The sequence below is a fragment of the Ischnura elegans genome, chromosome 11, assembly GCF_921293095.1.
Source record: "Ischnura elegans chromosome 11, ioIscEleg1.1, whole genome shotgun sequence".
In the NCBI taxonomy this organism is placed as follows: Eukaryota; Metazoa; Arthropoda; class Insecta; order Odonata; family Coenagrionidae; genus Ischnura; species Ischnura elegans.
This window is the reverse complement of record NC_060256.1, coordinates 50,615,572-50,759,750: the sequence shown is the minus strand read 5'-3', so window position 1 is coordinate 50,759,750 and position 144,179 is coordinate 50,615,572. Positions and strand designations below refer to the sequence as shown.

Here is a 144,179-nt window from a genome sequence, read left to right as displayed (position 1 = left end):
TATACGTATGACTTTTTATTAAAAGTAGAGATAATGTTCCACCTATTGTAGCATATCTATTCATGTTAAAAATTCAAAGGGATGACTTCAAATGAGGAAGGATAAAAAAGGCATGTCTCGTAACTTCACTGAATGATCAGTCGCAACTACACTTTAAACTGATCGCAGCTTCAAGTTTACTTTTTCAAAAACTTTTTACTTTTATCAATATGGCAGTCCTTTTGCATTGCATGGAATTTTACTTTTTATATTCGTATTTTAGTAAAAACACAGTCGCCTTTGATTCTCCGCATCAAAGGATTCACCGGAAAGATAATACTCCGTAACCCTATTTTATATTAACGCATGCAGATATGTCAATGTTTCTACCAAATTTTAATTATCAAAGGATTTGTATGGGCTTAAACTAAAAAAATAACCTAATTCCACCCAGTTAAAGTGTCGAAGGAATTTGAGAGCAAATATTTTCGTTTTTATTCTATTCAAGCTATTTTCCTACCTTTTATCTTACAATAATTATATTATTCCTCCAATGGCCTTTGTACTCAGGGCATATTTGCTACGGTCGCGCACACAGGGCTAATGCCATAAATTCGCATTTTTATTTTTCCGTTCATAAAATTCAATTTGGTATTCACGTACCACTGTCAATCACGTAAATAGGTCTTAAGGACGCTGTGATAATGTTTAAAATGATTTTTTCCATATCATTTCCATTAGCTGTAATCTCGATCGCTCCTAGCCGTTCTCCTCCTTGAATAGGACCATGAGGGACTGATACGATCTACCAGCAAAACTATTTAAGCCCTTCCCAAAAAATTTATATGTTTTTAAAAAGCGGTTCAAGAGGCGTGGACCAAGGGTTTCGATTTCTTTTTGCATCGTATAGTCATGTTGTCAGCAGGCCAATGACCTACTTGTAACAATTTAATGATAATAATAATAATAACAAATAATAATAATTAGCAAATTATGCTTTTGTATGATGCTGTCATCTGTCAGGATGAACTGAACTAGTTACGATAGTGACATTACACTTTGCCAAGCGGTAAAAAAAATTTAAACGGCGATATATTGTACACAATACGCAAGGTCTGAGAAAGTTATGGGGAAAATTGTGATAGTACTTATCTGGGCCAAAGATTAGAAATGTTTATAGAGCTGAAATTTGAAAAAAAAATGTCAATAACTTTACAAGCGAGCTTCTCAAAGCTCTATTTATGCGGCGTAACCAGTTCATCTTCTTAAAGTATCCTACATTCACGTCAGCGGCGACGCGTGAATTCTATTTTTTCCGTCTATCTAGACGGAGATGGACTTGAATCCGAGTGCACTCCCGATAGGTGTCAGGAGAAGAGCAGCGTCGATAGGAGCATTAGTCGTTCACCCTTGGGGTTTCACGTCGCGACTCGTGGACTGAAAGGTCGAAATTTTCATCACGCTGGAGATTTCCACAGGATTCCCTGAGGGAGTTTGAAGGAACGATCCTGATAAATGACGCGTCGATGCAAATGTTAGGGAAGATCGGCGAGGAAAGTCGTGGCAGAGATATCACTCTGACGCCGCAATCACCGATTGAACAATCGGGAAATCACCGTTCGGAGACTTTAAATATTGGTTCCTCCACTGCCGACACAGCTATCGTAAAAAAATAAACCCTTAACCTGAAAAATGGTGATAATGGGTGTGACTTGAAAGCGGGAATGGTTAGTTATGTGTTCTGAGAATATACCTTGAGGGTACGGTGTTTTAAAATGGGTATAATCCATCACTTACTCATTCAGAACGTAGGTATTTTAAATCGAAGATTGTTTTCTACTGAGTTGGCGAAATTAGAGCTCCTTTCAGGCTAGAAATCATAGAGTTTAGTAAAGAGAGATAAATATTTTACCCTTGACAATACGCGCGGGGCAGACAGATGGACAGGGCAGGTCAAGTGTTTCATTTTTAGTGTGACGTCAATTAACGAATTTAATTAAAATTATAATGCCACAGAAAGCATTTATATGAAGATATCACATGGCCACTCTATCCAAATTTTACAAGTTATTAAGTTTTATCTTTATCGGTGTGGCTCCTAGGTGAATATAGAAAGTTTTACCCATGCTATAGGAGAGAACGTAAATCTGAAAAATCATGATAGTAAGAATGGCTCGAAATGGTTAATTATGTGTGCCAAGAAAATACCCGGTCGGTAGGGTGTTTTTAAATGGGTATTATTCATCATTGGCTCAATCAGACTGTGGGTATTTCAACTCGAAGACTATTTTCTGTAGAGGTGGCGAAAGAAGAGCTCCCCTGAAGCTAAGAGATAAGGAATTCAGTAAAGAGAGGTACACATTTTACTCGTGGTAATATGCGTATATTTACCCATTGATGGCAAACAAGGCAAACCCAGACAAACAGAGCGGAACCTGAAACGTCAGCTGCCTTAGATTTTTTTACCCGCTCGGATATAAGTATGGAGTTTGCACTCTTGTTTCATTATGGAGATAAACAGCTCCCGCTAAGTATCGCCTGTGGCAATTCCCTATCTTTGACAGCACTATACTTGAACAGCACTACGATCTAAAAAAATGAGGTAAGTTCGGAAATCTTGTACAGTGAATTGAAAATCCTCTTTAAAAATCTTCCAACCTTTCTTGTTTGCAGAAAATTGAGCAGCATTTATTTTGGCCAGATAATCGGGATTTTATTTTATAGTTGAAATATACCGGGACTTGCCACGGTGATAACTTTACAGAGTCACCCGCAATGCACAAATTGAGCGAAAATTCCACTCACAGAAAAACATTTCGCCTTAATCGAGATTCAACCACAGATTCTCCAGTAAAAAATGTGAGAAAAATGAAAAATTGCTGAATTGATAAATAATTTGAATCTGGCTAAAGCACTCGACGGGAAATCGGGAGATCGAAGTTCGAACCCGATCAAGGCGAATTATTTTTTTCCCTATGAAATTTATGCACAAATTCATTCCTCATTACAAGAGATTGCTTCCTTAGTTTACAAAGCAATTAATTTTTAGCGATTATTTTGTTTCGGTTCTGATTATTCCATTTGTCTAAACTCAAGAGCCGTCACAATCAAGAACTGAAGTACCAATGACACCCATTCTATACCAAAAGGCGGGAGATAGGATCGAATTGGCTAGGGCTATTCCCATTGGAGACGTCCGTCAGGCTCTTCCAACCCTGTGATAAATTTCCCGAGCACGGTCTAATAAATTTCACCACCACACACTCAAACAAGTACGCTGCCGCGGTTCCACTGCTATTTTTTCCTGCTTCTAGAGCGGAAATCACTCGCGAATGTGAAACAGAAGAGAAAGGATATCCCTCTATAGTCACAACATATCCTCTCGGTGATTTGCAAATATCCGTTAAAAATAGGAAGAAGCTAAGCGCTCGATTGTACTTATCACCTGCATCGTGTAAACCAATAGCAAGCAATATTAAAACGGAAGGTCGAGTGGCAATTATCAAGGGAATTGCAAACGTGGTGAATAATATGATGATTCATTATTTTCAATCATATTCATATAGCAATGTTCTTTCCTACTGAGCACGTGCACTTGTTTGCCGTGATGTGAGTAATATTAATAGGAATTCCCGTTGAATGAAGCTGAGATAATAGGAGTTAGAGCCATTTGGTATCCCCAGTACTCTGGTCCATCAGGACGTTTTCCCCGAGGGAAATCAATATTATTTTTCCATTTAATATCAATCCAACACGGAGGTTTTTTGACCTGGCTTCAATAATTTTGTGATTTATTTCTAATTTTTTTCCATAATGCAGCTTTCTGTGTACTATCCTTGCACGTTTCCTTTACTTTAACGGTAATCCAAGCGCATAGCTAATTGAAAGTAGTATAAAGAACGTTTTAGACTACTCTCTCGACATTTATCATGTGCGTATTTGTTAGGCGAGTCATAAAATCCCCGTAAATTGAAATTATGTCATATATCTTGGAACTGTGCCAGCAGGGAAATTCTGCGATTAGTGCGTCAGAAATATATCGCCGAGAGGAAAAATTTGTGAATGCTAAAAACGTGCGCTTATTCCCCGCACATGGCATGAGAGTTATATTACCAGCAATTTGCAGCTCTTTTTATTTACGTCCATATTATTTTACGAAATATTAATCCTTCATTACGTCTGCTTGAAAGAGTCTTAAATATCATGGGCATCATAGGGAGCTCGCGTTGATTACTTGGAGTGCCTACCAATACATTCAAACTTATATTCTACCAATGAGATCAGCTGTTCATAGGAATGATTTTTGGGGATTACTTTGTGGTGACTTACATTATATCGTATTGAAAAATATTAGCCCTATATAACTGATGAAGCGTCGTAGACATGCGATAACTTGAACAAATACGCATCGCAAATTTGCAAAACCCTCGTGTGTTGACGAGATACAGGTGTTTCATACACCAATCGTATGGCATCAACTGGAAGATTAAATCCAAACAATACATTTCATTTTTTCCTCTCAAACCTTGGAAAACGATTACTTGATTGCAGTCTTTCACACTGTCTTCTATATTATTTCTACTGTGTAGATACCTTTTTCTCAACTTATACGCAACCAAACTCGACAAATGAGGTACCAAAATGCACAGAATATATCAGAGAACATGCGACGTCATATCTTACTTCCTAAATATTGCTTTTGTTTCCTAAAATTTGTTTTTAAATAATTTAAAAAAACAACAAAAAAAATCAAAAACCGGTAAACATTCCTGACGTTAACGGCGCACAAACTGATACATTTGTTCATTTGCAACAATATCTCGCATTCTTTAAATAACTGTTATCAAAATCCGGCTGATTCCACATTCAAGTCTCCTGTTGATACGTAAGTATGAGTCATCATGTGCGTTTAACAGAGGATAGTGTAATTACTTCCGATGTTGTGTTTAAAGAGGTCCTCCGACCTCAATTTGTACATGAACATTCCAATTAAATTTGTACATATAACCCTGCCTTTTTTTCTACATTTTAAAATTAGAAACGCGCCTATCCCTCTGTGGACCTGCATTGAAAAGAGCGGGGGAAGCCCGCTGGTAGCGGGCGCAGCACGCTCGTTATTTTAAAATTAGTGAAAAGATTGCCTTCATAAACCACAGGAAGAAAGACCAACGATGGCTCCAATTGAGTTACAGAAGAATGATTAGTCATTAAATAGAGAAGAATTAAGCAACATTGAAAAGGTTACCTAATCGTAGAGAGATTTAAGAATAATCTACGGCTGTAGGTTATCTCATCCAAACACTTTCTTGGAGAAACGTTTAGAGAGCTGCTTCCGAAAGTAACTTCACCCAATATTCCATCTTCCAAAGTAGCGTGTCAAACCTGTATCAAAATTAATGTAGGGACTTAAAACTCCACTTACACCTGAGCAGTATTTGCATTCATTTAGAAAACTCAAGTCCGTTACAAGGAAATCCGGTGAAACCACAAAAATGTAGTAAACTAATTAGCGCATGGGTGACGAAATTCTATTTCTTGAAATACTATTAAAACCTTTAAAGACATTCCAATTGGACACGCAAGGACGAATTTACTACTCTTTCGCGGTTACACAGGAGTCTTGGGATGGAAAAAAGTGGACTGAATCTCCAAATTCAAAAACTACTCGGCCATAACTCGCCTTTTTAGTCAATAGATTAATTCTGATACAAATTCCCAACAGTATTTGAAGTCCATAATTCAATACGAGGCGTCATCGAGTTTCAAAAGTTACGTAAGGTGAACAATACCACAATCAATGTAATCTATTGCATAATTCGTTGTCTCGGGAGTGATTTCATCGAATCGATTTAAGACCAAGATTTCAACGCGGCATGTGATCATCCCGCCCCATCCCGCCCCATCGAAACCTAGATCGTACATTTTTAAATTTATGTGTAATTACAAAGTTTTTTCTACTTTTCATTATGTAATCTAGAGTAACGGAAGAGAGTACTGAGATATTTAAGGTTTGTATCTAAGAAAAAAATGTGTCAGGCTTGTCGATATTCCCCGGAGTGTCCAGATTTCGAGATTTGAGTTATCAGGGTTCTAATGTTGATCATTTGACTCTTCTAAAATGCTTAAAAAGCTTAAAACTCACTACTTATAAAATTTCCCGGGGCAAGATCCTGGGTTTGGGCCACCCCAATATTTTTTGTAAGTCGGCATCCCTGTATCCATGCGTTTATTTATTTTAATTGCAGTTAGCCCATGTTGGGGAGGCGATTTAATATTTTTTAACTAATCGAAGTACTTTGAAATCAGTGGTTTCGTGAGGTTTTAAGCGATTAGCGTCACAAGTTGAATGATTTAGTGCCACATCACGAGGTACCAGTCCTCAAAATATGACCGTGAATCGTTGAATATTTTTTTGCAAGATTCCCTTATATGAAGGACGACAAAAAAATAAATAAATCATAACTCACCGGCTAAGCCAAGCGCCATCAATCAAGAGCATTTCCAGCAACCGAGAGGGGGTAAAAGCTTTAATTAATTATGGTCACGATATTTTTTCCCCCTCGCTTTCGAGCACTCTGCACGCCCTCCTGCGTGATCCGCGGGATTCAAATAATAATATGACAGCTAACGCAATTGGTCCACCGAGCAGAAAGGGTTGTCGTCACTACATCCACGTGGGTCATACATCTCCCATCGAGTTCCCGCGTGAAATAAAAATGGCGCGAACGTCGGGGCGACCGTTCGGCCAATCAAATCACGCGCTGACGCCGTAGGTCCTGCTGCCGCCGTGTCGGAACGCGATAAAAACTCATCATCCTCTCCATGCAAGGTTTTTTATTATTATTTTTCCGTCGAGATGAAAAAGTCCGTGGACGTCTTCGTCCACCGTTGTATCATTACTTTTTACTCCTCGCATAATTTTATCTCACTTTTTTTCGTTATTCGGCTTTTTTGTAACTCGAGCCTTTTCCGTGTCTCATTAGTACAGCGCGTTAAAAAAATTCTTTTGGCTTTTCGTAAAAGAGAGACTTTTGGTATCTCGTCTGAAAATCTTTAAAATATTTACACGTAAAAGTTTTTTATAATGATAATAATAATAATAATAATACTTGATAGATATTGCCGTACCTTATTCGCATAATATCACTACAGCCTACACCAACAAAATGGAAAAGTATGAAGAACTTAATAATGAAATTAAGAGATTGTGGAAATCAGATAAAACACACATAATACCAATCATTATCTCTACCACAGGAGTAGTGCCTCATTCAATCCGTCAAGGTCTTCAAACTATTGGACTGCCGAAAAACTTGTTTATTACAATACAAAAAGCAGCAATTTTAAATACTTGTCGGATTGAGATATGAAGTGAAACACTTTGCACTTTCCACATAAAAAATTTATTACACTAGAGTCGACATGTTTCGCCTCATCCATCCAATTCAACTTGTCGGATTGTCAGAAAATTCTTCAACACAGAGTAAAAAGACGAGAGTGCTTGGTGATACCCGTACCTCGCCTAAAACCAGCAAAAATGCTGTGAAAATATATTTAAAAATAATAATAATATCATACAGAATATAAACATATATAATATACGATGATGATGAGAGATATTCTGTAGCAGTGTGAACTTAGGGCTAGGGATGAGAATGTTGAAATGCTAGGTGCGGAGTGCTATGTTATATGGATGTGACACATGGACCTTGGGGAGAAGAGATAGGGAAAGGATAAATGCTTTTGACATGTGGTTGTGGAGAAGGCTGGAGAGAGTGAAGTGGGTGTGTCAAAGTAAGGAATGAGGAGGTTCTGGAAAGAGTTGGGGAGGTAAGAACATTACTGAGAACTGTAACGAAGAGAAAAGTGAATTGGATTGGGCATGTTTTGAGAGGGAAGGGGATTTTGAATGCATCAGTCGAGGGAACAGTGGAAACAAGAATTTACGCCGAGTGATCCATTAAGTGTTTCTTTATCCATGCTATAAACTCTTCTTAATTATAATGACCACTATATTTCTAGGTCTCGCGTTTTTTCTCCCTATCTCAACGATTGTACTATGTGGGGATTCCAAAAAAACCATTTTACCCCCGTTTTTTAAACATGTGCCAAATTTTCTTTAAAAATAATTCCTTGAAGGCTTTTAACAAAATTTAATGCTAAAATGCCCTAATTAAGATTTATTTGAGGTTTAATTATCGCCAGAGCTTCATACTAAATACACCACCAGTTGTTTTTTGGTTTTGACCATTAAGTATGGACTATACTTTCGTATGGACTATACCGTACGGATTCAGTGCCTTTATTGAGAATATTTTCACTGTGACTTAACTGAGTAATGAATACCTGAAATGAATAAACTGAAATTTGCTGTAGACAGCCTGTGGCTGGGAACAGCGAAAAGACAAATTTGGAAATTTCGGCGTGGCGTGGCGAAATGCAGGGAAAAAAATTAATATAGATGTATTTATTTCCAAATAGCCATACTGAGTACATAATTATCTAGAGAAAGCAAAAGCAAGTACTCACAAAGTTGATACTCGATACCGATTCCGTGCCCAAGAATCGATAGAATCGAGATCTACTTTAGGAATCGACTCATCCCTTGTAAATATAAAAAAAAACAGGTGATCATAAAATATTGGTATTAACTCGCAAAAGTGCCCATCGCACTTCGGGTATTTTACATCGCTGCTGATGTACGATCTCATTTCAGGGATCTTTATCTTTTGCGCGACAGCATTGGAAAAAGTTGCGCCATAAACGCTTCGTAAGTTCGGAGCTAATTCGAGGCATTTTGATCACCAAATCCTTTGAACGCGAAAGAGGAATTTCGAAAGAAGTGTGCATCCTGCATTCATCAAGAGGTGCTAAGGAGAGATAAACAGATGTAATTAGCATAAGAGCATTATCGTCAAAAGCACTTTTTACGTCCATTATTCTGAGCAATCTTCCTAGTTTTGATCTAAGCGTAACGTGATTAAGAAGGACGCTCTAGGAGTTACCAAAGTATTCCCCTAAAGGTGTTATTAAGCTTCATCTCTATCACAAGGGGAATCATATTGCGCGGTAATTTTATTGAAGGGCTCCCGTAGTTGAACGAAGGTACAAGCAAAATCATGAATGATGCCGTTCAGGAAACTTGAGGGATGTACTTGAAACAAGGAGATTGGAATATACTGGAGTAGTGATGGAAAATATCGGGAAAAATCGATGTTTCGAGCAATCGATTTTTTACCGAAATTAAAAGATCGGATTTTAAATAAAAAGCGAAATTCGAACCGAAAGATCGATTAATCGAAAAAGTCGACCGTTCTTTTTTCAATATAGTGTGAACAAAAATATTTTTATTATACATTCGTAAAACTCTCAAAAAATGATCTCATTTGAGATGTGGAATAAATTCTAAAGAATCTACTCAGAAAACATGCGTTAATTATTAGTACTGCTTAGTAAAGATCCTCAGTTTAATTTTGAGTATTTAATTTCTATTCGGGTTCGGTGCCTTTTAAATAAGATTTCAACGAAATTTAGGCAGTTAATTGAATGTAAATGCATATTTATAGCCACATAACAATGCTGAGGACCAAGCTTTCGGAATAAAGAAGCTGCATTCTCGAATCCTAAGTTGCAGAGTCTATGCCGATTCTGGTTCCACATCTACCATATGCAGCTTTAGTTAACTTTAAAAAACCACGTCATCGCAGGAGGCAAGATCTCTACTCCTTAACACTAGAACCGCGGACGGGACTTTTTTGTCCCATCGCCCTTTGAAAATGTTTGCCATTCATGTACTAGTTGTTTGATCCCTTTGAAATTTACTGACTTTTACTCATTTTTTACGCTCTTTCGAATGGTTATATTGAAAATACTGTACGATGCTTGGTTCGCGAGAAAAACGACGATTTACCTAGAACCGCGGGATGGGACTTTTTTGTCCCATATGGGGAAAACATACAATTTCAGTTTTTTTGTACACTTATTTTGTATTTAGCATAATAACAGTTTATTACGAAGGGGATCGATGCACAGATACCGTTATTCTGCCAGTTAGAAGAGCAGAAGGGAATAATCTGTGCACTGCGCCGGCCGCCTACTCACGCAGCGCCGGCCGCGTCACCTCTGCCCGGCGCGTCTGCAGGTCTGAGCTCGCAACCAACACGCTTCTTAATAAAACTTATATGCTTAATAAAACGTTTTCAACATTACTTAAAACGTGTTTTGTTCACAAAAACCACAAAAAACCGTCAATTATACTTAAACATGACAGGATCAACGTATTTTGTCAATGGGACAAAAAAGTCCCATGCCGCGGTTTTGGTGGGGTTGGAAAGTTCAGCGGTTCTAGTGTTAAAACGGTAACGAATAATCTAAGGAGGGGGAGTTTTTATCTAAATAAATCTACGCCATCATATAATTTCATCTTGACACAGTATATTTTAATTCATGGTGTAAGGGTGACTTTTTTCATGCCTTTTATGAAAATATATTGCTCAAGAATTGAAAAAATTGCACGGAAACTCTCTGAATGAGAAGAAATGGTTAAGATTGAAATATATTTATTGGGAAATTATTTCGTAGTTACAAACCACGTAATATTTCAACACCACCACGACAGCTGCGGGATAAAGCATTTTCTTGATGATCACGGATTTAAGACTTGTACCCAAGATTGTATTTTATCACACAAAGAATAGCTTAATCATTATTATAGTTCCCAGAAAACTTGAAAAACGATAGAATCGACTGAAATGCAATATTTGAAAGCCCTATGTGCCTATTTCTGCATTTTTTTGCCCTGATGTCCTCAACACTGTATTGAGACGTACTTTTCGTACAGGTTAAACCCAATTTAATTGTAAACTCTTTCTAACAAGTCTTTCAAAGAGCTTAACAGATTTCTCGGGATTTCCTCCGCGTCAAATGGTGTTTCACGCGACAATTTCACGGTAGCTTGAAACATGAATCTACGAGGAAAAAATCCCGGGAAACGCGTTACAAATTCAAAATAATAGGTGTTGATTCTTGAATTCCGAAGTGTGGAATTTGTAGAGTGAATTTTCACCCTACATATTCCTCACCAGGGGCGCAGCCAGGAATTAAGATTGGGGGGGGGGGTTTAGGTGCAACTAATACCGGGGTGTGTGGGGGTGTGGAATACCCTCCAGGATAAGCGGTAGGTGCGAGAGTAATAAATTGTGGAATTTTAAGATAAATTGATCAAAATAGTGAGTTTTACAGTTTTCTGAGGGATATTTTATTAATCCTTAAACTATTCTATTAGTAATATTAATCCAATTGAGTAAAATGGATTGAACTTAGGCATTTCTCTGAGCTCTGGGGGTGTTTTAACCCCCAAACCCCCCCTCGCTGCGCTACTGTTCCTCACTCCGTCACTATTCCAAGCTATGGTTTCAAAATCACTAGGGCATAATATAATGCAATCTTGGCACAATATTGGCTTAAGTCATGGTCGGGAACTAAGTATTTATGCACAATAGGACTTTTCTTTTTTTATTTCCTGTTTCTATAAAGTTAAACAACAAACGTTTAACCGTGTTGATTCGTGCGATTATTCCATTGATAATATTCCTAGTACCTACACATAAATGATAATTATTTTCTTTAATTTTTTAAGCCACCGCTGTCTGCCTAGACGAAATCCATCAGTGCGTTCGTATTTTTTTTTTTTTTTTCCGCCCAAATCGTTTTTCAGTATCGTAAAAACAACCTCATTTGTAACTATGTATTCATTTATAATAGAGCAGAATTGCAGTGAAGCATGAATAGAATTAATTATTAATTTATTGAGTTGAATTTTATAAAGATTCGTTATGAATCCTTTCGTTATGAATCCTTTCGTTATTATCCATTCTATTTAAAAGAAAAAAAAATCAGATATGTAATATTTATCATGCTCACTTCGTGTAACAAATCTGTTATCACAGTGAGTAATCATGATTAGAATAGATTTATCGCAAATAGCTCTATTTCACACGGTTAAATATTGGAGAAGGGCCTATTGCAGGCTTGAAATAAATGGAAGGAAAGTATATGAATAGTAATTCATAAACATTATCCAAGGTTCAACCTTCTATAAACAATATTTCAGAGTATATAATTATTATTATTTTAGTTCTCTTTCCTATTTTCTCACTCGTGAAAAATAATTTTGGAAGTAATATTTCGGTTTTATATTTCCATGATTACATGGAGAGCTAAATATACGTTTAAGGACTCATTAACAAAGCTTGATTCCGTCAAAATATTTACTTTCAACTCGCAGCGTTGAAAACTTAAATAAATTTGCAAAACACAAGATGTAAAGAAGGAGAATGTTTTTCCTCACCAATTTCGCGGATTCAATTTAAGGGCACCATTTTTATAATTTCTCTGAATCCTTGTTTATTCTTGTTTATTTATGATATTTGCTTCCAGGCGTTTGCTAAACTTATATATTCACTTGCTCTCATTTTTATTCATTTACGTTTAATGATTTCCTTTCATTATCCGTCATCCTCCACTACGAACATGACTCAAATTAATGTTTGAATTTAAATATTGCTGGAACCTAAAAACGCCGGGAAAATATTTACTCACAAATATTAAATGATGCTCGCGGAATGAGTAATTTTAAATTCCTTGCTGCTTTAACTAGAAAACTCTACAGATCTTCCTGTAGAGATTAAATTAGATCTCTACAGGAAGATCTGTGGACTAGATCTCTACAGGAAGACGTCAACTGTAAATATATTTCGGCATCAGTATCCCATACTGTAGTGCAACCTTCCTCCAGTAAGTTTAAGGGATATTAAGCTCCCATTAGAGCATTGATACCTGGTTTCTCCACATTTTTTCCATCACCCTCCGATAGACCTTTTGGACTAAATAGCTCAAGGTAATGATTATGTAAGCGTATTTTCTGTTCTTTCTTTTTACAATCCTCAAATATAATGAATAACTAAAAAACATAACCGTAGCAATCTCATTTTGGTATCGAAGGCTAAAGGATAAGATTCTTTGCTCTCGGTATGAAAAACACAATCCTTATAAACGGCTAGTAGATTCAAATAAATCTACATGAAAAATAATCGAAGAGGACTAAAGCCCTATTATTTTCTAGGCTCTCTGACTGAAATGCTACCAAATCGCGTCTCTTACCAAATATTTAAAGAAGTTTGAAGTTTTTCATGAACATAGGTGAGTTATTTTTATGGTAATAAATTGGATATTTCTTTACTTTTTAGTATTTGTAGACGATGTATGTCGATTTTCTGTAATTCTTCACATTAACATCATCACAATAACAATGCAATATGCGAATGAAATTTTTCTCGATAATCTAAAAATGGGAAAGATTGCTCAATCGTATTGCTGACACTCGATCGAAGCTTTCGTTTAATTAAACTCAACTATTTATGGATTCAGACTATTATAATAGCACATTTTCGTCCAACCTTATTTACTTAATGCCCTTAAAAATTCACATTATTTTGTTAATGTCGAAAATACTCAATAAAAACCGTTTTCATGGTGGAAACTTAAAGGTGGATCCAAAAAATCTTTGCGTTGCCATAGAGCTCAGTAACTAAAGAGTTGCGACCACATGTTTATGGACAAAAAATGCTAATAAATGTCTCCCGTGCCACTTCCTGATGTATTACAGATTCCTCTTGAAACACCCTGTGTGAACATAACAAGGAGTGAATAATTCAGTACCCAAGTAGCAATCAATATCCCCACAAAGTCCAGACAACATTGTCGGCGTTAGCATATGACATTTGTGCAATATCCATGTTAATCCATTTAACCGTTTACAGTTCATGTTCAACGTACATTTACAATACATACATTTATACAATTAGTTCAGATGGTTGTTACGAATAGGATTTCTATGTAACATAGTCAAAATATCCATCGCCTAATAACAACGTGTTTTGGATACAACAACCTTGGCGCAGAAACGTGGACACTTAGGAGGACAAGAGAAGACTCACGGCATTCGAGATGTCGGTGTGGTGAAGAATAGAGAAGGTGATGTGGACGGAGAGGAGGAGGAACGACGAAGTGCTGGACATGGTGGGTGAGGATAGGTAGCTTTTAGGTGAGATACGGAGGAGACAAGGTATGGATGTAGCGAGTGCTTATCGGGAAGGGGATGTTGAAAACATTGTTAGAGGGAAGAATGTTACGTAAAGGAGGGAGAGGAAGGAAAAGATAGGATTTTTGGATAGAATGAAAGGGAGTAGGCCTTATTGTGAATTGAAGAGGGAAGTGTATAATGGAAGGGGAGGCTCATGGAATTCTTCTTAAGCACTCCATGGAAACCCACCTTAATCTGTAGAATACTTTAATAATAATTTATATATCCGATGGATGTCGTCTGCCGCATGAGTATAATATAGTGAACATTTTTAAATATCTGGACTAACGCATGGTAGCAATTCAATCCATGCGCTTTCTCTAAATTGGGAATTCCACTGAAAATGGATGATTATGCGATAAAAAACTATACTCCACACAGAAAATAATGGCAAAATCAATTATTCTCTAACTTGCGTATTATTTGTAAAATTCCACTTTGAAAATTGTAATTTTGCGCTTCAAACGACCCATCGCCATGTTTGCTGATCGTGACGTCAGAGTCCAGTAAACAATACGTATACGTGGTGCCAGTAGACTTTTTTTCCCAGTTTTAGAAAAACCTATGTATCTCTTAGTACCTTTTTTCAGAACAATTTATTCTCCCAGCTCTAGATTACTAGTGAACGAAATAGTTGACTTAATTTACGTTACATTTCAATTTTGTGGCTTCTCAACTCCGTGCCGAGAAATCTTCATTGCCGGAGAAGAAATACGCGATCATGAATTAATCTATCTTCAGAATGTTCCCAGGATAAGCCTTTACTAAGTTCAAGTCAGCCATTGTGCATTACGAATGCCGTAAAATCTTTATATCTTTTAAACCTCTATAAAAACTATTCACAACTGTTTTTCACACACTTTTCAAGTTATGAATAAGTATTGTTGCAACTGTTTGTTATCGTCGTTGCTGTTTGTTATTGCAAGGAGCGAATCTGCTAACTCGCACTCACGACGCACGAACGACACAAGGCGTTCTTGTAGCGCGAAAGAATTTAGTAATTATCGCGAACTTTGAAGCTGTATAACAACAAGAATATTAAGAATTATGAAGTCATATTTTGCATACGTTAATAAAATTAACTAAATTACCTATTCATGAAAACAAATTACTATTTTAATTTTATAAGAGTACCCCATTATCTAATCGTATTAGATCAAATAAGAATTGAGACGCTCTTCCATTTGGCCAAAACTACACGGCTTCCGCCAGAATAAGAGTAATGCAGTAGTGCCATATGATTTTTACGAAATGGCAACGGTAGTCGGAACAATAAAAACGTATTTGTGAGGTCATGCAAATTTGAAGCTCAAGTCACGTGAGGTAGAGGGGGAATGGCGTAGCGAAACGCGGAATAAACCATGAATTCGAGCATAAAATTGAGAGCAAAGTTTGTGTACGTCTGAAAAGGAGGAACGGAGAAGTCAGCACAGTCTTCAATCCTCTTAGGGAAAATAGGGCACTTTTACGGCGTATGGAGCCTTCGCGTGACATTCTGCCATAAACGGGCTTTTTGCATTATTCTCTCGGAATAAAACGAAATAAATACGTCTTCTGATTTGACGACTGGCATTAAAACCATGATCTTTACTCTATCCATTTGATAAATTTTCCTTCCAAAATTCTGAATACATAAGCATATATAAACATTCATGATCCAAACCAACCTATTATTTTTAATTTTAATAAAAAACTCATAATACTATGCAATTATTTATCTTAATATTAGTTGTTTTTTATCCTTTTCCTGAGCTCTATATGTATTTTATTACCTTTTTACTGCATTGTTCAAAGTTGTATATACTAATTGTATATGTTAGCATTTGCACTAATTGTATTTATTCATTGTAATTGTCTGTATTGTATCAATGAAAGCGGCAAAAACGTGCGTCAAAATTTCTAGTATCTTCTTTTTCGTTAACTTACAACGGAATGTTTATTTCTTACTATAAGGTATTATTGGAAATAACAGCGCTGTAACCATTTATTATGCAAAAATTTCGGATCAATTTTCATTTCAAATCCTGTTGATTATATAAATAAACCACAACGACGAAAAAACTTGTATTTCGATTTTAATACCTAAACTCCACCATTCAAATGCAATATTTTTTTGCATAAATGAAAATTTAAAATTGCAATGTGCTAAGTTTTTTCTGTTTGGATTTGAGTTATGATTTTTTCGAGCTTTCAAATAACCCACCTTTTTTTGAGCGCAATAATTAAATCAACATCAAAAAACATTTTATATACTTTATGCCTGGGGATTTTCTATGAGATAACTTTCAACGCTTATACTACCCTTCTACTATTTAATCTCATTCATCCTTTGATTTTGTAATTTTTTATCCCTTTTGACGCTATAAATCCTCCCTTCTATATTGGAATAATAGGAATGTCATATTTTATAATAGTCGCCATAGAAAACTTACTATTTAATATCCCCCAGAGAAAAAATTGATGGTAAGCACAAAAACTTTTGCTCTGGTAAAATGATATTTATTCAGACTTCGAGCTGATTCTGATGAGGTTTTTAGTGCAAAAATAGGAAGATAATGTAGTTAAGTTGAGGAAATCAGGCTTAACTTTGTCGAGCGCTAAATTATTATGCATGATTAAACCATAGGTATCATTTATAAAAAGGCTTACTATTGTAGGTACAAGTTTTGTCGTTTGCAGAAAATAGCAGTCTGTAGATTGGTACTACTAAACATTTTGTGGAAATGTACATGCATAAATTATACATGTATGTATAAGTTTGTATGTAAAATCATCAATCTTCTATATTAATTCTACTATATAGATACATTTTTCTCAACTTATACGCAACCAAACTCTACAAATGAGGTACCACAATGCACAGAATTTATCAGAGAACATGCGACGGCATATTTTACTTCCTAAATATTGCTATTGTTTCCTAAAATTGGTTTTTAAATAATAAAAAAAACCTGTAAATATTCCTGACGTTAACGGCGCACAAAAAAAAACCTGGTGGTTAAAACCTGGCATAGGGAAATCTTCCGAATAGCCTCTTGCTGACCTGGTTAAGGAGCTACTTGATAGAGTAAAGCAACTTCAAGAGGGTTACTCGGACATAAAATCGTCTCTCTCCGACATCCAAAAGTGCATCACTGATCATGCGGACGCCCTCAAAGGTATTTCGGCTTCTCTCACTAGCCTTAACCAACGCCTTGACAACATATCTGAAGACAATATCCAAATTTCAAATCGTGTTTCGAGTCTTCAAGTTCAGCTCAATAGGGCTGAGCAAGAGTGGCTACGAAATGTTGTTGAATTTCGTGGTGTTCCCTTCGTCGATGGTGAAACCCTTGACTCTATCGTCTGTAACGTAGGGCAAGCGCTTGGTGTGGACATCAGTGTGTCTGACCTTGATTATTGCTATCGCCTTAAATTGCATGGCAAAGGGTCTGATTCACCTAACCCAGTGATAGTCCGTTTTCTTCGGCATTCACTCGCCTCTAAGTTTGTCGCCGCCCGTAGTGGGAAGAGAAATTTCACTACCAAAGATATAGGCTTCAGCCTCTCTCCAGCGGCCCCAGTGTACGTAAATGAATCCTTTACGCCTTTCAATCGTAAACTGTACTCAGTGGTTCGCGAATTGAAGAAAAATGGCAAAATCAAGTATGTTTGGGTGCGCAATGGAAGGATTTACGCTCGCAAAGAAGACGGTTCCGAGCGCCTCACCATTTCTTCGACGGAGGATACTGATAAACTTTCTTCATTGGTGGATTAGCAACCAACTTGTCAACCCAATGGCTGCTATATGGTTCAAAGAGTTCTTCAATCTAACTGCATTAAGATATGTTGTGTTAATTGCCAATCTTTGTACGCCCATATTGACGAATTCAGACTTTACTTTTCCCAATGTTCTTTTGATATCATATGCCTCACTGAAACTTGGCTTAAACCCGACATCCCTGATGTCCTAGTGTCTTTGCCCAACTTCAATCTTCTGAGGCATGATCGTCTCGGTAAAGTGGGAGGTGGACTATTTATTCGCCAGGATCTTCAGGTCTCAGTCGTTGCCTCTTCTCCCTCAACTTACTGTTCCCGACCGGAGTATCTTTTTGTCGACATCATCAGCCCAAATACTTTAAAGCTATTATTATGTGTTGTTTATCGTCCTCCCAAAATTGGGTTCATGAGTGTTTTCGAAAACGACCTTCTTCGTTTTCTTCCCACCTACAACAACGTTGTAATAACTGGAGATTTTAACTCTGATCTCCTCCAAGTCAAATCTGATCGTCAGTATATTAGGAATTTTACCTTGTGTAACAATCTTCATTTAGTTCCGTTTACTGCAACTCATCATACAGCAACCAGTCATACTTTACTCGATCTGTTTATTGTTGATGACCCTGATAAGTTGATCTCATACTCTCAAATGCCTGTCCCCTTTTCGTCAGCTCATGATCTCATTCACATTTCCTATCGATTTAAACTCTATACTACACCCCCAAAGCCTTTTAAATTCCGTAAACTTAAAAACTTTGACGAATGTATTTTCCAGAATGAACTTGCGGCTTTGGATTGGAGCGATATCTTTAAGTCCGACTGTATTGACCTTAAGGTCGATTGCTTTAATTCTCATTTACTGAAATGTATCAATGCTCTGGCACCTCTAGTGACGTGCTATCCTAAGCGCGTTCACGCACCGTGGTTTAATGAAGAAATCCGTAATCTAATAAGCGAACGTAATCATCTTCGTAGAATATATATTCGCACCAGAAAGCCTGCAGACTTCCAATCATTTAAGGATTATCGCAATATGGTCAAAGCCCGCATAACGGAAGTTAAACACCATTACTGCAAAATTATAAGGTTGTGGAACAGTACTGTGTTTTTTATTTAACCATGACCATTACTATACATCAAAACTCTCGAAACTCGGTGACCAAAAGTCCATATGGCGTGAATTGAGGAACCTCGGGTTAGTACGTCAGCGTTCCAATGCCCTGCCAGGTCATATTGACATTGATCAAATAAATCAATTTTTTACCTCTCTGTCGAGTAGTACCAGCGACACTGCAACAGATGCACCGACCATTGACGACCTTCATGTTCCGTTTGATGCCAATAATTTCTTTTTTCAACACATCACTCCGGATGTTCCCTGAAGTACCTTAAAAAGACGAAATCTAATTCCCCAGGTCACGATAATATTTCTATTATGTTTGTTCTTAAAGCCACTCATTTCCTACTTCCATTTATCCTTGAAATCTTTAATTATTCCTTATCCTACGCTCGATTTCCAGCTGCCTGGAAAAAAGGACTTATCACGCCCGTCAGAAAGGTTAACAAGCCCGAAAACCCATCTGATTTCAGGCCCATTTCTATTCTCTGTGCCCTCTCTAAAACACTGGAGAGGATTGTGCACTCTCAAGTCATGGAATTTCTAACATCATCTGGTAAACTAGACCCTTTCCAATCTGGCTTCCGCAAGGGTTTTAGCACACAGACTGCCCTGCTTAAAGTCACTACCGATATTCGTCTCGCCACCGACAAGAAATTGGTAACCATTATGGTTCTATTCGATTTTAGTAAGGCCTTTGATCGAGTTAATCACGTAGTTCTCTTACGCAAATTAAAGTGCCTCGATTTTTCCAGCTCTGCCCTAAACTGGTTTAACTCCTACTTGACGGGCAGAAGTCAAGCTGTCAAGGGCTCAGGTGACGAGTTATCCCCATGGCTCCCGATTTCATGCGGCGTACCTCAAGGATCCGTCCTTGGACCTCTCCTCTTTACTTTGTACACCCTGGACCTGGCTAAGTCCATTAGTCACGCCAACTATATGCTCTATGCAGATGATCTGCAAATCTATATTCACTGCTCTCGTGACGAACTTCCGTTTTTTATCGAAACAATTAACAGTGATATTAGCTCCATCATCTCTTGGGCCAATATCAACTGCCTACAATTAAACCCCTTAAAAACTCAAGCAATCATTTTCGGAAATTCAAGACTTTTAAATAGCATCCATCATGATAGTCTTCCACCTATTCGTGTTCACACGAGCATTGTTAAATTTTAAAAAACTGTTCGATACCTTGGCATCACTCTTTCCACTACTTTAAATTGGGATCAGCATGTATTGGAAATGTGCAATAAGGGAAATAAAATTCTCTATGTATTGAAACTTCAAAAGAAAAATTTACCTCTCCACACGAGAATAGCACTTGTAACCTCTTTGATTTTTCCAATTATGGATTATTGTATACTAGTGTATTGTGATTTAACAAATGTTCTTGAAATACGTGTCCAGCGACTAATTAATGGCTGCATTAGATTCGCAGAGACGATCATGTTTCTGAGCACTTTGTTGCCTCGAAATGGCTGCCTATTGGCTCCCGAAGGAAGTACTTCCTGGGGTCTCTTATGTTCTCCCTATTTCGTACTCAAACGCCTGAATACCTGTATAACTTATTCACTTACAGGACTAGTGTTTCCCTCCGAAGAACCCGGTCAGACCTTAACCTTCTCCATATACCCCAAGCCCGTACCAACCTATACCTAAATTCCTTCCAGATCACTGCTTCTAAGTTTTGGAATTCATTACCCCCCTTAATAAAACGCTCCTCCACCCCGGAATCTTTCAAGAGTAAACTGTATGAATATTTAAAACCGTAAATGTATTGTTTTGAGTTGTACAAATCTTTGAGTTGATTAATTTTGTTTTTGTGTGATATTTCATAATTATTGTATTTTTGAGCAGAATGTTTAATTGTATTTAGGTTTTTTGCTCTTATGGGTTTCCCAGAGCATCAAATAAAGCATTCATTCATTCACAAACTGATAAATTTGTTCATTTCCAACAATATATCTCGCATTCTTTAAATAACTTTTATCAAAATGCGGCTGATTCCACATTCAAGTCTCCTATGTTGATACGTAAGTATGAATCATCATGTGCGTTTAACAGAGGATAGTGTAATTACTTCCAATGTTGTGTTTAAAGAGGTCCTCTGACCTCAATTTGCACATGAACATTCCAATTAAATTTGTACATAAGACCGTGCCTTTTTTTCTAGGTACATTTTAAAATTAGAAACGCGCCTATCCCTCTGTGGAACTGCATTGAAAAGAGCGGGGGAAGCCCGCTGGGAGCGGGCGCAGCACGCTCGTTATACATGTAATTTACGCAAGATCGATGTTCAACTGATAGCTTGGTTTAATTGAAATATGTCATGTAAGCTTCTACAAGTTGTACTAGATTTGGGGAGAGAGGTGGCCTAGTAGGTAGAAAGCTTAGGTGCTTATCGACGGGATTTGGATTCCAATCTCGGGTAAAACCATCTGAAACCGGGGATCGGGTTGGTGTGGTGGCTAGAGTGTTGGCTTCCCACCCGGCGGGCTCGGGTTCAAATCCCGGCAGTGGCAGAGAATTTTCAGAGACTGCCCGATCCCTGCTTGAATGTTGTGTGGAGGACATTTCAAGCGCAACACTCCGTCCGTCGGATGGGACGTTAAGCCGTGGTCCCCTTGGCGCCTTTCGTTAAGAGCAGGCTGACGCCGACGCCGGATTTCTCTCCACCCTTCCTTCCACACCCTTCCCTCATGGCGCAAATGACCTCAGCTGTCGGTCGCCTCCTCCAAATACCATACCATACCATACCATCTGAAACCACCAAATGAAGACTACTCATTGCAACTTACTTGTAGAAACCTTGCGGCAGCCGAAATAGCTCAGTTGGGAGAGCGTTAGACTGAAGATCTAAAGGTCCCTGGTTCAATCCCGGGTTTCGGCATTACTTTTTTTCGACCTCGGTGGCGGCGGGGTCGAGTCCTCACTTGGGAAAGGTCGCGGGTGATTTCTACCTAAAGCAGAGGTCATCAACCTTTTTTAATGCAAGAGCCAAAAATCGATTTCATATCATATGGAGGGCCACAGTGCTCCACGTCACTTAAGCACCACATCTATAAAATTAAAAAAAATATTATTTCAGTTTCACTCTCAATTGGTTAAAAAGTTCAATCAACCCATTTACGGCCGAAGTTGCGAAAAATCAATGCGATTTTTAAAGTAAATAACGCGAGCTTCCAGAGTGTATCTCTTCTCACTAGGTGTCACTAGCGTCCTTGGAGTGTGGTTCGCTGGCGCGGCGCGATACAATATTTTCTTCAACCTCTAGGGGGCGCAAAAAATTAGCCGCTGGGCCGCATACGGCTCTGGGGGAGGGGGTTGAAGACCCTACTCCTACAATATGGAAGATTTCTCTGGAAATACCTTTTACTGTACTGCAGTGCTGTCGGAGCAATTGAAATGGAAATATGGGAAAAATGAAGTAAAATCTGATGCTTTCCAGCGAATACATTCGAAAAAGGCTATTCGGGCTTCCAGCCGTGTGGTCTCCCTCCATTCTGCCGACGTTTCGGAACACGAGTCGGGTTCCATCCTCAGGGCTAATGGTGAGTGGATGAAGTTTGCCAGCTTATATAGTCCTCAATTGGTTGGTTGGTTGGTATTGTTGGTTGGTTGTAAGGTCTAACGTGATTGGCCAGGAGGCAGCCAATATTATTTTTAAAATCTTAAATCTTAATTTTATTTATTCAAATTTTATTTAATCTTATTCATTTTTATTTTATATATTTTTTTTTATTTTTTACTTTGGAAAATAAGATTGGCTGCCTCCCGGCCAATCACGTTAGACCTTACAACCAATGAGGATGGAACCCGACTCGTGTTCCGAAACGTCGGCAGAATGGAGGGAGATCACCCGGCAGGAAGGCCGAATAGCCTTTTTCAAACGGGAAAAATGTTCTGAAAAAGCTACTACTTTAAATATTTGAGTGAAATTGGACGGTTAAAATCTTCATACTCAGCACATTTGCGGGGCGATTTGGGAAAACTTGGCACCCTTTGTCGGCGTGCGGAATTACTTTAAAAATTACGGAGAAATATTTCTCAAGACACGGTCGCTCTAAAAAAAAATCCCTCCTCCTCATGCTCCGCCCACGTCCCTTTTTATCTCTCCCAAACAAACCCAGGATGAAACAAAAGAAGAGCGGAAATATTCTCTTTGGAAGCTAAGAACCCTTCTGGATCTTCTCAAAAGGAACAAATATAATTACAATCCTCCGCGAAAAAGGGTGCGCAAACATTCCTCTAAAGCGTGGCGAAATTCAAAGAGAATCCGCGCTCGACGTATTTCGGCCCTTTGAAAGGGAAAGCTCCCTCCTCTTATCATGGCCATCTTGCCCTTTTGCTTAAATCTACGAGAGGGCGGGCCGGAATTCCAGGCACCTCCTGGAAGTGCTATCTGCCGGCCAACAGTCGATGCCTGTCGATCCTCTTATAGAATGGCTGCGTCGTACTTTATAGGAATCAGTAAGAATTAACCCATTTCCACCCACCAGTGGCGCAGCGAGGAGTGGGGGGGGTTGGGTGATATAACCCAAGAGCACAGAGAAATTTTTGGTTTAATCCATTTTACTTAATGGATTAGTATTACTTATAGAATAGTGTTAGGATTAATCAAATATCTCTCATAAAGCGGTAAAACTAGTCATTTTGAACCATTAATCTTATAATTTTCTGGCGGGCCCCCGCAACTCCCACTTACCCCCGTGGGTATGCAATACCCCCACACCCGTAAGTATTAATTGCGCCTAAAACTCCCCCCAGCCTTGATTCCTAGCTGCGCCCCTGGCACCCACCATTGCCATGTGGCTTCATCCTACATTTCATAGTATGAGTCTCTTGATGACAAGCTTCGAACAATTTCGTTTTAATAACATTACAAATACGCATCTTAACTCTCTAAGAGCCACCGAGAATTGGTGTCACTAGCGAAAAGTGACAATGAAAATTTAAGAATTTTGTTAGACCTAAAATACGAAATTATTTTTTTACAAATCAATAATGTGTTTTTTATTTTCACTAGAAAAAAATTATTTGTTGTTAATAATATTCTAATGCATAAATAAAAGCGAACAAACTATGTATAAATCCACCAATTCATTTATGTGGTACTACTAGTTTCGACGCAGCGGCGTCATCATCAGGTATAAAGGCTACAAAGAAACAAACATACTTATATATCATGTCGTATCGGGAGGAAGAAGGTCGGTGGAAGGGGTGGCTGGGAAATCTGAGGTATGCCACCCCTTCCACCTACCTTCTTCCTCCCGATACCACATGATATATAAGGATTTTTTCTTTGTAGCCTTTGTACCTGGTGATGACGCCGCTGGGTCGAAACTAGTAGTACTTACCACATAAATAAATTGGTGGATTTATGCATAGTTTGTTCGCTTTTATTTATTAGAATGAACCTCCACAAAGTTGAGCCTGTTACGATAGAGATTATTCTAATGCATCTTAAAAAGGACAAAACAAAGTGTATTACATTTTATGATAATAAATCCGGTCTACCATCGAGCCGATATATCGGCTCATAGCACTTTTCGCCGATGGAGTGAAAGCCGATATATCGGCCCTTTCTGACAATACTTTGAAGCGCTATAAAATTTGTTTGTATGTCTTCAACTTTTCTATTTATCGACTTGGAACGTCTCTCTGAGCCCATATTATTCACATCCTCAAGACGATAAGGCAATGAGAATCATGAATTTCATTGAACTCAATATCAATATAACTCTCAGTAATAACCATTCAAAGGATATGCGCTATTTTCTACACGAGTTCGAATATGCCATAAAACTTAAAATGAACTTTGTTCTTGTTATAAGTTGTTTTTTTTCTATCGTGAGACGTAAATTTGTTGGAGAAAGGGAGGCAAGCTTTCTTTTCTTTGTTTATGACTAGAGGAAGACGTAACAGAGAGAATCAAAGGCTGGAGATATTTTATTTTCCTTTACTTTTTTGATGACTCAGCAGTAAAGGGAAAATTGAATTTTTAATTAATGTTCTCGGCGTCAAAACAGTCAATTTTAAGGTATCCCTTGCTTTATTTCGAACTTGAACATTGCGTATCACTAAAATAAAGGATCATTAAAGAATGTGTATTTTTGCGTGATGAGTGTAGTTTATTATTTGCGTTTCTTCTTGATAGAAAAAATGGAGAGTTTGATGAGCTAGTAAAAAGTAGTGGGAAGCGTTGAGTGAAAGATATGTTCTATTTGAATTTTTTTTTATAGTTCACCAACTTGAAGTGAGTACTACGAGCAGAATTTTAATTTGGCACTCATCGAAAAATAATTAGCAACTACTTAAGATTTTCGTGAGTTTATGAGCAGGCGGACTATATTTCACCTATTTTAGTTGGGTAATTTTTGTTTCCTTATGGCGAACGTTGCCTGCGTTTGAAGAGGTCCGAAGTTGACTACAGAAGATATTGTAGGCCTTTGAAATCATCTCAACATTTCTACATAAGCACGATATTTCCACTTGACAAAGGTGAAAAAATCCTTAGCTAACATGCATGACCGTTGGAACCAAACTTAAAGGAAGGCTTTGTCTTTTAGCTTTAAACTTATTTTTCTGAACCGCACGCAAACCAGAGAGAATATCATTAATTTTATTCGCCGGTAAAATGTAAAATTATGCACAAATATTTTAAAATTACAAAGTTCACTAATTCAATAATGATCCAATATTTCACCATGTTACATCATTAGCAATAATTATTTTCCCATGAATTACAAATAAAATTACGCCCAAGTAGCCGCCCGTTTTTCACGAGTTGATTACGTCACTGGAGTTTCGGTTCTTTCAGCTGATCGAGTGAAGGCTTTAACTGGGGATAGGAATCTGTGTAAATCAGTGTAAACACCAAGGAATCACACGAGGGCCATACTCAAGATCTAGGCGTAGGAGAGTCGCGGTGACAAGCTATATGTGAGTTTGTGACGTCATAAACTTACCTGCGTGAGGGTCGAAAACAGTTTTTTTTTCGTTACGACTAACTCGATAATTAGGCGATGGATCGATAAACGGCAAAATATGGGTCTCTTCATTTTTCAATTACACCACACTCGACCACAAACGACGATACCACAGTTTACTATACCACCACTTCTACTACTATACCACTACAATCAACTATAAAATAAAATTGGTGAACGATTATATTATTTTCTGTTTTTTTATGAGCGAGGTGATGTATTTTTGTGATTCACAAAAATGAATAGCTTACGACAGATTGAAAAGGAAAGGAAAAAACGGAAGTACATAATCGAGTAACATTTTTCCCAAAGTAAATGATTTGCAGATAAGTACATACTTAATTCCGCAAATTACTTTCAAAAAGGCATTGTGTATGCAATACTTGCTCCAATCCGAAGAAGTTTACCATGTTTGTAGAAGTTGTAAAGTAAAGAGGCAAAATGGAAGGAAAAACGATACCTCCACTGCAAAAACGCTCAACAATCGCCCACCGAATCAAATCCGCTCATCTAGTAGCCCAACAATACGGATCCACTCAGCTGGCAGTGTCCAAAACGCTCATTTCCTATTTTCCAAGCTTGGAGGTGAGCGTTTATGCGCCGGACACTGCCAGCTAAGCGAATTCGTATTGTAGGACTACTAGATGTGCGGATTTGATTCGGTGGGCGATTGTTGAGCGTTTTTATAGTGGAGGTATCGATTAAAGGAATTCGGGGCTACGATTTCGAAATTCCTAACCGTTTGCGGAAAAAAATTGTTTGCACCACAAATAATAAAAACATTGTCGTAAAAAACGCAAACTCGGGTGTCTTGATTTCACTTACAGACACTAGGAGCCACGACAAAGCAGACTCAAGCGTATTCGCACGTATACGCCTCTCCCCTTTTCCCAACCCAACCGCTGCGGCTTTCCTGACGTGTTCACAGGCTCCACCCCAATACGCACGGGGTGGAATGTGAGAGGGATCAAAGTAGAGCACGTCATTTGATAGGAGCGATATGATGGGGATGAAAAGAGAGAATGAAGATTGAGGCGCGTGTTTTCCCCCGATTCTCATTCCGTACTTCTTCTCGTAGGGTGAAGACGATCCACTTTGGGAAAGGCACTCGCACGAGGCTACCTTCCACAGGGATTGGAAAATTGGGAATAGGGTAGTTTCCCTCATCAAAGAAAACGAAAGGCATCGACTGCGATCCGTCACCCACCATCAGTGTATTCATAATATACGAATTATTTGGTTTTAGAAATCCCAGGAGTTTAGACGAACGCTTCCAGAACACCTCCAGAAGTCAGAATACCTCTTCTTTTGTTTTGAAAGGGATTGGACGTGATGCTTCACACTGTTTTACACTCTAACCACAGTGCATTAAAAAAAATTCCCAAGACATGTCAATACTGAAACTAACCGGCAAGTTTTCTGGCTGTCTTTCCGCAGTGCACACTTGGCGGGAGAATCAACAGGGTAGTTTCCTTCATCAAAGAAAACGAAAGGCATTGATTGAGATTCGTTACCCACCATTAGTGTATTCATAACATACAAATTATTTGGTTTTAGAAATCCTAGTTTATACGAATGTCAATTGTCAATTCTAACCTAATTTGAAAAAGGCCAGATTGGCGGCCAATCGATGCCACTCCATGTGACGTCACAGGGGCCCAGATGCTATACGAGTAGTCACGTGTTTGACATCGTCTGAGATTACCAATGCATGCATGAGGCACAGAGCTCAGGGAAACGTCTCTTAATAATTACCTATTAAAAATGCCCATGGTCGGAAAGTTTCCTTCGTTTGATAGGGTATTGATAATCCTTATCTAAGCCAAGCGCTACCTGCTAGCAGCCTGCATCGTAGCGGCGTTCTTAGCCTCGCACCTAGGTGGCCTCACACAGCGGCAGTCGGAACCAGAATGACGTCACACGGGCTTTTTCCAGCTTACATTCATAATTAGCCGGCGCGTTTTCGCGCGCTTAAAAATTTTCACTTTTCATTTAATCGCGAAAAATAGATATCGTCATTAAAAAATCTAAAAGCGTGAAATACTTACTCCTGGAGTTATAATCTTTCGATTTAGGCAATAAAAAAATAAGAAACCACCCTATTGCGGGAGATTAGGAAGATGTTTGAGGCTTTTCCTCTGTTTATATGAAAAAAATCGAATGTAAATTTTTCCAAGGATATGAATTTTAGTAGCCAAGGTTCTGCCTTTGTCGCGTCGGGGGGTTTGCCGAAAAATATTAACGCGTACTTGACGCCATCTCTTATTCCTCTTGAGAACTATCCACAAACTGCCGTTACCAAGGCACTTAAATTGAGTTTAGCTGTTCTTTTAGCCGCATTCATGTCATCTCAAAAGATTACTCCCCAAATCCATATTATTTTTCATTCAGAGATGATAGATAGGTGTTTAAAATTTTAAACTCGCCGACAACGTCTCTGAGCTTTACAATTTTTTCGCGCTAATTTTTCGGCGTCAATGGATAAAATTGAGCGAACTCCACGGTAATTTTCACGTAAATGTCACCAAGTTCCGGGTTTTTTTGTAAAAGCCGCCGTTACCATAATGTCCGCATGGGCACTGGATTCACACGCTAATTGCAGCGTATGGATAATTTTTTCTGTAAACTGACTGGTTGAAATTTAGTCATAATTTTGTTTAATTTTAGCTGAAATTTGGAGAAATTTTGTTAAAACTTAACTGATTTTTTTTATTAAGTAGAAATTTTTTTGAAAATTCGTTGACATTTAGTCGAAATTATGGAGATACGCGAATAATATCTGAAGGTTTCCTGCGCGTTATGTTTGGGACTTCAGGGTGTTTCTGGGACCGTCAGTCAATTAAGTTCATTTAGAAGTATATTTTTAAATTTTCCATAAAGTGAAGCATATTTCGCATCCCGGACTAACTTCCTTAAGTGTCACTGAACTTGTGTGTCCCGCAGGTGTCCCTAAAGCGTCAGAGCCCTCTCTTCCAGAATTTTCTGACTAGCTTTTATCCTCATCCTTACGGTGACAAAACATCGCGAGCCTTGCTTAAACTAACTTCGTCGCGAGGAAAGAGAAGAAAAGTTCGGATGAACAAGCACAAGACTTATTCCGCATCAGTTGGCGCACATCTTGAACGGCTTGGGCTTTGGGACTTAAAGACTCGCGGAAGGAAAAGTTAACGTGAGAGAGTGAAAATAGGAAACTGGCGCCCACTTTTTCATTCTTGTTTGCAAACAAGGCTTTTGAAAAAATAATACTACCTCCACATCGAAAGAGGAACGAAATATAGGCTAAATTAACTAAGCGGATTCAGGGAGAACGATTTTGCAGGTGACGTTAGGTACATGGAAAGAAAGTGACTTCAGGGAAGTATTATAGAACCTTTTTTTCGTATTGAAATAAACGATACTAGTAATGCGGTCACGAGCAGATTCGACTATCTGCTGATGATGCTGTTTAACTCAGAGAAATTTATGATCCGATGGTGGCGAATCAGAGAAAGACCTCTCTGCCATTAACGAATGGTTTGTAAATGGAAAGTAAAATTAAATTATGACAAGTGCGTGGTCATGAATTTCTGGAAAAACCCCAACCTCTTCTAACAGAAGCTACACTATAAGCGAGGTTCAATTATCAATCGCGAAGTCTTTCAAATACCTAGCAGTCACTCATAACTAAGGACCACTCTTGAGGAAAGAACAACCGTGAAATCTTTGGAGAAGCACACTGGGATTTTTGAAGAGAATTCTCGGGTAATACGATAAGAAGGAAGAAGCCTTTAGTCAGGTCTCATCTGGAATATGTAGCTAACATGTGGGACTAATAGGTAATTCTAAAACAACTAAATGCCAGAACTTATGAGGCAAAGTTCTAAGAAAATTACATACTCATGTTTTACGGAGTATCATCACAGTCATAATAACCAGTGATGATGATGAAAACATTATCAAAATAGAATACTTCACAAGATACACTCACATTTTGAATGTCGCACATCAATAAGCCTTCCCTACGGCAGCCGCAAAATTTTTTTGGAAGAAAGGCGGAAACCGGGGTAATGACATGTAGCATGACGTCAACACTAAACCCGCAGTGCTCAGAAAATAATCTACCTAACCAAAGATTTCTCTCCAGATAGCACTTCTCAGCAGCAGAAAGCATTGATAAACTTTAAAATGGTGTTAATCCCATGATTTGCAGGAGCACTTTTTATGGCATCCTGAAAATTAATATAGCCCAATCATACAACATAAGTACTTTACACAATTACAGTCCGGCCACCAAGGGTTGTCCGATGACAGGTGGGTCTTTTTTGGGGTAGGGGCAGGGTTGCCAGGTAAGAGAGGGAAACGGCCAAGTCACATGTAAACAAAAGGCTTTCCTGAAGGACCCAAGGGAAGAACCTATTGTTTTGATGATTCGAAGAAAGGGCTTGTTTTAGCGACTCAGGCCTGTTTCAGTGCGTCACATGCATGTGACAAGGTTGTATGACTAGGCGAGGGTGTGAGGTGCGTTTTGGGGGACAGCAATTGACTGCAAACCGTGCTGGCATAGGGTTCTCTGCCCCTCCTTTTGAACTGTCATCTAACAACTCTCGGCAGCTGAACTGTACATGTACGCTCCGAGTAACTGCAAGGTTAAAAATACAATGAGATATGCCAGCGCATGAAATTGTGGCTCAGTAGCACTCAAAACCATGAGCATCATGAAAACCTAACTCCTACCACTTCTTCAGATGAAGCCAAAGCTACATCTCCGTTAAACAAATACACTATGAACAAAAGCCACTTTAGGTGAAGATGGGTGACACAATTTGAGATCTTTAAGGTTACTAAAATATGTATACACCAAGGATGAACCTTGAAAACTGTTCACTGTGAAAAATATTTTGCTTGAAATGGCCGAGCCAAATATTTTTTCATGGCAAAGTTCATTCTTGGTGTATATAAATTTTCACCTATGTGCGTGACTGCGAACAAAGTCACTTGTTTCATGGAGAAATAAAATCTCTTAAAAACGCAAATAGTAATGACATTTGCTCCTGCTCAAGAGCTTAAAAAATCTATAACTAAGCTTCTTAGTACTCTTGTCTTTAATCTGCTGTCTTTATGCATCATCTTTAATTCTCAAAAGTGACTATGTACAGTATAAAATAAAGGCCACAAAGATGACCCTAACTCATATCGCCTTATTTCAGTCATACCGATCATTGGTGAAATCTTTGAGGTAATAGTTGAATCTCAGCTACACGAACATTTAGAAAATACTGTTTCTTTTTGTCCATCTCAACATGGGTTCCGTAAAGGTGAAATTATCAAACAAAAAGCTCTTCAATACATCACCAATATCATCCACAACCCTTATGAAGACAAATTATCTGTTGCTTTAACCCTTTTTGATCTTACCAAGGCTTTTGATTTTGTCCCACTCAATATTACTGGAGAAATTGAAATGCTATGGTATCTCAGGAGTTGAGTAGTCTCTCTTCCAATCATATCTTTCTCAGCATCAACCATGTATTGAAATGGAGGGAGTGCAGTCCTTTCCCCTCCGTACTCCTTCCCTTTGTGATTGTTAATCAAGTTAATTGTAAGAGAGGACAATGCAAGTTAATTGTGAGAGAGGACAATGCTGTCCTAAATTCACTTGAAAAATAAAGACGAAATTATTATTAGGTGTTCCTCAGGGGTCTGTCCTGGGCCCTATCATATTTTTAGCAATGATTAATGACCTACAATGCAGTATTCCCTCAAATTTGATTCTCTACACTGATGATACAACCTTAATGGATGTTTGAAAAAGAAAGGCAACTACCTATGCAGCAGAAAAGTTTCTCATGTCTTCCAGACATGGAAAACATCAACTGGTGGAAAACCTGAGAAACTTTTCTGCAGCTGATACGCCGGGAAAACCTAAGATCATACGTCACTGCCTCTGCACATATGGGAACATAAAATCTGTATTTCTGTTGCAAAAAGGCCATCAGAATACATACTTGCTAAATCCTCATCTGTGGAACACAATCACCCACTGTTTATAACATTGAAAATTTTAACTGTTTATCATAAGTATGTGTACAAAGATTTGATAAATATGAAAGAAAACCTTGATCTCTTTCCTACAAGATGTGCAACTCACAACTACAGCACAAGAGATAATAACTTCTTATCCCTTAACCAATTTATATTAACCAAAACCAAATTTTCCCTGCCTAATTTAGGTATCAGGCTATTTAATCATCTACCCATCTCATTGTCAGCCAGAATGACTAGCTCAGCTAAACTCAAGAGAATGACTCACTCATGGCTAGCCTTTCATGCATAGTATTCTTTTGGTTAATTTTTAACGCATAACATTTGCGATATATTTTATGTGCAGCCTTTACATTGTGATTGCTTATAATTTTTCTTCTTCATTTATGGGCAATTGGATTTTTTTTCTAGCAAGGTATGTGTATCTTATGAATACTTTTGACCAAGAAAACATTATTATTATGTATTATCATAACATTTCCATAAATTACACAAAAAACAATATCTCTAAGAAATAAAACAATTTTATTGTTATTACCTTGTCTTTTTCAACATGTAAATACAATTGATGAAAACAATTATCATGCCAGGAGTGGCTGAGCAAGAAGATGAGCGTTAAACGCAATCTGTAGTCTTGAAGTTAAAACCAAATATTATCGAATAGGAAACTTTATTTGCATAGGAAACATTATATATGAGTCCTTAGGTGATTAAATTTTGCGGAATTAGTGCCATGAGTAGACAAATATTTAAAATGGCACAAAGCCATCATACACCACTCATCCACAGTATGGACAAAATTCGTACTCCACTAAAAAAGGCCTCAATTAAAATCATACTGTTTTTTTTAAATTCAGAAGTGCAATATTTGCACATTCAGGAGATGAAATGTGCAATCGGTTAAGTATCAATAAACTCATAAATACACCTTAAAATTATTTTATGCATAAAATCAGTCACACATGGTTTGGTGTTCATCATTGTTTTTTTTTTCAGTGAATGTAAAATGAAGACTCAAAAAAACAAATACCGAAGGTATTAAAATACTGTATTAGGCATTATTTCTGGCTATCATCTCTTCGATAGAAATTCGACCGTAATTTCTCTTTGTTCAGCATTATATCAAAAGCATCAGCACACATGTGATATTTCATTCAATATATAAACACAATTGGACAATATTAAAATCAGTCCATGTGAATCACCACAGACAAAGCTTAATGGAATGTAACACTTGTTTTGTGACCCACCTCACAAACCACGCAGAATCTTAGACCACAAATTTTACAGATTCCATTTCACTAATGTCTTACACATTGTGAAATTTAAAGGAAATCCGCAGGGTAGTGTCTACCACAACCATTATTACTGAGAAAATACTTTCTTAATATAAAAAAGATTGAAGATTTTTTCCTCGATGAACCACACAGCAAATTATTTTAAATTCTACAGGGCCTGATTGATACGAGTACTTAAAAAAAACAATGGATGCTAATGAAGAAAAATACTAATATGTGTTTGAAAGGAGTGCATATTAATAACAACAGCCCTAAACCAAGCATTTAAATATCTCCAACTCTACCTTCTTTAAACATAACAATCATAAAGGTAAGGAAAAATATAAACTCTTAACAACTCTTATAATTTCTCAACTGATACGGACACACACCATTCACGCATATCATCACTCGCTGAAAATTCATTGCTCGTTCAGCAACAATTATTAACAGCCTCTCTAAGTAAGAATAACTTATGAATTCAGCACCTTGTTTATTTAAGTTTTCGTGGGGTTGGGCTGTCGGGAGGAGTAACAGGCACCGACTCTGATCGAACGGAGAAGGACTTCCTCTGGTGCATCGCTCCACCCGATTTGAACGTTGGCCTCTTGATAGGTCTTGGGGAGACCCCAGCCGTGGCCGAACTTGATGAAGTGTCTGCATTGCCACCAGAAGAAGCAGCATTCCCACCACCTCCACCAAACCATACCTTAATGCCGTCAGAGCCTGAGAAGTAAAGGGATGTATTTTAGTATTCTTCACTGTTTTTCCGGTATTGTTTGCAGGAAAAATTTGTTTGTGCTAGAGAAGGGTCAAATAGTATTTTTCTTGAACTCGAATATCGAATACAAATACCTAATCCCTTTCCCACTATCTCACTCGAATATCGATTACTACATTACTAAATATGCATTTTTCCACAGATTTTAAATACAAATGCAAATTAAAATAAAAAATGCTGAACATTTTGCTAGTCATTCTACTTCCATACAGCTCCTAAATCCTGATGCAACAGCCATCCAGGATTACATCAAACTTGTGGGCAGGGAGCACTGCAATTCTTTTGTTTTTTTTAGTACATATATGCATATTGAAGGTTATATTATAAATAAAGCTTTATTGTGTTTATTGTAAACTTTACATTAAATAAATAATTGACAGTTACTTTAAAATTAGATTATGCAAAACGTAAATTTAATCACACAACAGGCAGTCAGGAAAGGAACAGCCAATTTTGCATGCATTTGAAAGTATGCATACATTCTTCTTAGTGCTGCTCTCGTGAAGTCATCAGCAGCATTTTACATATTTTTATGATTACCATATATGTCTGAATATAGTCCCCCCTTTTTTTCCAAAAATGCCAGTGGTAAAAGTTAAGCAGGGTAAAGGTAAAAGTGGTAAAAGTAAAGAAATTATTCAAACACATTTTTTTAACTTTTCCCAAAACTGAAGCCTTAAAATTAGGGGGGAGGGACTATATTCAGAGGGGGACTATATTCGGAGAAATACAGTACTTTCAGTGATAAGTTTTCGTAAAAATATTTTCAAAGAATTGAACCAACCAAATGTGCAAACCTTCACGTAAGACCCAACCATTGTCAACGGGTGTAAAGGGAATCACGGACAATCTGTGCAGTGTATTCGAAATTCGAATAATTGATAACTTTGTGTCATCAAATATCGAATAGCGTAAAAACAAGGTATTCAGGGTATTCGGTGATTCGACTATTCGAGCGTCCCATCCCTCGTTTTTTTCTCAAAATTTTCAGTGCATACAAATTATTTTTAACGTCGCTACAATCGCTTTACGTGAGACGAGTTTGGAGCCAGAAAAATTTCGCTGAATAGCTCAAGGCTTTACGACAGTTCAACCTCAATGGCACTTAATTTGAAATTTCGGGCACACTTGAATTTTTGACTGTTCGTGAGTGGAGGGCTCAGTGTAGTGCACTTGATTACTACAACATTTTCGAGTGCACTTCATTATTACAACATTATCACGTGCAATACTTGTTAATAATGTTGTTGTAACGACGAAAGATGTCGTGCTTGAATATTTTCAGTGGAAATATTGCAATGCTTCATTTAACTAATACAGTAAAACCTCTATGTAGTGAACCTCTTTATCTCATAAAACCTCCACTTATCATACCAAGGAGACACCCCCGAGATGGCCAAACTACCTCCGCAAATCGTACCGAGACAACTAGAGACCATTAATGCAGCTGCAATTACATGCATGGAATGACATTTTTAGCAATAAATATTTCACGCTTATTTTTTTTCTAATACACCTTTAATGAGTTGTAATTTTCACCTTAACCATTAGTTATAGCCATTTTGTTCGATATGAGAGCATACCTAACAGTAAATAAGAAAAAAAGGCATCCAACTATCCGAATCTTTTTCAGTGACTGCTGATTAAAGAGAGATCACATCGTTTCCTCTTGAATCATGGTATAAAACCACACGATAGAGCTCACTTTCTGTTATTAATAAATATTAAATATATGTTCACTAATGCATGTATGTTTGTTTAAACACATAAATATGATGGTTTAAAAGACAGTAGCGCCTTTCATTTGGGAACGATATAAAAAAATGGTGCCTATCACTAAAACCTCTCTATAGTGAACCTCCATGCATCAAATTGCCTAAATTTTGGTCCCCTCCATTACGATGTAAAGAGGTTTTACTGCATTACGAACTTCTGCCACATCGTGCCGCATATCATACAAGATACAGAAATACACTGTTAGGAATGCTAGTGACGTTAGTGCAACTCAGACCCCAGCCCAATACAGCGCAGAAACCAATGCTCTAGACAGAGAGATCAAGGAAGGGTTTCAAGGTGACAACTGACTCTCACCGCGTACGGAGCGCAGTCCTCCAAATCGTATGTGGTGGTGGTGGTCGAGGAGGGCCGCAGCGAGCGTGGAGGGGGGAGGGGGTGTGGAGTGGGGCAGGAGGGATGAGTTAGGAGCCACGCCCCCTAGCGGCCCTGGCTCTGGGCTGTGGCCCACGGCACCTACTCACGGGGATTTTCACGGAGGGGCACGAGGGAAAGAAAGGTTGATAAACCAAAACGGGAAACAACAAAATCATTTGAGGGCCAGGAGCACGGAGGAATAGTAATAATTATAATAAAAATAATGCATTTTGGGTGGATGGGTGATATGATGAATTTGACCGAAAAAAATACAATAATTATTAAACAAAGGTGATTTTCAGAGGACAGGGGTAGGTGGAAAAACAAATTTTAACAAACGAAATAAGTGAGATGCAACACCAAAGTTATAATCACTCAGGAGATAACGATTACGTTGGGGTATAATACATGCATAATAATAATGATCATTGAAAGGAAAATAATATCCAATAAAAAGGTATTTGATCATTGAAAGAAAAGTTAAAATCGTGAGAGGAAGAAATAATGTAACAATCGTTAAAGAAAAAGAGGATTGCATGGGGCCAGGGATAAGTAGAAAAACAGATAATACAATAAAATACAATAAAAAAAGAAAAAAGTGAAACATAAAACCAAAATTATATTTGTTACGGAGATGACAATTTGGTAGGAATAATATGCAATAGTAATGCATTTGATCATTGTAAGGAAAAGTTAAAACCATCAAAGAAAGAAGAAATAAAAGGAAGATTTTTAAAAATCAATTGGATGGATGGGAACACAAAGAAGTTCACCGAAGAAAAGAAGTAATCAAACAATTGTTAAAGATAGAAAGGATTATACACGGCCAAGGGTTAATAGAAAAAAAATGTTATGAAAGCAAATGATAAACAAAGAGAAGATTATTCAAGGTCAGGGGTTAATAGAAAAAAAGTTAATAAAAAATAACAAAGTGAAGCAAGAGATAAAAATTATGTTTGTTAAGGAGATGAGGATTTGATAGGGATTAAAAGAAGAAGAGAGAGAGAGAAAAGAGAGATTGATTAATAAATAAAGAAGAAACTTTTACACCATCAGCTTTATTTCATGCACAAGGTTAATTAAAACATCACCTAATTTAAAGTCATACATACATGTGAATACTCATTCACTCACAAAATGTTTCCAACAGAATGTTAGTTAGTTTGGATGGGTGAGTGGTGAGCGTCAAAACAATGTGCCGCTGTACTTTGCAAATTTATATCTGGACTTCAGTGCATGCCATAATAATAAATAATACATCATTTTAAAGGAAACTTTATTTTCAATTCTGATTTATTTTTTGTTTTATGAAAAATTCAAACATCAAGACACACGAGTGCAATAAATGACTCCGCGTACCATAAAATTAGCAGTTTTGTCAACTTCATGAACTTTGCAACTCAACCTAGGGAAAACTACCACGTCTACAACATTCATCTTCCACAATAAGTTGCAAACATTAATGAAGATTAATAAAATGGCTTTTGCGTATTTTTAGAATGCATATTTTGCTGTAAAATAACGAAAATGTTAAACACTATTTAGTCCTCCAGTTTACCCCGAAAGAAAAAATAAATCTAATACATAGAAACACTTCTTAATTTATTATCAATTTTTCTATGACCCGAAAATACATGATTTTTATGTAGTATAGATTATAAATGGGCATTAAAAAAATACGACGGAGTGAACGAATTCTGCGATTCCACATCTTGTGGGCGAAACTTTGCTTCCTGGTAACCGGCACTAGCCCGGCACGGCCCCTTTTGGCAACATGACATTATTAGTAGCTATTAACAATTACAAATATCAATATTTATACAGATTATGGCTCATAGAAAAGTTGCAGATAGATTAAGAAGTGTTTATATCCATTTGCCAGTGGCTTACTCAGAGGTGAGATCTGCCAATACCTATCCAAAGCAACATTTGAGTTGAATCACTGATTGAGTTAACAAGTATTAGATGAAATACGATTTGATGCTTTCTTGGCGAATGGCAAATAAACAGGATGGAAATGACAATGTCCACCGCAACACTGAAACTTTTCTTCAATGTCCTTCTATGCCCTTAGACATATTTTCGTAAATCACAATTGATGAACAGGGTATAAACAAATATGTACGGAACCAAGCATGACTTTCATTTGTTTTCAAAATATTTAGCATTAGTTTTGGTGTTTTATCATTTTTTCTGGTACAATCAAGCTTGAATCTACCACTACTGATACCAAAAGCTAGAATTTCCATTACAGATTAGAATACATATTTGAGTTTAGCGGGAACTTCAGCCATATCTATCATGCAACTCGAAAATTAGTTGATAGTGAATAGATTACCTGATGATCTGACAGCTCCGTGACCAAATGGAGATGACCCCATTACTGGTGAGTAGACCTGAGCTATGAAATCTTCAAATGTGGACGACTCCCTGTGGTTTTGCACCACAACCTCCAAAGCTTTCGCTCTCTCTTCATAGCTGAAAGGAATTAACATTCAAATCAGAATAATAAATCCTTGGCTCCTCATTCAGGGAAGCTTTGTTGCTGTCTAAATTCAAACATGGTTCAAATAGGAGATAGCGATGTTGAGTACGATGAAAAAGATTAAATTAGCATGAATTCCCTTTCCCAAAGCAAGTCATTATGCACTGACCATATTTTCTCAGGTGAGCTAAGTACCATAACGCAAAATTTGGACCTTAATTTTAGTAAAAAAATAGTTTTTTAGGCAACAAATAAGAAAAATTCAGTGATTTGTACCGCAACCTCTAATAGTTTCCCTCATAATTCCCTCAGTAATCATCACAGCTGAAAGAAATTAACATTCACTTAAGAATAATAAACCCTTTATTCCTTATTCAAGGAAGCTTGGTGGATGAGTCTAAAATTCAAATATGATTCAAGTAGGAGATTGCGAAGTTGAGAGAGATGAGAAGGATTAAATTAACAAGAATTCCTTTCCTAATGCAAGTTGCTTTGCATTGATAATACCTATTTTCTTAGGTGAGTAAAGTGCCTTAAACCAAAATTTTGAGCTCATTTTTGGTAAAAATGTTTCTTAGGTGCCAAATTAGAAAAATTCCATGATTTTGTACCACAACCTCCTAAGAATCCCCTCTCTCTTCATTGCTGAAATAAATTAACATACGATTCCAAACAGTAAGCCCTTAGTGCCTTACTCAGGGAAGCTTTGTTGATATGTTAAATTCAAACATGGTTCAAATAGAAGACTGCAATGTTGAGAGAGATTAAAAGGATTGAATTAGCATTAATTCCCTTTCCTAAGGTAAGTCATTATGAATTGACCAGATTTTCATAAGTGAGTAAAATACCATAACACAAAATTTGGATCTCATTATAGGTTAAAAAGAAAGGGTTTTTTGACCACCTAATTAGAAAAATTCTATGATTTTGTAACACAACCTCTTAAGAGTCCACTCTCTCTTCATAGCAGATAGGAATTAACATTCAATTCAGAATAATAACACCCTTCGTTCCTCATTCAGAGAAGCATACACTCTATATTTCAAACATGATTCAAATGGGAGATTGTGATGAAATCGATCGATTTGGCTTCCACTTGGTCAACATTCATGCTAAATGAAGATATACCACCTTCGTAAATCTTCAGGTTTTTGGAATGAAATGATATGTATGAAAATTTAGAAAGGTTGTACGTCTTCATTCAGGAGATTGTGACGCTGAGAGAGAGAGAAATGGATTAAGTTAACAAACAGACCCTTTCCTAAAGCAATTCATTACACATTAGCCATATTTTCTCAGGTGAATAAGTGTCACACGCAGAATGTGGAGCCCATTTTTGGTAAAATATAGCTTTTTAAGCACTAAATGAGAAAAATTTTGTTAGGCCAGATCTTAATACAAAAGAAGAGTGATATCTATTCATTTTTAAGCGGATCCAACTCAAAAAGAAACATTAAAAAAGCAATTTACCACCTCAAGTTTAATTTAAAAATGGACAATTGAGGACCAAGATTTTACTTTCAATTTCTTGTTCAAGATGCAGACCCCACTTTTCAATGAGACAAATGGGGAAAAGGAGAGAACATGGTGCACAAATAATATATAAAATAACATCACTTTAATTCACTTCACACTCATATTATGTCAACAAATGTACTTAGTACGTAAGGAAGGTAAAGATACCAAAAATTGGGAAAATGGTAAGGTCTTGGAGAAATGGTCAGAAAAGGTGTAATAATGATATGGATGAAAAATGTTCAGGTTGATACAGGCACCAAAAAATGGAAAAATGCTTGAGTTAAACAATTGGATAAATGGTCGGGAAGGGCAGTAAATAGATTCAAATTAAAACTATTCAGGAAAGTTAATGAGGTTATAGCTAACAGACACATAAAACAAACAGTTATGTATGATGAGAGAGATTAAAGGATCAAAAGAGTAGAAAGTGAATGGACTTACTAGTTTTGGTAGAACGGCAGCATGCTTCTCTTGGCTCGAGAAGCACTTAGCGCTGTGCATCGCACCAAGCCAGGAAGGACCTTATGGTCAACAATAGCCTCATTGAACAAAGGCCCAAAGTGAGGTACCTGCAAAAAAATTCAATGCCTTTGATCACAAAAAGTAGTTTGTGGAACATCTTCAATGCTTTTAAAATACTGAAGGTTGCACTTTTCACCTTCTACTACAACTTCTGAAACATTGCAATCAGCACAAGGGATACAGGATTTTTATAATATACCATGAATCTATGCCTAATTCAAATTTTCACATGATAGCCATAATTATTTTCATTCTTTTCATTTTAAATACACAGTTTACAAGTCATTTAATATTCACTATGCTTATTGGCAAAGACTGTGAAATAAAGTACTGGTTATAATGAACATTAGAGCTGCCTCCAGGTTTAATGTTGAAGTTGTACTGACTGAACTTCATTGCACCAGACAAGAGGGATGAAATCAATAAAGAAGCAGAGAATATCTAAAAAAAATTAAAATTAAACACTACCAAGACTTAATTATGTACTGCTGTTTATTGCTATGTATCTCAAAGTTTTAATAACTTAACATTAAATAAAGACCATCTTAGTCCTGCAATGACCACAAAATTCTCTAGTTTATTAATTGAAAACTCAAGTGTATGGTCCAAATATGTGAATGATCTGTGCGCAAAATAATCTGTAGTGCTGCATATGGTTAAAGGTTTAACAGTGAGTCGCAAAGAACTACAGACCCTATCCCACCGCAACTTCATTGGAAAGATGTTTTAAGCAATTGGATTCTGGGGATCAGCAGTAACACTTCACTTCAAGGTTTTTCTTCTCTCAGTGTCATATTACTCAGTTAACCATCAACTTTACTCATCTAAATGCATGCTTTAGACTGTATATATTTACTTTATTTATATATTTTTGACTGATTGCTGGTGCATCTTATTTTTTGCGCCACTAAAATATTCTTTTTTTGATAAAAATAAAATTGATTAATTTTCTACATGCCTCTAAGTACACATTTATGATCTTTTGGGATTGAAAGTATTATTATCATCAATACCATCTCTTATGGGTAGTTTTACTCAAGCGAAAGATTGCAATCACAACCATTATAGGGAAAATGGGATATTTGCAGGTCACTTTTTGTGATTAGGAACTGGTAACAATACTATTCCAGCATGTCTTACGTGCAGCAATCAAGACCAACCAACAAGTACTATAATCAAAGGTCAATTGTGGTTACCAAACTAGATTTCATTCACACATTGCAAAGGTCCAATGACTTCACATCCCACTACCCCATCTTCTACTCAATGAGTTGTTACAAGTTATATGCTCAAAATAAATTCTGGTCCATACTAACCTCTTTCTTTTGGGACACATGGATACGAAAGAGGCCATTTGAAAGTGGATAAATGACAATAAGAACATCACAGAATTCAGTGGGCAATATGCCTCTTCGATAATCCCTCACGTGCTCCGACCAAACAATATGGATTTCGTCATTGCCCAAATGACGCATCTGAAAAGAAATGTAATGTACATAAATACATGGACATAAAAAAATTATAATTAAATTGCTTTGAATTTAAGTGATTCCAATATTATAATTAAATTGCTTCAAACAAAGGGACTCTATTATGAATGAAATTCCACGTATGCATGAAATACCATGAGATGTTCTTAATGGAACAGTTTATCATGGTGCTTATTATATTCAATTTCATTCATTAAAACTAGAACCTAAGACTTGACTATGTGTTTACTCGGCTTGGTACTATATCAAGAAAGTATCCCTAGCGACAAATTTCGGATGAAGTCCAGAATTACCAAGACAATTAAATGAGCTATCAGGAGGCACAGATAGTAATAGATGATATTCAGTGATGAGCAACCAACGTGCATGATTGAATTCTTTTGTTTGATCGATTGATGAATGGGAAAACTCTGACAAACAAAACAATCTTTTTGAGCTGTTTACGACCGATTTCTGTAAGTTGAATGCCAATCATTCATGACCAAAGTTGGTTATTGGTGATTGAGAAAAGGTTTCCTGTCATTAACAATTGAAAATGGTCGCTCACATGGACAAGGAATGTCTTGGACAATTGTGGTAAATCAGTGACTAATTTCGGAGTTCAATTCAGAAAATAACACAAGGCCTTATGCATATACAGCAGACTCCGGATTATCCGGCTGCGGTTTATCTGGGTTGCCGATTATCCGTGCATGACTTTCACTCTCGCTCAATTTTTTCCGTGATCTTTATAAAAATATAGAATCGGCTGCAAAATCATCGGAATTACTGCATTAATGCCAGGATACACCGGGCTTATTATTTCCGTAAAAATCCCCTTTGTAAAACGGAAGCGATCACGCACTAGATGCATTCACGGAGCACCATGTTCCGTTTTCCAGGCCTCGCAGAGCGCGACTGCGCTCCTTGATCACGGATACACGTCGCACAGCAGTTGCAACCGGGGGCAACTTGTGCGAGATGCGACTACGTGGCGTGATGACTGACAGTGTAGTTTCTGACGTCGAGCAGTGGTTTTGAAGCATTCGTGCTAACCACTTTTCTGTATCCGTGATCACACAGCCACGGATGAGTGGTTTACCAAACCACGCCTTACATGGAGCATTAATAATATGTGTACAACCATGTTATCGCCGTTAAAAAGATTGCGAACAGGCAAAGTGAGCTCTCAATGAGTCTGGGAAGCACTCTTAAATAACAGAATAACTGGATTAATAATGACATTTTCTTTGTTCTACATAAATTATGAATATTACAAGGCATTTAAGTGAAAGTTTGGATCATCCGTGTTTCCCGATCTTTGTGCCATCTTTTCCCATCATTAGCCCGGATAATCGGGAGTGTACTGTACTTAAATAACAAGGGAGCATTAAAGTGCCTAGCACAGATAGCACAAATTATGTAAGGGAATATTTTGTGTTTTTCTTTTCATAGAGAGAATTGCAGATTTTGCTAAGATATAAAATCCAAAGATTATAATTTATTTCCCAAATTGCAAAAATTAGTCATTTATCTTTGGAGGGATGAACAACTTCAAATAAAAACAATAAAGAGTGAACTTCTAAATAAGAATAGCAATTCATTTTTTTTTAGTGGTGGAGCAAGTCAAATATATTCACCAAATCAGGTTATTAAGTGGATGAAATGGGATTTTGAAGAAGATTGGAATGGTTTATTGCAAGAAGTTTATTACCTATCTGATGGGAGTTTTAAACCACCAAATATAAAATTTTTTTACCAATTTGCAAGAGTGAAACACCTAATATGAATACACTAGACCTCTTTTTTATGATGAGTTCAAAGTAGGATGGATACTGCAAACGACACAAGCTAATTAAATATGTTTCTTTAAATTCCACTAATTTTGTTTCAGTTTGCATAATATGTCACCAATTATTTATTTATATGCCTTATATAGGTATCTACAAAATAAAAATAGCAACATTTACATTTGCTGTTGCTCTTTAAACAGATTCCTCACCTGGAAAGAATGCTAATTCACTTTACAGTTGGTGACTTTTTCGGGTTCATTCTGCGTTGACTCATATTTTGAGGACGACAGTTTCGGGTGCATTCCAGCTCCCGTTTCGAGTCCAAATGAACCATTTGAAATGTCATTTGGAACCAAAGATGGGAGCTGAAACTGTCGTCTGCAAAATATGAGTCAACGCAGAATGAACCCGAAAAACAATCACCAATCAACTCACCGCAGAAGCCTCAGTAATCACTTTACAATTGGTCGCTAAACAGATTAATATTCTAAAGCAGGGTTCTCAGGCATTTTGAATTTTTTCTTTCTGGATGAGCATAGTATTTCAGGAAGCTTACACAAAGTGCCCTGTATTTTTTACATATTTAATTGCAGAGTATATTTTGCAAAAGCAAAAACGTTCTACAGAAACAGTTGAGTATGTTTCATTCATGCCTTAACAGTAAAAATCACACATATCTGCATTGTGACCACCCACCTTTTGGAGCATTGATTCCTGGCTTGAAGAAGGCATTCGTGTGGCAACATGGAACATGGCCTCCAGGAATGAGGTTGCGTAATAAGGTGCAGTCTCTCCAGTGCTTCGGTTGCGCTGCAAACCTCCAAGAAACCCTGTGTGGCTCTCCAACTCCACCTAAAATGATTTTGGACGGTAAAGCAACAAAAATATCGAGATTCGAAGATGACTTCTATTGAATCTGAGGATTCGACATTTGAGAAGAGAAATAGATTTAATTATTAGATATGGTAGCACTTTGATTATCTGTTTGAATGGAGGGTAAAGCTTGAAAAGATAATCATGGATCATTCATGATCACTTTCTACATAATATTTACTTTGGTTTCTGTACAATGATTTTCAGTGCCTCTTTCCATCAATAAAATATTTGTTTAGAGGGTAAGAGAGAGACAATAAAGGAAACGAAAAAGATGAGTATACAAACTACAGTGGAACCTCGTTAAAGCGAGTACGGGCTATAGCGACACCCCCGCTATTACGAGAGATAACCGATGCACCGTCAATTGACCCTATAATAAGCGTGTTAAAAAATTCGTTTTTACGAGACCCTTTCGGTGTTGGCTCTCGCCATAGCGAGGGTTTCACCGCCGTAAGACTTTCATCAAGACTCCTTAACCTCTATAATTGCTAGCGATCCGTTAGAAATGAAGTTAATGGAGTGCTCAGCCTCAAATTTATGTGGTAAACTGTCGTTCAATAAATATAATGATTGACGAAACAATGCTTTGCATGATTTTTATTCAGTGCTGCGCTTATAAATTGTTAGAATAGTTAGTCGTTATTTGAGTAAGGAAATTTAGTGATGCAAAAAAACATCGCCTTTCGTCTGGATTTATGCTTACGTTTATCGGATAGATGTTTATCTGTCGCCGCACCACTCCTGTTCCTGTATATCTGTTCGCAACAGGTATATTGGCTATTATTTGCTCCACCTCCGGTAAAGCGACAATTCGCTATAGCGAGTGTTTATTAGTGTACCGAGGGGTGTCATTATATCGAGGTTGCACTGTATATAATCTTTCATTTGATCAAAATATTAATCAGGCGTTCACCAGTCTATTGCTGCTCTGCGATCCTAACTCGCACAGGAAGAGCCTGATATAATAGGTAGAAGCATATATGGTCATCCCCTCATGGTTAGTGTATACACTAAGTTTCCTAAATAAATTTAACCTCAAATCCATTAATTCTATCAAATTTATGGATCTGAGGTTAGATTGATAAGGAATGCAACCAATATGATTACACAATTAGCAGTAGATAACCAATGAAAAATAAACAAGAGTAAACATTTTACAAACTCACCTCCCAAGCCAAACCTGCTATAAACTCTTCATATGCCTGGCTCCCACTGGTATTTGAGAGAATTGAATTCTTATCCTCTTGGCCATCAGCCACATATATAACAGCAATCTTGTGAGTCTCACGGCATCGCTGAAATAATACCATTTCCTAATCAATATTTTCACATCACACTTTTGCTTTAGATGCTCAACATATTTAGAGCTAGAGTATAATTGACTACATTCATTAGCACATCAACAAATGCAGGTTTACTATCTTAATTGATATTTGAAAATGCAACCTCAATCATAAAATTCATTTGAAATATGTACTTTAAGACAGAAATCAGTGTGTTAAAATGTGGTCTGACTGGAACTCCAACCCAGAACCTTCAAATTTCAGGTTAGATGCTCTATCAATTATGGTGGTGCCTTGCATGTTAAACATGATAGCACAGCTATGTTTTATCAACATCTTTAACCTTTTTTACTTGTGTAATTACATCAAAAATTTCAACAAAACTTTACATGTAACAGCTATCATTAATCTCCAACAGCAAGGACTATTCTATGACAGAACTATCAGCAAATCTATCTGGAGATGAAAAACCAGGGAAAACATAGGCATGCTACTGTTGAACTAAAACTTCACCAACCACCTCCATTCTTAATTCAACAACCGTATAAGCGCGTGTAAGAGGCGCACCTTTTTTCCCAAACATTGCAGCCGAAAATGGGGGTGCGCCTCTTACACAAACTTCTTATCTTTCCCCCTCCCCTACCCGGTCGCAAGTCCAAGGGGAACTGAGGGGCCTTGGTTTACAGCGTGAGTCAGTCATCTGAAACCCTGGGTCAAAATCAAGCGGCAGGAAGGGGAGTTTCTCCCTTAGTGACGTATTTTTAAAATGCTCCTGTTTGAATTTCTTGTAAGCATCGCGCCGTCACGTCGGTACCCCAGAGGTGAACATTGAAAAGATCGCGCGGGGTGATTCGCTCCGGAGCGCGCACAAAATTTACTGCCACGAGTGGGCATCCCGCGGCATTTATACTGCATATAGTAATCGCTTATCAAACGTATAGAAACACGTAGTTTTGAAGGACATACCTGATTCGTCAACATCTGTCTTGCCGAGCAATTTCCATTACGCTGAGCACCTGATTTTTCAAAAATTTTCTTCAGACGCTAATATGAGGATTTTTGCAACTGAAAATTATATTGGTGTCAAAACCAGCGGTTTAAAAAATTCGAACGAGTGCGTTCATTGTTGGACTAGCGCTGAAGGAGAGGTCGAGGGGAAGGAGCGCGCTCCATATTTCAAGCTACGAGGCTATGAGCGAAGGAGCAAGGGAAGAACACGTCCGATCTTGCATGTGACGTCGTTGCCTTTAAAGTGAAGAGGCGAAGGCGCAGCAATGTGATATACGCAGTTTGCGTTGCCTGAAGTTTCCAGTCCGTCTCGTCTTGTTTGAATGCGCTTATGTTACGCTTGTATCTTCCAAAATTGTGCTGTTAGGACTAAGTTGAATATTAGTAGCCTTGTTTTAGCTATAAATCTTTGTGTCAATCAATTACAGCTCAAAAAACTTAAATGCTGTCAGATATACGTCGCGTTAGGTCTAATTCTTTTTATAACCTCGTGCGTGTCATACAATTGCTGAAAGATATCGAGATATATTTTCGAGCTCAGAAGGTGACTCACCTAGCATTTGACCTCCAGAAACTCGGAGAATTGAACCTGGTAGACCTAAAAAGGTCAGTTGGTGAGATGGGGTAGGGATGAAACGCATTTCCATTGATCCCCTGTAACTTGATAATTTCCTATTTTCCTATGGAGTCCCGGAAAGGAAAAAACGGCCCCTTGGACACACACCGAATTTGGACGGCCGGTAAAATATCGGCCGATATTTTACCGGCGAAGCGATGCTTGCACACACGCCGGATTTTTACCGGTCAAACGATAAGTTGCTATGTTTTTGAGCCGGCGACGGCGATCCACAGTGACAATGGCCGGCAGCTAACCGGCATTTAGCCGGTGCCGGCGCGTGTTCGGTACGTGTGCAAGCTCCAATGCTCTCCCATTGTTCACTATTGGAATGTGGACGGCCGATATTTTACCGGCCGTCCAAAATCGGTGTGTGTGCAAGGGGCCTTAAATCTACGACATGGTTATTATCCTAAGGCGCTGAGATTGCCCTGATTGTTGTCCAATCTCTTGGGAAGGTTCATGCTATGTGCCTGTCGTGTTTTGCCTTAAAATTCTCCACGGCTGCAATTCTATTGCAATACTCCTGCGAGAGCTTTTAAACAAAATTGTTCGTGAGTAGGACAAGCAACGTAGAGCGATGGCATATGCGAAGAGAGGATCGGAACTCTTTCTACTCCCTCTTATGCCGCTATTACTGCCGCAGTTATCAAAATTTCCTCTTTCAAATAGTACTGAAAGAGGAAATTTCGATAACTGTCGAAATTCCAGGCATACGTCTGCAACACCGCATGATAGGATAAAAAAAATACCGCAAAATTTTTTTTCTTTATAGCTTCCTTCCTCAAAATAAGGGTGCGCCTCTTGCACGTGTGCGCCTCTTACACACGCTTATACGGTATTCTTTATTCAGAAATCTACTTTTGGGTAACTTTTAAAATTTAACCCCCAGGTATTATAATATCTATATTCACATAGTTGCAATACACTTTTCAATGAAAGAAACATTAAATATTTAACATTTTCGTGAAAATAACAAGGAAACTATGCATTCATTATTAGATATTTCACATTATGACATTAACATTTGAATTGCTAAATTTGTCAGTTATTAAATATTGTCGTTAGTAATTTTAAAAATGTTACTTTTCATCTTCAGCCATTAACTTCATTCATTATTCAATTTACATCAATGCAGTCACTCTGTCATTCATTTCATAAATTTCTTTTCATGTTTTTCTTTCTTCAATTTTTTTTCATCTTGCTAGGAAAGCTAGTTTAATATTCCACATCTTAATTTTTCATTCTTTCTTTGCATTTATTCATTCTACATTGCCTTTCTTTGATTCATTCATTCATCCACCTTCATACCTGTGAATCCAAATTCCTGAGCTCTCGGAGCAACTTCTCGCCCTTGTTGAGGAGGTGTAGGGTGGGCCGTCTGTCCCAGCTCGCCAGGCCGAGACGAGAGAAGAGAAGACGAGAGTGCTGGAACGGAGAGAGTGCCTTTGGTGGGTGGGGGCGATGCACGCCTCCTCCCTTACCCAGTGGACTACTCTCCTCCCCCTCCACTTCCCTCCTCCTACAAGACACAATGTCACACTCACTTATATCTCCACACATTCTTATAAACAATTTTATGATTGTTTTTTTTTTAAATCTCCTCAAAGCGGTAAATAAAAATTATGCAGAAGAATCTTGGATATATTACCCTCATACCTATGACAACCTCTTTAACACACTGATTATTTTTGGTTCAATGAATAACCCCGCAATAATCCATGAATTTCCAGTCTTCTTTAAGCAACTTCTCATTTACATGATAACATCTATTTATATCAGGCATTTTGTGGCTAAACGGTGGCAGATACGTCAAAATGCACGAAATTTTTGCCCTAAAAGAGCAGTAACTCGGCAAAATCTATAGGGAATGACCATAAAATATTATATTTTTCGAATTTTGACCCTCCCCTCCTAAATTGCATTTGAGCGAGGGTCAGGGGTTCACGTACAGGTCTCAAATTTTTCAGGCCTTATTTTTGATCGGTCCCACAACTTTTTTTCATTGGGCCAGATGGATTTGAAAAAAATCGATTTTTGCGATCCGCCCTAATATACAGGCATCCTCCGAGTTACGTAAGAGATGCATTCTGGCAGACTCTGTGTAAGTCAAAATTTACGTAAGTCGAACATTCTGTGTTAGTGTTTCAGAGATTTTGATCAGTGCGGTGAATTCTCAGTAGAGAAATGCGTGGTAAATTCTCTTTGAAGTTTCATTCAATTTACTGTGATATTCATGAACTCTTCCGCGTATTCAAGGCCGTTTTACACGGGACACGGAATTGCACAGGTTAGAGCTGCATTAATTTCTAAAATGGCGTGGAATTGCGCTAATGCATGAACGAAATTAGAACAGGGGCTATTTTGCCGTCTCGCATCCACGCATTCTCGCATGTGTTCTAGCAATTCACCGCTTTACACGACGCAATTTTGATTGTGCCTTCGCACATACGTCAGATTGTGCAATTCCATAAAAAAGAAAGTCATGTCTCTGTTAGGCCTTCTTTACTGCTTCACGGAAATTATGGATCCTATTACACTCCACTCCTATTTTTCAATGATTGTCCTTCCCATAGTTTTACATTGCTTTCCAGTTTTGTCCATATCAGCCCCGACTAACCTAAAATCCCTTGATTGCATCACTTATCGGCAAAAATAGTATGACATAGGCCCGTATTCTTAGGTGACCCTGTAGGGCCAACCAACCCCGGATACGTCATCAGCCCCTACATAAACCGATCTCGACCTACATATGCCAAATCAAGCCCTACATATGCCACATCAAGCCCTACATATTGCCGTTTTTGGAACTAAACGGGCTCTGCTTAATGCAGGGTACCTGAACCAGCCATACACCCTACAAAAACATGGTGGCCAAATTTTGTCTGCTGATCACTACAATATAAGAATCTACGTTGTAATGCATATTAAGGGAGACAAGCTCATACGAACCATTTTAAAATGTACAGAAAAACAGCATAAAGGTAATTATACGACCACATTATACCCATCAAGTGAAATAAGGTATAAAATTCATTAAAGTATAATATGTTCCATCTGTCTGCCAATTGAATGTTTTACTTTTCCTACTGGTTAATTCTTTGTTAGTTTTAATATTGTCATTGTATTGTGTCTAATTCATGTTATTGTTAAAAAAAATTCACTGTAACTTGGCATCACGGCTGTACGTAAAAAATTACTTAAATAAATATATACTGATACCCAGAATTCAAGGTAGTGTTTATAATAGTGATGGGTCGGTTCGATTCCTCGATTCTTCGATTCCTCGATTCTCGGCCAAGAACCGGAATCGAAAACGAGTACTTGCCAAGGGGAAAAATCGATTCCGATTCCAGTAGTACTTCAAACAACAAAATATACGACCGCGTTTCCAACAGTAATTCGAATTTTTGCGCCACGTAATCGTAATAACAAAACACATATCTTCTAGGGATGGGCGAGTACTCGAAAATTCAAGTCAATCGAGTAGTTGGTACTCGACTCGACCGTTTCGAGTAGCATTACGAATGTCGAGTCGAGTAGTTAAGTTTACAGAGCTTTCGATGCTAGTAGGTCCAGCAATCTGCCGACAGGAAGCGCTATCCTGAAACTCATGTAATAATGCAATTTTTAAAGCCGATAAGTCATTCTAATGCCTTGGCCTGGTAGTTTCAGCTTGACGAATATACTATAGTTGTCGACGTGGGCGCCGAATACCTTCACGCCAGCGGCGGCGGCCGATCGTCTTCCTACCCGGCGCACACTGGTCCGAAATTGGAAAAAGCTGGAATAAAGTCCAAAATAACCTTTTTGGGGATAGAGACTTGAAACTCAGCGTAAATACTCATAAATAATTACCAGATATATACGCCATTTTACATAAATACGACCCTTTAGTGAGATACAGAGGCCCAAACATGACCAATTTTTCAATGCCACGCGAGATATCGTTTTTCCTCAACAAATCTTTGAATTTATCCAAGTGGTTTTGCGTTGGTATGAGTTTTGTGGAATAAAAAACGCAATAATCCTTAGATCTGGTGCTTTGCCTGTACTTTCAATGACTTTTGAAGATTTTGGCTCTCATCTGTCTGGTTTTACGACGCAAAATGGCCGACCCGTTTTTCACGTGAAATTTGACGTAAAGTAGACATTATCTTTCGTTTACGAAAAATATAACTCGGAAAATTTGAACCACAACATAAAGTAGAGATTTCTAAAGAGTACTAAGTAGAAATCTTGAAAAAAAAGTTTGCGACGAAGGAAATAAGAGCGATTTTTCAATCGCGCGTCAAGGCTGAGCTACACGCCGCAGAACTCTGAGGCTCGGTAGCTGAGGCCGATTTTTCAAGTTTTTAAAAACATTAGTCTTGAAAATTGTCATTTAAAGCATGGATAATCGTCTTCGTTGACTTAAAACACTAAACTGAGGATGTTACAAAGGATTATGTATAGATCGACTAGACCATTTAGCGCATTACTCGAGTGAAAATACTAAGGATTGGATATTTTTCGGAACCATCCCACGTGTAAGAAATATGCCTCGGGTATTGAAGTAAAGTGAAGAGATTAAGTCAGCATGCTTAAGAGAGAGAAAAATGAACTGTTTCCATGAAAGGCAACAACCGATACCCTTTTTCCCTTTCCACCTTCGCCGAGGTGAGCCGCGGGGAAGGGGGAGTTTTCACACCACAAGGCTCTTTTAGCCTTTTTTATTACTGCGTCCGTCCGATGTGATATTCATTTGTAGCGTTTAGTTTCTTTCTTGAACTTAAAAAAAGTAATAGATTTTAATGTTGATTTAATGACTTGAAGTATAGCATTTTTTTGGCTCTACAAAACTAAAGTTTAGTTTTATAGTTGTTCACTTCATCCACTTGAATTCCATGAAGATTCAAGATCCAAAAAAATCGTTGATATAATTTTTAATGAAAATTCCAAAGTCTCCGAAATCTTTCAATTTTGGTGGGAAAGTACTGCCTCAATAACACACATGTGTAGCAAAAGGCAATTTCATGCAGGCAGTAATACTGTAACATGGAGACGTCAAAACCTGCTGGCTGAGCATGTAGAATAATTGGTTTTTCTGCTTGAGAATTTGAAAGGGCCAAATATTACATGATTCATATACGTAGTAGGTAATCTTTATAACAGCTATGAAAATTTCTGTACTCAGGGCTCTCCCTTGTAGTTTGGATATATATATATTGTCGACATATTATGAGTGCCAATATTCTAAAGTAATACCTATCATGTAACACCACTTTTCAGGTATGTTCTGTTTTGAAATTTAGCTATTATATTTTAATTACATAGTAATGATATGAAAGATGCTTTTGTCAACTGACTCTTTCATAGAGAAATATTTTTAAAAGTGGTTTTCTTGTTGCCTGGAATTAAATGATATTTTTCTTGGAGCCTATGGCATCAGAATCGATGGAATCGGTATCGGTAGAATCGGAATCGAAATGTCAGAATCGGAATCGGGATCGGAATCGATAAAATTTTGGAATCGACCCATCACTAGTTTATAAGGATTCCATATGACAGATAATGAACATACTGGTTCACCAGATGTTCCCTGAGGTGTTCCCGCTCCGCATGCCGCTGTCCAAGAAGGGCCGAGATGGAGTCTTCCTGTGCACCAGGCACCAGCTGAGGAGGTGGTGGGGCAGGAACGTTGAGCGAACCATCCAACATGTCCAGGCACTCCGGGCTCGTGTAACCTATATACTGCAACAACTGTAAACACAAACATCAGACATTAGTAGTCAGGATCACTCACTCAGTGTTTCAACCCAAAGGTTGGTCTGGGTAGAGCTCACCTCAGGCTAACAAAGTAGAGCAAAAAGAATTTGGTGAAAATCTTTGGTCTTTAATAATCAACTTTTATTTTGTAATAATTTACATATTTCTGAAAAATTGAAACAATATTTTGGCATATATTTTTTTTGAATTTTTAATAAGTATCAATGTAGTCCTTTTTCAGCAATGCAATTGTTAGAATGGGTGAGAGATTAGGCAATTAATATTCATTTTGCATCCCTCAGGATCTTATTTATTCCTATTTTTAACTTGAGCTTCGATGTTAAGTATTCTCCCAGTGTGAAAGTGAGAACAAATTTACATCTATGTCCACATAATAATCTGCAAGCCACCTCAATAGGTATGTGGTAGGGGGTGTTCGGACACCAGCCACTAACAAAAATAAGAAAAATAAAAAAGGAATGGGGACATAAATACTGAGTCCCACCTAGTATTTATAGTCCTTAACTGTTCCAGGGAAAATTGAATTCCTTTGCCTAACAGTTCAGCAAAATACCTCTCTGAATTTAGCCTTTCTGCTGGAACTAAAAATGAAGAGGGGTGCTGACAACAATAATAATTTATTCTCCAGTAATAAGGAAAATAAAAAGAAAATAGTCACAATATGCATACATAAGGATGATGATTGCAGAGATACATAATACACTTCCATTTTTATTTACATTCTCAAAATATTCATTCAATGAATAGTAACACTGTTCTAATAAAATTTGTTTTAGATTATGAACTTGCAAATAGGAAGCTCTCTGGATTGCTTTGCTCTGAAAGACCTCTCTTTTCTGGCTAGTGGCCTAACACTCCCTACCACACCCCCTACCTTTTAGGCGGCTTGCAGGGAAGTATGTATATGTAGATGATAGATATCTTTCTTAACTGCTCAATCAATGTAACATCCCAGTATCTATGACTCTCAGGGTAATTTTTGTAAAAGCTGCGCAACACTCTCTGTTCACCCTTTGCAGTTTTTGACGAATCAGGCATGTAAATTGAAAGCAAAATACTAACGTCATCCAAGTTGTCCATGTCCTCGGCTGCATTGTTCCACGTGGGCAGTGTGTCCGGTGGGCGGTGGCGAAGAAGGGTGTGCTGTGGGGGAGCGACTCCATTCAACGTAGCCATGGGGAGACGGGATGAGGGTGGGAGGGACTGCTGGGACTCCTCTGCAACACGACAAGACAAGCCTTGGAACTTGCCCACTCCATACATGTCACCTGTCATGAGGACAATTTTTATCATATACATCATTTGAAGCTAAAATGGATCGATCGAGTAAGTAATGAGAAAGTGCTAATAAGAGTGGGAGAAAAGAGAAGTCTTCTAAAAATCTTAACCCCCTTAGAGCTATCCTTCTTCCTGGGGAACTGTCAAGAAATGCGGAGGTTATTTTCATGAAATGTAGCAACTTGGAAAAAAGAAAACAATGCAAAGCTATTTGATTACATATCCATAAGGGTTTTTTTTTAATTATTGAGGTTAATATAATTAATAGTAGCGTGTTCCCCAAGGAGAAAATAAGGCCACCCTTTTATATCCACCACACACTAAGGAGCATGCTTGGATCGCCAAAGGACAGGGAAATCCAGGAGGAACGGAGCGGAGTATAATTGCACTGACTGTTATATTACATCGGCCAAAGAGGGAGAAGTTTTTCCATCAGAGCTGCCGAGCACCAGATGTGTCATAGACAGGGGAAATATCTTTCACAATTTGCAAAACATCTTATCAACATGGGGCATATCGGTGACTTCACCCCAACTATTCTTCACTTTGAGAAGAAAGGACGGAGATTAGACGCCTTGGAAGAGCTGGAAATTTTGAGCCACAGGGACTCATACCTCGTTAACGACCACCTTTACCCTTCTCGCTCCCACCTCCTCCACTTTCCTACTTACTCATCCAACCCTCCACCCACCCCACCCTTAGTGACGCCTAACCCAGCTCCAAACCCAACCCCTACCTCCCCCTAACCAACAGCTCCCGGAAATTTCCCTACCCAATCTTCTGCTATACATACTTGTCAATTTACCTATAATTCTTTACCTTGACAATGTTACGCTGCAAGGAAACCATGGTCGATCTCAATAAAGTACCATGTGGAAATAGCAAAGCTTCCTTCTACTCCTACTATTGAGATTATTGAGGTTAAATAATAAATACCTAATTTTTCTTGAATATTTAATAGAATGTGTTATCTCCTCAAAACATCTTTGTAGACTATTATTTCTTGAAGTATAGGCATTTTATTTTTTTATTTAAAAAATCATCTAAAGCCACCGTTTTGGAACTTCATTGTTCCATTTGAAAGGCTTGAAAGAATGTTGAAAATTTAGCGATATAAATTTTTTTAAGAAGGCTGCAATCATGCCTCACAACAATTTTGAGAGGTAAAATAATTTAAGAAATAAAATTAAAAAACAAATTTCACAAACAAGAAGTAATACAACAGTAATTTTACAGAAAAAAACTTAGAATTTTGACACACACCTTAGATTAAAAGAGTTGTAAATGGTTACTAAGCTACATAGTTAAATATCAATTAAAATAAATTAAAATATAATAAATTCTGCGTAAACTGGCACTTCATTTATTATATTTTTCATTTCAACACCAAATAATAGCCTACTTGTAACAATATGTATTAAATAAATAAAAGCTTATTAGTGTTATGGAGTGTAGTTCTTTAAGAATTAGAAGCAAAATTTTCTGTCCACCATTTCTGTATACATATTTTTATACCTTCTTCAGGCCTCTTTTGCAATCAATATGACTCGTTTAAAATAAATTAAACATGATTTATACCATAGTAATTTGAATGGTGAGTTGAGTCTAGAGCCCCTTAATGTGCATTCATATCTCCACCCAGGCTTCCTGAAATATCCTGGCATAAAGCGTTATGTACCTTTTATACAAATTAGGAGAGGAGCCATAGATACTCGGAAGCTACATGCTAAGCTTATATTTGCTTGAGTAATTAAGAAAAGATATATTTCAGAGCGATGTGGAGAGCTTCATATTGGAACCCCACTTCATTTCATGGTCATTATTTGTTTTATAAACTAATCATGTTCATTGAAAAAAGTCCTGAAGAAGGTATAAAAATATACCAAAAAATTTGCCAAAATATTTTGCATTTCAATCTTAAAGACCTAAACTCATTGATGCTAATCAACGTTAATAATTGAGGTCAAGAGAAAGAAAAATAAAAAATTGCCAAATGCCAAAATATTTTGCATTTCAATCTTAAAGACCTAAACTCATTGATGCTAAACAACGTTAATAATTGAGGTCACGAGAAAGAAAAATAACTTAATTTAATAAAATCAACTGATTTGGGCGTTACTTGGTGGAACCATGAAATATTCATGGTGAAACAAAACACAGTACTATTCCACAAACTTTTATTTTAACAATCTACTAGTTTCGACGTTTACACCGTCATTATCTTTGTCAGTTAGTATCAGTTAGTCTTGATAATGTCACCTTGTATCAGCTAGTCTTGATAATGACGGTGAAAACGTCGAAACTAGTAGACTGTTAAAATAAAAGTTTGTGGAATAGTACTGTGTTTTGTTTCACCATGAACTTAATTTAAATAAATAAATATATTTTAGTTAACTGGCTATGGACTATTTCAATACATTTTGCATGGATTTATACCATAAGCGATTATTTGAATGGTGAAGTTAAGTCTAGAGCCCTTTAACTCACATACCTCCATCAAGGCTTCCTGAAATATCCTTGCCCTCCTGATCACTACACCATGAAGGCTCCCTCTGCTCCTCTCCCTGATAGGGTGAGTCAGATGCAGCGCAATGCAGGATCGAAACATCCCAGCATGCCTTTCCCCCAATCCCACGCAACAGTACTCGCACATCCGATGTCCCTGGCAGCAACTCGTCATTCCTCAGCTGGTCCAGAGCCTCCAGTTCAACGAGGGACATCAACTGAGATGTCCCGCTCATGACGAACAACTAAGTAAAAGAGGGAGATAAACGGAATCCATAAAAAGAATGTACCAATTCAGTGAAACCACCAGATTGGAAAATAAACTTTTTGTTTGTTTATTCCACTTGTTATTCCAAGAGATTTCACTTCTGCCACTCAACCCAGCTCTCTTGCATTCTTTTCAAAATATTGGTACATACCTTTTGTTACACTTGAAAGTTAAAGAAAAGATACCAATTTTTAGAGTTTCACAAAAATTAATTAAAAACTTACACGACACCAAGGTTGTGATGAAATGTGCTGGAGAGCAATGACCATTGTGCACACAGGGCTTTAAATCCATCCGAGTCTTTAACAATCAGAATGCATGCAGTGGCGTGATGAGGGGATACATCCCCCCAAAGCCTCAGAGAAATAAATAAAATTATTTTTAAAAATTGTCTAGTTTTGGTATACAGTAATTGCATCTACTTAAAGTTAAATTTTAAGTGAAAAAATGATGTAAAATTCATTTCCAGGCATGTAATTTTTCAAATATTTTCCAGGAGTCCCCGTTGTCTGCAGGGGGGAGGTCACCCACCAGGTACTTCCACCCTCCGCCCCCCCAAGCATATTCCTAGTTATGCCACTGCATTAGACATATCCCACCTTCTGGGTTATATCATTTTTTCCAGCCCCTTCCACACAACAAACCTGATTTTACAAAATTTAAAATAATCAGTCAAGTTTGTGATTCGTTGCCACGCCCACTCATTGCAAGATAGCCCAACGTGCAGGCTTGAATCTTCTTCTCGTGCACGATTACAGTGCATACAAACTCACAGATGGCCCAAGGATAAAAACAACACCCTGCTAACCAGCAGGGAAATCATTCAGTGTTGCCCAGACCATAAATCAAAAGGTGCTCTCTTTATGAGGCAACATTTATATACTAGTTAACAACAACAGAACTTCCCACATATTTTTACCAAAATGTAAAATATAACGCTAAAACTAATAAGCATCCAACATGCCACATGGAGGAACTACATACCACATTAATGAACATCTGTATATGCTATGTCTTTCAATGTCACCTCTCGCGAAGTATGGAACAAATTGTCAGACGATGTAAAAAAAATCTAAAAGTGCGAGTCAATTCAAAAAGAAATACAATTAAATATTGCTACATGAGAATTGAATATTGTAAGCTAGCTGAATATTGTGCTAAATTTAACAACATCAGATGTTTTTATGAGTATTCATACATTTTTAAAATTATTATTCAGGCATCATTTTCTTTTGTTCTATTTCATCATACATATATTAAGTCGCATTCAGTGACATCGATGTTAAATGTAAATCTTCACATTGTTTGTAATATTTTTGACTCTATTACATTTATAATTATGTATTTTCTTAAGGGACACACCAGTACCCAAATAATAAATTTCATTTCCTATTCTATTCTATTCTAAATCAATGCAGATGTGAACAAAACATTTTGTGTGGTGACTCACGGAATAAATGGCATAATTCACTGGACCAAATGAACCCACTGATATTTTATCTCCATTATCAAACTTATAATTTTTGGTTTCGGTATTATAGCAATAGACTCTTCATGTGAGAAAAAATTTCCCAGGGCTAATACATGCCTAAACTCATGTCCAAGGCATGAATCCCTTTATCAACATTGCTGAATTCATTTGAGTGGAAAGAAAGCTGGCATCCACATTAGCCTGCCCTTAATGAAGGAGCCAAGGGGACCACAGGTTAAGATCTCATCAGATGTGCATAGTGCGGTACCTCAAGTCCACTCAGCACTCGCGCAATCTCTGCCACCACCAAGATTTGAACCCAGACCCACAGGATGGGAAGACAGCACTCTAGCCACCACACAAACCTCATTCCCAATATAAAGAGACCGAGTACTTACTTGAACATTAGGTGCTGAGAAAACCTGTGCGCTCAGCTCGTCGGATGGTAGCCCCGGGACATCATCGTGCTCCACTACAAGAGAGGGGAGGCGGGCAGCTCCATCGGCCGACATGGGGAAGTGGCCCACATGATTCACCAGGTGAGCCCTCACCTACACAATATCGAAGAAATCTTTTGTAACGAAGGACATATGTAAGGCATGTCTAATCGTAACTAGAGGCACAACATTTATGCAAACAGCTATAATGAGTTCAGCTTGGTTCAGCAATGCTCACATTCATAGTCACAACATTGACAACAAACTGCATATTCTACAGACTACCCACTTAAAACATTTCCAAATAGCCTTAATTAAATAACTTTAATTAAAATCAGCCAATTGTTCTCTGAATCATTACCTAACTGTTTCTCCTAAAACAAGACTGAAAAAAACTTGACAGAATGGTTATCAACATTAATCATAAGTGGAGCAATAAGTTTGGTACCAACCATTTTGGCAGCAAGCTTCACACGATTTCCAAGGTCTGAATTGCTTGATGGGGTTGGACCCTCGCCACTATCAGGAGAACTGGTTGTAGGTGACATGCTGTGAACTTTCTTGGCTGGCGTGCCAACAGGACTCATGGCACCCCCAACGCGGAGATTATCAAGGACCAAGTCAGGCACAAACACATCAATTTCACAGTCTTCAAAAAGTCCCTTGGGCCAATGACCCCTCCTCCTCCTCTTCACCCAAGTCTCCTCGTTCTCAGTCACACGCTTCATGCTCATGTCTCCCGCAACAATCGCATCCAATACCTGCAGAAGAGCAACAATCATATATTAGGAAAAACAGGAAATCTATACTTGTACATCTATATACCGTAGAACTTGTTTAGTACGTTTCTGAAGGGACCACAAAAAATGAACGTACTAACCAGGAAAACGTGCTAACGTGGAAAGTAAATAATAGCAGTTGGGGAATTGCAATCTGTGGAAACATCGTCATAATTACAATCACTATTGGCAGTTCTTGTAGGATCGCCTTCCTGAACTCTTTTCACATTTAAAATCAAGAAAATGAGCTCTACATTGAAAAACAATACAATGTGAATTAAAATCACAATGTTTCATAGATTTTCATTAGAAATTTATTTTATTTTTTTTAGTCCCTCAGAAAAACGCTGCTCTTCTACAAACATTTATTTTCACATCGTAACCTATGTACCATGCGCTCGTTCTACTTGAACGCGGAAATATTACCTATATCTAATCTAGCCAATTGAAAAGTAAACGATCCTTAAGTAAAAATGGCACACAAAAATTGTAAGACCTTTCATCGTGAACATAACTGGCCGCAGGCCTTGTGTGGGAGGGCAGAGCCCCCCCAGCGACCAAAAGCGAGTCTAATACAGTGGAACCTCGTTAAAGCGAGTACGGGCTATAGCGACACCCCCGCTATTACGAGAGATAGCCGATGCACCGTCAATTGACCCTATGATAGGCGTGTTAAAAAATTCGTTTTTACGAGACCCTTTTGGTGCTGGCTCTCGCCATAGCGAGGGTTTCACCGCCGTAAGACTTTCATCAAGACTCCTTAACCTCTGTAATTGCTAGCGATCTGTTAGAAATGAAGTTAATGGAGTGCTCAGTCTCAAATTTATGTGGTAAACTGTCGTTCGATAAATATAATGATTGACGAAACAATGCTTTGCATGATTTTTATTCAGTGCGGCGCTTATAAATTGTTTGAATAGTTAGTCGTTATTTGAGTAAGGAGATTTGGTGATGCAAAAAAACATCGCCTTTCGTCTGGATTTATGCTTACGTTTATCGGATAGATGTTTATCTGTCGCCGCACCACTCCTGTTCCTGTATATCTGTTCGCAACAGGTATATTGGCTATTATTTGCTCCACCTCCGGTAAAGCGACAATTCGCTATAGCGAGTGTTTATTAGTGCACCCTGGGGTGTCGTTATATCGAGGTTGCACTGTATATAAAATTCTCGAGCCAAACTAATCCGAAACGGCCGGACCGATTCCTATGAAATTTTGTCTGTATACAGTGGAACCTCGTTAAAGCGAGTACGGGCTATAGCGACAATTCCGCTATAACGAGAGATAGCCGATGCACCGTCAATTGACCCTATAATAAGCGTGTTAAAAAATTCGTTTTTACGAGATCCTTTCGGTGTTGGCTCTCGTCATAGCGAGGGTTTCACCGCCGGAAGACTTTCATCAAGACTCCTTAACCTCTGTAATTGCTAGCGATCTGTTAGAAATGAAGTTAATGGAGTGCTCAGTCTCAAATTTATGTGGTAAACTGTCATTCGATAAATATAATGATTGACGAAACAATGCTTTGCATCATTTTTATTCTGTGCAGCGCTTATAAATTGTTTGAATAGTTAGTCGTAATTTGAGTAAGGAAATTTAGTGATGCAAAAAAAAATCGCCTTTCGTCTGGATTTATGCTTACGTTTATCAGATAGATGTTTATCTGTCGCCGCACCACTCCTGTTCCTGAATATCTGTTCACAACAGGTATATTGGCTATTATTTGCTCCACATCCGGTAAAGCGACAATTCGCTATAGCGAGTGTTTATTAGTGCACCGTGGGGTGTCGTTATATCGAGGTTGCACTGTATTCAGTAGGTCTGAGAATAGGATGTAACCTAATTTTCATTCTCCAGCAGGGCCCATGAGGCTCTGGATTGGGTCCTGAATCATTTCCATTAGAGATACATGTAAAGTTCGTTATTAATGCCCGCAGATCTTTTTTCTTTTGCATATTTAAATTAGTAATAATGTTCACATTTTGTTGAGACATATACCATTTTCAAGATAAATAAATGAACATTTTTATTCTTAAAATCTGTTTTCGTTTTCCACGTGATTTACACTGAAATTTGAAAAACAATACATCAAAATGCCGAAATTTTAGTGTTTTCGGCTTACTGTCCCTTAGACGACCATCAGTATTGTTTATGTAAATTGACATCTCTTCTATTGATAGAGTTTTCAATACCAGCGAAACTTTAAATTATCCACCTGAGTTTTGGAACATATTGGATTTGCCAGGCATGCTATCACACTGTTTACAACAAGGTTGGAACTCCAGTAAAATATGCTTCGTAATTTGAACCCATCTCGGCTGTACATTGGCATGTGATAAGTCATTTAAAAAATTGATGAAAAGCATTGTCGAAAATTTTGAATGGAAAGTCCTAAGGAGAACATGTATTACTACCACAAATCCCTATTATTCCGACAGATGTGCCAATAGAATTCAAATGGGTTCATTTTCCAATAAGAGAGGCATTCGCAATGGCAGTCAATAAGTGTCAAGGCCAAATGATGTCTGCTTGCGGCTTAGATTCAGGTACACCATGTTTTTCATACTGACAATTATAAGAGGTATACTATTACTTGGGTAAAACATCCAGTTTGTTTGCGCTGGCTAAAGATGGACTCACTAAAAATATCGTACTCCACTGGACTAAGAGAATGATAATGTTTCTTTTTTTGATTTTCATAATTTGTTATAGATATGTAATTTGAGACTTTCTTTCTTAATATTCATTAAAGCAATTATATGTAATACCCCACACAAATAAAAACCTTCCACAAAGTTACACCATGAGGGATTTTCTATGATTAAGATGAAAAAACTTCATAAATTTCACATGCATATGGTTGAATTACTGGCTTCATTTTGGTGTAACATTCTCTGGCACAGAAACCGGAAATACACAATCCTAAATACATGGGACTTGGCTGCACCCACCTGGAATATGATGAGGAGCAGAGATGGCGCCATAGGCGATGAGAGTGAGGTGGGCGGTCCAGCCATGAGGGAGGGGGGTGGTGCGAGGAGGCAGGCGAGGGGGAGGTGCATGCACCACTCCCCCATGCAGAACAGCAGCGATGTCATGAGGCGCCTCAGCTCATCATCCACCACGCCATAACTGCACGACAGATCCTCCAGTGTCACCACCAACACCTGCAACCAACAGATCTCTCTCAGAAGAACACTCTTTGAGCAGCACGTTCCATTGAGCAATCACATTCTTGCTATTCCAAACAAGACATGCTCTGACATTGCTGCCGAGTCAAATTTCAGCGTTACTTGGTGGAATGAAGTAATATTCATTGTAGAACAAATCAAAAAGTACTGTTCCACAAGTAATTTAATACTACCAAGACAAACATCCTCTCTGATAATGATGATAAGCCGTTGAAACTAGTTAAGACAGCATTAAATTATTTGAGGGACAATACTTTGTTTATGCTTTGTTCTATTATGAATATTAGTGCCCAGGTATGGTGGCATTTGGAGGAGGCACCAACAAATAAGGCTGGGTGAAGATTAGCCTGCTCTTAACAAAAGGCACCAAGGGGACCCCTGTATAACATCCCATCTGACAAACAGTGCTGAGCTTGAAGTGCCCTCCACAAAGAACTCAAGTGGGGAACATACATTCTATGATAAATATCCACCATCACTGGGATATGAACCTAGATCCACAGGGTAGAGAGCCAAAATTCCAGCCACCACACCAATCTGATAACCCCAAATCCCAAATAAAATGCCTAAATATGTTTTTCACTGCCAGAGCCTGAAATTTGAGAATTTTACGCCTCTTCCCCTCAAGTTTATTCACCACTTATCAGAATCCCTACCAATGAATAGTCCACCACTGCCTGGCAATCAAACAATTGGAATCAGTCCCATTATCATGGTGCCAATCTTCTATATTATTTCTACTGTATAGATACCTCTTTCTCAACTTATGCGCAACCAAACTCTACAAATGAGGTACCAAAATGCACAGAATTGATCAGAGAACATGCGACGGCATATCTTATTTCCTAAATATTGCTATTGTTTCCTAAAATTGGTTTTTAAATAATTAAAAAAAAGCAAAAAAACAAAAACCGGTAAATATTCCCGATTTTAACGGCGCACAAACTGATACATTTGTTCATTTGCAACAATATCTTGCATTCTTTAAATAACTTTTATCAAAATGCAGCTGATTCCACATTCAGGTCTCCTGTTGATACATGAGTATGAATCATCATGTGCGTTTCACTGAGGATGGTGTAATTACTTCCAATGTTGTGCTTAAAGAAGCCCTCTGACCTCAATTTGTACATGAACATTCCAATTAAATTTATACATAAGACCCTGCCTTTTTTTTCTACATTTTAAAATTAGAAACGTGCCTATCCATCTGTGGACCTGCATTGAAAAGAGCGGGGGAAGCCCGCTGGGAGCGGGCGCAGCACGCTCGTCTAATTTTTGATTTGCAATTTTTGTTGCAAATCTGAGGTGATACCAGTAATCAGAGACACTGCATGAGTGCATTGTATGCCGACCAAACTGCTCTAATCATGAGCAAAAGGCTTAGTTGCAAATGGCTGACAATTTAACATGCAGCCACTAAGCCTGACACAGAACTTTGTTCAAACCACATAGTTGCCATCGATATAGTAGACACTCCAAGTTTAAACATTCTAATTTCTCATTTTATAAATGGCAACAACAGCAAAATAAAGAAAATTTTCATTTTTCCATCACATGGAACAGATGTTGGGTGTCTTTTCAATGGATGGATGATATCCCAGCAAACGCATTGAAATACATTTCTATCATGGAGCCATTTCATGCTAAATGAATAAAAAGACAGCACACAAAACTACGCTTACCTCAACAATTCTTGGGGGAATATCAGGAAAACTTTCCATCAACTTGTCGGCATGATCACAAAGCATCAAAAGAATGTCCGAAGCCACTTGGCTCACCATGTTGCTGTTGAACTGTAAATGAAGAAGAAGAAAAACTGTCTCAGAAACTAGTAATAAAAACATGAAAATGATGGACTGAAAAAGGTACTCATAACAGAAAATTCATTCACAGTGCTATTTATTCACACAAGTAATTGGCTTGATTGTCAGGGTAAATAAATTGCCATATTATTGTACTTTCAACATTTGCCAATCACATTTGCCTCTTTCATTTTGAGTCCTCTCATTGTCACTTGCAAAGAAAAGCTGAAGTAACAGCTGTGAGTGGCTATGAAAATATCACTGATATCAACAGGAGTATAGTTGCCTATTTTTTCAATTAAATGAAAATAGATATGTGACCAAAATTTTGGAAAATTTAATTTTCTATTTTCAAGGCTTGAATGAAAATGTGATACAACTTAGGTATAAAAACAATGCACAAGTTATAACCATGCCTCAAAGTAATTTAAAGTGAAGAAATAAGTAAGCAAAAGGCAATTTTACAAGAAGATTAACAAACAATAACTTAGAATTTTGACAATTTTATGACAAAATTTTAAATTCTTTTCTGGGAACTTACTGCTATGAATGTTTTTGTTTAATTATTGATACACTCTTACATTCTGTGAGACATGATTATAACCTAGCACATTGTTTATAAAACTAAATTTAAACACATTTTGATTCCACCCTCATAGATAGAAAAATAAAATTTCTATAGCATTGGCAACATGTTTTTTTTTTATAAATAAAAAAAACCAATACCTACACTCCATGAACAAGTTAACACTTGAAATGAGAGGTGAAGAACAAAACCCAATTCTTGTTTATACTCAAAACACATCCATCAATTGGCTTGATACTCAACCCCGAGGGCCAGGAGCAGGACGTTGGTGACCTCCTTGACCCTGGGGTGTGGGCCGTGCAGATACGAGCCGAGAGGATGGGGCCCTGAGGAGGAGGCCAGCTGCCCCTGCAGGAATATGCCAAGCCCTGAAAGGGCAATGCACCGAGCCACGCCAGTGGGCTCACGCCGACCGCACTGAAGGAGAGCATCCAGCACAAGGTCCTGCAAACACACATGATCAGCTGTATGGATTTACGGTAAATAGAAACACAAAGTACAACACACTCCCGACTATTCGGAGGGCTAATGATGGGGAGGAGCCATATGGAAAATCGGGAAACACGAATAATTCAAACATTCACTTTAACCCTTATAGTGCCAGGGTGCCGATCCATCGGCCCGTGGGGTATGTGCGAAGAGTGCCAAGGGCCGATCTATCGGCCAGGTTTTTTTATACCCTCACCTTTTATTTATCGTGTTTCATGTAGATTTGGTAACTATTTTTAGAATCTGACATGCTTTAACAAACCCGAATGCTTTGGGTGGAAATTAAAAAAAAACAGTTTCTGAAAATGCATATTAGTCTTTATGTAAATTTTTAAGCGCAAGCCTACAAATTAGCCAAAAAAAAAAAAGCTCTGGCATTCTTAAGAATACCGGGAAAAATAGGCTGGCACTAAAAGGGTTAATATCTTGTAATTTTCATAATTTACGTAAATAAAAAAATCGGTTATTATTCACGCATATTTTCTGTTATTTTTAGATTGCTTTCCATTATCATGAAGAGTGTGGTGCCCCTGTGCGAGTCACCAGCAGACGATTTACGGGCTCGTCAATAGAGGGACGAGGAGCGCCAGGTAAGGGCGCAAAAAGAACAGTTAGTTATCAGCTAGAGGACTGGAAACAAGTGTCGTGCATGCGTGCTGCCTGAGTGATTGTTGGCTGTGTTAATGTGTGCTGTGTACATGTTTTTTTTTTCGGAGTCACAATAAACTCCCGTTAAATTTCATCGGTGTTTGGAGTCATGTTATTGCTTACTCACCAATACTTCGAGTCTTACAAAGAGCTTTCTTTTCCCCAATTGCGATCTTTTTAGTGCCGATAACATCATTGCACTCGTATTCCTACTGCTCCGTGTAATACCTAGTTTCTGAAAACTACGTATCCCTGGCTGCGAGATCACGGATTCAGTAAAGTGGTTTGTGAAAATGCTTCGAAACCACTGCTCGACGTCAGAAACTACACTGTCAGTCATCACGCCACGTAGTCGCATGGGATGCAACTGCTGCGAGTCGCGAATCCGTAATCACTCAGTGCAACCACACACCGCGATGCTTGGAAAAGATGTGGCCACAACTCCCGTGAATGCAACGGGCATGCGATCACGCCATCGCGCAGCAGCGGTTATAAATCCTAATGGATATAATGATCCCAGTGTAAACTTGCATTAAAATGCAAATATCCTGGTGCTTATGCACCCAATTTTATATTTTATAGAAATCGAGGAAAACGTCAAAGGAGCGTGAACTCATGAACGGATAATCCACAAACTGGGTAAACCGCAGCCGGATAATAGGGTAGTTTCCTTCATCGAAGAAAACGAAAGGCATTGATTGCGATTCGTTACCCACCATTAGTGTATTCATAATACACAAATTATTTGGTTATGGAAATACCGGTTTAGACGAATGGCAAGGGCCAAATTTTATCCTCATTTGAAAAAGGCCAGATTGGCGCCAATGCGATTCCACTCCACGTGACGTCACAGGGACCTAGTTTCTACACGAGAGGATAGGAGTTATACATCGTCTGAGGTTACCAATGCATGCAAGAGGCACAGAGCTCAGGGGAACATGTCTTAATAATAACCTATTAAAACTGGCTAAGGTCGGAAAGTTTTCTTCGTTTGATAAGGTATTAATAAACCTTTTTTAAGCCAAGCGCTACCAGATGGCATGGTACTCAGCTACCCGCTAGCATCCTGCGTCGTATCAGCGCTCAGAGCCTCTCCGAGGTCACCTCACAAGGCGGGAGGGGGAACCAGAAATGCGTCACACGGACTTTTTTCCCATCATTCCTACTTACGCGTCGCGTTTTCGCGCGCTTGAAAATTTTTGCTTTTCATTTAATCGCGAAAAATAGATATCGTCATTTAAAAATCTAAAAGCGTGAAATACGTACTCCAGGAGTAATAATCTTTCGATTTAGGCAATAAAAAAATAATAGGAAACCACCCTATTGCCAGCCTGCTGTATTATGCCTCACTGCCAGAGTTAAATCTAGCATTCACTAGAGTCCTTCATAGTTCATTTGGTGAATGCGATGGAACGGTTTCATTAATAACCTAATAAATGAAATCTTACCACTCTTTTTCTTCAAATCCAAGGGCATTTAAAAATTAAATCCTGAGAGTATTGGTACAGTGGGAGAAATAAATCAGAAGAAAAAAATATCTACATTTGGTTTCTTAGCCACATATGTTTTTCATGAGATAATAGAGCTATGAAAAACATCAACCAAGCATATAAAAGCCTATGCAAATGAGGTTTACACTGCAAAGGTTATTTTCTTTTTGAACGTAATTGAACTTTTTTTTATAAAATCAAAATTTTCTAAAGTTAAGTCACTTTTGCTGTAGCTTAACTAAACTTATATCTTTGAACTTAAGCAGATACATTGCTGATCACAGCTAGCAGTATCAAGTATAAATTAATGGCTACTTGTTACCTCAAAGCCCCCAACTTAATTCATTTTGCTCTTCTACCCACTGTTTACACAGTCAAAGTAAACTCAGCTTTTTATCGTTAATAAACCAACCTTTGCACCAGTGGAGAGAGTTAAAGTGAACTGATTAGGCTCCGGTCGCAGAACAGGTGCATCACACATTGCATCTGTGAAGCACAAGAGGCCACTTAGGATTGAGCAAGCTTCTGTCCTGGGAGTCTGAAAGGCAAAAGTTTACATTATAGGAGCTAAAATCATAAAAAATCAAAAAATATCTGAATGCCTAAAAAACTTATAATAAAATAGGTACATCAAACTCAATTAACTCAAGATAACATAATAAATTTTTCTTACATTTAGTTTCTAAAAATTAGGGGCTGTCTTACATATATACTTGTAAAAGCAAGAAATTCATTTCTTATCTTTAGCACCACTCACTACGTGATTCAAACCTAAGATAGGATAGGTAAGGTGAGGGTAGAGCTTACCCCAGACTAGGCCTCAGACATGTGAAGTTAAAAAATTCAGAGTGAGGGAGCTAGTTACTTTCCCTGGGCCATCTCTGAGGATTTTTAATTTGGAGAGAAGCACAGGGGATTTTTTAATTTGGGTGCCAGAAGGCTTCGCCTGGGATTTGAACTCAGGACCCCTTAATCAGCAGCTAAGCACTCTAATTGCTACCATGCTCCCCAAAACACTAAAATGAGCATAAATTTACAATACAAGATAAAGAAAAATAGTGTCGCATAATTTTAACCCTGGATAGCTGATGCCAGTTGGAACCAAAATTAGCATTGATATTTAAGTCCAAAACACACCATTTTTAAAACAACAGATACTTTGAGCCAAGCACTCCAAAAGGCCACTCGTTTGCGCTATTTCCAGAGTACCTGGACGACTCATGACCATGAATGCTTCGCTTACTGGGATGTATCCAAGACAACACACTAGGTCAGTGGTTGCGCATTTGAGATCATGAGTTTTCCACAGCCTCTGGCAACAGGAGGGCTTCGCGTAAAGTTTCCGTAATTTAAAAATGGTGGGTTTTTGAGTTAAACATCAATAGTAATTTCCATTCTTACCGGCATCAGCTGTCCAGGGTTAAAATTTCATGACAATTTTTCTCCAACCACGATAGGTAGAAAGTACGTGAGTTTTTACTAGCAAATTTAGAGAACATGAAAATGTATAAAATAATCAGAAAACGCAGACATGTTTTGGGATGATGTATGTACTACATATTTGGAATTCAACTTAATGAAACCACTTAGTGAAATAGGAAAGTGCATACAACATTCAGAAAATGCAGACATTTTTCAGGATGATATACAGTGGAACCTCGTTAAAGCGAGTACGGGCTACAGCGACACCCCCGCTATTACGAGAGATAGCCGATGCACCGCCAATTGACCCTATAATAAGCGTGTTAAAAAATTCGTTTTTACGAGACCCTTTCGGTGTTGGCTCTCCCCATAGCGAGGGTTTCACCGCCGGAAGACTTTCATCAAGACTCCTTAACCTCTGTAATTGCTAGCGATCTGTTAGAAATGAAGTTAATGGAGTGCTCAGCTTCAAATTTATGTGGTAAACTGTCGTTCGATAAATATAATGATTGACGAAACAATGCTTTGCATGATTTTTATTCAGTGCGGCGCTAATAAATTGTTTGAATAGTTAGTCGTTATTTGAGTAAGGAAATTTAGTGATGCAAAAAAACATCGCCTTTCGTCTGGATTTATACTTACGTTTATCGGATAGATGTTTATCTGTCGCCGCACCACTCCTGTTCCTGTATATCTGTTCGCAACAGGTATATTGGCTATTATTTGCACCACCTCCGGTAAAGCAACAATTCGCTATAGCGAGTGTTTATTAGTGCACCGTGGGGTGTCGTTATATCGAGGTTGCACTGTACTGTTTTTCCCCGAATATAGTCCCCCCCCCTAATTTTGAGGCTTCAGTTTCGGGAAAAGTTAAAAAAATTCGTTTGAATATAGTCCCCCCCTTTACTTTTACCTTGGGCATTTGCGGAAAAAAGGGGGGACTATATTCAGACATATACGGTATTACATAATTTAAATTCAACATAATAAAACAGAAGATAAACAACAAAAGTGCTATCATTATTATACATACTCCTTTGACATCTGATGCGGAGGTGACTTCACGGGCAGCGTGGATGAAATCCAGCAGGAGAATGGACGAACCGGGGAGGGCCAGAGAGAAAAACCTTGGTCCACAGTAGCGAATTAGAGTGTTGGTCACAGCCTGCAACAACAAGCGACAACATCACATTCATCAAGTAGGAATGCACTCATGATAAAATGCATTGAAATGAAAGCAAAGTGTATTCTCAAGCACTCTACATCCAGTAGGGAGGAATAGCCTCGGGAGTACCGTATTTGCACGAATCTAAGACGAGGTTTTTTCCCCTTAACTCATGCAGAAAAGAGGGTTCGTCTTACAATCGGATGCAAAATTCTCGACGTCAATCGGGTTGCATAATTTGCGTCGGAAAAATTATGGACACCTGAGTTTGCCACCTGATAGCTATGCAACGAAAAATTCAACTCACAAAATGTTCGTGTTATTGGTTACAATATACCTAAATTGTAACGTTAAAGCATCAATGCCGTCGCGGAATAAACTGCTACAAAGTCGTTGCATTTTTCTCAGAGTAACGGTAAGAAGGCAACATGATTTGCCTCTGATTAGAGGGATGATTCAGTTGTAATTCCGTTCCTTTCAGAGTATTACGATGGCAGAAAAAAGAAGTTATTACACTCCCGCTTTCAAAAGAAAAGTTATTCAGTGGAACCCCGATCTATCGTACCCGCGTATTGATCATTTTCCCGCATTCATCTTTCGCCGTTTCTGGTCCCAAATAAAGTTCTATATAGGCAATGTAATTTTTTCTCGCATCTCTGAAATATCGTTTTCCCGCATTGATCGTTTGAAGATCGTGGTCCCGACGAAAAATTTTCCCGCATCCATCTTTTGACGAAAATGAGACGAAATAAATACAATGTGTCATTTATGGCTAATAACGTTAGGCACATAGATTAAATGTTCCCCACGAAATGAAACTACCATTGGGAGAAGCTCAAAGCCGCGGGATAGTAACATAAGCGCATTTCCCAAGATCCGCTATCCCCGTCCATTCAGCACTCGCCTCCCCCCTCTGACGCTTTCCTCTTCTCCAAAATCAAACAAAAGGTCCCAGCTAGCACAAGGGATCGTATTACGAAGACCTTAGCTTCGAAAAAATATCAAGTTACACGAGAACAATAGAAACGCATTTCACGCCCCCCCTTTTCTCACCCACTGACCTTTTTCAGACTACCTGCTTCAAAGTTCCCAGTTTCTGGAGGTCAACCGCTGCATGAATCACCTATAGCTCAAAATGTGTCTAACAATGAATTTCGGCAATTGGTATTATACTTTTATTAGGCTGAAATATTTGCAATGTGCTCGTAAATCAAGAAAGAACGAGACCAAACACGATGTATTTCTAACGTGATTTAAGTATTTTTAAGTAAGGATCTAGCTGGAAAAATACGATGGTGATTTTTGGGGAAACTCTATATCCTCGTAGCTGAGCTTCTCGGCAGTTATGCATTTTTTTCCGAAAACAGGATATCAGGTTATTATCAGTTGTCAATTTACGAGTTATACCATATGTCGCACTTGTCAGAGTTACTGACGAAGGGGTATCTTATCAGGATATTTTGTTCCTCCCTATATACTAACAATCCGAATTCATCCGCTCATCTGGCGCTACGCTAATTAGAAAAGAATGGGTATCTTTGGGACAAAAAATTTCATGGCGCAGTCATGCTTCGCCCTCTGCAGTATGCTCTGCGTACGCCGAATGCGAAAGCATAGCTCGTACGAGTGGATCCGTACTTTCCAGGGTGGCTTGCCTTCATACCACCGAGTGTTTTCCGTGTGGGTTTAATGAAGTCAGGCTTCATTTTCACTAGTTTAATTTTATTCGTCTTCGGACCATGGCCCCTCCGAAGAAACTATTAGTCGAATCAACAATAAGACCTAAGTGTCTCGATAAAGTACCACTATTCTTGTCATTACGCGCCAAAAATCCCTCGGTTCCTGGGACATAGGCAACCTAGCCAAACATGCCCGCATTGAACGTTTTCCCCTAGAAACATTTTTTTCCCATAGTGGAGTTCCAAAAAAGGGGGGGTCGTCTTAGAATCGTGTTCGTCTTAGATTCGTGCAAATACGGTAATATCATATTATTTTTTTATTATTTCTAAAATATTCAAGAAATAATTGCCCTAAGATTCCACATCACTATATAAGCTACTCCTCTCTTGTCAATGATAATTCAGTACTAGGAGTGCTAAAATAAAAGCATCTCTCCACAAAAAAGACTCTGATCTTCTTTTTGTGCGACCCATTCTATATTGCTGGTGATCTGAGGCTTGAATCCGAGTCACCTGCTTGCAAGCCGAGAGCAGATCCATTAGGCCTGGGTAGTGGTCGATTGCTACAAGCCTTACATTTATTGCCTGCGTCTATGCTAGACTATGTCACATACAAGTGAATGTCACAAATTCAGGGAATGGCCGACTCAAATTGGAAAGATTTTTTGTGTGGGTAACAAGTGTTTTTTTATTGAAATAAGGGAAAACGAGCAGTAACATTTTATTGAGTAAAAAATGTGCTCACCTGATCATCACCAGTTAGGCCTTTGTGTAAAACTCGATAAAATTCAATTAGGTAATCTCTGGGGGGAGGAATATCTTGTGGAGTCACGGTTATACTGCACAGTAGTCGATATGCACATAACTTCCCTTTTCTGTAACTATCTGGAAGTTTTAATGCCTGAAAATATAAAAATAATAGTTATATTTATATCCACGATTTCATATATTAGGTCATAAAATTTATATTTATTTTTCAATACAAACAAATGCATGCGGGATATTATAATGGTAAACATGTACATGGGATTAAAGCTCAACAACATTCTAGTGCAGCTCTCCCGTCAGCCACTCACCTCAAAGCACCACGGAACAACAATGGAAATAGGAGGGACCAGTTCAGGAGGAGGTGGCGTTGTCTGATTATCACCCGATACACCTTGGTTGAGTCGGATCTTTTGAAGAGAAAGGAAAATGCATGATTAGACTTTCTACAACCAAAAAATGAACACTGCATCTGACTTCATTTCATAACAAAGAATTTTTTAACCATTTTCATTCCCAATTTCATCAATTTTTATGATTGCCGTAATTCATTTCAAATCAGTGATTATCATACGGCTTTATTGCCTTCTTAACCCTATTGCCATGAGAGCTATTTTCATTGGTTGCGTTCTCCCAATCCTCGAGTACTGCTCCATAATGTACTCCACTGCCTGTCCCTGCAAACTGAAAATTCTTGAATGCCCTGTTAATTTCTTTATTTCAGTAGTCAGAGTAGTAGTTCCTCACCTCCGTAATTCTTCCCGCTCTGAAGTAATGTCTGGCCTATCATTGGTCCCACTATCCACTCATAGGAATATTCGTGATCTTTCCTTCATTTACAATGCCTTCAATGGCAATTTCCGATCCTCAGAAATACTCCCTTTCTTTTCACTCCACATTCCCACCCGCTCCTTTCGCAATAACCAACCACTACACCAACCTAAATTCCATCTTTCTCTCTCCCAGATATCACATTTTTACAGATTCCCTACCTTTTTAAATACAATTTCGATTACTCACCCTTCCCTGGATGTTTCAATGCCCATCAGATCATTCAAGAGGCAGCTTCAAAAAGCCATCTTCTGAATCTTTTTTTATATCCTTTTTGTAGTTTTTATGGTATATATTTGTTAAATATGCAGATTTTAAGTTTTCTATTCAATGTAATGGCCATTTTGGCTGTTTTTGAATGATTAAATAAATATTTATATTACAGTACTTGCAATCACAAGGAATGGTATTGGGAAGTTATGACTTTGATTTTTGGTTAACAGCACAAATTATAGCTAATTTTCCTATAAAATTCACATCACTCTGTGGTCACCAAAACAAGAGGATGATGGGAAGAAGTTTCCTCTTTCTTACTCACTTTAATGAGGGTTTCACACAACTCGATGAAATGTTCAAAGACGCGTGCATGCAGTGCTGGGTCCCTCAGGGCGTTCACGTCTCCCAGGGCTCCGAGCATTCGCCTCCAGAGGACGACGGCCACATCAGGGAGCCAGCCCCGAACAGTGCCACCGCCCATCACCGAGTGACGACCAGACGTGCCCCCTCCTGACCAGTTGCCGCCCCCTACAGAGGCAGACGTGGCACTCAGGGATCCATCAGGCAGATCTGTGGGAAATAAAAAGAAAGATACCGACAGTTAAGTGTACAGTCACTGTGGAACTATAGTCAAGAAAGTTCCAATGAGTAGATGTTAATGTGCACATATTAAAATTCCAAATATAAAAATAGGGCGGTTTCCTATAATTTTTTTATTGCCTAAATCAAAATATTATTACTCATGGAGTACGCATTTCATGCTTTTAGATTTTTAAACGACAATATCTATTTTTCGCGACTAAATGAAAAGCGAAAAATTTCAAGTGCCCGATAATGCAATGGCTAAGTATGAATGCTGGGAAAAGCCCATGTGACGTCATTCTGGTTCCGGCTGCCACCGTGTTAGGCCACCTTTGTGCGAGGCTATGAGGGCTATTGCGATGCAGGCTGCTAGCACGCAGCAGAGTAACCTGCTAGCAGGTAGCACTTGGCTTAAATAAGGATTATTAATACCTTATCAAACGAAGGAAACTTTCCTACCATAGGCAGTTTTAATAGGTGATTATTAAGACATGTTTCCCTGAGCTCTGCATCTCATGCATGCATTGGTAATCTCAGACAATGAAAAACTCCTATCTACTAATAGAAACTAGGTTCCTGTGACGTCACGTGGAGTGGCATCGCATGGGCGCCAATCTAGCCTTTTTCAAATGCGGTTAAAATTGACCATTGCCATTCGTCTAAACTGGGATTTCTAAAACCAAATAATTTGTATATTATGAATACACTAATGGTGGGTAAGGAATCGCAATCAATGCCTTTCGTTTTCTTTGATGAAGGAAACTACCCAATTATAATCATTAGAAGTGCAAATTTTATATTATTATAATTTGAGATGAGATAAATAAGCTTTGTACAGGGTAAATATATTAGTTCAGGAATTATTCATGTAATATATTACTCTTGGAAGAGCCTGCACTCCCAAGTGGGAAATCCTGCGATCAAGTTACACACACTTAAACCACCAACACAACACAGATTTAAACAGGTTTTACATTTTACAGGGTCAAATTCAAAAAGTAAAGCTCATTGAAACTCTATCTATGATTATTTTTTTCTACTTGAATACATATATACTTCTATCTCCTCACCTGTGCTTGTGTTATCCGCTCCGATGACATCGATTTGCATTGGAGAATCTTTGATTGAGTTGCTTTCAATACCACTGGAAGGGGAAGGCGATGGAGACCTTGTAGGACCCTCAGATTCACAACACCGTGACAGAGTTCCAGCTGTAAAGGCAAAATGCATTCAAAATTGATACAGCACTTATCAGGTATGTCAGAGAAGTCCTGCAAACCATTCTATCAAGAGGTCTGCATTAGCAAGGTTTTTCTATGAAGGTGAAGATATTCACCAGAAAAAAATCCTTGAAAACTGATTTAACCAAATCTGCACACAAAAAGGACCACATTAACCCAAAATAAATTACACCTCAATGAATATTTGGCTTCAAGACTTCAAGTTAACTTCAACACAGTTAAAAAATGTCAAAAGATAGGTTGATGGCAAGGATATAAAATTCTCCCATGGTTTCCTAAACATCACTTACATAATCCTAAATTACTCATATAAAATCTTCAAAATTGAAGATAAATCATAATACAGTAGTCATTTCATAGTCTCTGGCTCTACTTTGAGTAATTTCAACGAGATATATTATTAATAATAACTAAGTAATGTTCATATTGAGACAAATGAAAAAACTTAGTAACCAGAAAGGAAAAGGAAACATAGTTACTGTTTCATTTGTGAAATTCAACTTCCTTCAAGTACAACCAAATGAAATTGAACATCATGATTTTGGAATAAGTTATCAACAAACAAATGATGAATCACACTCATACCTCTAGGCCTCAAGAAGGAATCCAAAGAATGTGAGCGTCTCAACGAAGGATGAACAGCTCGGAACGTGCAGTCGCCCTCAGAGGAAGGAGGGTATGACAGCAAGCGTGCTACCTCCCTCTCCACAGAAGATGGAAGAACTGCAAGGAAACAGGATTCGAAAAACTTAAGAGAATCTCATGCAATGAAAAATTTACAATATCATTCAGAGGTACCAAAATTGCACCAAAATTAATACACACCAATAAATTTTTTTTTGGCTACGCATGATGGTTCATTTATCAATACTTTATGTCTTATTCTACACTTAGTAGCCCGAGCAATCTCAGATTTTTAATATTTAACATTTCAATTAAAGCACATATCTCCCTAAGCATGATAATTTTCATTAGACTAATACCAAATTTGTATGAATATCATATGCATCAATAAAATTATTTTTGCTAATTTTTATTGAAGATTTCCCATTACTTTAGGATTTATTCAGCACTTTGTTCCCCAAAAAATTCCAAATTTGACAGGCAGACCACTATAAACTTCAAACACTGCATTGTTGTCATTGTAAGGCAAAGTAAAATGATTTTACTATACTGGCTATTACCAATTTTTTTATTATTAACACCTGTCCCTAACAACTGAATGGTGTAGTTCAGGTTGCCCATAACTCTGGGACTGCACGTACATACCTGGTGCACCGGATGTTGTGGACGGAGATGGCCTTGACCTGCCAGAGGAACTGTTTGTGCTGTGCAACAGCGTGAGCTCTCCCTCGCTGTGCGAGCGAACGGGTGCAAGCTGGCCACTGGCTGCCTTGTTGTGATGATGGCAGCAGCGCAAGGGGTGCGGGCTGCTTCCTTCCCCCTGGCCCTCGCTCTGTCCCACAGAGTTGTTGAAGGAGTGGCAGCCACTACGCATTCTTGGGCTCTCTTGCATTGCGGAGGGGAGCGGTGTCCCATCTGATCAGAAAAGGGACATGGCTTCAAACGAGGTCACTTGTCAAAACTGCTCTCCAAACACTCATGCCTAATATCCAATAAGGCCCAGATGCACACTCTAGTCATATCTTTCAGAGCAACACAGGGATTATCATCTCTGAACCCCACCATGTTTCTCTGACAGATTTATGTTCATCTGACAGAAACAAAAGTATAGGGAGATATTTTGCTGAGCAGACAAGTATAAGCACTCATTTTTTCCTCCACGCAATAAAGGACTTCAATGAATGCTGACTAGAGCTCAGTAGCCAAATCACTTCAATGTTAAGATACTTATAGTTACATTTATCCTTTTGATTTACTGGCATAAAGAAAGACACTGTGTTGGACCACTGCTTCAAAAATGCTCCTCTGCTAATAAGAATCACATAATGTCCCATGATGTTTATTTCTTTATAATGATTCTTTAAAGAAACACTAAAGGACTACTAACAGCTCTTCGTAACTCCTTTTTCACTTGCAATATTTAATTCACAGAAAGAAATCACATGACACTAAAGATGTAGTACTATGCTGATACTGAAAAAATCTCAAATTCAGAACTTCCTGGTGGAAAAGAATACCAATTAAATGCTTTCATTTTTATGGTGAAAATGAATCATGCAAAGATAAATGTTCAGGAATGAACTGATGAGAATATAACGGAAAATGACTATTTTTTTGTCATCTAAATTAGTCTCCCAAAAATGGGACCTTGGCCTGTGATGGCTTCAATAATGTGAACATATCAGAGGGTTCAATCTTAAACCACCAACTCACTCTAAAATGAATTACTTTTATACCACCTCTATGAAGACTTTGAAGTATGATACTTGAAACAGACCATCTCTACAAAACTTTGGAAGTATCAAACGTAAAAATGTGATACAACGACAACTGTAATGTTGATACCTTGCTTGAGGCTATTACTATACTATAATTCAATTATATACAATGAGTCCTCAACATACAAACAAGATGCGATCCGGGACCTTGCCCGTAACTTGAAAAATTTCGGCTAGACATCAAATAGTGTAGTTGTCCTGCAGCATGCAGCACTGTGTAAAGGCCGCTATACATGGTGAATGATCATGCTGAATGATCACATGATCATTCACAGGATCATGCGAGCAAAATAGAACATGTTCTAATTTTCACTGAATGATCATGCACATGACGGTTCATTCATGAATTTTTCCTTTATACATGGTGAATGATTTCATTTATTCAGCATAATCATTGGCATGATCATTCACTGCATATTGTGGCCTCAACATTTTTGTGTTAACTCATAATTGTTGTAAACTGTTCCCTGCAAGTGCGATGAGGCTGGGGTTGAAAATTTTCAAGCAAGAACAAGCTTAATGCTGAACATTTACTGACTTCCCAATGGTTCATTGATACTTAAAATTATATCATTACGTTTTAAATTTATTCGTCACGGCAAAGAATTAATCATGCATTTTAGGCGAGATCATCTACACTACATCAACAGTCATATCAGCCAACTCCAGAGGTGCCAAATTTGAAATGTCCAGCATGCTTGAATTTTTCGATTGGGCATGTATCTCTGAAAGTTCGTAAGTCCGATGTTCACAAGTTGAGGACTGACTGTACAAGGAAAGCTAATTTACACTTAAGAATTACCGGGGAAGGTATCTTCGGGAATGGGCCCTTCTTCCTCGAATCGCCTTGTGCTTGGAGTGTAGCAAGATGCCGACGGCACCGTGACTGACGACGCTTCCGTGGAACTCCTCCTGCGTCTCTGGCGGCCAGGCCCGTCAGCACCCATGCCCATCCACCTGGGCCCCCCACCCCCATCCCCACCTCGTCTCTTCTTGGCCTTCTGCTCCGTCAGTCGGTCCAACGGCAGGTCAGTCAGGTCCAGGCCATACACATGTCTTGCCAGCACACGTGTCAGCGTCTCCAGCGTTTTCTGGGAAATAATTCAAAAGTCAGGGAACAGGCAACACATACCAAATCTTGGATCAACTAGAAGATACATTACAAAGGGAAACTATAATATCTCCCCTTTAACCTTTACTGGTCATGGCATATACAGGAGTGCGACGAAATCTCCAGTTTCCTCAGTTCCCTAATATTCGAGTGTATCAACTGCCATCAAGAATACAAATCAAACAACGTTACAAGGTTTCCATGATACAATAACACAAATGGTAACTTCCACACTTTCAATACTTAACTCAACAACCGACCATGGTTTCAACTAAGGATGGGTCGGTTCTTAAATTTTTTCTCCCAAGTATCAACTATATGCGATCAGTTCTCGATACTGGTTCCAAAGGACAAGAGCCCGCAGACCCGAGAACTGGGTACCAGACCCAAACCATCTCTTGCTTCAACACTTTTCAGGGTTCCTTGAAAATGACACAATGTTATTAAGTTTTGTGTTAAAGGTGTGGAAATTACCATTTGCGTTAATTTATCATGGATATATCAAACTTCCACAGAATCGAGCCAGAAACGATTTTATATGTTACAAGGTTTGATAAATACCGTATTTCTCCGAATATAGTCCCCCCTTATTTTGAGGCTTCAGTTTCGGGAAAAGTAAAAAAAATACGTTTGAATATAGTCCCCCCTTTACTTTTACCACAGGTATTTTGGAAAAAAAGGGGGGACTATATTCAGAAATATACGGTATAGATTATTATGGATAAATAAATAATGTCCATGCAATTACAAATTCTTCTGATAGTAGCCATAAACCCAGGCCAATTCTTCATACATAAGCATCCCTAGCTTAACATCATAGCATGGCCACAAGATTATATCATTTGGCATTTAAAAAGTCAGCCAATCAGTGAGGACCTTAGATACTGGTTGGACGAAGTGGAGTGAGGTACCACAGAAAAACTCTCTCCCCTTACCCTTCTCTGGTACCTCTCCCATTACAAAACAAATATGGCAACTTTGTTTACATCATGTGATTGGGTCAACTCAATAACTTTTCATTGATTTTTAGATAATGTGAAAAGATTTTGTCATATTTTGTTGATAAACTAATTAAATGGCAGAGGAAATCAACTTTTCATACTTCTCCAATATCACTTTCAAAATTCGCAGCGAGATAAAATGAAATTTTAAGAGATAGGTGTTTTTGCAAAAGCATTCAGTGGGCCTTAGATTTATATACATTATTGGTAAAAATGACAAGTAAAATACCTACATGCATGCAACCCATTATACAACGATACTGCAATAAAATGGCAACATAAATGTGACTGGAGCTATATCGTTATTATATAGGGGTATTTTTGTATCGTAGGCAGAATAAATCTAGTCATTTTATGTGTACTTTCTATTGATAGCATCTCTAAAATTATAGCCCAATGGGTACAAGAGCAAAAACTTATATCTTTAAATTGCATCTTCTATCTCACGGCAAAGTTGAAATGCAATCTGGTGGTGACATCTGCGTACCTTTCGTTGCAAAAGAAAATTGAGATTCACATCTTAAGAAAATGAAAAACTTACATTTAGAATTGGGACTGGAATGCATAATAACATTAGGCTCCAACTTGAAAAAAAATGGCATTTTAGTAATGCATTGAAACTCACAGCCCATTCTCTCACTAGCTCCTCCCATTGGTTGAGTGATGATAGAACGTGCAGGAACCGGTCCCAGAGATCAGCAGATATCACAACATTTAAATTGGCCTTGATCCACGTAACAATCAGAGTCTGGGAAAGCAAAAACAAAAATATATTAGTATGATTCTGGTATGGTATTTGGAGGGGACGACTGACAACTAAGGTCATTTGCACCTAGAGGGAAGAGTAAGTAAGAAAGGGTGGAGAGAAACCAGGTGTCGACATTAGCCTGCTCTTAACGAAAGCCACCAGGGGGACCACGGCTTAACGTCCCATCCGATAGATGGAGTGTTGCACTTGAAATGTCCTCCACACAACATTCAAGCAGGGATCGAGCAGTCTCTGAAAATTCCCTGCCACCGCTGGAATTTGAACCCGAGCCCTCAGGGTGGAAAGCCAACATTCAAGCCACCACACCAACCTGATTCCACAAGTATGATTCTACATGCACAGTTTGGCACATAGATGTTTAGTTCCACACCAAAAACTTTCAAGGATTACTTCAAGATTAGGCTCTCCTCATAAGACACCCTCAGGACTAAGGACAAAGAAATGAACATGACGTTGACTTAATAAACTTTATTCCCTAATAAAATAACAGCACATTTGCAAGAATATGTTATGATATAATATTTATTGGACAGCAATGTGCTTCAAAATTCGCATAACCTCATAAACGGTATTTTGTGAAAACATCCATCAATGCATTCTGCACTTGGATAGGAAATATCTCTGGCATTTATTTTGTATCGAAGGATAATAGTACCTTGATTGAATACTGTCTTCTCCTATTGCCAAATTATTTGTAAAGGTTTGATAATTTATAACTAGCACAACTCTCAGCAGCATTCAGCCAAGGTAAAATATTAAGATGTGTTTAATTGTTTGGAGGTGAGAGAGGGTAAAAATGGCCTAATCACCATTGACTCAACAAAAGGGAAACTAGGGGCTCAGTTGCAAGAGGATATGTCATAGAATATAATTTAACTGAAATCTGACATCACAGTGTTTTCAAGTTAAGCAGCTACACACTATATGTACTAGGGGGAACCCAAAAAAAAACTGGACACAATTTTTTAAAAATTCAAAATTTAATTTTTTGTCAAAAGCATTAGTCACCTTCGAAGTACTCTCCATTTCCACTGTTACATTGGTTAAAACATTTTTTCATCTACGTGAAACACCTTTGGTACTCGTCGTTTCCGATGCCTTGCAGCACTGCCTTCGATTTTTATCCTCCGCAATGTGACCAAAACATTTCCCTTTCATCACCATTTTCATCTGGTTGAACAAAGGAACTCAAAAGGTGCAAGATCTGGTGTGTAGGGTGGGTGAGGAAGCAGTATCATGCAATTTATTACCAAAAACTTAAGTCGCAGCAATCAGCAACACGTGCCACTTTTGATCAGGGGGCAACAACCGGCACCTTGCGATTAATCTCAATTGCTAATCTTCCGCTAAAATTTGATGTAAGGGACTCCACAAATGACCAGATTGTTTAGCGAGCCTATCAATAGTAAGCCCCTTATCGTCATACACATGGGTAAGAGTTTTTTCCACATTTTCACCAGTTCTAGACCTGGAAGGCTGGTCCAGGCATTGAATGTCTTCGATCAGTATGTTGCCGTCTTTGAATCGCAAACATCACTTGTGCCCTTGAGTCCTTTTTAAAGTGTGTTCTTTATAAGCTGTAGATAACATATTAACTGTCCGACTCAATTTTACCGAGCAGAGAGCAAAATTTCAACGCTACACGGTATTCTCAATATTACAAAAATGGAAGAGGCCAAAAAACTGTTTGAATTTAAACTGTCATAGGGGCTTGCTACAACCGCCTATATCCACGCCGTTTCGCATACTGACACAGATATGATGAAATAACACCCATCTAGTGGGAGAAATTCAAAATATAAGAGCGACACATGAAGCGATATCCGTCCCGTTATTTTTGGTTCCCCACCTCGTATATGCTGGAATACCCCAACGGAATTCATTCCAACTCAAATTTAGAGAAATAACTTACCTGAAATATTGCAGGAGCAAGTTTACCACCTAAGGTCTCTTCTTTGCGGGAGGGAGGAGTCTTGCTCAGGATGAGCGACGTTATTTGGAGAAGAACCAGGAGGAGTTGCTCCCTGAAAAGATTAAAAAAGTTATTCCTAATGCTGAAAAAAAGCTAAAACAATAAGCAGCAAGAGATAAAAAAATCGAACATCAAATTTTAAAGTTTAAAACTATTACCTGACAACAGAAATTCTTCTCGGGGTACTTCATCTGGTCAGATTTTCCATAGCCAACAATGTCATCAGGGCAGATTAGTGGGCAATATGACCACTGATAATGATATGAGAGTTAAGCATTGACAAATTGCCAGTTGGAAAACCTGACCCAGTGAAGAACTAGAGAAGAATTACTGCAACTGGCTCGCCAGGAAAGCCTATGATTCTACATTACCTGACTACTTAAGGATTAAACAATTGCAAGCAACAATATTGATAAGCAATTTAGCTATTTCTGTTGTTATGGCCGCATTATTTATTCCTCCAACAGGATGCCATGAGGACATTGTTGCCGCATCGGCATCCGACCCATCTGAGGACAATTTTAGATAAAATGTTGCGAGGGACATACTCTGTTACATCGGTGACGGCCGATCCACTGTCAGAAGGGGTGACCAGTGCCAATTATCAGGATATAAAAACCCTGCAAATCCCTCGGTTAGCAACACCCCATCAGGGCCTTAGACTTAGAGTCAACCGGATCTGTTCGCCTGTGTCACCATTACCACGTGGAGACTGACGACCAACCAGTAAGACCAAGTATCCCCTCAGGATTGGCTTGCCCGTGCCACCGCTACCCAGTGCAGACCAATGGCCGACCTGACCAACCCAGCCCTTCAGGCCAGCATTGTAAGTGTGCCGGAGTCTTGTCTAAAAGCTCCTGTACTTATTATTATTGTTTTATTAAATCAATTAAAAATAACACCAATGGCTTCTTGCTCATTGAACCCTGCTATGTCCCAAGGGACAGGATAATTTATTCATGATTTCATGTGAGGAAGCTTATTGTTCACATGCTCCAAGGCATCTGATTTTTAATATGTATAAAGGGATCACAAAGACAACCTTATGTCAATACATCACTGAAAGAGTTCCAATATCTGAGTGACAAATCATAACAGAAGATCATACTATGCAAATGCCATTGGGAAACAAGAAAACTAGTCGATAGCACTGATTTCAAACTCATACAGCACACATTTCAACCCTTTGAGTGTCAGCTGGCCGATCTATCTGCCTGAGGGGTATGTGCAAAGACTGCCAAGGACCTATCTATCGCACTGCGAGTTTTTTTCAATGAATATTGAAATTAATTATTATTCCCAAATTGTACGGAAGATATAAAAGCCTAAGTAAACATTTTCAACAATAACATAAGTATAAGAAGTGAGAATAAAAAGAAGAGCTGCATCACATTTATATTGACATAATTATAAAATTCTGATTAAAATTATAAAAATTAGTCACAAAATCCCTGGAATTCTTTGGGAGTACCACTTTAAAGATGGCAGCACTGAAAGGGATTATAATACATAACCAATATAACCTTAGGTTAAATTGTAACACCCAAAATTTTCACTTTATATCGCATGTAATTGTGATTCCATTAACTACCTCTCTAATTTTTTAGGATTCATTCAATTTTCAAAAAATATCATCCCCATGGGCTACATATACCTGTTTCATATATTTATTTAAATATTTATCTAATTTATATATTGTGCCAGAATATCAGAACATAAAATATAGAATAATTTTGCTATATGAAACTAATACATTTACCAAGTATATTATATTTCTAAATAAATTTAAAATCAAAATATAAAGTTAAAGCTAGTTTTCATAATACTACTATTGCTGCCCTATCAGTATGCTGGACTAGGTGCATGCCATCAAGACAGGCAAAACTTATGGCCTAATTGCAGGCTAGAATCAGGATTCCTCAAATTCAGCCTGTGTGCTTTCATCAATCCAAATGTCTCTTAAGATATCATCTTGAAAAATATTTAATACACGAGGTAGAAAAGTAGTTAAATAACACATGAGATTTTGTGTACCCACCATGTAGCCGATTCCATTCTCGTATGCATGACCATGTAGCGGTAAATGTTAAGGACTCGCTTGCAAATGTCCACTTGCTCTTCAAGGAGAAGGGGGTAATCGGGACTCACTTCGAGAAGGAATACATTAGCAGCGTGTGTCACAAACACTTGAAGAACACACTGAAATAAAACCACGGAAAAACTTATTATAGAGCATATTCATATGACATGAGTACAAATCTGAAGAGGAGAGACTATCCTAAGCTATAGTTTGATTTTGAAAATCTCCTCCTCCAATTGTTTGATTTTCCAATGTGTGGAAACTGAAAAAATACCAGTATGGGCAATCAGTATATTACCCAAATACCCCAAGAAGCAAATTGCTGGCTACGTGTCTGTGACACGACACTAAAATTGGTAAATTTCAAGTAATTTGGGCATGTCCAACTGTAGACGTACTAATATCCACAAGATTTAATGAGGTATTGCTGAAAATGACAATAAGCTGAGCTTCAAAATATAATCCAATGTGACCTGGTTGCATGAATTTTTGAACCCTAGACTACTGATAATAAAATTTGACCTTAAACATCTTCAAAAACCTCTCCTTCCACTATTTTAAGGAAAAAATTATTTGCCAATGTTATTGCTACATATTCTAAAAATATTGTAAAGGCAAATTAATTAATCCCCTTCAAAGGAATTCAACACTGCACCATAAAAAAAATTTTAAGCTGTGCCATTATTTCATTGTGTACACAAGGGCATCATGATGCTTCTTCATTAAATAATTGTATATCATTAAGGACCTAAGCCACCACTCTACTATTAAAAAGCAAAATATAACCTACAAATAGAAATAAACACACCTAAAGAATCTGAGGAGATGTCAACAATACCAGGGGCTTAGAATACTTGCACACTGAATTTCTCCTTAGTATCAAACTTTCAAAAATTACCTTTCCTCGACCACTGATTTAAAAGTAACTGAAAATCCATTGCATACAATGAAGCCCTATAATTGGACATACCTGAGATCCAGCACGAATGGACAAATTATCTTCAGATGGATCATTACTGGAATGCAGTACAGTAATACTAGGCTGATGATTCTGAAAGAATAGAAAAATAAAAAATTAAAATTGTTAATTTTTTTATAACATCAGGCAATTAATTGCAATGTGTGTTGAGAAGAATTTCATTAGCACTTTAAGTATATACATGCCGTAATTACTCCTAATTTTGAAAAATGCCTCGGAACCAATAACACACATTAAATTCCCTAACTTTTGCACAAACATTTCATTTTGGATACATTAATCAAATTTCTAGCATAACATCAGTAGCAGAGTGTGTACGTAGACCTAGATGCACCTCTCTCACCATGTAGAACTCGACAGATGTGGGTTTAGTCGAAAGAGAAATGGAAATGGATATAAAATAATGGGAGCATTAATTTCAAAAGAACTTGATGAATGAGAAAGCATTTAAAACCATCAATTATCATGTCAGGCACTATTTTTGTTAATATAATGATACATTCATTCAGTTAGACATCATGAACACAAAACATGTATAGCACCTACGCTTGAAGGCTTGCTTTGCAGAATTTTTTCCATAAGTCTAGCCTCGAAAATTTGGAGGGAGGGGGACAATATTCTGTGGGAACTAAAAATCTGAGAATTATGGTAACTGATAAAACCTGGGTCACACTTTCTAATGTATTATTGTGGTGATGCATAGGCTGTTTCTGAATTAGTATGAGAAATATTTTAAATTTAATTTTCACATTTCCTTATTATGGGTACAATACCTGGCTATTGTTCTCCCCCGTTGTTGAACCGGACTCTTCCTTGTCACTCGGCTCCTGCATAAAGGGAGGCAGCTCAGCAACCTTGAAGGAACAACCACCAATTAAAGACTTAAAATTCTGGGAGTAAATTCATGTGTAAAAATTTAAGTTATGGTCCCCACATAGTCGCATAAAATACATGCATAGCGCGAGAAGTTTCAACTCTTGCCTTCATCTCTTTCCTACAAGATGTGCAACTAACAACTACAGCACAATAAATAATAATCTCTATCCCTTAACCAATGCAGATTAAATAAAAGCCAACCTTCCCTCCCTTACTTAGGTATCAGACTATTTAATCACCTTGACTGATTCAAGAGCATGATTCACTCATGGCTAGCCTAACATGCATTGCATTTTGTTGGTGAATATTTTACGCATAAAACTTTTGATATTGTATTCTAATATGCAGCTTATAGACTGTGATTGTTTGTAACTTTTCTTGCATATATATGTTCAATTGTTTTTTTCTAATAGGGTCTGTGTATCTTTTGAATACTTTTAACCAATAAAACATTATATTATTATCTTTGCACAAGTCTAAAGAGATCATTTAATGGTACTTGCTCACTGAGGAGCCCAAGAAGTAGGTTGATACGGAATTTGTCTCGGTATGAATTGCAATCAATGCAATACTCGAATGATTATTCAAATGCCTGCCAATCAAGAGAATACTACAGTTATCATATGAGTAATCAAGTAATCACATGAGTATTCAACTAATAATTCTAGTGCTTGAGTAAAGATGTACAATTGCTATCAATGTCATACCACTGCAGAAGCCTGCAGAAAGCATCAATTGATCTCTGAAGTTAAACCATTTAAAATTTCAAGACCTCACATATGCAGGATTTGTCATCTTAATACACCAAAGTTAATTTGCGAGTAATGGTTTCTTTGAACCCACGAAAAAGCTCCAAGTTCTCCTGGTGATACATACTGGTCATACTCAGAATACATAAAAGTATACTTGGCTCTCCTCTGCACTATTCTCATAAAGGCAGATTTTACACTGGCAAACAAACACTGAAAAAAGCAACAAGTTTTTAATTGAAAGAGAAGATGTTGCCTCAGCAACAAATGCACTTATTTGAGCCACACATTGGCTAATAAAGGACGTTTTCAGGAAACAATTGCCTCCAATATATGGGGAAACTAGCTGAATACTAAATATACAGTGATGACTCTCAGCTTACATTCATTTGTATCCAGTCTTTGTAGACAGCAATAGCTCTTCTAATGGCAGGTGAGTGAGTGAAGTTTAGAAGGAAGGCCTGGCGATATATTTCATGGACAAAATCAATGTTCTTCCGGCTTCCGTAGAGCACTTGACTCACAACACGGGCACCAACTGCACTCGGATCCTCCACACTGAAACAGCAATCAAGTTTTATTCCAATCCGACCGATCAAGGTGTGAAATAAAAGCAGAGAATCACGCACACCTAGGGGATAGTTTACTTCCAAATAAGAATAGAATAGAAAATGAAATTTATTATTCCAGGACAAGCGTGTCTCTTGGGAACATACATAATTATAAAGATAATGAGAGTCAAAAATATTACAAACAATATGTATGAATATTTACATTAAACATCGATGTCACAGAATGTGACTTAATATATGACAAAATAAAAGAAAAAATACATGTATGGATAAATATTAATAACATATAATAGATAATAGAATGATCACTAAAATGCACTAAGTATATATAAAAGTGGCTTTGCCGGTTGTGCATTGGAATAATGTTGACAAAGCAATGCTTTGCATGATTTTTATTTAGCACAGCATAAATTGAATGGCTAGTTTTTGATTAAGGTAAGGAAATATATTGATGCAATAAAAACATCGCCTTTCATCTGGATTTATGCTTAAGTTTATCGGATAGAAGTGTCTCTGTCTCCACAACAATCCTGTTCTTATATAAGTTTTGCCCATAGGTTTATTGGCTATTATTTGCTCCACCTCCGGTAAAGCGACAATTCGCTATAGCGAGTATTTATTTGAGCACCGTGGGGTCTTGTTTTATCAAGGTTGCACTGCAGCACATTACCTTGCTTGCTGAGAATGGTTTTCAACGTTGAGACGATTCCCGAGACGATTGGAAGCGTCTAGGGGGGTGCTGTTGTTAGTCGGGTGTGCTTCGTGAGGGGGGCTGCTGGCAGCAGGGGTACCCGAGCCAACCTGACTCACGCTCACTCGCCTCAGCTCAGTGTCTGGCGAGTGGTCCGTATCCTCCCCTGGGGTCGTGCTGGAAAGGGAAGTAATTCATAACAAGAATAATGATAATTACAGTAAAACCTCTTTACATCGTAATGGAGGGGCCAAAATTTAGGCAATTTGATGTATGGAGGTTCACTATAGAGAGGTTTCAGTGATAGGCACCATTTTTTTCATATCCTTTGGAAATGAAAGGCACTACTGTCTTATAAATCATTATATCTATATGTTTACACAAATATGCATGCATTAGTGAACATATACTTTTTATTTAATAATTACAGAAAGTGAGTGCTATTGCATGATTTTTTTAACATGATTCGAGAGTAAATAATGTGATCTCTCTTAATTCAACAGTCACTTAAAATGATTCGGATAGTTGGATACCTTTTTTTTTATTTACTGTTAGGTATGCTCTCGTATGGAAAAAGGCCACAATTAATGACTAACGTGAAAATTACAGCTTATTAAAGGTTTATAAGAGAAAAAATAAGGGTGAAACATTTATCGCTGAAAATTTCATTCCATGTACGTAATCGCGGCTGCATTAATGGTCTCTAGTTGCCTCGGTACGATTGGCAGAGGTAGTTAGGCCGTCTCGGGGGTACCTCCTTGGTATGATAAGTGGATGTTTTACGAGATAAAGAGGTTTGCCTATAAATTTACATGTAAATCAGACAGGACCATAGGGGTGGCATGATGTATGGAGGTTTACGATGTAAAGAGGTTCACTACATAGAGGTTTTAATGTATATCATTTTCATTTCCATTCCATCCCGAATCACATCCATTGAAGAAATAGAATTTTCAAGCATGGTTTACAAACATACAGCAAAAAAATTACTAACAAAAAATAAATTGGATACAGAAACAGTGGTTAAGGCTTGAAATAAGTCCATGAAATCAGACAAAATGCAGGTACAACATTGCAGTTGGTCATACAATAGCTACGGATTCACCAGTAGCAATAATAAATTAATAACAGATAAATTTGTCAATTAAAAGTTCAAAGAGCTTCCGAGAGCTAATATTTTTAACTATTTTTTTATATAATAAGTTCAGAGAGCTAATATTTTTTACAATGGAGAGTTTGTAATTAGGAAAGGGTAAGTTTCAATATTTTTCTTTCCAATTCTTAAGTTAGCACTGAAATAGCTTTGTTATCAAAAGAAAATAATTCTTTCGTCAAATTAGTGTGCTTCACTATGAGAATATTACACATGTACATGCATAGGATCATCTAACTAATAACACTATGAGGTATTGTGCCATAATGGGCACTTTCTCAATCCCTCCGAGATCTCAATCCCTCTGAGACTCAATCCCTCTGAGACTTAACCCCTCTGAGACTTAACCCCTCTGAGACTTAATCCCTCTGAGACTTCATCACGAGGAGACGATTCGCGAGCGCCTAAGTACCACTCTCGCGAAAGCGCCAGAGTACGTCGTGCCTGCCTGATCCACGCGTGCCACTGATCCTCGCGTCCTGTGAAGTGTTCACAATTTATAGTGAATTCACCAATGGTGTCGGCCTCTTTACGCCATGTGTGAAGTTCAATTACTTTCCGCCACTTTCCAATTGTAAGGTGAAACGTTAGCGTGAAACCTGTTTCCCCTCCTCTGCCTTCACCTCCCCTCTCATGCCTGCTTCGAGCGCGGCCGCTATCCAGTAAGCGAGCGGGCCAGCTCTCTCTGCTACTGACCTCAGACAAGGAAAGAACTCCTCGTGCCCGGCATCTTCCCAACGGCAAGAGTACATTAACCTCAGGCAATTTAGTATTTTATGTATTGTGCTCCTAAAGCTTACCTTGGTTATTAAATGTATTAATACTGTTGGAAATCAACCATATTGTTTGTTATTTGTTTCACTCCTAACCACCTATTTCTCGTCAATTCATTCTCGCGACGTGTGTGCGTTGCAGTATGATAATTTCCTGCGGCAACATTTCTTAACCCTTTCGAGACGGCGGAGTTTTCGTCTTAGCATGACTGCTGTACTGAGCCCCATGAAACTCTTCTTCCTCGTGATATGGAACATTTTTGGAGGACATTGGTTAAGAAGGGTCTCGCTGAACCTTTTTCGACCCCTTCCCACTGGGACTCCGCATTATCTCGGACTCCGAGAGTAGTTGTGCTCCCTCCTTTCCAGGTTTACGACCATACCCGCTGCATTGGTTTGCGGTCAACTTATGTATTGCTTATACGTATTTAGCAAATGCTTTTTGTTGTTAATTAATTGTTGCTTGCACGTATATTGCAGACTTTGAATTGAATTCCTCATTTTTTTCTGAGCATTGTCAAATTTTAAAGGAAGTTCTAAGATCTACATTAACGCATTTAATGCAGGAACGATTTTCATGTTGATGCTTATACATAATTCGAGATATAAGTTAATATTTACCGTAGAATTTCGTTTGAAAATTTTAAACGCAGCTCAAAAGACAAATAATTCATTTCTTAGTTTATTTTTTATGAGAAGTGAACTAATATTTATTTCACTATTATAATTCATTTTCGGGTGTACGTCTGCGTGCTTAATATTTAACTCAACGTTTCGTTCCACTTACTGGGAACGTAAGTAAGTGGAACGAAACGTTGAGTTAAATATTAAGCACGCAGACGTACCCCCGAAAATGAATTATAATAGTGCATCTAATCGCTGCGAAAACCTTAAAACTAATATTTATTTCGAAAACTGACTGGATAAACAATTGTACAACCGCTGTCCCTTACCGCTAAGAGGGGTAATAAAAGGCAAGGGGTCCGGGTACCTGCTCCCGGATTCAGAGGGTAAATCCTAAACCCCGTAGGGTTGGGTCCCGAGACAAAGACGACGTAAACCCGCGACCGCCCTAAAAGGGGAAGAGCTAGAAAACTTATATATACGGCTTTCGTTGTCCTGGCCAGGAAATTGTCACACGTAAATATACGCCCGTCGTCTCCCGGGTCAGGAAACGTCCACACGTATATATACGTGTATAGTAGGGAAAAGGTTAAGTATCAGAGAATCCAGGCAGTTGATAATCAAAAATATGAAAGAAAATATTTGGAAAGAAGATTTTTGTGCTAATTACTTCGTAAAATTGGTTGATCAAGTGCTCACGTTGGGTCTGTATATGTTTCTGTTGCCTTATTTAACTTCATTCAGTTACTTCACTGACCACATAACAATTAATTAAATAATATGCTTTTCAACAGCATACATCTCATTTTTAGTAAATAATTCCAAGTTCCACCCAACTTCAGCACTCACGTATTCATCAAGCCAGCTCTGATGGCTTCCACCTGCTTATGCCACAGGCTAGATGCTCTGGCTGACAACTTCTTACTTGGACGGGCTTTGGGTGAACACAGAAACAAGTGAACAGTCTCACAAACACGGCTGAAGCATGCAAGCTCCATGAAACATTCTACTGAGACACAGCTTACACATATTTAACATTTCTCCCACTCTAAATAAACTGTAAAATTCACGTTTTTTTCCAGGTTTTCACAGTCTAAATTTCGTAAAATTCATGGTCAATAGATAAGGCATTTTAGGCAGAAATATTGATCAAGTAACAATCGTCGGCTGCAAGTTAACTAAAAATTAACAAATGCAACAGATGCCATGAATGCAAATGCAGCAATGAAAGTGCTATCTCTCATGACGTCACCTATTGTAGGTAAAATTCAGGTCTGGCTAAAAGTTGTGAGTGGGAAAATGGAGGGAGCAGGGTGGCAGGGAAGTGAAGAAGTGTCTGAATTTTTGCCAGGGTGAACGAACACTGCAGCAGCTACCGGTCGTCCAACCACAGGCTTGAGGTCAATGCATCATTGTGGCACACGGACCAATAATTAAGCTTTAATAATAATGTAATATTAAATAATATATTAAATTAAGCTTTAATAAATACACGTGTGCAGATAAATGCGTGGACAGTGCCTGCCCGTGACTAGACCTTGAAACATGATCGAAATATCGATTTTTCTTTTGATCTGTCAATCGTAGTTCTACTACAGTGGAACTTGTTTAGTACGTTTCTGAAGGGACCACAAAAAATGAACGTACTAACCAGGAAAACGTGCTAACGAGGAAAGTAAAAAAATAGCAGTCTGGGTAATTGCAATCTTTGGAAAAGTCGTCATAATTACAATTACTATCGGTAGTTCTCGTAGGATCGCCTTCCTGAACTCTTTTCACCTTTAAAATCAAGAAAATGAGCGCTACATTGAAAAACTACCATGTGAATAAAAATCATAACGTTTCATAGATTTCCCGAAGACAATTACATGAAAACGGCGTCTATCTCCCGTGATTTATCCTATATATATTTACAGAAAGAGGACAAGTAAAGCTAAGTCATTTCTTCTTTCTCACAGTATACTCGGAAAATATAACAACAACCCTGAGTATGCCAACTGGTAGTTTTTAAACATCATAAAAATTGGACAAAATTATATTAACCTTAAATTATGGCAACAGCCGTACACAATCGCTTCTGAAATAAAACCATATCGATTGCTACATCGATCGATATATCGATTAATTGCACGCAAGGTTATAAGATTACGACGTAAATACAAGAAGATTTTATATTATACAGTTGAAATTTACTTTGAAAATTTGCATAATGTCGTCTGCTTTCGTGCCGAGATCAAGTATTTTAAGCTAAGCTTCGCATGGAGATCAAGAGCATAGTCTGCTCCCACAGCAGTAGCGCAGTAGTCAAATACACACGTACTCCGTAGCATTGACGTCGAGTTCATAAGAGTACGTGCAGTACTGCTTTAGATAAAGTGGGAATTGGATAAGACTCATTTCTTCATCATGATAACTCGTGCAATAGCAATAATTGCCCACTCGCGAAATTTGTGCGCAGTGGGCACTCCAGAGGCAATCAGAAGCTGAGGAGCTCGGGGTGGGGAAAATTGGGGCTTCTCATTGGCTGCAGTTTTGCAGTCAGACATTCCTGATAAATGGCCGCATTTTATTTATTCATCACGTCATACGAATTGAGAAATGTATTTGGATAAATCACGGTCGAAGAAAGAGATGTGAAATGAATGCAAAAATGTTAATGGCTAGTAATAATAAATTAAATCATGAATTCAGAGGTTTACGACCTTTAAGAAGATACTAGAGAACAAATTGCGGGTTGCGTCACGGCAAGCAATTGAGCGTACTAACCAGGAAAGAGCAATTTTTTCGAACGTACTAACCAAATACTTTTACCTGTATTTTGTTCGGATGGTACCAGGACCGAGAGAAATCGTCGTACTAAGGAGGAAAACGTACTAAGGAGGAACGTACTAACCAAGTTCCACTGTATCATGTTTGAGAGATTTTTAAGGTTTTGTGACAAAATTCACGGCTATTTCCAGGTTTTTTCACAGTAGACTAAATTCATGCCTTATTCGGGGGTTTAAGGTTTTCACAGTAAGGTGGGAGCTCTGTTAAAATAAAATGATAGTACTAAGTTTGCACACCTTCTTGCCGAATGTGAATTGCTCTGAGGAGGAGCATCCTTCTTAAGTACATGTGTGTAATTGGCAACCCACTTGACCAATGCAACACGACATGGAACCAATGGATCCTGACGCCTCTTCCCATCAGCATCCACTCGACCCTGAGACACTTGTCGAAGTTCTGGAAGATCTAAGAGACAAAAAAAAACAATTAATAAACTTAAACCGGCAAAAAGGTTTGCCATCATGTGTATGGTATTAGGGCTTTGGGGCATTCTACTCCATGCAATCGAAGTTTGGAAAAGAGAAAGGAAGTTAAAAACATCATGTGCCTTTTTGACACCGCTTATATTTGTGAGTGCTAGTTTTTACTGAAGGGGATACATTTTTGTTTGCAACGTTTGAGTCCCAAGTATTTGTTTTACTAGCACCATTAAACTGAATAGGTGATAAAAATAATAAATATTTCAATGAACTTGATATTCTTCAAGAAAGAAACAAATTTTGAAAACTCCATGTCACATTGGCAATGGACTGCAATTACTGAATATAATGCAATTGATATTATATCACATATATGACTGTTAATATCCATATTTATATTTACATCATTTGTGTATAATAAGTTTGCCCATAAATTATACTCTTGGCCAAACGTATAAATAAATAAATATACATATGGTATTAGAGCTTTTGGGCATTCTGCCAGGTTCATAATTTCCTCCTCTCTACTTAAGAGGTAGATAATTCAGATTGAAATACACACACGGCCCTCTTCAGCAGTGGAGCGATGGGAGCTATCAGTAATGCAGAATATCCAAAAGCCCTAATTTAAAAGCTGAAAACCATAAACCCATCCATAAAAACCCAAGTATTCCAGTCTGAAGTTCAAGTTGATATCAATTGTAAATTAGGCTTTAATGTTAAGAGAATTGAGGACTATGTCCATAACTTTTGCCATGAAAATGAAAAGTAATATGAAATTAAACCTTCTTACCTAATGTGGGTTTGTAAAGCGTACTAGAATGTGAGAACTTGGGAAAGATGTGAGGTAAATAATACTGCTTGAACCTCTCCAAGAGGAAACTTAAGCACTTTGGCTGCTGGCTGGCTTTGTCCTCCCACTCAATCTTTGTGACCTGTCGATGGAAGAAGAATTTTCAGTTCCACGTAATGGAAAAAAAACATTGATTTTAGAACAACTAGAAGTAACTATGCTCAAATATTGATTTGGTGAGACACACTTATACAAATACATAGACTCTCTCCAGTTATTTTGAGATAAATTATCTTGGAAAAAGGATTCACATAGTTTAAACTGACAGAAGTTACGCTCAAGACACATTGATTGGCTGGATGTAAGCTGTAAGCCATAAGGATGAAAAATGAGTATCTTAAATACTCCAAAGGCCTTCACAAGTCCACACTCAACCACAAGTCAACATCTTGTTCGGTAAAACCCATCCTGAAGTTCGCTCTGAGAAAATGGCTTGGTGGTGTAACTGGTAAGCATGCCTGACCGGCAATCGGGAGACCAGGGTTCGAATCCTGGCTAAGTCAAATACTTTTTCATGGCGAACTTCATCCTTTGGTGTATTTAACTTTGCACCCATGCACGTGACTGCGTACAAAGTCACTTGTTCCTGCAGTGCATTGAGTATCTTTCTTACAGCTAATGTCTAATTGTAGACCAGCCCTAAGGTATGAAACTTTTGCAACCAACCTCTGAGACTATGTACTCGAGCAACATGTCAAGGAAGAATCGAGTGGGGTCATCGGGCTGTTTCTCTCCACCCTGGGGTGGAAGCAGTGGGTGGATCTCCACGGCAGTCACCGGACATGCTGAAAAATAAACAATAGAGTTCATACAAACTTTCCCTTTTTCAATTTCCCTGGCTTTTCCCTAATTTTAAGTCTGAAATTTTACCCTGACTTTATGCCAATGCCAAAGTGGCATTTAGAGGAATTTTATAGAAAAATATAGCAATACATATTATGATGTAAAATTAAGTGACACCAGGGATGTAACATATTTCAGCCAAAATTCAAAAAACAAAATAATATGCCAAATCGAAGCAGTCTGCTTAAAATTATTATTTTATGACAGTGTAGACAAAAGAAAAACCTCATTTGAAATACAGCACCTGATGATGATGCTCCAGTATTGAAAACCGAATTGTGCAAGTTTTTCTTTGAGCATAGTTGATAGTAAAAGTTACTGTTACAATAAATGAAATTCCACAAAGTGAGCACCACTAACATTGCAGTCTGCTTACAATCTGAGATTGCTAAAAATTACAAAAAATCATCACAAAAAAAATAACTTGTCGTAAGCTTGCCATTATTTTAGCATTGGTTCGGGAGCTCAGGGTGGGCTATATAAGGATACACTTTTGAAGGCCAGGACCAAGTTATAGGCAGACTTATTGCCCTGGTCACCTCAGGAGGGAGGAGGAGTGGAAAGAACCACTGCAATGAGAGCCCCACAATGTCTCCACAGTAGAGATAGGGATGGAAGGTACCGTATTCTCTCGTGTAAGCCGCATCCTCGTGTATCTCACACACCCCCATTTTTGGGCTGGCTCGTGAGGGAAAAAAAAAACTTCCTACAGCTTTTAGGGTGCGGTCTAACATAGGAACTCATTGTAGCATCCAGCAGCCATTGCTACGCGTGAGCCGGCACTTAGGCATGCTAGTCCGAAGTGCAAGTCTACGAGATGACCCGCTTGTGATTGGCAGATGTCGGTCTAGGGGTGGATAAGAGGGTTTTTTTGGACCTTCCCTTGGGGAAGATTAAAAGGGTATGCCTAGCTTGGCCCGTGGCTGAGTTGTGGCGTGGCGACTGGCTGAGCTGGATCGGCCAGGAGGCTGGGGACATATTTGTTTATTCGTAAAGGGAATCAAGTCACTGCTTTTTTTATTCAGAGTGACTCCTTTTATATCCAGCACTAGATCCTTCCATTCGAGAGACACTGGTATTGTCGCTAATATCTCGTTCGAAGACGAGCGGGATACGACATCGTGATTCGTTTGCTAAATTGATAAATTTTTGTTTCCATGATTAATAAGGTTAAATAACGTTAGAAATCTTATTCCTGCAAAGGTTTCCCAGTTTCAATGCCAAACTCTGGAGAAATAAACGATAAGAATTTGAGGGAAAATGGAACGTGGCTGACATTAAAATTTGGAGGATTCGTGAAAGCCGTGAAACCCCTTTTCTGAATCCGTGAATCTTTCTCTGTCCATGATCTTATTTTTTGAGAGTCAAAATTGCATTCCTTTGATTATATGTACCCAATTGAACCTTGAACAACTACTTTGTTTTATAGCAGGCAATTAAAAATGCATTTGGATCCAAAAACACCTGAAGATTCAACAGCTAATATCAAGGATGCTCTCTAGATCTAAATCCGAAATAAATCCTGGATCCATCCAGTTAAGAGTACGTACATATATGACATTATGGTGTCCAAATTTCAGTCTTCTTGGGGATGGGATTAGAATAAGCTAGAGTATCAGAGGAAATCAAAAATTTCCTACAAGTGTAACTGACAAATTCCATTTTTGGCCCATGGTACATGTGCCATACCATTTATTTTCCTGTTTCCCAAAACAAAGCAATTTACAACCCAATAATATAGTAAAATTAATCTTCTTATCTTGATTATAGCATAATTACAGCTTTACTTAATATTAACAAGCACTGAGATTATCTACCACAATTTTGAGCTTACATACATTTGACATACAGTTGACAATATGAAATGACTTAAAAAGCAGTGACAAGGCATGCACAACTTTTTTTTTACTTTATCTCTTTAACCCTTGAACGGCTAGCGTGCCCATATGGGCACAGCTGCAGTGGTCTAAATAATTTCGTATAAATTCCGACCTAAACATTATAGAGCATGCTGTTTTCGCCAAAAATGATTACAATGTATCACTTTATTCGGTTCGTGTGCTTACGGCCAGCATTTATGCCAACAGTTGACTGTGGCATGATAGATATTCTTACTCACTCTGTTTGAGGAGGCAAAAGAGGAAAAATGGCGAAGTGTCTTCAGTAAATGTGATTTTTTTCCTTTTTATTTTTTACACTCGGCTAAGTATTTAATCTTATCCTCATAATGAATGTTGTCAACTTCAGTTTCTTTTGCCAGCATTGTGATATCTTTCGTATGAAACAAGGAATTTGAATTTATTTTTGGGTGATCCCATATGGGCACGCTAGCCGGTAGCCGGGGGTGTCTTTTTTGGCTGGTGTCCTTCACTTCAACCGTCATTATTGGGTCTGTTATCAAATAATTTCGATGTAAAACGCTAAGTTGCTGTCAATCTTTCACTTTTTTCTTATGTCACTCGATTTTAACGACTTCAATATTTTTTGCTGTATTTTTTGTAATATTTCCATTAATTTTTAGTACAAAAAATACATTTTACACTATTCAACACTTTTATTCATGGTGCTTGCGTTATACTTTGCTCAACTATCTAGTATGAAGAATGATACGGCTATTTTCTACCACTGGTATACATACCCAACAATCAAGGGCATGGTGGAAGGGTGGATGAGAAAGCTAAAACTTGATGAATCCATGATAAAATATTTTGGCAATCATTGCTGCAAACAGTTCATACGGGGTGAACCTATAAGTTTCGGCTTTAAAATGTGCTTGAATGCTCCTCAAGATTACTTGGTGAAATTCAGCATATAGCAGGGACTAAGTGCTGAAGAAAAAAATAACTACCATAAATTCGTAGGTAAATGCTCTTCGTATTTGCTTATCATGTTGGACAATTTACTAGAGCAAGCGATAAATCTTTTCCGTTTATTTTGACAATTGGTTTACTAGCTTTCCTCTTATAAGTCAGTTAAAATCTCAAGGGTGTGAGGGTACTGGAATAGTTCTGAGAAAAAAGATACATACTCAAAGGTCGAAAAAACAGCTATCTAAGCAGCCCCGCTGCTCCCATGCTTTCGCACGGGGGAAAAAAGGAAATATTGTTGTTGTTAGATAGAATGACTTTTCGGTAGTGACTGTCAAGTCACCTTGCCAATGTGTACACCCACTCAAAAAGGTCACGAGATTCCCGCGTGTTACCTCAAAAATGGTACAAGTTAGGCAGCCAGCAGTGGTCTCTAGCTACAATGTTTAGATAGGCGGAACTGACCTCACGGATCAAAATATCAACAGGTACAGGAATGTTATCAGAGGTAAAAATGGTGATGGTCCACATGAAGCTATTTCCTTGATGCCGTCATCGTAAATGCTTGGATCTATATGGAAAATTCTGGTTCAAATATACCGCAGTAAACCTTTAGGCGAGAGATTGCACAAGTGTTTTTGTAACGAAGATGTACCTTTCCCAGACCTGGTGGCCGTATTTAATATTCTCTCTCAAGTGCAACTAATCATAGAAAGTCTGATGACATGAGGTATGATGGCAGGGATAACCAATTTGTCCCATTTCATTAGACGCCGATGTTCTTATGAAGAATATTCTTCCCGCGCGCGCTCAGACTCAGGCTAAGTGCCCAGGTCTTTGCCTTCAATGAAATTCTAACTATCATACTCGGCAATTGAAAACCCAATATATATTATTCAAAGACTCTACCAATATAGGACTAATTTTGTAAATAAACTCATCGATAACGTGTTTTTTTATTCAATAACTGTTTTCAAATCTGAGTTTTATACTGCTAAGATCTTTGGACAGCCAAAAAATGTTTAAACCGAAAAAATATAGTATAATGATTTGAAATTACTTCAAATGCCAAATAAAAGAAGTATTAAAGGTAAATGCGAAAATATATGGCGTATCACGCAGTAAAAATAAGAATTATGATGGTTCGAGCGATTCTTCTGCAGAATGCAGACCGGTGGCCGGAACGGCTAGCGTGCCCATATGGGCACACCCCCTCTAGCAAGAACGAATCGACAGAATTTTAAAACTAAGTGTTTATCTGAATCCTTGGGAGGTAATTAAGCAGTTTTTAACGGAAAAACAAAATAAAACTCCGAAAAAAAACTCCGCTGTTTAAGGGTTAAATAATATCAATAAAATAACAAGAAATATAGCCCACTTCAAAGTCAAAATTTGTCATCATCAGTACCTACTAATGAAATGGTACATTTTAGAATTTTTATGGATATCAAATGACTACAGTAGACTCTCGTTATTACGAAGTTCAAGGGACCGAAAAACCAGACGTTCGTAATAACGAAGTTTGTATGAATGTTTCCTTTAGGAATCGTAAAATAAACGTACATGATAAACACGGTTAAATTATGCGGAAATATATATAAACAGGTAAATTCGTTTCAATTTCTCAACAGAAGAATGCAGCATGACGAAATCAGGGTTGATATCTTTCCGAATACAGTAAGTTCGATAAACGAACTAGATGCGTTCCAAGACCTTGTTCCTAAGTTGATAAGCCTATGGTCCGGCCGCCGAGAGTTGTCCTATGACAGGCAGAATGGTCTAGGTCGGACAGAGTTGCCAGGTAAGAAAGGGAAACGTCTACAAAGAGCTCCATGAAGAAAGGAGCCGAAAGAGACAACGAGCGTGACGGACTCAGAGGAAGAATCATTTGTTTTGGTGATTCAAAGAAAGGGAAATATATGGTGAATTTTGGTGGATCAGGCTTAAGTCGGTGCTTTGACAACGTTGTATGAGTGGTGTTTGCAATGGTGTGAGGTGCGTTTGGGAGACAGCGATTGACTGTAAACCGTGCTTGCGCAGGGTTATCCGCACCTCCTATTGTGCCGCCATCAGGCAACTCTCGCCAGCTGGACTGTATGCAAGGCATCGAGGAGTACGGTTATCCTGCAGAATGCAACACTGCATACAATTGTGCACTAATTAACGACTGAGACGAATTGATCTAGCTGGGCATTCAACGCAGCTGGAGCCAAAAAAATTTGCTCTCCGCGGCAAGGAAGAACGTGCGAAACACTGAACAGTTCCTAACTTCACACTGGATTCAATGATACCTTGTTCAGATTATGCCATGAGTGCGATTTCCTCTACACAGCTCCGCATAGTAATGGCTAAATCAAAAGGCGCCAAATTCGAAATTTGAAATTTTTGCATGCTGGTATCTGTGAAAGTTCGTAAATCAAATGTGCGTAGGAAGAGGACTAACTGTGCATCAAATTTACGAGCTGTAATGAGTCGGTCACCATGATTCCCCAGGAATGAAGCTTATTATATGACGTTGCATTTATGGTGAAGAAATAACCATAATTGATGCTCTTGATCACAGTACATGAGGAGAACTTAAATGTGGCGTGATTATTAAAACTTTGCACAATGAGTATCCACCTAAATGCCATTGCTTATGCGTGGGACTTAGTAATGAAGCTCATTTTGTAACCGCCGGGACCGGGACTGAGGTTCGTAATTTTGTAAAAACAAAAATTTCGTAATAAAATTTCTTTTTCTATAGCTTACATAGGCCTTTTGTCGGGACCAACGATTTGCTTCGTAATAACGAGAACTTCGTAATAACGTTGTTCGTATTAACGAGAGTCTACTGTATTTCTCTGTTGCTCCTTCTAAACTGCCATGGACAACAAATATGCAAAGAAGCAACTTACCATTTCGTGTGGAGTCTGCATTCCCGCTTGCAGGTTGGGAGGATGGCCGCCCTGAAGAACTGCCAGCAGGAAACCCAGGCACAAGCGTGGCGAACATGTTATGCAAGGATTCTGGGGCCCTCTCGCCCAGTGCTTGGTACCAGAGCAGGAAGAGCCTTAGGGAACAAAACCAAACATTACCATTGACAGTTCAAATCCAGACAATAAAAAATCCAGAAACGATGAGACCAGAGGTATTTAATATGCCAAGTAACATAGGGCTTGTTAATGCTGTACACCCTAAATGCTCAAGAATTATGCATGAATTTTAAATGATCCTTTAAAAAAATTTTGGAGTTATTTCATTTGGGTAATACACTAGAGTGAAATGCTATAAATTTTGCTTTGGTTTACTGAAAAATTTTAAATTTCCAATGATTTCAAGAATATGAATGACAGTATTCAAGGTTCTGCAGGTATTCCGTGCATAATGCATGAGTGTGTGCTATGCTTGAAACTTTGGAGACATGTAAATAACAGCCAATGCCTGACTTTTGAATTCCAACCTGCATTAAAATGGCATACAAAAATGATAATGCCGACCCTCCTTAATTTGCCTCCGTTTTTTTATGGGCGTTCGAACAAAGACCCCACTTTCTAACTCAAAATTTAGAAAAAGGTCCTTCAAGGTAACCAGAGTTTAAACATTGCCAGATAGAAATATATCTTTGAGATACATACATACATATTTTTAGCTATAGATCTACACATAACAGTAAAAAGACTTTTAAGTACATTTTAATTTCAGCAAAAAGCTAAAGGGTACCTTGTGGCATCGCGGCGAAGCTTCCATGAATTCCCAGGATGCAAGATTTTGTGCATGATTCGTGTGAGGCTGTGACACTGCCATCTTTTACCCACCAGTTCAGGGACCAAAACGAATACACGCTCCAGAGTCGCTAAGGCACAGTCAACCTCTTCCCGATGAGCCTTATGCACTGTCAACAAAAGAGTGAAGTTGGTATTGTTGCAAACACTTTGATTGTGTCACATCACAGCAACCATCAGTTTCCCTCATTATTGTCAATCTTTCAGAGTGTATTGGAGCATGCATTAAATAGGGTAGTTTCCTTCACCAAAGAAAACGAAAGACATTGATTGGGATTCCATTAATATATTATTATATACAAATTATTTGGTTTTAGTAATGCCAGTTTACATGAATGTTAATTGTCAATTTTAACCGCATTTGAAAAAAGCCAGATTGGTGCCCATGCGATGCCACTCCACATGATGTCAAAGGGACCTAGATGCTACACGAGTAGTCAGCAGTTTTACATCGTCTGCGATTACCAATGCATGCATGAGGCACAGAGCTCAGGGAAACATTTCTTAATAATCACTTATTAAAATTGCCGAAGGTCAGAAAGTTTACTTTGTTTAATAATCCTTATTTTAGCCAAGCACTACCTGCTAGCAGCCTGCATCGTAGCGGCGCTCATAGCCTCGCACCAAGGTGGCAGGCGGAACCAGAATGACGTCACACGGGACAAATTTTTCGCTTTTCTTTTAATCACGAAAAATAGGTATCGTCATTTAAAAATCTAAAAGTGTGAAATATGCACTTCAGGAGTAATAATATTTTGATTTAGGCAATAAAATAATATATTAGGAAACCACCCTATTGCAAGAACCACCACACTCAGACACTAATCATAATAATCTGAGCCAAAATTGGCTTATTGAGACATTATCAAAAGAATTATTGGAAAAAATCTCCTTCAACTATTATCATGAGTGTGATTTTATATTTTGCAAAAAGCAAAAATGGAAAATGAAAACAAAAACACAGAATTGGTTTCATGCTTAAATTAATTTAAACAACCATAAATGTACAACCAAAGTTCTACATGTCAAAGAAATATATCAATATAATTACCATGAAAGGTATATTTACACTAATATAAGTAGGGCTGTGCAAGCCTTGAACTTTCAAGATTCAACTGAGATAAAATCATTGCTAGAATCCCTCTTAATTGCAGTCCCAACATGCTCAAAAATGGAGTCTCCAGATAGTATGGTTCCGGATCTACATCGTAATTTGAATCGACGTGGGCATAATTTTATAGGGCCTATCGTCAGTGGTACTGCGAAGGGAGGTTTTGGGATAAAACCCCCTCCAGAGCTCAAAGAAATTTTGAAGTTTAATCCATTTCACTTAATTGGATTAATATTACTTATAGAATGGTGTAAATATTAATAAAATATCCCTCAGAAGGCTACAAAAGTCATCATTTTGAACCATTTATATGAAAATTTTTCTAGGGGAGGGCCCCCACAACTCCTGCTTACCCTGGTGGGTATTCTACACCCTCAGACACCCCAGTGTTATGCACCTAAAACCCCCCTAGTCTTAATTCCTAGCTGTGCCCCTGCCTTACGTTATAATGCAATAAAGTAATGTAATACATATTCAGTCCCTCACATTTGTGTGAAAATTTCACGATTTTTCACTTCTAAGGTTCACTCCATTCATCCAAATTGACAAATTTTTAATTGGTGAAATTTTCTCATATGCCAATAACAAATGGAGAAATTTTGGCATGGAAAGAATATCAATTATTGATAAATAAAAGCGATCAGACAGTCTCACTCATATCTCATTTGAGATTCAAGATTTTCTTTCATATTCTCGGTCTACTTTTAAAATATCCCTGCTTGCACAGCCCAATGTATAACCAAACCAAAAATATATGACAATATTAGTTCATGCATATTTGATGCATCATTACATGATTAGAGACAAAATATCCAAAGAGAAGATGATACACACATTGATTGACAAAATTTACATTTATAAAAATTCAAGGAGACAACAAAGATACACCAAAATTAGGAGAATACAGAAAAGTAAAGAATTTTCAACCTGCAAAAAGTGATGCAGTATATTTGAATAAAATGTTCTCTTTTTAGAGAAGCCAATTAGAATAAATAACTATGAAAACAATGCAAATTAAGTCATCAATGGTTAACCTGATGGACAATAAAATCAATATAAAATATTCAGCGACAATTTAATGGTGTAATTTTTAAAAGAACAATGTATATCCACTGTAAATCACATAACAGTTGGTATTCACTGCATCAGTGATGAATGTTTTTTTATAGCAGTGCTTCCAAAGACAACCAAACAGCTATCCTGCTTATTTGTCATTTTCAACAAACTTTAACACCAAACCCTTCTGGATGAGAGAATATAATGCAAATAGATATGCATAAATGGTAAATCAGTTTTAAAAGTTGACAGAAACATTCAGCACAAAAAGCAGAAAAAATAACTGAATATGCTGAAGAACTAAAGGCAAACACCTAATACATACATAGAATAAGCAAAATGCAAGGGAAGGAAATATCAAAACCAAACAGTAGCTAGTTTGTGAAAAACTAAGAATTTTCAGCAGTGTAGATACATAGGTACTAGATATGGACAACTCAACTTCAGGCAATTCATACTGAAGGGGAATGCCTAATGATCCACTTACAGATTATTGAAATAAAATGAACAGTTAGAAAGCTGCAAGTGTGCAAATAAATATACGTAGTTGTGATGAAAACAATTTCAAATAAGGCCAGTGGAGTCATTTAGAAAGGGCCAATGTGCATTATGTACACTGTCATAGGATATGTGTGCAATTGTGGGACCATCGCATAAACTCTTTTTTAAATTACTTTCCATGCAATTATAAAAAAGAAATTTTCACCTGGTAAAGCTGCTACTAAAGGGAGGCATTTGCAATTCTGTTTCCATCTTTTTACAAATTACGACTAACACATTCCACAACTGACGTGAACTTAGAATCGACAGCCATTCAATAATTTCCCTTTTTTATCACCAGATGATGAGGTCACCCACATGCATTAAAATTTCGACACTTCTACATATGACTAGTAGCTGAATTAATTCTAAAATTTGGTGGTGCCAAAAGTTTCATAAGTACTTTACTAGTAGCATTTCTTTTTACGGAAACAAAATAATCATTATGACCACAACTTGTGTGCATTGAAGTCTTCAATTAACACAAAAATGGATGGGTTGCAAACTGAACATAACAGAAGTAGACTATGGTTTTTAATTAATAATGAAAAAGTCTTAAGTAACATTCAAAAACAGTAGCATAGCAATGGTTTTGCCCACCTCACCATTATTTGTACTTGTGTATTAGCAATGAGATGTTCAGGTAGCCTAATTAGTCAATCAAGTCACTTGCACTCAAATATAAGACCCCCTTAGGTACTTTTCTTCGGAGATTTTGAGAGCAAAAGCCGGGACAATACTCAGGACAGATAGTATATCAATGGCCAAGTTCTAACAACACGTATATCTCAAAATTTGGCCCATCTGATGACTGATGACTGGCTCACGCTGAAAACCAAGGCCACTCAGTTCCCCTTGGGCTTGCGACCAGTGAAGGGGAGGGGGGAAGATAAGAAGTTTGTGTAAGAGGCGCACCCCCATTTTCGGCTGCAATTTCTGGGAAAAAAGGTGCACCTCTTACACGCGCTTATACGGTACTTCCTCTCAGACAACGATTATAGGTCAACTAAATGGAAATGCTCCACTTAGTAGCAAGCCTCACAATTAAAAGGTTTCCTGAGCAATGAATTTATCCCTGCATTTTTAAGAATTAAGGCATCAGACATTGGCCTAGGTGTACATAGTAAATATTGTAGCTCAAACACTACTCAAAATGGAAATAAGCGGCATTTTCACAGAAACCAACTCCATGGATACAATAACCAAGCAAGCCAAACGCACCTTATATAGCAGAAGTTGTCATCCTTATGATGAAGAAAGAATATTTGGTTCCAAGAGAATGAAAATAGTAACTATGCCACCTAAGTTTACATATTTACCCAAAAGAAAAAAATTCCAAATGGGACAAAAGGGATATCTAAAAGGCAGTTCATAAAATATTTGAAAAGTTCAAAACAAATTCACCCATGCACTATCACTGCGCAACCATGTACAAACAAAACAAAAAGCAGGATTGGAATACGCAAACATTGGGAGTAAAGGAATAAAATTAATCGAGTCACCAGCAACAAACACCTAGGTATTTCACGGGGGTTCCTCCAAGATGCAAAAGTAATGTCACTGTCATGGAAACTTCAAAATACACTGTAAAATTACCCTTCAATGACTGTCAATAAGAAAAAAATGGGCTTCCAATTCTAAACTCAATGAAAATTGTGTTTGAAAGTGCGAATTTCCACATATCTTCTAAAGGCAAAGCTGCCATAAAACAAATGTTGGTAACGATCAGAATATAAATGTCTTTGTGACAAAAATATGATACATATTATACCATTAAAATCTGATAAAAATAATGGAAACTAAAAGAATTACACTTAGTTAGCTTCATTATTTCTATTTCATGGACACAACCCTGATTTCATAACATATTCTTATGTCCCAAGTATAACTAGGCAAGGCTATTCATCGTCACACAAACCTGGTGCTTTTTTTCTAAATTTTTCTCACCGTTTCATACATTCTGAGACCACAAAATCTTAAATTGGATTATTTTTTAAAATGTAAGCGCTGTCCTAACACTAGGGTTTCATACAATAACCTCACTCCTACTTTAGTCAGACACATTGGTATATGCCGAAAGACTAACTTGCCATAAATCCCTATCAAACTTTAAAAGATGGAAATACTTTAAGGCATTTAATTTTGCTGATTAAGTAAAATTTAAATAAAGAAACTGAAAACAAATCCCAGAACTTTTTTCAACACAGCCCATTTCTACCAATAAGATGTAAACATTCATAACATAAACCCCAGGAAACCCGAAGAGCCATGCAACTATTATACTCCAAAAATTCTAATCCATGCATATATGTAGAACCTATACAGAAAATAGTACACATTACAGAAATTGACAAACTAGAGCCAATAACTGAATACAAGGTCCATTCAACGGCTTCATGCACAGAGAAACACCCCTAATACAAATTACGAGAAAGATACCAGAAAGAGCTGCATGGTCCAAAAGAAACAATGCAACATCATTAAATGTCTCAAACAAATATCCAATGTTTACTCACCCAAGTGGAAAGGCAGCTCTGTATAAAAACAAGGCGCCGTGGAGGAAAAAGAAAGAAATAACTGAACATGAGAGACAAGACAAATCAGCCCAATGACAGAATGCACTAGCCCACCCATTACATCTGCACAAGATACAGTGCTTCTCTAATTAAAACAAAAGGAAAGGTATAACTGGGACAATTTAAAGGGTATTTGAAAATTTCTCATAGATAAAACTGCAACTTATATGATAACTCACTAAGAGCCGGTGCTGTAGTTGGGCCGGTACGGGCCAGTACGGCGTACCCCCTAAAATCCAAACTCGTTATAAGCATACTGATTAAACTACCTTTTTAAATGTGTAAAAAATAGCCCTATTGTAAATTGTCCAATGGATTTCAGAAAGAAAAATGGGAAATGATTATGTATTTACTTGTTCAGAGTTATCTCGCAGCACAGCTTGGAACTAATATAAGAGTTTGAGTTTGACATTTCAGTCGCGGCCAGATGTATAATACACGTTCAGTTGTTGGTAAATTTCAGTGAGTACTGCCTAAATTTTTTCCCCAACTACAGCACTGCTAAGAGCTACTCATTAAAAGTAATACACTACCCATAAGGTCATTGAAACTGCTTTTAAATACAAAGTTGAATATGAAAAATAAATGACACAAACTATTTTACAGTTTTAATACGAAAAAATTATTAAAAAGAAAAGAAATCAATGTCATTTTATGCCATTGACTGAGACTTTGGTTTTGGTCTCCTACAGTAGGCAATAAAATCACTGGGAAGTCAGCAGTGAAACAATATTAATGACTTCTCTTTTTGGATCAAAATTCAGATGAAAGACATATGTATGTACATTTAATATTAAAAGTGGTCATATTTATATAATCTACAGTAAAAATAGGAATGCCAATTCATATTTAAAGAATTTTTATGAAAATTAAGGTGAAAAAGTTACCTATGTACCTGACATGACAATGCCTTTAAGGATGGCTGTAATGCTTTAAAGTGACTATTAAGGATTAAAAGATGCAATTTTTAAATTTTTAAACATTTAATCCATTCTCGGTGACAGTAAAATGCCACCACAAAAATACTTTAAAAATTTTCCATCAATATATGTATAGTCCAAATCGAAAATATTCATGGCTAAAACATTACACTCCCTAGCATTTGAATGCAGCTTTATGTTGATAGGAATGAGTACCTTCTTTAAAAAATTGGAATATGATTAGTTTCTCCTGACAAACAAGTAAAATGCAATTGACATGGTGTACGTGATTGTTATTAAAATCCATTACCACTCCAAGGTGTGTAGAGGTGCACAATACCTAATGTCACTCAAAAGGTTTCATTAATCCATTGCAAATGTAAAAAGTCCTCCCAAGATTTAAAAGATCAAAGCACCATGCTCTACAGGGTATGGAATCAGAAATCAAACATCTCCAACATATCAAAAAAATTAAAGATTACAGAGTACATAGATTAACCAGAGGAATTACTGTGTACGTAATATTTACAATAAATAAGACCATTTTGGAATCATAGGATGACAATGCTTCTGATCAACATACTTATGTACTCACAATGATATATCAATCTGCTGTAAAATTGTACTGTAAAATTGATATTGAAATAACGACAAAGGTTCATTTAATTCGTGTTCTTATGAAAACAAGGATTTACTATCAAAAGCAGAAAAAGATGATTCTATGAGTAATATTTATTTTGATAAAGCAAACAAAAATTCTTACATACCAATTTCAATTCAGGAAGTTCCAATCAAAATACTTGCCATTAAGGACTTACATGGAGAAATACCCACACAGTTTTCAGTGATGGTGCGAGGAAAAATATGCTGTGCGACCATGCATTGGACATTGAAAAATATCCACTTGCTCCCTATGAAGTATCCTACCATCACATATTTTTATACTTTCCCACCTTTTTATTGGTCAAGGACAAACTCAAAAGAGATCAAAAATGAAGTTTTAGAGCCTAACTTCAAAATCATCATGAGCATGGTCTAAATATTTTACATGGCTCAGTAGCTCTTCAAAAAATAATATATGTCTTTAAAATATCTCTCAGAAGCCAATTCACCATACTTATTCTGCAATATTGAGAGGTGTTTCAAAGATTGGAAGAAGTGCTGATACAAATGCATGTTATCTAATGGGGACTATTTTGAAGGCAACAACATTAATGTAGATGAATAAATGAATATTTTTTTCAAAAAACTAAAATTCCCATTACTTTCTGAACTCTGCCTCAGCAATAGGTTTGGCGAAGAATTGGCATTGAATGGCACTGGCCCAACTACACAAATATTTAGGAGCATGATAATATAACAGTAACTACAAGAAGAATTCTATTTCTTTTCAGTTTACCTTCCAATTGTGTTAATAACAAATATTGATGGCATAGATAGTTCATCATTTAACCTAAAGGTCATGTTACCGCTGAACATACAGCACTTACTACATTAATAGACATGTATTAAATTATAATCCCAATGTAAGTAATTCTAACGTCGTACACAAAAGGGCACTAACAGAGAAAAATGCAAATTTTTTCCAGTAAAATGAGGATAAAATAAAAAAAGAAAACCTGTCACAATTTTGTTTCCCTAAACAGGTTTCGTGCATTGAATTTCAGGTGAAGATACAACCATACATAAATATGACACCAAAAGGTCAAAGATTTGTTAATTTGAGGTGGAATGATCCACAGTTATACTACTAGTAGCAATGTAGTTCCTACAAGTGGAAGAATTAAGGCTTGTAATTCTATTCAGAATAACAAACTAAGAAAAAGGAACAGAAAAGTGGGGAGTTTGACCTCCCTTATTGATCCTCCTATTTAATATTTTTATTCCTTCATCAAAGGCCTGACTCAATGTTGGTCGGCATTACATAGTATGACTTAGTTATAGGCAGGTGTAATGAATTCAAGGTCAATTGCTACTGATGTGCCCTTACCAAGAATTTACCAAATACGATGTTCACTAGGCATGGCTCTTCATAATTTAGATAATGAAGTTGAATTTATACTCACCACACTTCCTTACATGCAGCACTTTCATTAATTCTTTTCTTAAAATTGAGTAACTAACTATTCATACTTTATTAGGCAAAGCCTTCATTCCTAAGAGTGATAATTTTTCAAACTGGCCTTTATGCAAATTATTTTGGTAATTCTTTTTGGCTTTCCCTATGCTCTATCCGATACTAGGCTGCAGAACCCATTGAATGGAGACAGAAAGAATCAAACCACCCCAACCTCATGAGATCCTTATGCACTGGTTTCAAATTTGATATGTTTTAAGGTTGTGAAAAAAGTTTTTTCTGTCAATCAATAAGCTATAATATGGAAAACCACACAAATATTGCAGGCTTCACAAGAGCAGACAACACATTAAAGCACTTTTTTTGTAAGTTAACACATGCCAACTAAAAATAATCACGTCACGAGATCATGAACATATACATTATTCTAACAAAATAAGATTCATGCACTAAAGCTACTGCTGTCTACAAATAAGCAAGACACCCAAATATGAGGAGCTAAATCATCAAAATAAAGCAACCAATTTCAACGCAGTGAAAAGCATAAGAGGGGCTGTTAATTTCCTTGTCAGGTCACAATCTCCGAAAAATCCTGTGCCCTTCAGTATTTCCTGTGCTTAACTTTTTGTACTAGAAGCTCACATTTTATACACATGAAATGAATTTTCCTTACTTCAACTACTATCTTTGTATTCACATAGTTTTTATTCAGCTATAATAAGCTGCCAGGGTACTTTGCACCACAAGACATATCGTACCAAATATGCATGGCTTCGAGAAACTTTCTCTCTTCTGTTGCTTTGGTTTCATTTCCCCAGCTATGCAGAGAGAAATTGATTTACAACACTCAAAACATAAATAAATATGGCATATGCCACAGATATTGAATGGGTACCTGAATTGATAACATCTTACAGCACACAACAGTAGAGTTTAGGTGTCACATGAACCAACGGTTTTGAAGTTTGCAATGCTCCACTAAATTTGCAAATTCCTACAAGTTGAAATTTCAAAGAGAAGAAGCCAGATTCATTCATATTTTTTGGCGAAAACATACTGTTCGCACCATTAAAATTGAATAAATAGTTTTAAACATCCTTATTATCCCTTCTGCAGCAGAAAACATACATATGCAAGTGTACTGGTGCATGTAGGAAAAACAGAAGAAACGCACCCATCTCTTTATCCCTGCTCTTCTAGGACAATCTTATCTTTACAGCTCAAAATTTTTCCTTCATGAATGGGACAATGGGGAACTTGCATGAATTTTTTTTATTTCACAGGCGGACAGAAAATTATTTTCTGATTACAACAAAGAAAACCGCATGTATATCTGAGTTTTCCTTCGCGAGATATTTAATGTTAAATATAACGAATTTTAAAGCGCGGGAAAAACTCCCTCACCCCCCAAGCCACTGCCGACGAAGCCTCGATGACGTCAAAGGTGCCTAAACATCACGCGAAGCTATTGTTGTGATTGTTTGTAATAGTTGCCAGCAGTTGTGAGAGCTTCGTTTGTTAGACGTGTTGATTATTTTCTATTTAAAGATAAATATCCGACGATAGAGGCTTGGAAGCTCTCATATTTTGAATTATTTATAATATTAATATCTGAGTAAGGGCATAAAATATAAAACTGGAGCAGTTAAACCAAAAATTTTACAATACCTAAATAACATCGATGTAGGAGTCCGAGCCACGGCCGTTGGAAGGGAGATACGTTAATTGTAAGTTGATGTTATCGACGGCATATCATTCATTTAAGTATGTAATTAGAACGATTTTGATGTTCACTAATGTCCGCTATGCTTTTATATACAATGACATCATCCGTTTATTCATAGGTACCGGAGAATTCGTCGTTTAGGACTGTCTGTGCTTGTATTATGGGGTGAGTTCCAGTCAATGCAACTTTTGCTCGCTGATTGGAGACATCTAGGAACATTTTTGTGCCAAAATAGTGTTATTTTCAACGTGACATCTCCCGTTAAGCTACTGCTAACAATCTCAGTGCCAGTGGTTGTAATGCTCAAAGTTTGACAAGGTTGAAAAATGTCGGCCAAGAGTTATCAGTGTTTCATCGTGATTGAATCGTGAAAAGTGCTATTACGCTATCGATAAATGTCTAACAGTAAAGTAAAAATTGTCAGTGGTGTGTTAACCTCCGTTGTTCACCGTAGATATGACATTTCACGATCAAGCTATTGAAATAAAAACTGTGTGTGAAGTTTGTTATTCCATTATTTCAACGAATAGTAGTGAGAAAAGTCACCTGTGTCACTTGTGTGGGCTAATGTAAGGGCTTAAATTAGTGAATGAATAGTTGTTTCCATCATAACGAGCTCTGTTATTGTAAGTTGTACGTGATGAATATAAGAATGTGACAGTGACCTCCAGTTTTTGATAAGAGTATTTTCCTATTTCCCACTATATTTTTATGGTATATGCTAGTATATTGTTTATGGATTTACATATATTATTGAAATAGGTTGTAGCTTGTGTGTGTGTTGGCAGCGGAACCGATTCCCGATCTCACATGTGGATTGTGTGCACACAGTTTTGCTGTGAATTCGTACCGTAGGACAGATAGGACTACCTTCTCCGCTAATTCGGCGTTGCCAAATTCAACAGCACAGCTTACGATCGTTATCCTCTAGTATTACAAGTTTCTTTTACATCTCGATTTGCCGCCGACGTATAGCAATAATTTGTCTTAACAAATTCTATGAGGGTCGTGGCATCAATTTTTGGTGTCCTAAAAAAAAAAGCTGGTGTCCTAACACCCCATGCCACACGCCTTTTAGGCGGCTTGCGGGGTATTACGTAGATGTAGATGAATTTCAGGTGTACTATTTGAACGAGTGGCAACGTTATCATCCATTTTTCTGTTAACTAAAACATACGAAGTGAAACGCTTGTACTTCATCATCCCGATGTCGCATTATTAATATCTCAAGTAATAATCGTGACACAATAGCAATAGGAAAACTTGCCCAAGAATAGTAGAACAAAATAAAGTGACGATGAGCGGCTAAATACTCCCTCAAAACAAATTTTACATCATGCGCTCAGCGTATTTCCCAACTCCCTACGGTTGTTTAGGCACCTATGACGTCACGCCTGGCCTCGGCAACGCTCGGGTGTCTTCGCGCAGTGGTCGGCTCAGAGAAAATTTTCTCGATTTTAAATGCAATTTTTTTATTTCTTTTGATGTTGAATGGAGAAACTGAAGGTATTTTTGCGAGCTAATATATCCATTTTACTCATTCAAAATAGTTTTTAGAGCAATCTACGACCCATGCAAGTTCCTCATTGGCAACCCTCCCTTCTTTGCTTGTTAGCGGTCCCATTCCATTCCCTCGACTTACTAGCCTGTCCTTGCATTATCCTTCAAATTCCCTCTCGTGAATGGATGGGAGAAGTAAAATGCAAGAAAGATTTTAAGCCAACATGGGTAAATATCAACCATTTCCCTCGATGTTTGGTACCAAATCGAACATAAAATTACTGACCAGCTTCATAAAATATTTGTTATGTAGATATTTTCCAATGAAATAATTTCACATTAGAATAATCCAAATTGCACTAATCCACCCATAGTGGGTGGAGTCCTCCCCAAAAGCCCTCAGGAAAAGGGTCGAATGTAATTGTAAAATGGCTGATATGAGCTGTATTCATTTGTATGGGAATAAATAAAATTAAATTAAAACTATTATCATTACTTGAGGTCCTGAAACTTAGGTTTCTTGCATTATTTGCAGACAGAAGTCCATCTGTCAAATTAGAGGTATACCATCATATAAATTTGGATAAGAATATACATATAAGACCACATACTTACCGCGCTGCTTAAGTGTGGCTTCGGCATTGATAAAACTTTCATACAGGACAAAATATATATGACTGTAGTTAGCCTTAAATATGTGCCTGGCTTCTTCAATGTCAGCATTTTCTGTTAAAAATGAATGAGATATGTTAAAAGGGCTGGTCACCACAATTTTCTTTTCTAAATACTCTGAAAATTGCTAACAACAATCACACATGTAACGAAATCCCACATACAACGAGGTGAGTTCCCTATCCCTTGGACTTTCCGATGATCACCAATGTTAATATCCCCATAGGTAACAAGTTTGGATGACATGAAATCCCTACTATTAGGAACTATTCTTTGGTTCCTCGAGGAGTTATATCCTCTTTTATAAATTAATTATGGCCATCCTTGTCACTTAACCATTCCTTATCTTATCATCAGTTGTACTTACATGTGGCCATCACCACATAGTCCCACTGTTTATCTTAAAATCCTTCCCCTTACAGCCGTTTCATGGGTGGGACGATGGATAAATGCTTTGGATCTGTTGCTTACATAAAGATTATGAATGGAATATTAGCCAACAATCCTGTGATGCATAGGGCAAAATCAATCCTTTATCATGGAAATTAAGAAATCCTGTTTACAACAAAATAGAACAATGGTCCCCTGTAATTCGCTATAAGCTAGTTTAACTGTATATTTATAAAGCATTAAACATTGAATAAATACGGATCAGGTTGGTTTTGGTGGCAAGAAAGTTAGCTTCCCACCCCAAGGGCCAGGGTTCAAATTCTGACATTGGCACCATTGTTTCAGAGGAAGCGCAATCGCTGCTTGAGAGCTTTGTTGTGTACCAAATTCATACCAGAGTGTCTACAGCACACTAATGGAATAATTACCTCTTAGGTAGAAATTACTGAGTTGTCAAGTCATTTTAATGCTGTGCGTAATATTTTGAAATGATATAAACTTATACGCACTAGCAAGTGGATCCTTATTTAGGAATAGGCCATATTTGTTACTAGACAATGGTACACTGCCCTTCACTATTTTCCAGACTTCACGACAGATCCACAAATGCAAATTGGCTTTCATCTGCCTAAGTCAAGAGCTAATGGCACAGTATTAAAGATTAAGATGCCTTAGAATGCATCCACCCATTTGGCCAATGATCATAAAAATATCAAGTGGCATGATGATTAACTATCAGTGAAGACCCAAAGAAAGATAAATATCAAATCCTAAGATACACAACTAACACAATTGATTATTAAAAATGAGCTTACGAAGTGTACACCTAAACCTTTGCCTTTCAACACATTCATTGTTACTTGACACAAAGAAGATAACAAATTATGGAACAATGAAACAAACTGAAAACAATTGTCTACACATAACAAGAGCAAGGGGGAATGAAAACTTTTCTATGCTAGCATTGCAGAATAAGAAGAAATGAAAGTAACTACCCTTCATTCATTTACAGAAATATTAAGCTTTTGTCACAGATGATTCATGAGTCAAAAATGAAGATAAAATTAGTCACACGATAACAATCAACTCATTGCCAAAATGTGAGGACCTATTTCACTGCCAACTTGCCTCAAGAGATTAGATGAATAAGCGGAAAATCTCACCACATAAATGATAAAAATATCAACCGATAATCTCAAGATACCATAATTTTGCATACACAACGATGCATAATTCTTACTTCGTGGCAGAAGTTATCTAAATAAATACGAGCACGTTCTACGAGATGGTCAACATAACGACTTCATAGGTACTAATATAAGCATAAAAATCAACGATTCGTTTACATGAATGTAAATAATCATTACAATTCACGGGACTGACGTATTTAAAAAATCCAAACGCTTATCAGCTGGGCTATACTTCTTGGCCAAGTCGTTTCATAACAACAAAAACTGCTGAGAAGCAAAGTGAAATTAGAGGGTGCTACATATATAACTGAAGGCCTGGATATCACTAGAAAATTGAATACATTAAAAATATACCAAGAAAACTGTTGACACAAATGCAATTGACACTTAAACATCAAAGGTTTATAAATCATAACATTACAACACAACTCTGGGAAAAAAATCAATACCGAAGTAAATAAACTGAAAACAAGACATATAAAAGCTAGCGTCATAGAAGGAAAATATCAAATAAACATCACCGTATACTACACAGGGGTGCCGGACATAGAATAACAATAATCATTTCCACAAGTTTCCATGATTGTATCGAGTTTTCATCGAAATTAATGCTATAGCTGTTATTGTCAACAGATACCATAGAGAGAAACTCACCAATAATAATTTTTATATGCTTTAATCGGGTAGCTGTATCTTTCTTGGGGTCTTGAATCTTCTGAGTAGACTTCTTTACATCTGCGTGTATTTTCTTGCTGAACATGATTTCTTAACTTAATAAATAACAAGAACTTAACACATTATTCCACTTCATCAAGGAAGTAAACAGTAGAAAAAACAATATAAAGTAATGACAATTCCCATACAAAAAAACTCTTGACTAAACACACACACGGTCCTACAGGTTCTACTGTTAGTGCTGTTTAGTAACAGTTTACCACCATAGATGGCAACGGCGTGCCGTTGGCGTTCAGAGTCCTCTGGATTGTTGATAATACACTACAAAGACCCTATGAGGTAGTAGTGTAGAGAACTGCCATCCAGAGGACTCTGGTTGGCGTTGTTGGCGCATGGAGCTGGCGGGGGTGGGGCATTTTATACGAAGAGGCGGAAATTACGGATTTCAGACGAGGACGAACCTTCAGTGCTAGAACCAGGTGAAAAAAAGAAATAAGAGCAAGCATGTGTTTGATACCTAAATTTGCTAATTTTTAATGCTATCCTCTTGCATGTATCTCATTGTTCGTGTTTCATTTTTGGTCTTTAAATGTAGGTACGCACTTAAATCTGTGCGAACACGATGAAATTTGGCAAGCACTTCTGAAAAGGGGCTGTATCAGTAGCGTAGCGAGGGGGGAGGTTCGGGGGCTTCGGAACCCCTCCCCCCAAAATATAAGAACACAATTTCTCTCCTTCATAAAAGAAAACAAAATATTGAAAAATCATGAATTTACAAAAGAACTCTTTGACAAATGAAGTTTTTTTTTCGATTATGAAGAATGTTAAATTAGTTTTAAACCCTTCCCTTAGTATTTTATTGTTCAAAAATTTTCTACCCTGGTTTTGGGGCCCTCCTCGAACGAAAGTCCTGGCCACGCCACTGGCCTGTATCTTGCGTTAGGTGTAAACCAAATTGCACAAGTTTGGCCTTATGACCCTAAAATATGGGACCAACCGCTAAATCAAATGATGCATGAATGGTGAACATTTCATGGTAGAACAAAGTGTGAATTTTTTAGTGGAAAAGTCGTTTATTAAGTTTTTGAGTATCGAGAGAACAATGTAACCATCCAACTTATCCATCTAATCCAATCCAACTTTCCGTGTCAGACAATACTTATAGGTAAGCTTTTTCTCCCTGCTAGATGGAGATGGGCGATGATAAAGACCTATTAGACGACGAACATGAAGGCTTCTTTGGTGAAAATTATGCTATTATGGGTGATTTGGTAATAGTCAAGAATCCTGCTTATTTTTGTAGTGTATTTGGTCCCAAGTATATGACCGGGTGAGCTGGTATCGTAGCTAAAGCATATCGCCATAGGAAGAGTGCCCGACGCCCGATCACTGTCGGTGGAAACTACCTTGGCGTAAAACGTGTTGTGGGAACTGCAATTTTGGGCCAATCAAAAAAAAAATCCATTTGTAGAATGTTTACTTTTCAGGCATTACTGAAAGGTTCGGACCTGGAGTTGCTAAATTTCATGCTAGCGTCCACTTTTTTAAGAAAAGATTTGAACGTCGGTAATCTTTGGTCCGGTACATAAGTGACAGAAGTATTGGAAATTAAAAGATGGCAGACTCCACGTATTGCCGTAATACCTTTGCTCACGAATATTACATAAGAGGATCCTCTAGATGTTTTGCCACCCACCGCGCATTTAATTGGGTTTACAAAAGTCTACACACGCGTCGCTGACGCCCAAAGCGATCCGAATTTGACGGGAAAAGAAGATGAGGATGCTAACCATAGAGGTTACCTCTATGATGCTAACCAACATTTGTATTCCTGATGATATGATTTATCATATTCATTACTCTTCAATGTTATTCCTCGCACTTGCAAATACAATACTGCAAAATATTTGAAAAAAAAACAAGGATCGCAAAATACTAATCGCCGCGTAGCAGATATTTTTGAAAACCGATTAAAATGCGTCCTAAGTAGCAACAAAAATCAGCCATCTATGGCATGGAATAGGGTGGTTTCCTATTTTTTAAATTGCCTAAATCGAAAGATTATTTATTACTCCTGGAGTACGTATTTCACGCTTTTAGACTTTTTAAATGACGATATCTATTTTTCGCGATTAAATAAAAAGTGAAAATCTTCAAGCGCGCGGAAACGCGACGGCTGGTATGAATGCTGGGAAAAGTCCGTGTAACGTCATTCTGGTTCTGGATAACGCTGTATGAGGCCACCTTGGTGCGACACTATGAGCGCCGCCACGATGCAGGCTGCTAGCAGGTGGCAGAGTACCCTGCTAGCAGGTAGCGCTTGGCTTAAATAAGAATTATTAATACCCTATGAAACGAAGGAAACTTTCCGACCAATTGGCAATTTTAATAGGTGATTATTAAGAGTTGTTTCCTTGAGCTCAGAGCCTCATGCATGCATTGATAATCTCAGACGATGTAAAACTCCTGACTATTCGTATAGCATCTTGATCCCTGTGAGATCATGTTGAGTGGCATCGCATGGGCGCCAATCTGGTCTTTTTCAAATGAGGTTAAAATTGATCGTTAACATTCGTCTAAACTGGAATTTCTGAAACAAAATAATTTGTATATTATGAATACACTAATGAATATGAATATATATGAATATAATATGAATATAATAAATATGAAATGAGTGGGTAACGAATCGCAGTCAATGCCTTTCGTTTTCTTTGGTGAAGGAAATTACCCTATTGGTTCTCCTCTATGCAGTCCTCTTTCGTTTGTTATCGTCGGACGCGTCGCGGAACCAATCTGAAAATCTAAGGCGAATGGCAAACGAATTATTTGTCAAATTAATGAGTTCCGTAGTAGTTTAGCTTCCAGTAAAAGACAAATACTGAAGATAAGGTGTAAATTAAGTTTTTTTAGAATGAAAATAATTTTTATAGCGTGTGGTATAATGATATGTGAGGGATGTTATTTAGACCCACCTCTTAATCGTCTACTGGATCCATGAATTTCTCTTAGCAGGGAAACAACCTTGAAGATAGAGTGGTCAGTTGTATGACCTAACACTTGCCATTTCTTTCGTCATGATTTAACCCTTAAGTGCCAGCCAATTTTTACCGCTATACTGAAGAATGCAAGGACTTTTTTTTAGCGAATCTGTGGGTATGCGCTTAAAAATTTACATAAAGCCTAATATGCATTTTCAGAAACTATTTTTTTTTAATTTGCTCCCAAAACTTACGGGTATGTTAAAGCATGACATTTACTAAAAATTAAAGTCATGTGTGTAAAAAAAAAACCGGCCGATGGATCGGCCCGTATAACTTTTCGCACATACCCCCCATGCCGATGGATCGTCTCGCTGGCACTATATGGGTTAAATATGTAGTGCTAAATACATGACAGAAATGAAGGCAGAGAAATTTTTAAATGACTAGCGAACTGCTATCTGTAGGGGTATCGATTTCACTTAATTGACCCACTACAAATAGAGCTGCAATATCCGGCACTTCAAGACGAGCTTAATGGGCTCTTCTGGCAACTTTTAGTGGTATTTATCGGAGGAATTATTGCTCATGACGATCAAGTAAGGGCCGCGATTATTGCACCGCGTAAGGAAAAATGTCGAGAGCGAACAAGGCTTATAATTGCAAGGCAAGCGTTGAAACAGCTAGGCACGCGGGATTGTGGAAATAGCTCATTTTCAGTGAGCTTATGTGGCCGTCCATTAATTACGAGAGGTGATTTTGGCGACTTTTGCACTCACCTCCCCTCTTAGGGCCGGTCTTATAATGTCTGGTTAAAAATTTGCGGAGCATGAAAACTGGAGTTAACTCATCTTTGCGTTGGAGATCATGAGTTTAACGAAACGTTATTTTGAACTACTTTTACTTACTGTAGCTTACTAACATTCTCCAGCTGAGGTTTTGGCTGTACCGTGTTCCGGTTAAGGCTAACCAGACATTATAAAACCGACCCTTAGTGAGATATCGTGAGATTAGATCACTTCGCAGATTATTTCGACCTGTCTTCCCCCCTCCAACTTGGTATTTCCTCTTCATTTCACAATTAGGCCTATTCCATTTCATTCTATCTTTAAATCCTATTGTCTTCCTGTCCCACTTATCTCAGATGCTAACTTGTTTTAAGCATCCTCTCCCCATACAGTACTCAATGCTCCAATGAAATTAAAAAAGAAAGTGAGCATAAAAAGGAAGCTCACGGAGTTTAATGGGACTGGTCCGGTCTAAAACCAATGCAGAAGAAGTAAGGAGAGAAGTAAGGATAATCCCTCCTCAGTAGCCCAGGAAAGGGTCGGCCACTACTAAGGGAATTTTTCATTTTTTTAACCTTCCGTCGGGGGCAATGGATCTGACAAGCGCAGCGCGAGTGTTTTGTTTCATTGCTCCGCACCACTAGGTAGCATAGACGCTTAACGCTTATAGCAGCTGTTTGTTTTGACATGCTCTATGCAGCCTTTTGCTTTTCGCATTAATGCCGACAGATCAGTGGCGGATTATTTAGGATTATTAAGCAAAATAATGGTAAAATATAGCAAAATAAAAGCATTATTAGATAAATAAGTTATAAAAATAAAGCAAAGTAAAAGAATTATGTACTATCTAAATAAGTTAACAAAATAAAAACGCTGATAATATGGCATTCACATGCTAAAATACTCTGATTACATATAATAATACTTAATATCCTAAGGAGGACGGTAAATCGTACCTTGCTGGATCGGTCCGGGGCAGGATGATGGCGTGTAAATGGATCTATGGGTAGCACAAAAGACATACTGTAAGAGTTCGAGCACATTAAAATGGTGGATCCAACTTTAAATGTGTACCAATGAGACATGCTAAGAGTTAATAGTGTGTTTTAAAAAATCTGTGCCTGTCAGGCACATTGCGCCTGAACTCAGCAGTTCCGACTATTCCGACTATTGTGCCTGACGAAAGGTTAAAATAATTTTTTGACGTCTTTGACGTTTGAAGTCTTTTCTGAGGAGAGGAGCGACGAGGAAGTTTTCCCGTTTCGTCACTCACTCTTTCTCCTCCTAATATCATCTACAAGGTTTCTCTTGTCGCCAACCATGTCCAGCACTTCATCTTCCTTTTCGTTTCCGTCTAATTCACCTTCTTTATTCCTCTCCTCAGTCAAATTTCTCACCAAATTAAGGAGAAGACTTTTCCTTACCGTTCAGTAAAAGTTAAATATTATCTTTGGAACAAATGTCACCGTTTCGTTTGGGAAGCTTTGACCCAACTCAAAATATTCTATTTTAGGTCAATTTACTCACAACTAGGGCCAAATTAACGCTTTTATTTGAAGACACGTTCAAATTATAAGAAGATATTCATTACATTTTTATTGAAAACTTATTTTACATTCAATTAAATGAAGTAAATACTGTGAATAGAAAATATATATCCGCTTCGAGCCAGACCATTGCATGAAATACATTGAGCCTTACTCGTGAGCCGTCACGAAGAAACGCATAATAACGAAAGCATTCACGATTTGAACAGTGCAATTATGATTAAATAAAAAAATGTAGGAATTGTGGCCTATTTTGGACAGATAAAGTCGGGCCATAGTAGACCGCATATTTCAGCTATCCAGAAATCAACTAAAAAATGCTTTGTTGAAAATCCTCAACGCTACCTACCTCAAGTTACCCACTTGACATTGTTACATATAGAAAAAACGAGAATTAGTATGCATAATTGTTCCTGAAAGCAGTGTTGGAGTATTATTTTAATAAGACTGTATGATTTTTTGGGGCCAAATAATGACTTAAGGGAAAAAAAACATTTGCTTCTATGAAAATGTTAAAAAGGTTCCTGACGGTTTATCAATGATGGTTATGCAACGGAGATGCTAGTGCTTCTATGAAGCAACGACTATGTCAGATATTTTACAAAATTATCTTTAATCAAGTTAAATTGATAATAAACCTATGTCAAATAACTTATGTTCTAAACTCTTTATTTCAGTGTAAACATTATCCACAACGTTGCAACGTGCTGATTGAGTCGGAGTCACTTCCTAGAAGTCCGTCAACCCGCAGTACACTTATGTAACCCACAAAGTATCTATCTGAAGGTAAAGGGGAAATTAATCGCAATCATGTTTTCTACAGCTCTTTCAATCAAGGAAATGTTTTCACTTTTTATTTTTCATGCTCGCTTTCCTGATTTTATTGATTTAATTCCATTGCTTTGTGGACTTCTGGTGGACAGCCGAATTCACTCCCACGATTGGGCGGTCAGTTGTAATCTCACTGCAAATATAAACCGCATTCGTAACGCTAAGGTATTTTCAGTGAAAAAAAGGGTGATAATGGTATTAAAGTTGCGTGTTTTAATTTTTGATAATAAAATTACGTTACTTATCATTTTTATTCATGCATAGCTTTCATCTTTTAAACTTTTGGAAAACTTTGAGGGCCCTTCTGACCGATTGTCCAAATATTTTAACATGCTCTCTTTATAGTGATTGTGAATTTCGTAGATGATTTTTTTGCATATGTATGATTGTGAATTGACTGTTCTCTTGGTAGCGATTGTGAATTTTGTATTTTATTTTTATGCATGAGAATTTTTGTCAATTGACGAGATCCATTCTGATGTACTCAACAGTCGGCTAATGATCTAATGAGTATAACAATAATAACAAGGGACAGGATGGCGAATTTTCCCCAAAATGGTGAGGGTCCACCTCCCCCCACCCACTAAGGCTCGGGAGGTTGTTGCGTCCCCTGTAGTCAATGGCTTTCCTTAGCCTACAAATTGGTATACCTGTATCACTTCATGCGAGATTCACTGATTTAGGCATCACCGTAGCAATCTTTCACACCATCATCACCTTATCTTTTCTCATCCACAAACTCCTAGTATGTCAAATAGCTATAAAGAGAATACGTACAGATAAGACATTTTACAACTTCGAAACATTTTCAAAAGTTAAACTATCATTTCTTGGGATATACTTAGGTCTATTTTCTAGGTGATTAATTTCCATTTGCGATATATCACATGCGATGATGATTACTGTGAAATTAATTCAAAGAAAAATCGACATAGATCATTCTTATTAATGTCAAAGATAGACTAAAATGAAAATTACCAATGATGTTACAAAGTGATAAGTGTCAAATAATTCAATTATTTCCACTGAGTTACTTTGTGGCCCTTTTTCATGAACCCAATAGAATGATGGAACATGGGATGATGAGGGTATTCATCAGGTTGCTCAATGCCTTCGTGTGCCTGATTCAGGAGAATGTTACTTGCAATAAGATAGGTATCATTGACACCATGGGTGGTGAAAAGTGAGCTCATGGTGTACTAGATACAATTGATGTAGGTAATTTTATCTATGCCGCCTCCAAATTTTATGACGGCAAATTATTAGTGTTCAGCAAAAAATAATTTCGAGGACCATTTAAAAGCTATTTACGAATCCCTTACGTTCAGTAATTCATGCTACTGTTAGACCATTTTTAGATTTAGAAAACCCTTCTTCGTCGTTAGATAATGGCCAAATTCTTTTCCGAAATGTTGCCTCAAAAGCTTGCTTAGCTTAGCAACTTACCTTGCTTTTCATCTCACAGGGAAAAGATATTTATATCTAATGAATACAAACTAATGGATTTGTCAGAAACTTAAACCGTATCGCTAAAATGTCGGTCAGGCACAGGGGTGGATTAAGGCCATTGTTTTGGGAAAGGGGCCGCTACTTACCTCGGCATCTCGGCAATACCTCTCGAAAATAATGCGTGTGATGTCAGAGAGGCGTAGTAATGTGGCTTCTAGATATTCATAAATTTTTGTTATACATTGAATTTTAAATCTGATGAAATAAAAACTTTAATTTGCAGCCACTCTGAAGATAGCCATTTTTTTAATTTTCCAGAAATACTGGGGACAACCATGGCATCGAACCATAATTTTTTAAAGTAACTCAGTTTATTAGATAGCTTTGCGGATCAGTCTCAGGAACTTGATGATCACCCAAGGTCATACCGGGTGAAAAGACACTAGAGTCTGCGCTGGACCATAGGGAAGTTAGGAATTTTAGAAGTTAAGTGGGGTTAAGATGGTTGCATTCACGGCAAAGATTAGAGGAATGGGGGAGCCGATGAAAAATCATTATTTCTGCCCGAAGGTTTGTTTGAACAAGTGATGGTAGAGCTCACCCTAAACCAACCCTCAGTCGAGTGAATGCAACACGGTTAGGGGATGGGTCTAGATCATTTCTCTGGACCACCGAGCATTTTCAGGATTTTTTTTGGGGTGTCAAAAATGTTTCACCCACGCAATTTGAACCTGTGACACTTCAAAGAGCTGCTCAACGATCTACCAACACTAGCAATCGGTTTTCATTGATACGGGCAGGCCTCACCCCGGAATAAGTGTGACCATTGCGCGTTTAGATTGCCTCAAGATAGCTTCATTCATGGAAAAGTTTTGAGGGAGGGGGTATGCCTACCAACCATCATTACTTCAACCTTAAGATTGGTTTGGACAGGTAATGGTACAGCTCACCCCAGACTAAGCCACCGTCGAGTGAATACCACACATTCAGGGTTCATTTCCAGGGACACTATGAGGATTATGGTTTGGAATTAGGATCAGAACTCGCATCGTTGGATCTGGAGCCAATCAACTTACCCACCAGACAGTCTGCTTCCATGAATGAATGCTGTTCCTCAATTTGAGGCAGCCAAGTACTTAAAAATTCAGGCGCAATCATAAATCTTATGTATTTTCCACAGAATGATGAAGTTTTCCTAGACGAGGTTGAGATGGAAAGGGGTAAGGTTGAATAAAAGGAGCCATTTATATTGTAAACACGATTTATTTTAGCCATACCAGCAATAAGTTACAGAGAGACAAATCAAAATTTTTATAAACTACTGAAGTACTATGTACACACATGTTTGAAAATTACGAAAAATATACCATTCAGTAAAAAAAGCGCGATGACATGACTAAAAGGTTTCATTAAACTATTCACATTAATTCAAATAAAATTACAGGAAATTTTCAATAAGACTAGCATGAAATATGACCAGAAAAATACAGTAAGACTAATACATAAAAATCAAAACAAATTTTTGTTTTGAGAAATACCTCGAAACAATTAGGGCGTTTTCCAAAATTACCACTCATTTTATACAATTTTACACACCTTCTAGAACACTCTTGAAATTCACTATGTACGCGACAAAATTTATTGGACTACCTAGAGACAAATAAGATTCCCAGTTAACAGGTGTCCTATTTACACACTTATTCTCAATTCATTGACTTGTTGAATTGGTGATCAAAGCTATTGACCAATTAGGTACTTCAAGATACTATACAATTAGGCCATTCTTTCATAATCCCTTAGAGACAATGACTTCAATGTTCCAATAGACATTTCTTTGCTTTAATTTATTTACATCAGATATACATTCATTTAAATATATTTATATAAATTCAATTTTTTTATATATCTTACAGTTTTGGTAAGGTTTGACTAAGTTATTGAGACCATGAGATCGAATCTGTGAACAGACACTTGCCGAAGCTATCATGGGTCCCAATTACTACTTTGATGACTAGAGAATCACTCATTTATCCCGTTGAACAACAAACTGTTCTTTTGTTCGGGAATACACACTTTCCGGGTGATTGATTCACCCAGCAACAGTCACTCATCAACAATTACTCACAAGATCATTGGACATATGCGAATAAACGCTATAGGTCAAGTTCTTTACTCTAAATTAGATAGTGGACAGTATCCCACATAAGCATCATTTATATATATTTATATCTGTTCATAAGGCCACTTAGTAAATATTTTAACAACTCCCAGCTCCACAAACACATCATAGGCTATGACATTCATTCAATGGAATTGAGACACCAACTCCATATATTCACTCATAAAAAACATCACACATCAGCTGGGACATACACGAAAACGTAATATTCTTAGACCCTCATTTAATCCATTGTCTATAGGTTCTACGAGATTTATTTTTGTTTAAATTCGTACATGGAAGGCCATATTTTTCTTACTTGCGCAAGAAAAAGCAAAAGGAATTAAGATAGAAGTCCATAAAAAGACGTGATCAGAAGATAAATGACCTGGGGAATTTTCTCCATGTTCATTTCTTTAATTATAACTATCCTTGCTAAAGCAAGGCTGATACTCTATGCTAATTTAGAGTTAAAGGGAGAGCTTAGGACAGTGGGTAGTTGAAAACATTCTAGGAGATCCAGAATTCAGCTCACCTCATCAAGCAAAAATATGTCTTGTGTAACAGATTTAGCCGTATTTCAGCTATAATAATTCCACAGTACAACCCGATCCTCAATATCTTCGAAAGTTACAACAAAATAAAATAATTTTGATACCGTTCCCTGTGAATTATCTCAGGTGAGGCAAGATGGAGTTGCAAGACAGATCAAAATCAGTTTAAAATGCTTTTTAGTTGTTGAAAAAAGAGCTGTGTGAGAATTTCATCATACAAAATTAGTTACACAATAGTTTTGCTTAATTACGAGTCGCGTAGTATTTTGCAGTAACTTGAAAGTAGTCGCAAATAAAATGTATCGGAGACATCAACGCCTTAAAAGTGATTTAATATTCTAAGAGACGCTTGAACTCAATTGAAAGGCACTTAAAGTTTTATGGAGGGGAAGTATTGGCTTTTTAATAGAGCTAGAAAACAGTGAGTTTTGAGATGTGAGAAGGAAATCGACCAGCCTAAGCAAACGCAGCATTTAAAACCGGACCACACAAGCCCAACTTGACTCGGAGCTTAAGCGAAGAACTGGAATTTTTTGGCGTAGAGGAAAACAATGAACATGGGACATTGGAGATATATGTCGAACTAACGCAATAAGACATGGCAACGATAGAATTCACGGGAAGTTAAATCGGTCAACGACGAAGGGAGCAGGATCGTAAGGGTTATTTAAATCAGAATAGAATTTTGGCTGCTCAGATTAATCACCATTTATTCGGACAGGAAGCACTAAGCATGCATATCACGCGGCAAAGCGGTCAATTGACGCCAACATATTGCCCTGTTCTAAAGTCTCAGTAAAAGCAATTTAACCGCATGCACCGTATGAAAATTGTCAACAAAGCTCGCAATTCGTTGACTGTCAGCAACCAATGAGGCTTAACAATCGAAATTATTATGGCCACGATCATAAATTTTCAACAAACACCGTGATTTAATGGTTCCTGACAAACGATGATTATTAGAAATCGAATATAATAGAAATTGACATTCTCATGAGTAGTGTTAACTTCTCACTCGATCAAATTGTCAAAAAAACCGTTAAATTCGGTGATGGCTCCTGGTAGTGGAAGTGGAAGATGATCGGATAACGACGGGCATCCGATTTTTCGATATCAACGATCGAAATGGGAGCCAATCGATTGATTCCATCCAAGAGTCGAAAGTCCATTGTTGAAAGTTTGGCATTGTTGACGCGACGCGCTGGAACGCGCCGCCCTGACAGAAGGTTAACTCCAGGATGGAGGTCGTAAGACTAGTAACCCATCCCTCAAAGGGCAGTCATATCGATCGGAAAGCGTTGTCGCCGGAAGGTCTATGGACCCTTTCGCAATGCCTCTCCCTGTACCAGACGGTCTAGCCGACCCTTACACCCCCAATCTCGTTGCCAACAAACCTCCGAGAAAATAGGAGAACTTTACGTCGTGAAGACGCGAAAAAAAGGCCTATTGTGAGTGCAAAAAACTATCATTATTGTTATTTACAAGGAAGCCAGAGAATAATTGAATCAAACCTATAGTATGGCACAAAAAGTATAAGCAAAATTTCTCCACGCTCATGAGGTATATGTACACACAAAATTCCATACCCGGTCAAAATTTTCCAATTTGCGGAATTGGTATTGGGTGAAAATATCAATCAATTAATGCAAAAAGGCGTTATAGAGAAAAATTGCGGGGTAAAAATTCACGTCTAATATTGATTTCCGCAAAAGATAGATAAATACTAGAATAAATTCTTCGCCGCTTAATGATTTACAAGTTAACATTTGGTGAAAACCCCTGTTGTGGGAAACAGGGACATTGACCTACTCAAATCCCACTGGTAGACATCGTATAATAACATGTTGGTGATGTCTTCTTCATTAGGTGCAAAAAGGAATTTTTAACCGGGTATCCCTCCATAAAAAATTGAAATTTCCATTTAAAAACAATTGGACGCCTACGAATTTCAACAAAATAAATAAATCGTAAAAATTTCATTAAAATTGCGAACACAATAGTTTCAAGAAGCATTGTCCATTAGGTCCCGGCTTAAGGCCTCTAAAAAGAGAGCCACCCAAATCATTGCTCGTGGATGGAACGGTTAAAAAAAGTAAAAATAAGATGAAAGATCATCACTGCACTTGTTTTGATCGAAAAGAAAAGTTATCATTCATTCCAGAATTAAGGTTGAGGAGAGAGAAAAAGATTATTATTCCGGTAGATTAGACGGTGTGATAAGCTTCACTCGCGATTCAGCCCGATAGCTGGTCAGAGTAACACCTCCGCTAGTGAGCTGTGGAAGTCCCGTGAGATTTTCACAGAAAGAAAAGAATGTTTGGAGGACACTAGATGCTGAATAGAAAGGCTACGATATTTTGCGATAAAATTCAGAGAAAAATAGGCGAAATGAGTATTATTTACGATAGAATTTTCCACGAGCCATTTAACTGACTACTGTGATTGAACTTACGACTACTGACTAGAATATAACAATCGGATTTCACTCTCAAAGACTTCGATGACGACGTTTTATTGAATGCATACCTACCGATTACTAAAATTTAATGACTAGATACCGTTGAATAGACCAGATTTTAATGACTAGACACGAACGGCGGGAATCAAACGACTGGTGTTAACTACAAGATAATAATGACTAGGAGAATTAAAACCTAATGACTAGAACGACATGAGCACTAGCTCATAGCTATCAAATATCAGAGACTTGACTTTGATAAAACGGCTAGAGTAGCTAAATATTAATATCTAGGATTTAACGGTCCTAGTTTAATTGAGATGACTAGATTTAAACGACATAATGACGGTAGTTAAATAAAACTAATGCAGTGACTAGATAAATGACTAGATTAATGACTAGAAATCAAAAAACGACGTTTGCGAAAGAGAATGATAATATGATATAGGCTTCGGTAAGGTACCAACACTTAGTATTTTGGACTTCGATTTAAATAAAAATTTTAAATGGCGATTTTATGGCGAGTTGATAAAGGTAACTTTCTGTGACTAACGGTTTGATAAATGACTAGAATTTAATGGAATGCCTCCAATGACTAGATATCAATATTATATTATGACAAGAATGTAATACCGTTTACGCACTGAAATTTGGTACTTACTAGATATACGAATGAAACGACTTTACCGAATTAGTTTAATTGAAAAGAATTTCTCGAATATGATGATAAGAATAAATTTGGTGAATTTAAGTGACTAGGTTGACAATTATATGCAGGATTCATTGACCAGGCGCATATCCCAATTAAAGAAAATGACTAGATAAATATGACTAGGATTCAATGACTAGACGGCAGTTTAATATATGCCGTTTAATAGTGACTAGAATACAATGGCGATAGATCAACGACTAAAGTTTAGTGACTAGATGACAGTGACTAGAATACGATGACAATATGTCAATGACTACATTTTAATGACTAGATGACAGTGACTAGAATACGATGACAATGTGTCGATGACTAAATTTTAATGACTAGATGACGGTGACAGGGTTTCAATTGACTAGATTTTTAAGAAACAGAATTTCTTGTCGCTTAATACATTTGATGACTATATTTGAATGAGAAGGGGTTAGTGACTAGATGAAAATAGAAAAAAGGACTAGAATGCAATTTAAAATGGTAAATTACTAAATTTAAATGACTAGGTGTACTTGATTAGAAATATAATTTCACAGATAATTTTCAATTATTATTTTTTGTTGATAGACTTCATCGTAAATAAATTTAAAGACTAGATTTGAATGATCCGGGTTAGTGACTAGACGAAAATAGAAAAATGATAGAATTTTAATGATTAACTATCGTCAACATATGACGAAATGCGAGCTTAGAAATACAATTTCAAAGCTAATCGATTTTTATTTTTCGTGACTAGAAATCAATGACTAGATTTCGTATTTGCTAGAAAATAGAATTTTATTTTTAGATAGAATTTTCAAGATTTTAAATAGAATTTTTGACTAGAAATTATTGTTAATACATTTTAATGACTAGATTTGAATAATATGGGGATGATGACTAGACGAACATAGAAAAATAACAGTTTCAATGACTAAATGTCGACGACATGTAATGAAGTTCTAGCTTAGAAATAAAATTTCAAAGCTATTTATCAATTATAATTTATCGTGACTAGAATTCAATGACTAGAAATCAATGACTAGATTTAAATCAATAAAATGACTAGAATGCATATGAATGAATTTCAAAGGCTACATGCTAATAAAATGATTCAATATCCAATATATAAATTATTGAGGCTAGATTTAATTGACTAGAAGTTCACGCTATGGTATTAATGACTAGATTACAACAATGAAATCAAATGGCTTTAATTCTTTGTAAACCAGCCAATATCATCATTTTGGTGACATACTTCGATTTCCTACATAATAATTAAAATTTGGATGAACTGGTTTTGATTTCACTGAGATGACTAGATGACACAATGGAGAAAAATGATTAGACTGTCAATCAAAGACTATATACAAATTTATAGATATCAATTAATGAAAAGTTAAGAGACGCGAGACAGAAGGAAAGAATGACTAGACCTCAGAAAGGTAAATCCTGACCGAATTTAATTGACTAGATTGGAAGTGACGACGAACTAAATTCCAATATATGAAACTCAGTGGCTATTTGAGAAAGATATAAAACAGAAAAGATAAAAAAACAGTTTTGAATTTTTCCCTCGAATATGTTGAGAAGCAGTTGCAGAGCAACATTGATAACAGTACAATTTTTGGATGATTTTGAATTTTTGGAAGGCAAGAAAATCTGATCAGCATGTTAATTATATTGCTAAGAAGTCCTGGACTACACGAACTTCAGCTGAAAAATTATGATCCTGTTTTTCCTAGTGAAATGCGAAGCACAGATTTATCATAGCGGTAATGACGAATCTCAAAGACAGAAAAAATTGCGATATGAGTTACAATCACGACTAAATACTACGGACAAATAAAAAAACTAAGATATATACACTGACTACAACACAAGAAAATCATGAAAAAAATTGACTAGATAATACAAATTAAGACTAGGAAATACAAATGATTTAAAAGAGACTGAGTAAAAATCAAATGACCTTTCTCATGACGTTGGCATATTCTAAGACCAACACAGAAATATTTTCCTGTTAAAATACCCAATGCTAACATAGGAATGAGTAAATAAACACAAAAAATAAAACCAGCAAAAATTGCGAGATTGATAATGGGCTGTGATGAAACTGAATTCACATGATTTCAATCTCGATATGCGCAAATACGACTAGAACATGACTAGAACTTCGTTACAGGACTGGTGCTGCCGATTCTACGACAACCAGACCAATTGGGTACTTATGACTAGAAAAGTTGACTAGAAACGTTCAAGCACACATGGAATAGGCGAGTCGGTGCTTTTACAATTATATCTACATTTAAAACAATTTTATACACTTGGGTAACAGTAGTCGTTAGATACCCGTCGCATTTGAGACAAATACAAATACAAGAGGGAAAATTCTTGAAGTATTTTTGTCGAACATAAGTGAGATACAATGCGTCAGTGATGCAGTGAGGTCTTTTTAGAAAGATTGAAATTTTCCGAATTTTGTGATGGTAAATTAGTCATTTTAGCACGACATTTAGAAATTTTTTGTTTGAGAAAAATTGAATTCAACGAGAGAGGATAGGAAAATATCATTCAACTGCATCATTCGAGAAGTACTTATCAAGGATAACTTATGCATTGGCAAATCATTTACGTTCGCAAAAAAATCTGGTCACAACGTAGTACCTTCATAAAATACGTCATTGTTAAAATACAGTTGGCAAGATGAAAATTCACTAAAAGCAAAAAATTTTGTTTACCAAAATGACATCTTTTGACAAATAGGAAGCCCATGAAATACTGATTAACTTTTTTTTAGCTTCGAAAGAATTGACATATGGCTTTCCAACAGCAAATTTATGCTAAAATTCTTTGGGTGACCATTTAGAACATAGTATGACAGTAGGGTAGGAATGTAAGACAACCTTTTTTTAACCTTACGAGCAAAGAGGGTGTGAGCGCGATTGATAAGCATGACCTTAGCTAAGCCTCGTACACTGGGAGAGTGTGGCGCAGATAGTGGCGTCCACGAAGAGGCTTTAAAAAAGCACAAACGGCCAGCGGCGCCCAAAAAGACTCAAAACAAAGAAACGCAACAGATGTCAGCGACCCGCCCAGTCGGGACTCATACAAGACGGAAAAACACGCCACACTCAAAGAGAAAGACTCTGGGCGAACATACGTATATATAGATATTTTCTACGTTATACACGTACACAAAACTCAGAGTAATTATGCGGACAAGAGCTTTGCAGGTGTGGCTGCGAGTTAACAGAAAGCTGAGGTTAACAATAAAACAATGTGACTCTGGATACAGGAGATATTTTCATAAAAACTGGTTTTAAAAATTTAACTGATCAAAGCCTTAAAAACTACAGATTCATAGCCCTGTAGATACCACTTTTTGAAATAAATTTCTGAAGTAAATGAAAAAACAAACTCACTCGAAGAAAAGCGAACCAACACCCACGTGAAATGAAAAATAAATAGCGATACATAGAGAATGGTTTTGACATGTTGAATATTGATGAAATGATGTTATTGTTGAAATTAATGGACTTTGTTGCGACAGCAATATCTGAGAAAGAGCCACGTTATTATTACCATTTTGATCACACGCACAGAGGAAAGTAACGTAGTATTTTCCCCCAGTATTATTACTCTGAGCGTACATAAACAGGCATTCATATTTACATGTTTTTACCGGAGCTCCACCAATCAGTCCATCAGCCCCCACGGCCTCCACACTTGGGCGGGGACGGCGCTGCCTTCGCCGCCCCCACTTTGCCGCTAGAACCTCAGCAGCACGGCCAAGGGCCTCGCGGAAGGGTCGGAAGCGTGCGTTGGGGCCCCAACCGGGCCCTCGGCCCTTCGTCAGTCCGCCGCCACCAGCTCTGTCTCCGGGTCCTGCTTCTCCTGTTTGCGGTGGGTCGCCTCGTGCTTGCGAAGGTACGCCTGCCTCCGGAAGGACTTGGGACACATGGAACAGGGGAAAGGGGCCTGTTTGCCTTCCACCGCGGCCCCCTCGTCCTCCTCCCCACCTGGGACCTTGGGGGGCGCGGCCTGGGCCGGGGCCCGCGGCCGGTGCCAGCGCCGGTGCGAGGCCAGGTTGGCGGGGCAGTTGAACACCTTGTCGCACTCGGGACACCGGTACTCGACGTGCACAATACGCGAACAGCGGTGTTGAGCGAGCTGGAAAGCGTCCGGGAAGAGTCTTTTGCACAGTCTGCACACGTATGCGCCGATGCGGTTCTCTATCTTGGCCAGCTCAGCTCTAGCCTCGGGTGTGGCCTCCACAACGTTCAGGGAAGGGTCTATATCTCCCGTACGAACCACCAATGCCTCCTTGTAGGGCCTGATGAGGGTGCCAGACACCGGGGAGGTTATGTCAACATCGTCATCTTCCTCTTCGTCCTCCAAGGTGCCCCAGCTACCGGCCTCTTCCTCCTCGAAGGCCAGTTGTCTCGAGGCCTTCTTCTTCAGCTCCTCGTCATCCTTCGCAGGTTGTTTGGTCCTTCTGGAAGGCGATGATGGCGAGGGCGTGGGAGGCGGAGTGATTGGCGCCGAGGTCGTCTTGATGGAGAGGTCGAGCAATAACCCGTGCTGGTGTTCGCTCTCCTCGTGGTGGTCCTCGTGATACCTGTGTGCCGTGAGGGCCAGGGGCTCCTCGTCGGGCCGCTGTCTCCTGAAGAAGGGGTGGAAGTGGTCGACGGCCGGTGAAGGCGGAGCGTGCCACGGTGGGAAGTCGAGTGATGAAGGTGGGGCAAAGTGGTCCACCATGTAGTAGTGTGCCGGGGGCCCCAGCAAGCGGGCCTTCTTCGCGGCCATCCGGGCCGCCGCCAGCCCGGACTCGTCCCTCGGCAGGACCCCTTCCATCGCGGCCCGGTGAAGTTCCTCGGGCGAGCAGTGCCTCTTGACAAGGAAGCCTCGAGGCATGGCTTCCGCACGTCTCGACCTCCCAACTTGCACTGACGCTGCCCTCCACCACAGCGGGCCCCCTCCCCTGCCAGGCAGCCGGCCCTGTTTCGCAGGGGGGGAGGGAGAGGAGGAAAAGTAGGGGTACCCCTCCCTCAAGCGCGAGCGCGCGCGCCTAAACTCCGCGAGCCAATGGGGTGCCGTGCCTTTAAATCCCGCCCATCGGAACACGGCTCTGAGTGGCGGCATTCTTGCCAGGCCGGATTCCGATTGGCCGAGGCGAGGATTGGACGCGGGTGTTTTGGCGCTTAAACAACCCCTGACGGCATCATCCACCGCAACCTCCCTCCTTCAGGCACGAGGAGGAAAAAAAAAACGCGTTTCGCTTGTCCTTTTTTTTATTGTTATCCATCCTCTCTGGGTATCCGGGGCAACTAAGTGCCACGAAGCGGCATGATGGAAAGGGTGGGGGCATTGTTGCGCCCCTACGAGTTCAGGGTATTCGGGAGCGGGTTCAGTGGCGTCGCTCCAGGGGTGGGTTATAAGGGATACTATCCTGTGCGTGCAGTGCTCCTTTGTGGAAGAATGGCTTGACGATTCCTGAGGATGGCGGGAAAATGCAGACTCTGCTATTAATCGGAATCCCGCCAAATTTTCGCGCACCCGGCTTCTCTTTCGTCGGGCCCTCGAAACGGGACTGTTTGCTGTGGTTTATTTATCATCGATGTTTGCAAGCGATGCCCCTCGCATTGAAAAAAGCTGCATCCATTCTGAAATCATGCTATGGGTTTTATAACCCTTAAAATTAAACAAAATAATAATAATAATAATAATAATAAAGTGAAGTGAGCTTATTTGTCTAGCTTATTTTCCATGATCATTTGTTGCCTGAAAAATGTAAACAGTTTATAATTAAATTAGATCAATTGGTAAACAGATAATTCGAAATTTCTGATTAGCGTTGACATGTTCAAAGCCCTTGATTTATCCAAACCATTAATATTTCTATTATTAATTATTTTTTTCGCTTATGTTCACTTATTAAACAAAAATCAACAATAATTTTTTTAATCATAGCAAATCAGTAAATTTTTATTGATGCATATAATTATTTTTTATATGTTTTAATAAGGCCTCATATAAAATTTACATATCTGAGAAAATAAGAGTTAGGAAAAATAGAAAGACTCTTGATAATCACGCATTAAATTCATCACAACATTGGTAAAATTATTTTAAATATCTCAAAGTATAGGTAACATAATCACAGAGAATATGTTTGCGTACTATATACGGCATGCGTTACCTGTTATACAGTACCACAAAATACCAGCATATTGCCTTAACTTGATCTCAAATTGCAGTGTTAAACACTTCTACAAAGGAATCAACTCCTTTAGATGAAATGCGGAGGGTTGGAGAGGCCGAGACAGGTAGGTAGGTAGAGCGGACGAAGCGAGGCAGGCGTGTGCGATGGTGGGGACGCCACGCGTGCTTAGGCAGCGAGGAGGCAGTGGCGGGGAAAGATGACTAATGCTCCTACACTGGAAAAAGAAGATCCGCTCTTGACGGGACGTGTGAAGAGATGTCAAGATTCCTTTCTGCTTTGATCTACTCCTCTATAACATTAGAAAGCAATGCAATTGATTGAGGAATAATGGATAGCAGGACTTTGGGATATTTTGTTTCGACTTACAAAGTATTGTAAAGACTAAAATATCAATATGTAATAAAATATCGTTTTATATCTTTCAAATATTTTTATGTATCGTTATATATTGTTAATATATGAGCATTGAGAATATCGTTACATATGGTCATTGAGAATTAAAAGAAATTTCGAAAGTTGAATTGTTTTAAAGCACAGAAGATGATGACAGCAAAATCGAAGGCTTTGGATGTTTTCGATAGCGCCAATAGTCATATTAACTCGATGCCGAGTTCAATTGATGACAGCAGATGATGACTCTGCTTAATAACTTTAAGATTCACTTCGCAGAAGTTATTTATATTGGTAAATATAGATCACTACGTTTCCATTAAACTTGAATATTGGCACAGCGTGTTTCACCGGTAAGCATTTTTTGATATTTTGCGTGAGGATGCCGCTTAGCTGTGAAACATGTTGTATCAACATCAAATTTCAATGTAAAAGTACATGTAAAAAAATGAATGTGAAGAATAACGATATCCTAAAATAATTTACTAACTACCTCCAGCATAGGAGACAGCTGGTGATGATCACCGATTTATAAGAAAATGAGTATCGAATTTCCAACTGCAACAACAGAGCCGAAGGGATTAATGCGGCGATGACTCGCACTCGTCCGGCCACACCTTGAATATGCAGCGAGCATATGTAACACACTTCCTTACCGTAATCAAAAATGCTGTCGCTTTCTGGACACAGTCCAAGCGAACAATACAATAACACGCAGTCAGACCAGAAACTAAGAGTGTGCTAAGGACAAGAACACGCTACCGTGCAAATAAAACCACTTGTCAGTTATTAAAAAAACGAAAAATTAGCAAAGTAAGTGATTCATGCGCGAGTTATAAAATGCTAAATATGGCAACGCGCTTAAATCTGGCGGTTATTCAATCCTATCCTGCTGAATCCACGAATTTTAGTTCGGAAACCCAGACGATCCGCATCAAAAGCGTCTGGTAATCATGTTTGAGGGAGAGAGCGGTAATCACTCACATTGCAACGCGACCTCAACCTCACCCACTCACGCAGAGAGATGAGAATCGCCGAGAACAATGGGTCCCTCAAGGGTCCGTGCTGGGGCCACGCTCCTTCGCACGCGCGAAGGGGGGGCAGGGCGCGTGGCAGCTGCCCCGACAATGCCACCCCATCTCCTGAAGAGAGAGGGGGAGGAGGGCAGCCACGCCGTCTTTCGCCCTCCTAGGGGGGGCAAAAACTGCCCCCAGGAAACAACAATGACGTGCTCTCGACTGTGCGGACGAGGTTCCACTGCTAGAGCAACCAGATTTGCCAGAAGGCGGTACTACCTGCTTTCGTTTATCCCAGCATTTGCCCACAGCAGGGGTTGTGGAGTGGAGAAGCAGCGGAGCACATCCCGCTATTAAGGCCGAAATTAATATATAAAAATTACCAACAAATGTAAATCAACACTATTATTACATAAATATGAAATTGCAATATTTCCGCTGTATATTTTAATCACCTCATCGTATCATATTTTGTAATTTTTAAGATCTCTTGGTAAGATAAATTTAAACAATAAATATAAATAAAATTACCGAAAAAAATTACCTCCACAACTTCGGAAAGATAACATAAAAAAATTAGCATGTACCGAACGCCATCAATCACTCATCTGCAGAACTTTGACAGCGAAATTCCGCAGAAATGAAAATTATATTAGGTACAGAAATAAAATTTGAGTTCTTTCTTAGCTACTCCGGAGTCTTTCCCCGAGAAAACTTCCAAATGCCATTTTATATAGATGTTATTTTTCACTTCGAGGCATCTTATTGCACAATTGACGTTGGAAATTAACATAGCACGGGTACAAAGATCATGAAAGAATTACTACGACACTGCGCGCTCCTATGCTTTACGCTATCTTTTTCGTTAATTCAAAATAGACCAAACACCATAATTTGTCGCTAATTTATTGCTATTGATAATTTTTGCTAGTATTTCTTTGATAATGTATTGATAACTTATTGCCATTAAAAATTCATTAATAATTTTTTCTATAAACCAGCCAATGGTCGTTAGTTTTCAACTGAATATGATTCCCAAATCATAAACTTCTGCCCCATTTTTTAACCAGGAATTACTTAAAGTAATATCATATCAATTGAGGCACTGGTTTCTCCGGAAATCTTTCTTTGAAAAAAAAAATGTATTTTATGTAGAAATTACAAAAACATCCCGATAAATTTAAAAATGTAAAGGGCAACAACAGATTACATTATCGAATTATAAAATTTATCTGTGAAAAAGGCATATTATAACTTGATGAATTCTTGATTTTAAAATTGGAAAGGTTGGAAACTCAATTTTTTTTAATGTATCTGATTTTGAAATACTTTTTAATTTTGAAGGGATGTAAATAATTATCATTATTATCTTCTTTGTTAATTTTTTTTAGCTTCCACTAAATTCTTTCGTGTAAATGTACGGGCTCTCACCTAAGTAACTCTTTATCGCTCTGTTGAGTTGAGAATTTTTCTCGTGATGCGGGAAGCTGAAATTCTTAAGTAATTTTGTATTTTATTTATTGTTACTTATATATTACCGCTATTTAATTATTTCTATTATTATAATAATTATTATTACATGCCAGGGAAAATACATCACCCAGTGATTCATAATAATTCTTTTTAATTTATGCGAAAACTATATTATTATTATAAACCTATTTGCGCTGATGCACAAAGTTGCAGTGGAACTTAACAAGCTGATGAAATCCACTCGTTCAAAAAGCATTGGATTTCAGCTTCGGAGTGGTACACGAATGTTGCTGAATGGGGGGGGGGGGGGCATTCGCCCAATATGAATACGCGAGGGTTCCCTTCTAAATTATTCATCGCTAATCTCTTTGCTGGATTTTCATGCTAATCAAAGAGGCGGGTGTCGACTCTCCAGACTCCGTTGTCCTCGGCTTACTCCGAAGCAAGGCCCCCGTTTATAAATGCGAAGCTTAACACATTTGCAGGGTGACGCCGCACGTTGAATATTTTATGGTCGAGACACCATTAAGCGACACCCTAAGTAAGCTGTTTGAACTCGTCGAGGAGTCGGGAAATGCAATGTTGGCGATCAAACCGAAGGGTATTCATGTCTCTCGGACTCCATCTGCAAACATCCCACGCAAGAAGTCTATAAGAGTGACGATGCCTAAAAGTCACTCCGAAAATTTTGCTGCTTGATTAATTAAACGTTAATCGTATATGAGGGGGTGAGAAGGCAAGGGGTACAAGTGATTTTTCTCCTTAACAGAGGTAGGTACAGGGGCGGATCCAGGATTTTTTTCTGGGAGGGGCACAAGCAAGGCCGTATCCAGGATTTTGTTCTGGGTGGGGCACAAGGATACCTCGTAATACAAAACGAACGCAATGATAATGGGACCGTATTAAAAATCTTGCGTATTTTTGAGGGTCTGGGGGGGGCACGTGCCCCCGTGCCCCCCCCCCCCTGGATCCGCCTATGGGTAGGTACAGAATAAATTGATAAAATAGATGTACAAAAAATTGATGGCCAATCGATACGAGTATTTCTCCGTTCTGTGCTGACATCGAGTGGAAAATCAAATGGACTTTTACACATTTTATTGATCTTGTTTGTTTTCTTTACCTAATTTCTCTACCTAACTCTGTTTAGAAAAAAAAACTTTTACCCCTCGTCTTCTCACCCCCACATATGATTTGTGACTTGAGTGTGTTGAAATTATTAACCTTTGAGAAGTCAGGTTAGATAAAGTTTCGCGTTGGGTCAAATAGACTAAAAATTTAAGCTTTTAAAGTAATAATGGTCACGTACTTGTATATAAATCTGGGTTTTGGCAATAAGGAACTGAAGTATATAATATTTAAAACATATTATGTTGCTTTTCTATAATATTCAGAGGTCTAGTACGTAGTTTTACAAATAATTTTCAAATACTCTCTTCGTACATCAAATTTTAAAAGCACAAACAATTCGAAGGGCCGTAATTTTTCAAGACGCAAACACTCACCACGGGTCAAAACGCTAATTTTTTTTTGGAAAATTTTGTGGAAAGTGTAAAATTTTGAAATGTCTAATTCAACCAAAGAATAATAAATCAATGGTTAATTAGCAAAATTCTGAACATGCAATAACTTAAAATAACCTAAATTTTATCACTAACAATAAATTTTCCTCTTTTGTTTTCAATATTTCTATATTAAAAATTATTTCCAATTGAAATTGCCATTCAAGTATTTAAAAATTGGCATAAATCCCTCTACCCTGATCCCTAAATCATTAATAAATACATCAGAAAACAAACGAATTTTGTTAAGATCAAAAATTATTTCACCTACCAAGGAAATTACTTCAAACAAGATATAAGACCTACAATGAGGAAATTACTGCCTCATTCCCCGAACAACAACTTCATGACACATTTAGAAAATATAGCCAAAGTTAAATTTGCTTGTTTTACTCGTGTTTAGCGTGACGACATATTTGCCAAAACCTTTGTTAACAAAAATATTTTTTTAGAAAATCTCTATAGCATTTTACAACAATAAGATTCGCCGTGGAAATTGAGAGAGGTTGTGCCACTCCTTGCCCTGAACTTTCCCTCGAGAGAATAGGAAACATCTAGATAAGGTCGGTATAGCTTAACAAACGTGATATGTACGTGGTGGAGATTCGTCGAAAAATGACTCCACCTCATTTATCGTTTGACAATTCGGCAGTACAAGAGATCGAAAGGCAGGATGAAATAAAACGTCGGATACCGTATAGATCAATGCAGCCCAGCAGATGAAAGATATCTTTTGGAAGGTTAGATGTTGAGAGGAAAGGCATATAGATGGGGAAGCGATTGGATCATCCGTCAGGCACGAGAGGTTATCGACTCCATCTATTGGATCGCATATCAATTCCAGAATATGGCATTGAACGCCTATATCGCGTTACCTTTTCCAAGACAGGATATATTGGCAATCATAGACTTCTTTGAATGAATCGAAAATGATGCAATCCCGATAATTTAGCCCGGCGAAAATTTCAAACTGCATAGTGCCTGAAACTACGAGGAAAAATGTGCACAGAATTCTTAATTGATTCCTGACCGTAATTCCACTCATGATCATGTGTGAAATCAATGATATAAACCATCACAATTGAGTACTTACAATAAAAAATTTTATAGCAACAGGAACAAGGGTTTCCCAAGCAAATGATAATTGTCTCAAACAGCGTTAAATGGTTATTGGGGAAACCGGAGATGATCCCGTTTAACGGAGAGAGAAGAAGAAAGTAAATACTTTTTGGAACAAAATACCTTTTCGATAGATTATCCCTCTGAGTGTCAACCGATTTTCTAGTTACTACAATTACATTACCAAGGCAGTTTTGTTGGTTTTTCAGGAGTTTAGGGGAAAAAATTACTATGTCTAAAATACAAGTGTAGGTAAATATTTTTAAAAAATTAAGGAAAACTTTGTTACAAGTGGTTTGATTTAAAAAGTTAAATATGACGATTTTTTTAACAAAATATGAGCTCAGTAATAATTTTTTAAATTTACGGTGTTAAAATAAAATTAATATTGACTAATAGGAGGAGCACGATAGCGCTTCCCGGCACTCCATGGGTAGACTCGCAAGTATTCGTCGACCGTTATGGAGCAGGGGATTGAATGCAACAAGAGGGATTCATGGCACGGCTTATGTTTGCACCCCCAGGATCGTATTATGGGGCATGGGGGAGGAGTACTGGGGGTGGGAACGAATGTAGAGAGGACAGACGCCCGGGGAAAACAAACCGTTGCTCCCACGCCGCAGATTCAAAAATCAGACTGACCAATCGCGGTCGTGGCACGTACATTACGTGGGCTTCGCTTTCGATTGTTGAAAAAACGCTTTCGGAAGAACCGTTGAAATGAGTGCGTGGGTGAGCGAGGGAGGGAGTAAAGGAAAAACAGAACAAATGAAACGTTACTTCCGTCCGGTTTGCAGCGACGGATTCGCGGCAAATGCCGAATCATTGGCGTCAATA

General features: G+C 37.9%; 2 protein-coding genes and 1 non-coding gene across 5 annotated transcripts; 1 reads left to right on the top strand and 2 right to left on the bottom strand.

The window, feature by feature from the left end:
* Positions 1-21,818: 21,818 nt before the first annotated feature.
* Positions 21,819-21,891, top strand: Trnaf-gaa. Its single transcript has one exon. It is a non-coding gene; the product is annotated as a tRNA-Phe (tRNA).
* Positions 21,892-32,517: 10,626 nt separating this feature from the next.
* LOC124167736 (probable Rho GTPase-activating protein CG5521) lies at positions 32,518-118,335 on the bottom strand. Of its 3 annotated transcripts, XM_046545746.1 has the most exons (40): positions 118,088-118,335; positions 115,797-115,907; positions 108,899-108,916; positions 103,614-103,785; positions 102,809-102,963; positions 96,928-97,046; positions 96,202-96,343; positions 95,226-95,394; positions 89,590-89,787; positions 88,731-88,905; positions 87,496-87,576; positions 86,714-86,794; positions 85,702-85,862; positions 83,604-83,715; positions 81,548-81,670; positions 79,613-79,901; positions 77,678-77,947; positions 76,994-77,131; positions 76,238-76,378; positions 74,908-75,155; positions 73,850-73,948; positions 73,519-73,674; positions 70,963-71,094; positions 68,920-69,045; positions 66,124-66,324; positions 65,175-65,285; positions 63,250-63,465; positions 59,971-60,279; positions 59,480-59,632; positions 57,329-57,587; positions 54,622-54,827; positions 53,354-53,532; positions 49,102-49,312; positions 46,050-46,178; positions 44,704-44,859; positions 42,062-42,220; positions 40,665-40,792; positions 38,559-38,698; positions 36,161-36,319; positions 32,518-34,014 (listed from the first exon to the last, which is right to left on the bottom strand). In XM_046545746.1, the coding sequence occupies exons 1-40, from the start codon at positions 118,191-118,193 to the stop codon at positions 33,782-33,784; spliced, it is 6,471 nt and encodes a 2,156-aa protein (XP_046401702.1). In that variant the 5' UTR covers positions 118,194-118,335; the 3' UTR covers positions 32,518-33,781. The 3 variants fall into 3 exon arrangements, with proteins under 3 accessions (XP_046401702.1, XP_046401705.1, XP_046401703.1); XM_046545749.1 differs by lacking the exon at positions 36,161-36,319; XM_046545747.1 differs by lacking the exon at positions 108,899-108,916.
* Positions 118,336-134,784: 16,449 nt separating this feature from the next.
* LOC124168303 (insulinoma-associated protein 1-like) lies at positions 134,785-136,435 on the bottom strand. Its single transcript, XM_046546456.1, has one exon. It carries the CDS (start codon positions 136,411-136,413, stop codon positions 135,412-135,414), a length of 1,002 nt encoding a protein of 333 aa, XP_046402412.1. The 5' UTR covers positions 136,414-136,435; the 3' UTR covers positions 134,785-135,411.
* Between the last annotated feature and the right edge of the window lie 7,744 nt (positions 136,436-144,179).

Bases quoted from the DNA above. Each gene is read 5' to 3' on its own strand.
- LOC124167736 (XM_046545746.1), bottom strand. From the start codon at position 118,193: ATGTTCAGCAAGAAAATACACGCAGATGTAAAGAAGTCTACTCAGAAG. The intron at 89,788-95,225 runs GTGTGCAAACTT...TTCCCTTTCCAG, and splicing joins AATTCACATTCGGCAAGAAG to CACGACCCCAGGGGAGGATA. The intron at 81,671-83,603 runs GTAAGTTATTTC...TTGCTTTCCCAG, and splicing joins TTGCTCCTGCAATATTTCAG to ACTCTGATTGTTACGTGGAT.
- LOC124168303 (XM_046546456.1), bottom strand. From the start codon at position 136,413: ATGGAAGGGGTCCTGCCGAGGGACGAGTCCGGGCTGGCGGCGGCCCGG.